Source organism: Fistularia commersonii, chromosome 3 (assembly GCF_037954325.1).
Source record: "Fistularia commersonii isolate RoL2024-O1a breed Wild chromosome 3, RoL_Fcom_v1.0, whole genome shotgun sequence".
Taxonomy (NCBI): Eukaryota; Metazoa; Chordata; class Actinopteri; order Syngnathiformes; family Fistulariidae; genus Fistularia; species Fistularia commersonii.
In genome coordinates, this window is record NC_141286.1 from 6,179,713 (window position 1) to 6,323,891 (window position 144,179).

A 144,179-nucleotide genomic window follows, 5' to 3' on the forward strand; every position below is an offset into this window, starting at 1 on the left:
ATCCTATGCAGTTTCATAACACTGATTTAAAGTGTTTATCAACAAATACAAGCTGTAACACTTTAAATATTGGTGCTTGCTGGAATCCTGTCAGCCAACGGGAGACTTGAAAATAAATAAATTACGTTTTATGGGTTTAAGAGAGAGCCGTCAGTTAAGAGGTTTATCTCCAATATTCGTGCGCCCTCTAGTGGCGAAAAAGAGACTAGCTAAAGTGTAAACAGTCGATGCCATTCTTCATCTCGGTGTTAAAGGTAAATAGTCGAGCGATATTATTTCTAAAAATGTAAAAAAAATAGGCAAGTAAATAATTAAACAACTCACAGACTTCCAAGTAAGCTAAGAAGATAATATTAAATGAAATGCAGATACAAAAAAAAAAAAAAAAAAAAAGAAAAACACTCGGTCGCGAAGTTCCAGGAAGAGAGAAACGCGAAATAGGAAAACATATTCTTGATAGAACGAATTTCACTTCCGCTTGTGCTGGAAACTGACCACTCACAGCTCGCCTTTCACCCGCGCGCGGTTCTGTAAACCGACGTCCCATTTTCCCTCGCGGCACGTCGATCTCGCTGCCCACTTTTTTGCACGTCTCTCCACCCACCGGTCGACCGACGCGTTGTAAGGAAAATACAGCAAAATACCTCTGACTTTCTTAAATAAGTTTATCGATATTAACCTTTACTCACGCTTCATTTTTTCCCAAACACCCGGGCTGTCGGAAAGTTTGCCTCTCCCCGCACAGCCCGCAGACAGAGGATACCTGCTCGACTCCTACCGAGGTAATACTAAAGGAAGCTCATTCAAATTAAATGTATTTTAATAATATTATGATTTTATTATTATTGTTTAGAATAATAATAATTCTATTTCGACATAATGACTCATCCTCCGGTGGCATTGTAATGGAAAAGTGCGTTTACATCAGCTGTTAGTTTGTTAAGATTGTTAAGATTTAATACATGTCTTAAACGCACATACAAACATATATTTTCGGTGATTTCACTCGGACACACTCATTTACACTTAACACTTCTACATTTTTAGAGTGAAATAATCGAAAAGTGTGTGTTTCCTTTGTGTTGGTGTTCATGTATGTCGGGTGGGGGCTTTATGCGCGCAATGGAAAAAAAAACTTAATAGAACCTATGAAATGAACTTATTGTTGTCGGAAAACCAAAACAAAATGAGATTAATCAAGATAAATATTAAATAAGATAATGAAACTGTAAAATTGTTGCAGCTGTGACTAAACTCGAAAATCCAAGCACACGTCGGGGTGTGGGCCTTGAAAATTGAAAGAACACAACCGGGAGATAAACCTGTTGCTATCAGGAAAATCTAATCAAAATCAGCCCATAGATCCTAAAATTGTACAGATTTCTAGTTTTAATGGTAGTTTCTGATCATTGTACTTTGTTCATCTGCCGTTGATACATGATGAACAATTGAAAACCAGGAGGAAATGGGGGGGGGGGGGGGGGAGTGGTACCTCAAAGCATAGACATTTAAAAAATTAAAATGAAAGGATAATTGTGTTTTATCTCGCTACCAGTTTCCTGATGGCAACCAGTGACATCTCTTCTGTCCAGTTTGCATGTTTGCATAAGGGCACCTTCTACTTTCAAGGTAATACTGATTCCATAGTTCTATTTTGCTCAGTTGTTGTATATTGATATCCACATGTCATTGAAAATCACTCACTTCAAGCCGATCTTTCCTTTTTTCCTCTCATTTCAAAGGGCTGGATTTTGAATCAGGTAAGGGGCCGATTTCGGTACGACCGAACCCTCGTTCACAATAGGTCCTTTCTTTTACGCTTGTGTTTCGAGACCGTCGCCGGGCTATAATGAGTTTTTCCACCCAAAGGTGACTGCGAGACCGACACCTTCCAAAAGTCGAGCAAGTGCCATGAATATCTGCTGCGAAGCAGCGACAACAAATACTTGTTGCTGAGCGACGACGGGCAGTTCGTAGGACAGAACCTGACCATCCAAGCGCTCTGTCAGTCGAGTGAGTAATGGCGAGAGTATGATGACCACGAAAATTTCCCAAAATCCCACTGACTTCAGATTGTTCAATTGGATTTCTTGTCATTGAGTGAACAGAGGCTCAGCTCAGGAGCAGAAAACAACATGTATCTTAAAACATGTCTTGTACTTTGAGGTTTGTTCCATCCACTCTCAGGTGCTTCTGAAAAAAAAAGAATACACCAAATCAGATGTATTGAACTTAAAGATGAAGTTCTATATTTCTCCAAGGGGCCGTTCTGGCCCCTGATGAGTCATTCTGCTCTTGGAATTCCAGAATGGTCTATGCTCAATCTTGACCTCATTTATTTCAAAAACCTTGTATCACTGTCACGCTTGGTGCTGTTAGGTTACTTTAAGGGGGTAAAGTTTTAGATTGGGGGTAGTCAATTGTTATTTAAGTATAATTTGTTGTCAGGTCTTGTTGTGGCAATTTGGGATACTTCTCCTTGAAGAGATTTCACCTCTCATCCCGGAGACTTTCTCAGTTCTAATGGACCACCAACATACGCCAATCAGCACGTCCTTGAACACGACCTAGGGATCATCAGAAGTCTCCACCATTGGGAGGGAGAATATCCTGACCACCACCAGGGAAGGGGAGCCCAATTAGGATAGCCACAATATATTGAGACTATCCTAATTGGGTCTTTTCCAGTACTGAAGAACGCACAAGGTACATGGCAAACACAGAAATTAGCACAAGGACATCAGAGTACCATACATTCCCGGTATGTCTCAAAAAAAGGGGCTTCAGCACACATCCAATCTGAGTATATTTTAAACCCTACAAAGGATAGTGTACCTCAGGTACAAAATCGGGAATGTGGTGTGTGCTGTTAACTGCTGAAGATTGTGATAACCTCTGCATCAGTGAGGCAAAACAGCACCTGCACAATAGGATGGCCCAACACAGGAGAGACACCTCTGCAGGACAGGACTCTGCGGTCCACTCGCACTTTGCGAACAAGGGCCTCTCCTTCGAAGACAGCAGTGTCTGCATTTCCGGGCGCAGAAGTTAAGGGTTTAAGAGAGGAGCCGAAGAGGCCATTCTTGTCAATTTCGAGAGTCCATCAATGAACAGATGAGGGGGGCCTTGGACACAAACATTTACCTACATACTTCGGTGTGCTGAGTAAAACAGCCAGAAGACAGATCAATATGCACCTTCTCGCAGACCCAATCTGCACCCTATGGCTCACCCGGAGACGTCAACAACCTGAACCAGGCCCCAGTGACTCACGCCTCAGCCTCAGCCTCAGCCTCAGCCCAGGTGAACTAACAGAGAACCTTTTGAAAGAGATCATAGTTCTGTGGTGGGTCCACGAAAAATGTAAAATCTCGTTTCAAAACCATAATCCTAAGTAAAAAATACATTTGTAAACAGAGAAACAACTGCCATATTTGTCAAGGCAAAGTGTTTGAGCCCCCGCTGCTTTTGAATCAGTCACAGCTTCTCCCTGAATCCTCTTAACATGTTTGAGCCTGCACAAATGGCGATGGTGAGAAATTCTCAGACACCCTCAGGAAGTTGCTTCACTTCGTTCATTATATTGAAGTCCAGCTTTGAATATTTTTGTCAAGCCAGTTTTTTTAGTTCTTTATCTGCCATTGGTATACCATGACACCATTTCCTGACCTAATGCTCATTAGTGGCCGTGTGATTCATTCCTAGAGACGGGAGGGAGATAAACTTGCTCCAGAATATAGCTCTGCACTACGGAAAGTTTAATTTAGAGTGAAACACTGATTTGTGTCCCCACTTGCAGCTCAGCAGGTCTTATATGAACATTGGTATGTTGATACATGTACCTATGTGGGAAGCTACTGGGAATTTCCCATGGTCTGTCAGGACTGTTAAATGAAATCCCCCTACTGTGGGACGACTAGCCATATTGTATTCTATTCTAGAACGTAAGAAGCCTCTGGGATGACATGTCAAATGTCCTCAAGGAAAGAAACTCAGTTCAGTTGCCACAATAAGATTTGACAAGTAGTTCATCATGACTTGTAACGGCCGAGAATCTTTGTTGACACATTGTCATTTTTAATTTTCATGTATTTATTTATCATTTAACTTGGTTTTAGGCTTGCAGTTCAAGATTCAGTGTTATAATGACTCCAGCACCGTATCGAGGAAGGGGCGGGCCGTCATTATGTACAGCACATCCAACGGCAAGAAGATGGTGGTTTGCTGCAGCAACGAGCACGACGTTAATGCCGAGGCCATGGTGAGCGGGCTTTGCGTTACCGCCGTCGCGCCATGTCTGACTTCCTTTCTACACAAAGATCATGAAAAGAAGCTGCTTGGGGAGCTGTTCTTTGGATGGTGTGCGCACGAACGTCTGCAAGAGCTGTTGCCAATGAATTGAGGGTTCACTTCACTTCCATAGTTTTTTTCCCCACGTATTGACATGCTCTTAAACGGGACTTATTAGCCTAGGGGTTTATGTTATGGTTATGACATACCAAGCCAAGCCTGGAAGAGGTGTACAGCATAGATCACGTGACATCACGGCACAACTCATCCAGGTACTGATCATTGTTACTTTTGCGCTTCATCTCGAAACCGATGAATGGCACTGGAGGTTAGACATCAGCAACTCTTTTAAACTGCATAATGTTTTAGATAAGCAGTTTAATGCAAAAGATCTTTCCGATCTAAAACAAGGGCATTTGGAGTTGTAAGATTAACCAGTTTCTCCAAACTAACATCCGTCAATCTGTACAATCCGAGGCGCTTGATTTTGGATATTTCACAGAGGCATTGATGGTCTCTGTTTCCCATTCCATCCAACGTTCTCTACTATCTGAACTTTTTGCTTATAAACAGTTTCACATCCTAAATCTCACATCTTTCCATCTGTTGAAATATCATGTTATTCCTGCTTTGTGTTCCATGATTCCCCTTATGCGTTTTTACATGAAAACAAGTTTGGATTCTGCATTTTTACAATTTTTCAGGTTTTTAGAGAAAATATTCCATAGCCAACAAGCGACCTAATCTGTCTTCATGTAGTAGCCACTAGAATAATAATGAATGCATTACATTACATCCTGGAATGTCAGAGCTCAAAACCCTGCTTGCAAGAAAGAGGCGGGGTTAAACCGGGACTGGTCACCTGTCAATCAAAGCACTGCATCTAGAGACACTAAACTCAACATGTTATACTCAAACTTAAAATACATTTTAGTGTTCAGTTAACCCACTGTTTGTTTGGATTCTGGGAGGAAATGCAGGCACGGGGGGTGGGGGCCAAAAAGAAAGACCCAACTCACTTTGGCGATGTCTTGGATATCTTTTAATATTGGTTCTGTTAGAAATCAGCGAAAACAAACCCTGAGACTTGCATTCTAAGCAAAAAGATGCAGGAAGACGTACCACGACAGATGACGTCATAAACGGCTGCATGCATGGGGGGGGGGTTGATTTTCTGCTGAGCATGTGGAAACCTTCATCTTCAAAGCTGAATCTGAGAGAAATTGTGTGGCTTTGGGTTTTTTACGTACAAACACACGCTGCATTGTATGGTAATCAGAATGATTATTTCAAGAATGAAAGTCACTTCCTACTTCCAAATCTCTATTAAGTATGCACTATAAGATGATCCATATGGACAATAAATCACTTTTAGAGCTAAATGTTTTTAAGGTGTTTCAACGACTCGAGCGTATGAGGTGCACCTACTACTGAAGGTGACTTCACGACTGCCCCCCTTCCCTTCATTTGTCAGCTTACGTTTTTTTTTTTCTCACGCAGGATCTTCCCAACCAAATCCATGAGACCGCCCACAAAGCGTTGTTCTTCTTGACGAGGATTTCCATGTCTGACAAGTACCTATTTGAGTCCTCCTTGTACCCGCAGCTATTCCTGGGTTTTGAGGAAGACAGTGCCAATCCTTCCCTGGACAAATTGGTCTTGCATCAGAAAATTGACCAAGTGGATGAGTCCTGTGAGATAGCAATGATAGGACGTCTTCAGCGTTAACTCCAGTTAATCTTAATAAAACATTACAATCAACCTAAGTTTTCATTGGTTTCATTTCATTGGTCTGTTAATATATACTGGATTTTCGTCAAGGTTGGTATTTCTCAACGTGTGCGTGTGTGTTTGTGCAATCATGTAGAGAACGGAACCGCGAGTAATCTGTATAGCCAACTTTATTTTCAAGTGGCACTTTCTCCTGCCACTTTTTGTGCGCATTATTCAAAATGACAATGAACTGACAAACATCTTTTCTTTTTAACGTTTTTACAACCGCTGAATCAAACAAAAAGTAGGAAGCTGCACTTAACATTTACGTGCCACGTGCTGCATGATAACAGAAAAATTCCGACTTTGTAATCTTCCCATCCTGGTTGTTGGTTTTGAAAAAGTAAGGCCGATAACTGGATGCAAGGGTTCTCTGGGCAGGGTCGTGTTAATAACAGGCAAATGACATCAACTTTTTAATAGAGTGCCAGCAAACACACATGAGCAAAGAGATATATCAATTTGTAATTGGGTTGCTGATGTTTTACATTCAAGAAAAAAAAAAAAATCAAAATAAATACTAATTTAAAATCTTTAAAGTTGTGTGGATCTTTTTATTTTCCTTTTCTATCCAAACTTGCACAGTGGTAAAGAGGAGAGGGTACAGCACGACTTGATGATACAAGATACTGTGACTCATTTTTGACCTCTGTCAGTCGTAATTGTTTCAGGACGGCATTTTGGCTGCGTGGGTGTGAATTTGCTACACGCAGGTCAGCTCGGTGTTGCTGGGTGACCTGTGTGTATGATGCATCGTGGATCTGATGATCTGACCACGCTAAAAAAGAGAAAAAAAAAGCTTTTTCTAGAGCAACCCCCAGCTGCGCCAACCGGTTTAACCTCTGCTTGATCCCGTCCTACATATGGGTGAGTCAAGCACAGGAAATCACAAATACCAAGAAACCTAATAGAATCTTGAGGTGTGTCTGTGTGTGTGTGTGTGTGTGCGTGTGTGTGTGTGTGTACAGGATGATGCAATCTCACACCACTGCTCACATATCTTGTGCTGTCCAGCTACTCCAGGTGGGTTTAAGAGAGAAAGCTATGTAAAATATCGATGAAACAACCAAGTTAGCAGTCTGGACACAAAGAGAACCAACAAAACAAATGAATGTCAAACGGCTCTTATTTTGTGACACATTTTCCGTTGAAATTCTCCCAAAACACAGATTTTGTCTTATAGGTGTGATTGAAATACCGACGCACTTGAGAACCGGACATGTCAATTTAAATCTACAGGGGAACTAAGCCTGAGTTGGAAGTCCACATTGAGGACTCACAAGCTAATCCCCCGTGTCGGAGGACATCATGAAAATTATTCTTGTAACCAAGAGGGGATTGCACAAAGACCACACCTGAACAATGTCTGTTACAATTACACACAGCTGAATCACTGAAATATTGTCAAAATGATATTTATAAGAATTTACATAGAACATTGTGAATTTGTACAATCTGCCGGGGACGGGATGACTCCCGCCCTAGTGTCCCCCAGCTGCTCCTCCCAAACGTCCCAGTCCATGCTCATGTTTATTTGCTCCATAGAAGGGCGACGGCTTTACAGATGCCCACGTCATTGTAGTTGAAATAGCAGAGACCAGCGAAGGTGACTGTAGACATGAGGAAGAGCCCTGCGTTGGCAAGCTTGACCTTGGTGTCCCCGTGAACGTAGTCTGTCAACACCTGTCCGATACCCCTGTTCAATAAATAAATGAATAAATAAAAGGATGAGTCCAATTTATGACTGATTCGCTGTCATCAAATGATACACATAATGAAGGGGGGGGGGGGGGGGGGGGGGGGGGGGAAAGTAACAAAACTCAAAAGAAACTTCTTTGAATTCCGTCCGAAACAGCCATCCGTGGCTCTCGGGTGCTACCCTGGAGCAGCACTTATTAAAAAAAATATACATATATATATTGTTATAAAACACTAAATGCTCAAATGACAAAACAAAATTAAAATGTAATAATTCAAAATAATTTTTATTTTATTTATTTGAAAATACAATGTTTTTTTCGGGGTCCTGCGCTCCAGACTTGGTTGTGTTGTGACGTGAACCACGGGTGAGCCTTAGGAAGCTGGCTGGTGACTGGTCACTGAGCAACTGTCTGCTCTGAGCTCGCATCTCTAAATTTCCCCGCCAACGTCTGACAAAAATATTGCAATATCGATCCAGAACTCTGTAGTCCATCAGCAGGCAGCTTCTACGGCCAACGCAGGGTGCGTCAGCATTGCAAACAAGACGTTTGTAATGCAAACTTAAATTAGTCAGGGCAAGTGTCGCTCAATTTAAGAAGTGTTGTTTGCTTCCTAGACGATTGGGCTATCTAATGGAAACATCAAAAAGTCTGATAAAAACCTAGTGCCCTCCAACTCCAACATTTTCCTCGCTCCCTTTGTTTTTTCTCGACAACGTATTCGTGTAAACGGGGAAGTTGTCAGTGCAATGCTGTTTTTTTTTTCAGTGATAAGTCCAAAGTCATCAGGATGTTTTTCCACAAGAGAAGTGAAACCATCAATTTTACTGCCTGTGTCAAGACTGGAAAGGTTGGTCAGGTTGGTTCAGCCTCAGCATTCCTCGCGGTGAAATCCTATTAGGCGTAGACCCCCCCGTCATCGGTTGAAGAGAGGAAAACTTAGTAACCTTCTCATTTTCAGCTCAATGCACCGCCGCCACTGAGTGACATCAAGGCATTTCATCTCGCTGGTTTTGGTCGAAGCGGACGCGGCCCGATCCTTCACGTTGCCCACCTGCCCCGAAAGCTGAAGCTTAAGGGGACTTATCGCCACTCATGACTAGGATTTGCGGCCCGCACCTGCCACGCTGTTGGGTCTGCACCCTGACTGATGGAAGAGCACATTTTTGCGACACTAAGCTTGAGCTGCCTTTCGTAGGTCTGCAATCAAGCGCCGCAACAGACCAGAGTAGGGGTGGGGCACAGGCTGCACCAGAGTGATACACTTTGGCGGAAAACATAACAAGATGGCTGAGTTTGCCCTACCCTGTCAGTGGAAAAACAGGTGAAACTGAAAAAAATTCCCCCTTTGACATCTGAAGGCACTCTGGGCAGCTGTATATCTGAAAGGTTCCAGGTTTGAATCCCCTGGTCTGGAAAGTAGGAAAAGTGTTTTTCCCTTCCCCGCCAGCATCCACAGACAAACCGCAGGCTTGGCCACTACATGTGTGTTCACTAAATTGATGAGTCAACTTTTCCTGAAGGGATAAATTCTGCACACAAATGAAAATACCGAATGTCTCAAGAACAGGACGGTGGCTCTGCATTGCCGACGGGGAACTTCACTAGTTCCGGAACACCAACGGAGGACTCATCAATTTTGAAAGTCGAACCAGATTTTTCCCAGCACTAACATCCTGCTATTTATTTTTACTATTGAAATTCAGCCCGGTGATATTACGTTATGTTACTTTATGGGTTTTACGAGGACAGGAGGCAGAACAGCAACTCTACTGGGCACTTCATGAGATCCCCCACCTGAAGAGGAATTATAGACTGGTCAGTATGTCATCTGATGGAGGCAGACAGAAGGGTAAAGGGAAGTAAAACTATGTCTTAAATACATGGTAGTGGAAGCATTTTAAGACTCAAAGCACAAACGGGATCCTTATTCACCACAAAAAGATTTCTCTGGTGACATTCATTTGAACGAAACTATGAATAGTAAACGGGAATAACAGGCATCCTGTGATGAGGTTCTGTGATTCTCACCAACCAAACCAGACATGTCAGTGTGGGTGGTTGGAAATACAGGGATATTGTGACCTCTGGCCACAACAAGAGCCCAGAAGCCCATAACTTCACTTTGATCTTAGTTCAATAGCTGATGATGGAGGAAGAACATATTTCTGAAGTAAGAGGTTACTGTAAAATATAATAGTCATACTCTGATACATCCATGCAAACAGTACTTAACAGACAGACGTTCTTCGACTTTCAGATATCAAACAAGAAAAAAGGGTTCCAGGTACACCTTTATTCCAAATGTGATTATTATAGTCCAAGTATTTGAATATGTATAAAATATTTTTAACTATTACCGGTAGTGTAATAAGCCATATTGTTCTCAAAGTCAAAGTCACCTTATGAATTTCTATGGGGAATAATTTACAAATTGATGAATGTACCATAATAATGTAAAATAAAAACTAATTCTTGATCACTTTTAATTTCTATGTTTCATTGCTATTTTTATAATAATTATAACGATATGATATAATAATTGCAAAAAGATGTTACGACCTATGTACAAGCTGAGAAACGAACCCTGAGGGTTTGGACCGGAGCAAACTCACAATACTTTTGAGTTTGCTGAGGAAAGTACAACTTCGGCATGTTCTGCAGATTATATCTGACCACTCAAACAGAGTATGTTTCTGGCAAATCCAAGACCAATCATGAAGAAACCGGCGATGCATATGTGCTCACACTGGGATCTCATTCTTTTTTTTGTGTCCAAACACTCGGGCGCTTGAGCGTTTGCCTTACCAGTGTCCATGAAGGGTGAGGGCAGCAGCCAGGGAGTAGTCGATGGCAGGGCTGGGGCTAAAGTAGGCAACTGGCCCCATGGCCAGCAGTAGGATGCTCAGCACTCGCTCCGCCGTCCAGTGCAGCGAGGCAGCTCTGGAGCCCGAACCGGCTGAATGACAAAAAAAAAGATGACAGTTACAGACAGAACCGCAGCTCCATGAACTTCCGTTGACTGCTGCGAACAATGAGCAGGTCAGAACCGGGTGGGAAGAAAATTAAAACAAAGAGAAACCCGAGGGCATCACAAGAGAGCAAAATAAGTCACAGGTTGATAGACAGGTTGGCAGGGGGACTGACGGACGTCTTTGGGCAGATTTCAAAGTAAAATTAACATCTATATTATAATAATTATTATTACTTATATTCATAGTGTACTTTGCAATGGTTAATGTTCTGACGACAATTTTGTCTTTATGTACAAACCCCAATTCCAAGGAAGTTGGGACTTTGTGTAAAATGTAAGTAAAAACAGACTACAATGATTGGCAAATGATTTTCAATCATTTCAAATCATATTCACACTATAGAGATGAAATTTTTAATGTTCAACTGGATAAACTTTCATGTTTATTGCAAATATTCACTAATTTTGAAAATTGATGTCAGCAACACATTCCAAAAATGCTGGGACACTTTTACCCCTGTGTTGCATCGCCTTTCCTTTAACAACACTCAAGAAGTGTTTTGGAACTGTGGACACTATTTGTGTAAGCTTTGTAAATAGAATTTGTTCCCATTCTTGCTTTATGTACAACTTCAGATGCTCAAAAGTCCGGGGTCTCTGTTTTCATCTTTTGCGCTTCATGATGCACCACACGTTTTTTCAATAGGGGAGAAGTGTGGATTGCAGGCAGACCAGTCTAATACCCGCACTCTTTTACTACGAAGCCACGCTGTTGTCATGCATGCAGAATGTGGTTTGGCAAATAAGCAGGGACGTCCCTGAAAAAGCTTGGATGAAAGCACATGTTCTTCCAAAACCTGTATGTATCTTTCATCATTAATGCCTTCACAGATGTGCAAGTACCTCATGTACCACTAACACGCCCCTATACCATTACAGCCTATGAACTTTGCGCTGATAACAATCCGGACAGTCCTTTTCCTCTTAGACCCGGCGGACATGATGTCTATTGTTAACAAAAAAAAATTGAAATGTAGACTTATCAGGCCACAGTACACTTTTACATTTCGCATCAGTCCACTTCAGATAAGCTCGGGCCCAGAGAAGCCAGCTGCGTTTCTGGGTATTGTTGGCCTATGGCTTTCACTTTGCATGCTATGGTTTTAACTTGCATTTGTAGATCCAGCAACAGACTGCATTAACTGACAATGGTTGAGTGACTTGAGCATTCCTAAGCTACCCCAGTCTTTTGCTGCCTCTGTCCCAGCTGTTTTGGAATGTGTTGCCGGCATCAAATTCAAAATAATCGGCTTTTGTACTACAGTTAGGTCCAGAAATATTTAGACGGTAACACAAGTTTTGTTATTATAGCTGTTTATGAAAACATATTCAGATTACAATTATGTAATCAATATGGGCTTACAGTTGAGACCCTCAGCTGTAATTTGAGAGTATTCACATCCAAATTGGAGCAACCGCCTCTTTTTCAAGGGACCAAAAGTAACTGGACAATTGACTCAGTAGTTAAAGAAAAAAAAAAAAAAGGCTGCATGGGCTCTTCCCTTAGTAACCTGTCATCAATTAACCAGTTACAAGGTCTGGAGTTGATTGCAGGTGTAGCATTATCATTTGGAAGCTGTTGCTGTGAACACACAACATGCAGTCAGAGGAGATCTCAATGGAGGTGAAACAGACCATCCTGAGGCTGAAAAAAAGAAGAAATCCATCAGAGAAATAGGAGAAACGTTAGGGGTGGTCAAATCAACAGTCTGGTACATTCTGAGAAAAAAAAAAAGAGGGCACTGGTGAGTTTGGGAACTCAAAAAGGCCTGGACGCCCACTGTAGACAACGGGGGTTGATGATTGCAGAATCCTTTCTGTTGTGAGGAAAAACCCCTTCACCACATCCACTGACGTGAAAGCCACTCTCAAGGAAGTAAGTGAATAACTAAGTGTACCATAAAGGGAAGACTTCATGAGAGGAAATGAAAAGGATTCACCACAAGCCATTAAACCATTAATCAACCACAAAAATATAAAGGCCAGAATTGACTTTGCCAAAAAACACCTGAAGAAGCCAGCCCAGTTCTGGAAGGGCATTATTTGTACAGATGAGACTGAGATTAACCTGTACCAGAGAACCGGAACAGTTCATGATCTAAAGCACACCACATCCTCTGTAAAACATGGTGGAGGCGGTGTGATGGCACGGGCATGCATGGCTTCCAATGGCACTGGGTCACATGTGTTTATTGATGATACGACAGAAGACAGAAGAAGCCGAATGAATTCTGAAGTGTATAGGGATATACTTTCTGCTCAGATTTAGCCAAATGCAGCAAAGTTGATTGGACGGCGCTTCACAGTACAGATGGACAATAATCCACAACATACTGCAGAAGAGCCCGGGAGTTTTTTTAAAGCAAAGAAGAATATTCTGCAATGGCCGAGTCAATCACCAGATCTCAACCCAATTGAGCATGCATTTCACTAGGTCAAGACAAAACTTAAGGCAGAAAGACCCACAAACAAGCAACAACTGAAGACAGTTGCAGAAAAGGCCTTGCAAAGCATTACAAAGTAGAAACCCAGCGTTTGGTGATGTCAATAGATTCCAGACTTCAGGCAGTCATTGCCTGCAAAGGATTCTCAACAAAATATTGAAAAGTAACATTTTACTTAGGAGTACATTTATTTGTCCAAGTATATATGTGTGTGTATATATATATATATATATATATATATATCCTACATGTTTAATCATTTCAACCCCTTGAGTTAAACCTTAAAGTCTACACTTCAATTCTGTTGTAGTTGTTTCATTTCAAATCCAATGTGGTGGCATGCAGAGCCCGAATCATGAAGATTGTGTCGCTGTCCAAGTATTTCTGGGCCTAACTATATTGGCACAATTTCACAGTTTCCCCTTCGTCTATGATTGAATATTAAAAGAAGTGTTGATTCAAGTGAGATTTATATCCCTACTGTCATCTATATCTGTCGACATCTTCATAAAATATTCTTAAAATTGTAACACCAAGCAAGTTTTCTTAATTGTATTGTGAAAACTTTTCATCTGCAACAATAATGTAATGATCTTATTGCCTCAATGATACTTTTCATAACAATAAAATTCTAATAACACTTATTTAAGATTTTTTGCCTCACGGCAGACTCTACTTCAGCGCAGTGTAAAAAAACAGGCCGGGTTGAAATGTTCTAGTTTTTCTATTTGTGCCATGAGGTACTGTTAAGGAGGAAAAATAGTCAGACTTTGACGTTAGTGCTTTGGAAATAATGACTTGAGTAAAAAGAAACAGGGGAACAAGACTTCGAGACATTAGGTGAAACCCCACATTCAGTGAAAGCATACTCCATCCAAAAAGAGTTCCAACAGAAAAGGCACAAGTTATTAAAAAAAGTACTGAAAAAGGCTCAGGTACTCATTCATTTACTACCCACAAACCATTTCATAGGCATCTGTCAATTTCATTGATTGATTCTGTCTCACAGTGATTTCATATCTAGAAGGCCCTTTGTCTTAGAATATGGGCTGACTATGCTTAAGCAGCATTGCTAGAATTTCCCTTTCTCAGGAAATGTACTTCAGCAGAGCAAAAATAGAGAGGTAAACTACCATGCTAAAAATTGGCTGTGTTCTTAAAATGCCAAAGGTCATGAATGAAATAAACGTCCAAACCCAACGAGGGATGTAAGTGAGCGTGTGCTTGAAATAAACATTGGGTCTTCTAAGACAAAGCTTGCAGCCACCAGGCCACAAACATGAATAGCAGGCAACGGCTGACCCTGCATGAACCAAGTGTCAAGGCGCCGAAACCGTCTCACTCATCTGCGGTTCTAAATCAGGATCACAAAAAAGTACCGGTCAAATGGTGAGATCAAGGGCACTGGCGTGTATTCTTACAACTTGAGCATTTCTACAATCGACAGCAGATATCGCGACAGGTCATCTAAATACATGTATGCATTGGATGGAGCTCGATGACAACTGACGTGTAGCATGGACATTGAAGTAAGAAACTGATTTGCAATGAGGCACTGAAATAACAATATCAGATTTTTTAGATCTTCCAACCCTATGAGTCCTAGTTTATTTGACTGTGCGAGACTTCAGTTTTTAATTAACGAGTGTCACTCCAGGACAGTGTTTCTTTTCTTTTTACTTAAAACAAGTCAAAACAGCACACTGCTGTGTTAAAAAAAAAAAAAACATTACGAGAACCAGCACTTAAGGAATGAGGCAATGCCGTAATTCTCAAAATGACATTACTTGCCCCCCCCAAATGGTGCTCAAAGGTACCAAAGGACCAGCTATCAGGAAATGACAAGTAGATAATCCTTGATTTCATTACTGCAAGAAGGGTAGAAAGCAGTAAAACCCACGCGACATATATTGTCAAAGAGATCACAGTATTTCATCATGATACATGATAAAAAAAGACTCTTACTGGTGTGTGTGGGGGAGGGGGTTCTATTGGGTCCATCTTTTGAATTATATCTTATAGACCGACCCACAATCTCCTAATTTGGTTTATTATTAGTGTCCACATTTATACAATTCAACTTATCTGACTGACCACTTAAGGCCTGTGATGCATGAATCCGTGCCGTCAGCAGGTAGGGCTGCTCCTGGGATTTATGGGGTACAACCAGCGGCCGAGCCAGCAGAGAGCTTTGGTAGAACAGAGCTGAGGAGGGTGTAGAGAAAAATAAACAGAGAAATTATCTATTGGTCTTGTGTGAACACAAATAGTATACTGACTTCCTGGTTTTCACTGAAATTACTATTTAAACTGTGAGTAACTCCACACAGTCACAAATGCAACTAATGCTACACCTCAAGTCCTTGGTCATTCACTTTACGGTGGAAGCCTCTGGATGTTATTTCGCTCATATTGAATCATTTCTGATCATGTCAGAGTCTGACACTTGTGTCACCAGCTTTCCATACAATGCCCTTAGCTATATGTTGATGTACATTTAGCCTCTTCATTTTGCTGCATCTCAATTTAGCGCTGAATGAGTATTAGTCTCCACTACCAAAGGCCCAGTGAGATACAATGCAGCTTCGAAGAGTAAAATGGTAAATCATTCTCTTCTCGTAACCTTGAACTGTTCATGCCTGCAATTATGACCTTAAATTATTACAGAATGTCTCAAAGTCGTCATATTGTTCTTCACCATCAGGACCAATATAGTAACGTTAAAAAGAAAAGACAACAACAACAGATTTTTGCACATTACAAGCAATTCCACCTGTGTAAGCTGCATAATTTGCTGGCACATAACAAACCCTGAGGTAATCAAAGCAATACTTCATGATGACATTAAAGTATTAAAGGTTGCTTTTATGGCAGCAGTATAACCAATAACAATCCCATGTTAAAGGCTAAGGTACGTAAACTGGGTATAATATATATATATACACACACACATACATACTTAAAATATAGGTAAACTGACAGACGACAAACAACCCGAATAAGTAATTATCTGAATTTTTGGATATCTCACCATGCACCAGTTAAATTCAACCGGGTTTTACCTTGAATGGCCCCTTTTTACATCAGTCTATCTGATCTCAAAGTATAAAAACAATTCTTGCTTATCCAATCACACCCGGGCGTATGTTCAATTATTCACTAGCAGCTACGTTGTAATTATCAGTCTTTACATATTTGTTTTCCTGCCCATTCTGTAGGGCGGGATTGTGTTTGCATTATGTTCCCAAGAGAGCAACACATTAAATCACATAGGAAATTTAAAAGAGGGGTCCTTGAATGAAGTCATGCGAGCACTATCATCGCGGATAATGAGTGTCATTGTGGTGGCAAATATCAGTTTCAACACTTTAATATGCCGCATCAGATTACTTTTATGAAATCTAAAACTGGTCTAACTGACAGGGTTCTAGTGGTCATTATCTTGTATGCTACTGTAAACTCGAAGAGGAGTCGTGAACTTGAAAGTATCCTCATAGCACGCCTGTTTGACGTGATTTATTTACATAAAACCAAATATACGCCTGCCAGTCAAAACAATCTGGGGTCACAGTACCAACATGATATGAGCAGACGTATTCAAAGAGGACATAAATGTTGAGAAAAGAAATAAATTCTTACGTTTGACTCCCCTGCGACAGACAGAACTCAACCTAACGATAGCCGCCATGATGATCAACCAACCAAGGTCACCACCGTTACCCGGATGTGAAATCATCTTTTTGCCAAAGATGCGATATAAGAACAGATGGTTCACTCTGCGACAGACCGGGGCGTCAGCGGGACTTTCACTGAATAAATCACGATCATGCAATTATTTTTCTGGTTCTGCCTGCCTTTTCCAAGTCACTTAACTAGTAATTGCATCATTGATTTTTTGACTACGTAACTAATAATAATTAGGCGTCTTTACTTGTGAGTCTCTTGCATTTAGAAAGAAAGAAAAAATGAAAGAAAAAAAGAACTACTCTCACTTTATTGTATCTCATTTTATTCACTATTTATTATTACATTGTGCAGAAAGGTGTCGTGTTTTCCTTTGTTTTGTTTTTTTATTATTATTTTCTACACCAATGAAGCAGCATTCCAATTTTGTTGTGTTCTGCAGTACCAAGAGAGGCTATTCTATTCTACTCTATTCTTCTCTTCTAGCCATATTCTATAAATTCCAGCTTATTTTTCAAATTTAGTACATTTAATTCAAGAACGTTTTATTGTGTGTGTTTTGAAACTGTCAATAAAAAAATGGACAAATACACAGTGGCCAGAAAATTTGTATTTTCCATTTTTTTTTTGTTTGTTTTGCCATTGTTTGATTTATCACATGTGTCATGAAAACAGGGAGCCGTCAACAAATGATGAAATTGGCTTCATGGCAAAGTTGAAAATACCAGCCTATATATATATATATATATATATATATATAAAAATATGTTTATAGTATATCATACACACATAGGACTTGAAGTAATTGCGCCTGTATATCTGTAAGTGTGAGTGAATGTTTTTAAATTGAACGATCTTTGGAAACATCACTTATTGCGTCATCTTTAGTTCACCGATCTACACACGTGACCGTCAGCGATTTCCGTTCTCTGCGGCTCAGCCTCACATTTGGTTCATCGGTGGCGTGTAACAGTTACCTTGCTAGCCCGTTACCGGTGAACCGAAGGTCAATCCGGCAATACTTGGAACATTTGAGACCTGTCGCGGCTGAATAAGAACACAATGGACAACTTTGACAATTTTAATGCGTCGGAGAAAGCGGAGGCGACAGAGCTGCAGCGTATGATCGCTGTCGAGCAACAGAAAGCCCAATTCCAGGCGCAGGTTCGTATGCTAACTTATTTCTAGCCAGCATGTATGTGAGGCCACACGCTAAACCGTAAAGATCCTATTGGGTTTTATTTATTCACTTTTTTATTACTAAATGCTGTGACATTTCGACGGAAGCATTTTCAGCGGAAACACCGAAAGATATATGCTAGCTTAAATAGAACATTTATACTGCTATATCCTGACAACACAGGTCTCCGGCTAAATTACCGTTTCCAAACGGTTTTTCTGGTCAATGATTTTCAGTTTGTTGCAACAAACACTCAAAAATAGGCATGACCTGCTGGGAGATTGAGATTGAAATTTTTCCTGTCAACAAGGCGTTATCTTCTTGCCTGAACAGTGGACTGAGCCCAACCGGGCCTGCAGTTTGACACCAGAGGGCTGTTATCATATTCAATGATCGATAATGTTGCGGCCATAATTCTTATAAGACATCCCAGTTAAAGAAAATTCAACTAAACCTAAAGTCCATCGTTATCTTGTCACACCAATCTGTCAAAGACCTGCGTTCTCATAACCATAACCAAATAATATTCAACATTACTCTAAAATGAGGAGAATAAAGTTAAAAAGTTCTGTATACGGGAATAAGCCACTCAATGACAAATTATCTTTCTTCAAATGTGGTCTTCATCACGGGCTTTTGAGTGCTGCTACTTAGGTTGTCATAGCGATAGCACTTGAGGTACTCCCTTAGGTTTGAATGAAAGTTTGAGTTTGATGCCACTGTAAAATAAAACAGACTTCATTGATCCCACATCAAGGAAATTCAATTGCCACAACGGCATTACAGGGGAGAAAAGTGTTCAAATGGTCACAGTAGAGAGAATATGCAAATTGGGATAAAGGTGCAAAATAAACAGACTGTGTACAATTGAACACGAAGTCTTAAAAAAAATAAAAGAAATAATGATTGATGATTGATATTTAAAAAAGCTGATTTTTCTGAAAACCGTTTAAATACAAAGAAGACGTGTATAAAGTGCTCAGCATTAAAGTGCCTTAAAAATTAAGAAGTAAGAGTGGGACATCGTGTAATAGATAGTCATTCATTTATTATGGATCCCATCTATTAATACATAATGTTTAAGTTGGCCACTAAATCAGTCACGGTAATCACAAAGGGAATAATTAAATCAGCCATCTGAAAAGATCACCGCTTGAGCAAAGCGTATTGGAGATGGTGTCAACCAGCTTTCTCTGTGTGTTCCAGGTGCACAGTTTTACGGACGTCTGCTGGGACAAGTGCGTGGACAGCCCCGGCTCCAAGCTGGACTACCGCACAGAGACATGCCTGGTGAACTGCGTAGAGCGATTCATTGACACCACCCTGACTATCACCAACCGCTTCACTCAAATGGTACAGAAGGGTGCACATTAATGCTGGCTCTCAGGTGCCTTTGGGGATTGAATTTATCGTCTTAAACACCTGAGTCCAGCGGTATGAGTTTGGACGCACAAGCAACTTCTCTTGGACCGTTCTGCCTCAGAAACTGAAAATAAGGTTAAAAGCAAGAGACACTGTTTTATCGGACACAATCCTTGTGCAGCTACTAAGTTTAAGTTTTTCACTTTTCAAGAGAACGGTCACACAAGTAGATGATGTGAACTAATACTTGAGACCTTATGGCATATGGCTCAGCAAATGCTACATAAAAAGCCAGAAAAAGAAACACTGTTGACACAATACGATCAAGATGTTCCCTCTGTGCTTGTGAGCTGAAAATCATACATACATGCATTTTAAGTTTTTTTAAAACGAAATGTGAATAAATGGTTGTATCCCAGTATATACAAAGAAAATAATTGGAGTTCTATTTTCTGTTCATCTTGGTCCATGGATGGTTGGATAGTTAACTTTTTTTGATGTCAGAAAATGTAGATTATATATTGGGTTCTATTTTCTCCTTCTCTCTGTTTTGTGAAGACAGAAATTCTCAGTCCCCTAGTACAGCCCAAATAATAATAAAAAATGAATGCAAAATTATTTATTAGACAAAAACAGAAAAATTATTTATAAAAAAACAAAACAAAAAACACTTCATAGAAGATAAGGCTATCCAGGAGATACAAAAGATGATAAAATTAAATCCCCATTACTTTTGTTTTTGTTCTGTTGTTTCTCCTGGATCCCAGGATGAATGAAACTGCTGACCCTCATCTAAGGATGATTTAAAAATGTTAAAATCCATGATTGTGCTCATTTTATACAAAGAATGACTAAACTCTGAGGCTGCTAATTTTTCTGGCTGCTATGAGAGCAGATTTTATGGACGTTTCTATCCAGCCATGAGGCCTGGCTGTGTTTTCTCTCACGAAATGTACACGACCCTCAATCTGGAAAAGTACTGGGACTGTTAGGGCGTGAACAGGGCGAAGGCTCCCAGAGAGTAAGGATCCAAGACCCATTTCTTCACCAATCCTCCCGTCCACAGAGGCCTGATGTACTCTCCGCGCATCATCACCAAGTCCTCCAGAACCACCTCCATCAGGTCCCCCTCGCTAGTCCCCCGGAGTTGTCTGAGCAGATGTAGGAATCCAGCAGGGCCTCTGCAGCCGTGCCAGGGAAGCTGTAACTCGGGTAGTAAATGAAGCGCGAGGGCCGGTCTACAATGCTCTTCCCCCCACGGATCCCCTCGATCTCCCGAAAGCTCATGGTTCTCTGGTTTCCTCCTACAGTCCAAAAACATGCAGCAGGTTAATTGGAAAAATAATGGGAAAATTTCCTTGAATGAGTGAGTGAATGATTGTCAGCCTAAATATTTGGCCCTGTGATTGACTGGCGACCAGTCTAAGGTGTACCCCGCCTCTCGCCCGATGACAGCTGGGACAGACTCCAGCATCCTCCGTGACCCTGAATGCAGGATAAGCAGCACACTATGGATGGATGGATGGACACCTTAGAAACGTCACGTATTGCGTCATCTTTAGTTCACCGATCTACACACGTGACCGGCAGTAATTTCCGGTCTCCACGGCGCAGCCTCGTACTCGGTACATCTGAGACGTGTAACATTTAACATGGTTAGGCCGCTAACACTGAACCAAAGCTCAGTTCGTTAATACTTGGAAGATGTGAGACCCGCTACGGCTGAATAAAAACGTTATGGACAACTTCGACCATTTTTAGCGTGTCAGAGAAAGCGGAGGCGACAGAGCTGCGGCGTATGATCGCTGCCGAGCAACAGAAAGCCCAATTCCAGTCTCAGGTTCGTATGCTAGCTTATTTCTAGCTAGCATGTGTGTGAGGCCAAGCCGTAGAGAACCAATCTAGTTTTAGTTATTTATTTTATATCTTTAAATACAGCGATACTTCGACGAACACATTGTAGCGGAAACTCCGAAATACTACACTATATGGCCTAAAGTATTAGCTCAGCCATCCAAATAATCGGAATCAGGTGTTCCAATCACTTCCATGGCCACAGGTATTTAAAATCAAGCAGCTAGGCACGCACACTATTGTTACAAATATTTGTGAAAGAATGGGTCGCTCTCAGGAGCTCAGTGAATTCCAGCGTGGAACTGTGATAGGATCCCACCTGTGCAACAAATCCAGTCGTGAAATTTCCTCGCTCCTAAATATTCCACAGTCAACTGTCAGCTATATCATAAGAACATGGAAGCGTTTGGGAACTACAGCGATTCAGCCACGAAGTGGTAGGCCACGTAAACTGACGAAGCGGGGTCAGCGGATGCTGAGGCGCATAGTGCAAAGAGGTCGCCAACCTTCGACTAAATCAATCACTACAGACCTCCAAACTTCATGTGGCCTTCAGATTAGCTCAAGAACAGTGCGCAGAGAGCTTCACAGAATGGATTTCCATGGCCGAGCGTCTGCATCCAAGCTACGCATCACCAAGTGCAGTGCAAAGCGTCGGATGAAGTGGTGTAAAGCACACCGCCACTGGACTCTAGAGCAGTGGAGACGTGTTCTCTGGAGTGATGAATCGTGCTTCTCCATCTGGCAATCTGATGAACGAGTGTGGGTTCGCCGGCTGTCAGGAGAACGGAACTTGTCTGACAGCATTGTGCCAAGTGTGAAGGTTGGTGGAGGGGGGGTTATGGTGTGGGGTTGTTTCTCAGGAGCTGGGCTTGGCCCCTTAGTTCCAGTGAAAGGAACTCTGAAAGCTTCAGCATACCAAGACATTCTGGACAATTCCATGCTCCCAACTTTGTGGGAACAGTTTGGAGCTGGCCCCTTCCTTTTCCAACATGACTGTGCACCAGTGCACAAAACAAGGTCCATAAAGACATGGATGACAGAGTCTGGTGTGGATGAACTTGACTGGCCTGCACAGAGTCCTGACCTCAACCCGATAGAACGGCTTTGGGATGAATTAGAGCGGAGACTGAGAGACAGGCCTTCTTGTCCAACATCAGTGTGTGACCTCACAAAGGCGCTTCTAGAAGAATGGTCAAAAATTCCCATAAACACACTCCTGAACCTTGTGGACAGCCTTCCCAGAAGAGTTGAAGCTGTTATAGCTGCAAAGGGTGGACTGACGTCATTGAACCCTATGGATCAGGAATGGAATGTCACTTAAGTTAATATGCGAGTCAGGGCAGGTGAGCTTTTAGCCATACAGTGTATATTGGAGATGCTGGCAACCAGCTTTCTCTGCATGTTTCAGGTGCACAGTTTCATGGGCGTCTGCTAGGACAAGTGCGTGGACAGCCTGGGCTCCGAGCTGGACTACTGCACTGAGACATGCCTGGTGAACTGCGTGGAGCGATTCATTGACACCACCCCAAACATCACCGGCTGCTTCACGCTAATGGTACAGAAGAATGCGCATTAATGCTGGCTCTCACGAGCCGTCGGGGATAAAATTTATCATCTTAAACACCTGAGTCCAGTGGTGTGAGTTTGGACGCACAAGCAGCCTCTATTGGGCCGTTTTGCCTCAGAAAAAAAAAATAGGGTTAAAAGAAAGGGAAACTGTTTATCGGACACAATCCTTTTGCCGCTACTCAGAAAATGCTACCTAAAAAGCCAGAAACAGAAACACTGTTGTCACAATGGGATCAAGATATTCCTTCTGTGCTTGTGAGCTGAAAATAATACGTGCATGCATTTCAAGTCCTTTTAAAATGAAATGTGAATAAATGGTTTTGTATTGGTATATACAACGAAAATAATCGAGCTCTATATTTTGTCTGTTCATCTTGGTCCGTGGATGGTTGGATAGTTTACTTTTTGGTGTCAGAAAATGTAGATTTTGGATTTTATTTTCTGTTTTCTGACAGAAATCAGTTTGGTGTTTCATACATGTATTCCATACAATTGTATGTGTCTAAGCAAAAGCAGAAAACATAGTTTTATAAAGTATTTCAGTTTCTTGGGGTGGTTCATCTAGTTTGATCCCTCTCCACTAGTAAAGCCCAAAGAATTAAAAAAACACAAATGAAAAGTTGTTAGTCAAAACAGAAAAATTCTTTATTTAATAGGTAGGAACCTAATTTTTGTCATAGTTCCCAGAAAACACAAAATGTTCAAAGACAAACAAATACCCATCAAGTATAGATTTATACAGCTATATCTAAGGAGCTCCTAGTACCGTATAATTTTTTTGTATTTGTGAAATTTACCTCTTTAAGGAGGTATCCTGTACACTTGTCATAACCTGGTATCAGAAAGCTTGTGATTTGACACCGAAGTATTTAGAAAATGCATCATAGAAGATTAGACTATCCAGGAGATAAAAAAAAAAAAAGAAATTAAATCCCCATCACTTTCATTTTTGTTCATCATTCTGTTGTTTCTCTTGGATCCTAAGATGAATGAAACTGCTGACCCTTATTTAAGCTGGGTTTCCCCTATAAGGGACCATTAAGGGACTTTCAATGGAGAACTTTCAAAAGTATCTTATCCCCTGTGTTGTTTTCAATTTCTTATTTTTTTAGCTACCTTGTGGTTTGAACTTTTTTCTTTGTCCATATATCACAACTTTTTCATGTTTTTTTTTTAAAATCAATGGGGAAAAATTATCATGAGAACACCAGTGAGAAATTACCTTTAAAAAGCCAATAAATAGTAGTTCTAAAGAAACAAGTAAACAGAATATTTTACAAAAATCGAACACAAACTTGTATGTAAAATAATAAGAACTTGTTTTTGTTCAGATGCATGTTAATGCAAGTGGTTGGAAGTGAAAGATCTTTGGACCAGCTGCGTTAAGTAGAAAGAGGCTGTGCATACTCAGCGTAATCTAGTCATGTAGCTGAATAAGTACCTTTTTTGTATGGAAATGTTTTTCAAGCAAGTATGACCTTTTTACATGAAGATTTGACTTGCATGTAGACTACTGTTCAGTATGCTGGACGTAAAAAAAATGCATAGTTGCAACCTATTAAAATGAACAGGCTTGAGAGAAGCTCTATAAGTTAATTTATCCTCTAAATTTGACATTTGTATATCCCATACCTGAACAAACCATGTCATGGTAAAAACCTGAGAATCACAATCATGAAAGTTGTCACGGTCATTTTAATTTACATACACAGTGATCAGAATGTTAGTATAAGGCCTGCCAGCACATATGATCTGTAGATACATACCGGGATCAATAAATAAATATATGCCATGCCTGAAGGGGCAGGCACTGACCTGCAAGTATCCTTAAAATGTACCTAAAATTTGCAAAGAAAAAATGTTTAAATCCACAATTGTGCTTATTTTCTACATAGGACTAAACTTTGAGGCTGTTAATTTTTTTGGCCGCTCTGAGAGCAGATTTCATGGACGTTTCTATCCAGCCATGAGGCGTGGCTGTGTGTTCTCCCGCGAAATGCACGCGTCCCTCACTTTGGAAAAGTTCTCTGGCATACTGTGACTGGTAGGGCGTGAACAGGGCGAAGGCTCCCAGACTGTAAGGATCCAAGCCCCACTTCTTCACCAATCCTCCCGTCCACAGAGGCCTGATGTACTCGCCGTGTATCCTTACCAAGTCCTCCAGAACCACCTCCATCAGATCCTCCTCGCTCATCCCCTGGAAAAGGGTGGAGTCGTCTGAGCAGGTGTAGGAGGCCAGCAGGGCCCCCGCAGCCGTGCCAGGGAAGCTGTGGCTCGGGTAGTAAATGAAGCGCGAGGGCCGGTCTGTAATGCTCTTCCCCCCACGGATCCCCTCGATCTCCCAAAAGCGCTCCTTGAAGCTGAGTACCACCTTAGTGGAACTGGCATAATGGACAGAGCGGAGCGCCTCCATCTTGTCCCCGGAAAGAGGAGGCTGAAAATCAATGAAGAGGGTGGCCTTGGCTGTGGCTGTAACCAGGACGTAGTCTGCCGTCAGGCTCCTCCGGGAACCCAGGTTATGCCCATCCTGGTATGTCACCGTCACGTTGCCTCCACCCGTTTGGTTGATGAGTTTGACCTTGGAGTTGAGGTGGATGGTTGCATTCAGCAGCTGGTTGAACGCTCGAGGGAGGTGCTCGAATCCGTCAGTCACTTCAAAATACCTGCGGAAGGTATGCAGTCAAATGAGCGTTCCATGGGGACGCTTCAATGCAACTTCCGTTGTTTAAAAGTTCGGTGAAATGTTTTCGTTGCATCTCAACCGTAACGACTATAATGTAACAGCAAAACATAACACCTGTAACAACTACAACCTTCTTAAACAGGACAATTACAAAAACAAGAGGATGGACCCTGAAAGCTTCTCAAAAAGTTAAAAGGTTTTCTGCAGACCCCGATGTAAGTTGAATAGTTGTCTTTTTTTTTAACTAGGATTACCTTTAAATTCACTATTTAGTGTTCAAAATTAAATAGAATATTGGAATTTATTGAATATCATTGAGCAGTTAATATGAAGTCAGAGCCAAAGTGTCTTTTATTATGACCTGCCAGATTTCATCTGCTTTGGGGATCCTCAGAATTCAATCCTAAATAATCCCACGTAAATACAAAACAAAAAAAGACACAAAATCCAAGGTTTCTTACTCTGTGTTGTCATTGATGTCCGACTGTATATAGAGCATCTCAACTAGCGATGTATAGAAGAGGCTGTTTTCATTCAGGATGTCTCCAATCATCCTCAAGGCACCGTGGCTCAGGTTGCCTTCTTTCACCAGATACTCCTGTCAGTGACCATGGAATAAGTAAATTACACGGCAAACAAACTGCATTCATGCAATCAGCATGACTTTTAATTATACAGATTATAGAGCTACATTATATCATTACTGTTACCTTGACTGTGTAGGAATCATATTTATCCAGCATGGCGCTGCAGCCACTCATTTCAAGATCAGCCCTTACCTGTGTAGGGATGACTGCACTTGTAACTAAATACAATTATTGTTGTATACCAAATATGTATAATAATACGAAGGTCAAGAAAATGACATTCTCAAAATGTATACAGACCTTCCACAGAGCCTGGCTGAACAGCTGGGCGGCTGTCTTCCCCCGCTCTTTTTCGTCCAGGGTGTAGTTGAGGACGTTGGGGTTGTTTTCCACTGCCTTGTTTTTCCGGAGATCTCCGTTGACCAAAAAATAGGTATTGGCGTCGTTTTGAATGAAATGGTTTAAGGGGATTTGTAATTTGGAGACAAATGAGAGAAGGATCCTGTGGAATGTATAAGTCATATAAGATACTGTGATCTTTTTTTTATTTTTTATTTTTTGGTGCAATTTGAATGAATGAACACAACATTTTGGTGGATTTCTTGACAATGAAAATTTATTTTCAGCTTACTTGTGATTTAAGATGTTTTCTTTTGGATTTATACTAACAGACTGTTGATGCCTAAGCAAATATTGAGTCAAAAAAAAAAATTGCAATCCAACATTTATAGCAAACACAGGTTCCTGGAGGAAATATATTTGTTTGACGAAATAAATTAAATGAATATAAAAAAAGAACCTCAACCTTGTACTTCTGAGAACAAACCTTAAAAAGCAATCACCCTACATAACTCTCAAATCTGCTAGATAATAAAGTGCCATAAGTATCATAGTTAATTACATTTTCATACAAACATAGTACCAGCTGTAGTTGCCTCATACCAGTTTCAAAACAATGTTTTCATTTATAACACTTCTGTGGGCAGTTTCACACCATCCTCCACCTTCCTGTTTGTGGCCTCACGCAATGCACTTCAGGTATTTCCATCAACATTGCAAGTTTCCCTAAACTGTAACCTCACCTCATCATATCACAACTTTATTGTCAAATTAATATTGCTTTACTCATAAAGAATGCACATGTTTATTGATATAGTTACTTGATCATCATGAAATCATGACCTTTTTACCCCTTTCATCCAATGATAACTTTAAATCCTTTTTTTTTTGTTCTCCATGTTTTTTAGCCTTAATGTACAATTATTTTTTTTTGTACAATTTATGTAAAAAAAAGCCAGACCACGATTCAATAATAACTAAGAAAGACAAAAAAGCATTGAATATAATTCTAATAATATATGAATAAAAATTATATTTACACATTGTGGGCTAGCAGATGCTTCATAGAGTTATCCCTGTACTCACTTGTGAAAGCTTGGGATCCTCATGGCTCCCACTTCTGCATACCAGCCTTCTTTTCTGTTCCTGAATGTCTCAACGCGTCCTCCGATGCGGTTACTGGCCTCTATAATGGTCACCTTGTTGTCCATAAGGACAAAATCATCTATCATTTCATGTGGGTCCAGGGCTTGAGAATATAACGATGAAAACGAGCCTACCTTATGGCCGGCATCTTCAAGAAACTTGGCGGCGGTCAGGCCGGCTATGCCGCCGCCAATGATCGCTACATGTCGAGGGGTCTTGGAGGTAGGGAGCCCTTTCTCCACGATGTCCAGAAGCTCACCGTAGTCTGCATCTTGGAGACACTCATACAGAGGGTCTCCGGTGATTCCACTCACTGTCAGTACTACAACCCCTACCAGAACCAGCGGGACTGATGGAAGCAAAAAAAACAAACAAAAAAAATAACCAGGATGAACAAAAATCAACAAATGATAAAACCAGAAGCACGTTTTAAATAATATAATTGGGAGCAATCAGCTATTTTCATTTCCCTTTTTTTCCCCCCTGTAAAAACTGAGAGGAGAACTAAGTTTTGCCTGGGATGTCTATGTACCTATCATAAAATCCAATATTAGATGTAATTTTCATTCTAATTTAAAAGTAGTGTGTAGTATCCTGCACCATAAATGATATTCAAATTATTTACTTACATTTCAAGCATTGTTATGCATACAATATACATATATTATCCAAATATCTATCCAACATTACCGACGTAAAATTATTTTACGTAATTGCAGACATTGTGGTACTTACAGAATTTGCACAGAGCCATGTGAGTGATCATCTTGAGGACTGAGCTCCACAGTTTGGATTTCTTTCCGTTGCTGGTGACACCATCAGAGGAAAGCGAGACCTAAAAGCAAGTGTGATTATTGGTATGGTGAGTATTGTCAAAAAAAACCAACAAAATAATAAAATCAATCAGGTGACAAAAATGACCTGACATTTAAAAGTCTCTACAGTACGTTAAGAAAAAGTTCAAATTCCCCCGCCGGCGTCCCACTCACCTTTATCAAAGGTAGCGTCTCGTAGGTTGTCATGAGTCCATTCATGACTGGACTAACAACAACTTAGTCGTCTGTTTGAACTAAATGTTCGGCACAATGTCACCGTATGAAAGCAGCCCGGGTGTGTGGTATGTGTGAAATTGCACACAACGTAATTTAATGAGGGACTGTGTGGCTCCTCAGGTCTTCCAGAAATATTTTCCCACACCGGCTCGAGAGTCAACCACACTGAACAAATCAGATTAGCGAGGTTATACTAGTCAGCATACCCCATTTCCTCCATCCTCACTCATTTCAATACCTGGGCTGAAAGAGCTCAGCCTCTGATATAGAAAAAAAAAATGCAAGTCGATCTTAGAGTTGCCTCATATATATATGACATAAGGCAAATAAATACATGTGCGTGTCCCAATAGAGCCTTTGGTTTTCTGTTCTAAATGTGAAAAACCCCAGTGTAGTCATTTGTTCACCCAAGTAGTTTTGCAAACAAGAAGTCTCCTTACCTGGCTTCTTGAGCTCTTAGCAGGTGAAAGGCATGACAGCGGGTGCAGCTTTAAACCAAAACCCCAAGGGTTCGGCTGCTGATTCAGCAGAGCGCGTACCTGAGCAGACTTGGTTTAGCTCAGGTAACATACTATATCACACGTTACGAAATAAATATATGATCCACGGCGGGCTTTCTTATTGCTCCGGGTCAAAGGCAGGTTTTATTTCACATTTCTGTCAGTAAATGAAAATCACGGAGGTCACTGAACTAACAAGGCTTTGGCAGTGAAGTCAGCCATGTTAATGTATAATGACCTGACACTGGAGGAAAATGCAAACCTATTTCTGAAGTCATCGGGAGATTGCTTTTTTTCTTCTTTTTATTTCACTTACTGATTCAGATTCAAATTCTTTGCAGTATGAAATATTCCTCTATAGTCAACACAAATTGATCTCAGAAACTGACAGATTCCTCATATTGATACTTGACTGAGTTTTATGTTGGAATTTGTTTCTCCAAAAGCACCTGGTGGGATTGTGTTTTTGACAAATCTATCTTTTAGCATGCACCTCATCATCAATGCTACGAATATTTTGTCACAAAAACGTCAACAGTGTCCTGAGGATTCCCTGTTTTATTGGGTATATCTGACAGACTCCCATATTGTTGCCTCTCCGTTGAGCTTAAAGCCCAGTTGGTCATACTGTTGCGTATCTGCCCAAAGATTATGGGTCAAACGCTTGAGCCAAGCTTTCAAGCTCCATATGCTCATGCAGGTGCTATTATGTGTGACCCCTCTCATGTCTTATTTGAAGAGTATTAGCTTTCCCCATCAAACAAAAGATTTAAGGTTTTGGAGACTGAACAGAGCTGAGGACTTTTTTTTTCCTCACCCTTTCAAGTAAGTCTTAGGTTCCCTGAGCAGACTAAACACTGTAAATGAGTATATTGATGCGCTGCAGCCAATTATTTGTGATGAGCGTTACACTGTTTTTTTTTTTTTGCGTTTTTGTACTTTATATAAAGCAGTGTATGTGTCTGGGAGAACAATATTCTGACAAAAGTTGAATTATTAAGCTGAACAAATAGTTGGGGATTTTAATTTGTATATCACTGACACTTTAAACATTGTATAGGCTGCTGAACCATTCAATGTCAGTGAATCTTTTTATTCAATGCAGTGGTGTGGTTGTGTTTTTATATTTGTTTGAATATGTACAAAATGGGTCAATAACTAGGGGATCAAAATGTATTTTCCTTTTTTTTTTGTACATGATAACCTACTTTCCTTAAGTTAAACTGCTTTCTGAGGCCCTTACCTGTATTCCTGTGTCAGTATTACCAACACAGTCTCACAGCATGATAGAACTGAATTTAAAGAGCAATGGCTCCTTGAGGCAGTCGCTCTGCAGAGCCAAATTATTTTGGAGGAGCTTTGTCATGATAATTGATAAATGTAGCCCAGGTTGCTCACTTTTCCCACTCTATAACACCATTATCGTGCCTTCTCTCGCCAGTGATGGCCCTCAGCTTGGCATCTGAGATAGAAATTGTTTCGTCATTTGAAAGTTAGGGACTGAGACGAGCAGTTCAGCTGAAGCACTTGGCTGGTTTTCATCTTGTCTCCATGGAAGAAGATCCACCATCTCCATCTCCAATTCACTGGGTTGTGTTGTGTTGTGCAGGGCTTGTACCAAGGACACTTGTAAACATTCTTTTATTTATTGCCCTTGAACCATGTCAGAAAAAAAAATACATATTAAGAATTTGGGGCAAATGTCTTCCATGTAGACCTTTTGAGGTTTTGAAGGTATCCAAGTTCCCCCGCTGTCTGAATGCTATTAGGAAGGAGATGAAAGAAAATCATTTACAGCTCAGTGCAGATAAGGCTGAGATTCCGTTTTTTCGCTCCAGAGAGGGTTACTCCTATAATGGTACTAAATACTGGGCTTCTTCCCTCTGCTGCCCATTTCCAAATGTATAACGTAGTTGTTATTTTGGATTAGAAAATATTATCAGATGCTCTGGTTAACTGCATGCCAGATGGCAGTGCTTCAACCAAGAGCCTATCACCAAACACCTATCTATCTTTTTCATTACTGCACTAGTGAGAGTTATGCATGCTTTTTTCCCAACTTGTCAAAAAGACAGTCTCATACATTCTTTCAATCTCTTTACTGCTTGCCCTGTCTTACACTCATGGGGATGCCGAAGCCAATCCCAGCTGACGCGGGTAAGGGACAGAGTTTGACTTGGTCAAGTTGTTGGTTGATCTCATCTCTTTTCCCTTAAGTCTCTTCAATGGGTCCAGGTTGCATTGAAGATGGAGCTCAGATAGTCCAAAATGAAATCCCAGACACACGGCTCTATTTAGACTGCAGCTCATAGGCTACGGAGAGTCCATTTGCATTTTCAACTTTAGGTCTTTCATATGGGTGCAACCGTATGAGCTGTCTGCCGGAGCTCTCCTGTTAGGAAGCACCATAGTCTTGATTCTGAATATAAAAATTTTAAGCAAGAATACTTCCTGAAGGGGACATTGACACAAGGAACTTTATTGATTGTCCTTACAGTGGTTAAGTATGGCATTATTTAACAGTTCTTTAGGGGATAAACAATAACTACAACTACTACCACATCTAATGATAATAATTATGTTTAAAGCACTTTCCATTAAAGTGTTGCATAAAGAAGAAAAGTGAAATGGAAAGTCATTCATTCATTGACTGAACATTCCAATATCCCGAGACAGAAGAGAGAGAGAGAAAGTGAGAGAGAGAGAAGGAGTGAGAGAGGAGTGAGAGAGAAGGAGTGAGAGACAGAGAGAGAGAGAGAGAGAGAGAGAGAGAGAGAGAGAGAGATAGAGAGAGAGAGAGAACTAGTTTTCTCAGAATCGTCGGATGATAATGAAATAAATTCAGAAAATTATCAATTAGTCCAATATCTTACGTTTCCCATTGCGGTCGTAATTTATAATTTATTTATTTTATTCATTTATTTTTTTTAATGTGACAACACGAGACGCCTCGGACACGCATACTTCCATCAGCATACGTCACATTCCAGGAAGTAAACATCAGTTCACGAGACCTCCCATTAACTGCCAAGACAGCTCGTGCACATAATGTTATTTAGTAACTGCAGTTGTTGGAGGTAAGTACGCGCGCGTGACTCTGTGCGCGCGTGAACCCTTTTCAACAACGCACAGGTCACGGACTGTCTCTCTCTCTCTCCCTCTCTCGCTCTTTCCCCCCCTGTTGTAACGTCACAAGTCTTCCGCCCAAAAAATAGACATTTTAATTCGCGGCGTGTAATGATCGAGCTCTGTGTCACTGTCGGCTTTAAAAAAACTTGTAGGCGAATATATGAACGCATTGTCTCTTTTCGGCATGTATGTTACTCACGGAGAAGCCATTATTGTCACTAATATTTTCGCTATTTATCCTCCACACGCCATTACTCCCTTCCAGACGATGCTAACGTTAACCGTGGAGGGTGGAGACGAGTGTTAAAGCATACACCGTAAACAAAACAATAGAAGTCGCTTTTCAAATGTGTTGTATGCCGAACTTGATACCGTTTGACAAGGAGGCAGCGGGACAAAAGGTTTTAAACCACGCTAACGTTCCCGCCGTGACACCGGGCAAAGACAGAGAAATCGTCATATTTGTGCTTGAGATCAGGCGGCCGGTATTACAAATACAGACGGGTGACGATGAGGTCTTAAAACATTAGCCGATGCCAGTGCACGTCTAACCACTGAACTTCATGCTAAATTCGGTTATTAGTTTTAAAACTTTTGAAATATAGAGACATGTAAACCACAAAGTCAGCTTTGGTTAACCCCCATATTAAATCGACGTTCACTTATCTGTTAACCGAAGCAACATTAAATACAATATTATCTAGTGACTTGACTGGTTTCGTGGACCCTCTATAAAATTGTTTTATTGGGTTATTTCAAGCTGCTTGGGGACAAAAGCGTTCATATTTGAAACAATATTTAGCACAATTATAAGTCTATGCCATGCTAATCCCTGCCGCTAATCTGTAGTCTTAACCGGATGTGCATTTTAGGATGTGATGAGCTGCACGCATCCTCCTGGCATCAACCTCCCCTAGAATGTCATGGCTGAGGTCCTGGGACAGAGGACTTTGCTGGGTTTCGGTGTGGTGTTGGCATGGCTCGTGCTCTTCCACCTGCTTGTGAACATCTGGCTGTTGTGTGTGTTCACCAGCCTGCTGGTGGTATTTGGTGGATGGTTGGGCTCGCAGGCCATCCTGGAATCCAAAAGTGTGATCCACCTAGAGAGGTTTATCACAATGGAGCAGGTACACGCAACTGAGCTCCGGAGCTTTCTCGTCTTTTGTCCGGTTTGTTTTTTGATACCTGTTGAAATACTCGGATGTGTTCTTTTATACTCGCTTTGTATCAGATACCAAATACCGTGGAGGATGAGCAGCTGCTGGACAATGAAATCCGCCACACGGTCAAGAAAATCATCAGGGACTTTGTCTCCTCCTGGTATTGCACCATATCAACTGAAAGCAATTTTGAAATGGAGGTTCAAGAGGCCATGATCTCCATGGGAATGGAGCTGAAAAAGCGTGCAAAACAGGTGGACAGAAAGGTACAATTATTTTGACATACCGAGTGTACAGTATATTGTGGAGGAACATTGGTGATTCTAAATGACCATCTTAGAGCAGGTGGTCTAAAGTGGTCTGGTATATTAAGTATCGTGAAAAAACATTTACTTACATTAGTCATTTAATATTCTTGGAGCTAAAATGTATTAGTCAAGCACTGAATGACAATAATTAAGATTGCAGGTAACAAATCAATGAAATTGGTTACGCCTATTTTAAAGTCTTCTCTCAGGTACAGTATTTCATTGTTTTTAATGTTCATTAGTTTCACTGACATTTTTTATGTGAAAAATAACTATATACGCAAACCAAAATAATACATTACAGGCACATAATCTTGATCTTGGCTTTTCTGAGAAGTAGCATTTTCTTTGCATTAATGCATGTTTACGTAGTGTTTTGATGTGCATTTTTTTACTTGTTGACGTAGCCTGGGTAGATAAATTTGATACTATCTACAGTATAATGCAAAAACGTGGAAAAAACAAACAAATTTTGTGTTTTTCTTTTTAATCTCCACAGGAGCTGACCCAGGGCATACTTAACCTATTTGGCTGCCATCTCCAGGATTACCTTAGAGCCAAGGAGTTGATGTCTGAACAGCTGTTGACTCCTAATACAAAGGGAAGCAGTGATACTGAGCAGCTATGGACGGTATATTCCAAAGTTACCACGCCTCATCCTGCCATGGACAGTGGTGAAGTACAACTCAACTACACCAGAACGCTTGTGGATATCCTGCTGCATGTATTAGTGCCATCAACACACTTGGAAACTCGTACCGGACGCTGGGTAGTTGGCGAACTCATCACCTGCAACGTCTTCCTCCCACTTATTGCCAAGCTGTCCGATCCGGACTGGTTAAACCTTTTCTTAATTGATATATTCGATGGGACTGAGAAAGTGGAGGAGACAACTGTAACGGATTCACCGAGTTCCTCATTGTCACCACTTCCAGCTGAGTCACAGCCACCTTTAGCACAAGAGACAACATATGTGCCTCAGAACGACACTGAAGTCCTTTTACCGAAAGCCCAAACTGAAAAAGAAGATTGTGGGGAGCAAGTCATGTCTGAAAACCCCATCAATGATGGGACTGATTCAGATGAGGTGGACTTCAAACAGAATATCATAGAGGAAGATACCACTCAGCCCTTTCTAAGTAATTTCATTAGGGGAAGAAAGTCAAACCCATTTTACCAGGAAAATGACTCAGACCTGGATTCACCGTTAGGTGAATATAAACAGAGTTACATCGATTCCTTGGTTATGATAGATCAAGAGGAAGGCTTCTATGATAGCCAGAAAGAACACACATCTGTGGAAAGCAACAATGACGATGACTTGGAGGATGTTCCAGATACACTGAATGGATCCTGTCCTCAAGATCTGGTTAGGTCAGATTTATTGAACCACTCAAATGGTTGTGGCCCCTCTTTGGAAAGCACAACAACGGGGACTCCTATCAGCAGCCTCCAGAACTTGGAAGTGGAAGTTAGCTCCCCGTCAACAAACCCAGCCCGAGAGCTTCTTCTGGGTGTGCAAACACCCGGGTCCGGGAACGCCAATGAGCTTGCAGTTGTCAGTCCATTGCAGGGCTCCTCACCTATGCTGCCATTCAGCTTCGAACCCCTCAGCAGCCCCGACGGACCGGTCATAATCCAGAACCTTCGAATAACCGGCACCATTACAGCTAAGGAACACCGCGGCACGGGCTCACACCCCTACACCCTTTATACCATCAAAGTAAAGACCTAACCAGCTGTTCGCTTGCTTTATTTTGAACACAGACTATATTGCATTATTACATGTACTTGTACAAAATTGCTATTTCTCTAAAACTTTTCTATTCATAAAAGGCAGCTGAAATTGCATCAGTATGTGGCAATAGACAAAACACAGTCAAAGGTCCAACCGTGAATACAAGGACAATAGATTACAATAAAACGAGATCCAGTCAGGAGAGTAATGTATAATGAAATTGAATGAAGAATAGGTATATCAGTAAAATTGATAAAGCTAGATAGCTTAAATGCTAACTTGCATAGTTTATGTAATTCTGCTTTGCTGGATACAGATTAAAGACTAGTCTCAGAGCTCTTAGTGGTCAGTGAGAGATTAAAAAAAATGTTTAAGGCTACAAAAATAGTAAGAGCATTTCATGTGAGAAAATGAGCTTTTCTAAAAGCTAAAATATCTTATTCTAAAATAAATGGGGCTATGCAGAACATCTGTCTAGCACTTAATTTACAGTGAGCATGCACAATGAATTGTCAATTGTAATTCTTTTTTTTCCTCAATGGAAAACTGATTCTTTTCACTACCTTTTAAAATCACGAGCAGGATCACGAAAAGTCTAGTATCACTTGTTCACTGTTGAGGATCATTCATAGCATTTATAAGATAATAACTTTAAAGTAGCATAAACGTTAAAACCCAGAATCCTAACCAATTATCACTTTGTGGCTTTTCAAGAGTAGAAACTTCCACATTGATGTATCAGTGTTGACTGGCAGCAACTTAAATACAGATGCTTTTCTTTGTGAGGTCACAAATAGTGACATGATGACATTATGGCTGACGTCTTTTGGCAGTATGAGACGGCAGTGGTTTGCGAGAACAGCGGCAGTATCCAGTCAGGATCTGAGGATGCTGAAGCCTTACAGACAGGATGTGAGAGCCCTTCACCCTTGCAGCCGGTGGCTTATCATATGGTCAATAGACGATACAGTGAGTTTCTCAACCTACAGACACGTCTCGAGGACAAACCAGAGCTAAAAAAGCTCATCAAAGGTAGGAGAGAGAACATTTTAGATTCCCTAAATCTGCTAGTTGATCAGTTGCTTTGAGTTTGAATTCTTGACCATCACTAACAAATTCTATGCTACATTTAAAACTTTTTATTTCATTGTTTTTTTTTTTCCCTCAAGGTGTCAAAGGTCCCAAGAAAATATTTCCAGATATGCCTTTTGGGAACATGGACAGTGACAGGATAGAGGCAAGGAAAGGTCTGCTGGAGACCTTTCTTAAAGTTAGTAGATTTATATTTTATCACATTAATACACTATATTCAATGTATCGGTATATTCCACTGATGTAACTGACATAAAAAAAGAATAATATTAAGATTTTTTTCTTTTCATCCAGCATTTATGTATAATTCCTGAAATAGCCAACAGTGAGCAAATGCAGGAGTTTCTGGCTCTTAATACAGATGCACGGATTGCCTTTGTCAAGAAACCATTTATTGTGTCACGCATTGACAAGGTATGAACCTCAGTTTATTTTTATTGTGGTAAATGAATGACTATCACTCAGTATGTGAAAACCAAGTTATGAATTACATGTTTCCTTTGTCTGTCCTTTGATGCTCATTTGTCAGTATAATATAATGTTTCTAAACTGTTGTTGTAAATGTGAAATTCTGTAAATGTGTATGCTGCATAGATTGTGGTAAATGCCATTGTGGATACCCTGAAGACAGCGTTTCCTCGTTCAGAACCTCAAAGTCCTACAGAAGACACTGAATCTGAAATTGACGGAGGGAAAACACCTTCTGACAAGAAGAGCAAGTATGACCACAGAATTTAAAACTTACATAAACTCATAATAAAACAAGGAGATAGGTGAAGCTCCCTTTTGGCAGGTCGAAAGATCTAGTCATTATGGTAGATCCTTTTGTCATTACTTATTCTGTCTACAAACAGCGGCATGTCTCTTGAAAATTCTTTTTGGAGAATGTGGATTTAGTGGCCAGAGACGCAATAAAGCTGTGACTAAAATTCATATTTCGACGGACGACTCAATGTATGAATCTTGTACAGCTTTAGAATGGTGTTAAAAAGGAAAAAAATGGAAAGAAAACAGTGAGAATTTACTGTGAGCTATTTGCAGTTGTAGTTACTGCACTTGGCGTTACTTAAAGAAACACTGTACATATTTGAAAAAATGTAAAACTAAAATCCAAATTATAATTAAGCATTGTATACAATCCAGCTACGTTCAGTAGCCATGCTCAATTTGTGCATGATCACGTGTTTTCCCTTTATGCAGTGTAGTAAATATGTACAACATCTGACATGTAGCTCCAGTGTTGTAGTTATTGCACAATGATTAACACACAATGTAGTGTGTGTGTATACATATGTATTTATTTATACACCATGTAGCAAGACACAGTGGGGTATTTGCTGGTGGCACTACTGAAAAGACTTAAGAGTGTTATGTTGTCTCTAGAATATACATGTTATGTATAGGGTTAGATTAATTAAGTAACAAAATCCAGAGCCTGCTTGATTTTCTACCTACTGGCTTCTTCCCCCAACATTTATATGTATAAGTCAAATGTTTTTCTGACTTTGCTTGTACTTGTATACAGGTCCCGTCTGAAATTTTCAAGTAAAAGTGTCCCCTTTATGAATGGTTCTGACATGAAAACACCTGTTTTATTCAGCTGTGAGCAAACTGGAACTGTAAGTTATTACATTAATATTCACCACTTGAAATTAAGCTCATCCCCCTTTTATTTTTGGTTAACCAGACACCTTGCTCAGATAGCCAATCATATTTTGCCTCGGCTCTGCTCTCACAGGTTTTCAACGGGATATCACTGGAAGACTTGCAGATCTTTATGTCTAAACAAGAGAACCTTGCAGCCACATTCTCATTAAAGAGCGGGGACAGTACCGTAAGAGAGTCCAGAGGACATCCGGATGACACTTCCAGTGTAAAGCACAGTGAGGAGCATGGTAAGAACAGGGCGTGAGACACCGGAAAATATTAATGACATTTCCACAAATTAAGTGTGTTCAAAAGAAATCTAGGCATAGAAATGCTTACCACATTCTCATGCCGAACCAAAACCATTTTGACAATGTGGCCAGCATCACGATAGTCTTTCCACTAGAGGGCGCTGTTGCCAAATATATGAAGAGGCAATAACGCGCATGTTTTTTAAACACTTTTTGGAGCGGCCTGGCCTTTGCCGATGCATGTTTTGCAGCATATCATAATGAGTTGTGTTTTTTTTTTCTGCTTGTCACGGGTAGACGAGACAGCGCTAGCTGAAGTTGCAATGAACATCCTTTGTTTGGTGATGAGGGAGCAATGGAGCTGGCTGTGCACTGACAACATCCAGAGGACCATCAGGCTCCTGTTTGGGACCTTGATTAACAGGTGACATGCCGCACTCACCGGTGGGATGACATAATAAAATGCTTGAAGAACATAACAGAATGTCATATTACACACAACAACAGGTTTTACAAACATATACACATACTCCTTAAAATGTGAGGTTATGCGGATTCTATCCTTTCAGCAGTGGGACTATTGTCAACATAATTTTGTTTTTTTTCATATAAAGTGGCAGCAGCTAGTATGAATTGTTCTGCAGTTAAGATTTGTGCCAAACTAAGCAGCCTAAATGGAAAAAACCCTGCAAACTTTTCATTTAATTCAGGGTACTCCCTCTTTTTAAATGAACTGTAGGAAGTGTCATTCCTGTCAAATCATTGTTAAAAAGTCAGGCCGTTTTCATCACAACATTACTTTCCGATCAAAACTTTACCTCTTCATGGGCTACACTGGTCTGTTGTGTAATCACTAAACATTTAGCCGTTTATAATTCCGTGCTGTTGTCTCTTTTGCGCAACAGATGCAACACTAAAACATGATCTGGTGGTGTGACTTTAACTTAAATATGAAATGCTTCAGATTCCACTCACAACTGGGGCTGAACATGAACCAACTATTAGAGAGAATTAAATCCCAGGAAAGTCACATCAACAAAAATCATTGACATGCAGAGAAATCATCGACATGCAGAACAAAAACTCAAAAAGCAGAAGAGGAATTGGTGTGGAAATTAGAGAGTGGAAGTGCACAGTGGGAATCTTGGTGTCACGAGGCAGTCGCAGATGAGGGTTTTCACCTCTCATCCAAGAGGCTTCTTCATTTATCAGCGGCTGTGGGGAGTTTCATGTCTTCATGCCATAAGAGGGGGTGGTCGACTCTCGTGATCACATGTGAAACACGTGACCCCTGTTTGTTGGTGGAATGCTGAACTAAAAATAACCTGTTAAGCAATAGATGTTTCCCTGTTTTCATCGAAAGCATTGGAAAATTTCAGATGCCACAAAAGGTAAAATGCAAATTTTTTTAACAAAATGAACAAAGTCATGAAAGTTTAGTTTTGTCTTAAATTGAAGTGCATGGTCCAAACATTCTGTATAAAATCTCCAAGATTATAAATAATAGTATAAGAAATCTCACATTCTCATAGCTTTTATTGTACTGTATTGTTGTTTTTTTTTCTTTTGTGAAAGCCCATTCTTAACCACGTTTTAAAATTTCCAAAACGAAGGCTCGTACAATTATTTTCTTATTATGGACTGCTTTTTTGGTCGGCAATGCTTAAATTACTTGATAGTGCCACGGTCAAGTGGGAAACTCTGCATGTTGATAAAAAAGAGTTGAATGAAAGCAACAGCATTTAATGACACAGTCACGAGACTTAAAGTCTTTTTTTAAGTCTTCAGTTTATCTGGTATCCTGATGAAAGGACGAGAGTGCAAATCTATTCACTTATTGGCATTTCTTAGGCTATTTGTAGTCACTTACCAACTCATTAGCCATAGTAAAATGGTATACTCCTGGTGTAACAGAGCTGTCGGAAATTCTTGTCTTGTAAGTGGGTGGCAGGTTTCCATAGGGTAGATAGGATACTCTGACACTTCAAACATAGTTTTGGTCAGTGGTTTCACAACTGCTCTCTAAAAATATATACTAGCTATCAGTTATCTGAGTGGGACAAGAGATGTCATAAGGCTTTATGATCTTTTAGGTTAAAATACAGCTGGCTGGCTGGGGTGTCATCAAGTGAACTTTGTTCACATAAATGTGATTTTGAGGAGACGTGATAAGCCCTGTCTCGATGCACAGACGGTTACCAATATGAATGGCCCCCATGAAGCGCGCAGCTTTCCGCACTGGTTTGAATGATGACTCTTAAAGTCTCACCTGTGGCTAAACTCTCAACATTAGGAGGTTGCTGTTTTCCAAGTTTGAATTTCAAAATGTGTTCAGTCTGTCAGGTGTCATTGTGACCGATCTGTCACAACAATGGTTTGTACATTTTTTGTGAACTTTTACAGATTTTTGTTGTGCAGTCAAGTTCGTGTTGATAGAAGCTTTGATTTGTTTTGATACGTATTTTTTTTCTCGTGGCATTCATCTTATCTGCTGCACACCAGTGTCAGCTTGGAAAGACATTGATGTGCAGGGAACCTGTGGCCCATTTTGGTTTACAAAGCACACAGTAGGAATGCTGTTTGGAAATACTCTGCATTTGAGGTAAATGATCGTTAAAAGGTGAAGGACACAAACTGCTCCGATGCTAGACACAGGATACGTGCCACGACTGAGTGCTAACAAAAGATGTTAACACCACCAATATAACTTGCGAATGCAGCAGCAAAAGTATTAGCCAACCTCTGGAAGGAATTTAGAGATGATGGTGACAGCTCTCATTTCTCATGTGAGAATTGCTCCCTGCATTTAACCCATCGTGGAAGAACCATCAGCAGTGTGTGGCACCTGGGGAGCAGTTAGGAATTCAGTGTCTTGCTCAGCAGCACTTTGTGATAGATAGACCTCGACAATCAAACCAGAGACTTTCAGTTCCAAGAGAACCACTATTACCATCTGTCCCATTCCCTTAAGTAAAGTTCCTAAAATATCGTGATTCTTCTTTTTTTAATATCAGCCATTCTTTATCTCTGTAAGTAGTCAATTAAGAAAGGTCACACTTCCCTTGTTATGTTAGATTTTATATATGCCTAAAATTTGTGCTCTCAGTGTGTCAATTATTCACACTGTTAAAATAATGTACATTTTTTTTATTCTAAAGTTTTTGGATTAATGTAAGAAACCCCAGTATAATCATAGTCTGCCTTCAGTGGGAAGTTGCATTTAGCAGAAACCCAGTCCAGGCCAAATAATTACCGCAATTCATATGTATAAAATTGCAAGAAGAACAAACATTTATAATGTTTGAAATAAAACCTGTTTTGTGTGTTTTCATTTCAGTTTAACAGCCTCTCTCTTGAAATAGTATATAAGCCTCTAGTCTGGTAATGTCAGATTTTCACAGCCTAGAATATGGGACAGCTTAATATAAGTAAGGTCTCTTTTTCACAGTCTAAAAGGAACATCGAGCTCGAGCCAGATTGTTACCAAGTCTGGAAGTACCGTAGAAGCACCCAAGTAAGCTTCCAAAGTGGAACCGTTCTGTTTAATCATCACACAATATTATTATATTCTGTTAACTTTGTTTTGAAACACAATAGTCTCTGCGTGTGTAAAATCCCTGATCAGGTTCAAAAAGGTACAAATGAGAGACATTCAGAACAGTGACGTAATGGAGAGTAAATCAGGACACCTCCACGAATGCATGTGTTTGCAGCAGAATTAAGTGTGCCCTTTGAGACTCCCGATCGTTGCTTACGTGCACTGGACGACGTTCGCAAAAGTCATGTGGTGTCAGTGGTGATGATTATGTATGTCATTAATCTAATTACATCATGTGGTTCAGATTTGCTCGGGCAAACTATTTTGCTATTGGACTGCGCTCAGTAGCATGCTGTACATGTGGAACATTTTTCTTACAAATCCAGATGACAAATCATATCTGCTTCCAAGTTTACCTCATCATTCGTCCACGATGATACCTATTAAAGAAATAACTAGGTCTACTTTGTGAGTATACCTGCTCAACTGAACTGGTGCTTAACATCCACTTCTATGTATAATTTTTGCTGGCGTTGGCTACTTGTTGATCTAGATTGCATATATATTGATGTACAGAATATTCCCCCTCAGTCCAACCACATGTTAAGCCAGTGCAGCACCTGCCACCCAATGACATGATTCTTTATTTTTACTCCATAACATGGCATATTAATACCTCCATAAACAATTCAAATGACAATACGAGTCCTTGATGACAGATTGATGCTGGATATGAGGATGGCTGCTGGTACCGAGGATTTACAGCTTATCAACAGCTGTCAGAGGTAACACTGTCACTGCTTCAGTTTTTATCTTGTGCTCTTTAAGTCCCTTCCTCTGCCACACTGTTAATTAATACTTAGGGACCTTCCTCCACCATCCAGTCTCCTGCTTGGGTTTCCGTAGTGGGGAGCTACAACAGGATTTTGCGGCAACACTGAAATCAGTTTTTGTGCAAATGTTCCACAGCTGAGTTGTATCAAAGACTTGCAACATGCTTAACTCAAGGTAGTTTGAATCTTAACACAGTTGTTTTGTTGCAGTGTCACGCAGGGGGAGTTCTGAAGAAATGGTCATAGATATTATTCATATGAGAGACTGAAACATAAATGATTAGCATAAGGTGAGACTTTTCAAAGTCTGAGACGATGGTGTGCCAGGGGGGCCTGTCTGAATCAAAAGCAAATTTAGCTCTTTATATTTATGGTTAGAGTTCACCAAACACTAAAAGGTCGGGGAGAGGGTGTATACATGGCTAGTTTATCCAGAACATCCCATAGATGCCTGATTATATGAAAATGTTGATATTAGAGGTCAAGTTAACACCTCGGATGCATCGTTGAATCCTCACAACGTGAGTAAACCATTTTTTCTCTGTGGCAGGGTGTATTAATCTGCTTTAAAAGAGGCAAGTAAGAAGATCACATTATACATCAGCAAACAATAGGCTCTGACTAGTCAACGAACTGTCAAAAATGAAGTCCAAAAGAACTACAGGCTGCCCTTTCACAGAATTAGCAGCAAAAATTCACAAGAATCGGTATTGGAGTTAGGTCAGGCGAGATGCAACATCACAACTAAAATGATAAAGGTATCCTATCGCCTGGGGTCCCATTCCTTTCAAAGAAAATATTCTTAGAAAAATATGAGGATTTTAATTAGATATTAACGTAGCCAAACTAACTCTCACCTCATCCATTTGAAAGCTTGCATAAGCAGCATTAGTGTTGAAGCACAATGTTCCCTGTTTTGCTGTCAGGAGTTGAGAATGTCCATTTGTGGCATTGCTATTAAATATAGAACAGGTCAATTTTTTGGTAGTCTGCTTCAGGCTTGTCATCATATTTGCCAGAATTTTAAAAAGATGTTCCAGAAAATCACCACAAGTATAAATTGGTATGACCAATATATTGGTTTTGAGATATTGGCAGTATCAACATGATCGCCAATTATGTCTATATCTAATGACAAATCTGTTTTCCATTTCACACAGATTTGGTCCTCCAGTTAGAAGTCTAACAGGAGTTGTTCCTAGAATTTATATTTTTGGAACCGGCATTTCATTTGACACTTTAGGTGTTATTACAATGTCTGCATTTTATCACGTCTTAAAAAAAGTTAAACCACACGCTTTGGTAAAGTGTCAGAATGAGATGATTTATTTTGACAGTGATGTGGCAAATCCACAACCCATAACAGATATGGCCGGGGTCTTTTTTTGACAGCTCTAGTTGTTTTCACAGTGTGGAGATGATATCATAGTCCTCTGCTGTTTTTCTTTTTCAGCTGCTTTGCTTAGACATATGGGTCCTGCATGAGATCTGTCATGACCCATAAAGAGAAGACCTCTCTTGGAAGCCCCCTTTTCTTATGTCAGCAAGAATTTACTCTTGGGCAGTATGTTGGTGGTCAGAGGGCATGACTGATCTGGTAGTGAGTGTAGAAAAGTTACTGAAAGGGAGCTTGTTGCATAATGGGGTTAGCACTCTGCAGGAGGTCATACATCCCTGGACAGGCTGTTCCGGACACAAACCCAGACACACTTCTTATAGTGGGATGAGGCCGTCTGAGATATTTATGTATAACCCAGCATGTTAGCTGGAAGATTGCCTTGTGTCATGTCATTATCACGTTTGCTTGAGGTATTAGTCCATTTTTAGATGTACAAACATGTCTGCACTATAAATATGCCCTCTTGGTACAGGCTTACAGTAGTTGGCATTTACTTTCATATTCCAACAGACCTATGTAATAATCCCAAGGGAACATTGCAGGTCGCACACCAAAGTCAGTTGGCGCGAAGGTCGTGAAAGACAATTGTCCCGCCAGCCGCAGTGTGCCACCAGTCAAAGCTTAGAAGCCCGTGTATCCGTCAATCACTGTTTGGTTGGAGGAACATGAAAGATAATGAGATAAAGCCTGTCTTATGATAAAGTTGGATGGACAAGTGCAGTGTAGCTGAAACACCACCAAGATGTTTGTACAGTGATCTCAGTAAATGATAACCACTGTTTTGAATAAATGCAATTGTGAGATGAAGTCATGCTGTCACCCTTTGGCCTCTTCACATCTCCGGTGTCTGTTTTCACCACTCACCTGAGCCTCGGGCCTGAGATGTGCCTCCAAAGTAATGGTTCGTTCTCCCGTCTCCAGGGACATACTTTGGCAATGACATGTTGTCTGTCAAAAACTTGCTGCAGGCTTAGTTTAGCTCAAATGGGACCTAGTTATACTCGTGTGCGTTTACCATGAATGGCAACTAAATTAAATCCCTCTGGTTTCCAACACTACCATAGTTGTTTGCTTGCTCAGCTTGGTGTTTAATGCGTATTTGGATCTTCTTTCTCTCAGAACCAGTGCCAGAACAAATCTAATGGAGGGTGCACTGCACTTGGTTAACCGTAGATGGGCAAGATTTGCTGCTGGCTTTCCAAAACCCAGTGTATAATGAAACATTCCAAGCTTGATAATGTTACTTTGCCATCAAACTACAGACCTACTTCCACTTGGAGAAAAACTGCAAGTCTTTGTTTCAATATAACTGCAAGAAAACTGGAAATTGATAAGCAGCCCATCTTTCTCTTTGTCTGTCTGCCCGTCTGTCTTTTGTTCTCTTCTTCTTGCTTTCTCTTCTCTCTCTTTTTCTCTCACACACAAACACACCCTGCATTGTGTTTAGTTTTTTCGTCTGTCTATCATTGTGCCTCTGTGGTCTGACAGTGGAAAACTGATTCTTGCATAATATTTTGGAGGCACTGTAATATTCGACTTATCTGTCTCCAACTGTGTGTGGGGTTTTGGAGAGAATGCGCTGTTCAATCTAGTCCTGACCATTTTCTGTGTTTTAGAGCTGAAAAAATGTTGAGGACATGTCCCTCACAATTCAGGACAGCGTATAAACCTGCCAGCACAACAGAACCGTGGCAGCATGACAAAAGAAGGCCACACGACCCTTTCAAGCACTTCATTTAGCAGGAAATTCCCTAAAAGGCTATTTGCATCAGCATTCTATGGAGAAAAATAACAGAATACTTACCTGGATATTTTCCCCAATAATAAATCCTTGTGTGAACGCCCTTATATGTCAAGCACCAGCTCAGCCAATACGGCAATAAAACAAATATCCTTATAGTCCTTTGCCAGTGGCAATACATTAGCTTTGCGAAATCATTGTCTGATTTACTGACTGATTTACTACAGAGACCCATTCACTGACATACAGGAATGGCAAGTGATGCATTACATATCGCTAGCTGAAATTCTAACCCCACTACGTAACATTTTAATCTAATTTTGTTTCAGTACATACGTGACTGAGTCATTTTTTTTGGCTTTAGAGCAGACATACTGGAATCACAATCAAATTTTTACCTAAATTCAAGCCCTTTTGAAGTTTCATTGCGACTAATTTATTGGTGGACGAGTTTACAGACATAGACTAGTTTACAGAGATAGACAACAGCGCTAGTCTGTATGGTGATACATTATAAGTAGCACGACGCGGCAGAGCCGATGTTGACACTACACTTCCCAAAGGATTGGGGCTTAGATGACTTTTTCCAGAAAGTTAGATCATCTAATGCCAAGTGAAACTGTATCATTCCAATTTATAAAGTGACAGTAATTTCACAGTTACAGTTTTGCTTTGACTTTAAAGTGTAGCAACAAATGACAATGTCATTCTCGACACATCATGCATAATTAGGTCAATAGTCCAACTGATTACCATTTATTTGTATTACAATCTTCACCGCTGTGATGATTTGTTGGAAATGAAATCCTGTAAAAAGAGACCTCAGTCCTGGAGGGCTCCTTTTAGCTTATCTTGGGTGCATACTTTATCCTCTGTCTTTGGAAACCCGAGGGTGCTGACGGCAATAGATTTTCCTCCAAGGATCACAGCATGTCACCTGCAGTGTAAATATCGTTTTCTCTGCAGGCCAAACAGAGGTCTCAGTCATCACTGCCATATAGAATACCGCACTACTTTTCGGTGCTGCGACTTAGCAGCATGTTTTTCATTCAGCTCATGGTGTGCCAGTTACAACCATGTGTTACTTGTGTGCTGATGGCAAGGCCAACATATTAAATCATCCCTATGACAAGACTTGTATTTTTAATGGTCATCCATATTTACCATCATTTTTAGAATGTTAAGTTGCATAGAGATGAAATTTGTCAATTCTCTTTAGATGATCTGCAATTTGTAATATATTTAAAATAACCATAGTACTGTTCTGCACATTATGCACACAGTACATTTATTGGACACACCCCTCTTCATTTTTCCATGATGAAAAGTATCTGACCGAGTTGAGCTGGAAAACAAATCTTGTGGTTTTCATGGTAGCAGTAATGCTGTAAAGGCTAAGACTGTACCAGACCACAATCTCCCATATAGAATTACTCGGCATTTGTCAACCTTAATGTGTTTAAAGCCGCTGGTACTTGTGTGCATGGGTGTGTGTGGGTATGTGTCTGTGTATTTGTTTAAAACCTCATTTTAATGGCACAGCTGACAATAGTTGTGACCACACATACTTTGAAAGCATATCGTTGCAGCATGGTGGCTGGTATGGATGTGTTGCATGCTAACCAGTCTGTTAAATATGCACTTTGTTATAATAATGTGACACATTATGAATAAAGACAGTCTTAATTTAAGCCTCTAAACCACAGGTTTGATGTAGGCTTCCCGAGCTCGAGTGGAGGCCAAGTGAATCCAAGTAAAATAATACGAGGCATGAAATGGATATCAGTTAGAACATGTTAAATAGATGTATTGAGATCATAAGTCTAACATTTTTGCAAATCAACCAACTTTTTTTATTTAATATTGCAGGTCACAGCAAAGTGAAGTCGGAATGATTCTTAATTTTTTTTTAAATTGGAAATGACATTATTTGATTGTTTTACTGTAATCAATTTAGAGAGCTCAATTTTTCATTTGCACATTTAGTGTGCAAATACTGGAATCATTCTGACTTTAAATCTAGTGTTGCTGACATTCGGCATTTTGAATTGGAATTGCTTAGAGAAGGTCTCAAATTTAAAATTTCACAAACTGACACCCTTGTTGGTACATCAAAATCAATAGTGCGTATTAAAGAGAGGTACTCATCAATACCTATTGGGATTTATCCACTGAAATGATTTAGCACACAACCCGATAAATAATTACTTCACACATGCAAGTACCGCTTTTATTTCATAACACACAAATAAATTCAGGATTATCTAAAAACAAAACTGGGAACCTGATGGAAGAAATATGCCGCTGATGTTCAAAACTCCACTGGGCATCTTTCAACATGACTTTCACAATTAGCTTGATTATATGAACTCAACAGGAAAAAAGAAATGTGGCCGAGGCTTTTCCTTTTGAGTCTTGCTCTCCTTCATTACAACCATAGCTTCTGGTTTCAAGAGCTTTTGTGGCGGGTTTATATTTAAAAACATAGGGATATCCTTTTACCCTGGAATTCTTTGGTCCTGGTTTTGTGCAAAGTTAATCGTCATGACTTCATTGCCTGGGCCATAGGGGATTCTATCCCCCACCCCCTTTGCTCAAAGGCTGCAAATAAATTAACTCATCTACTGGTATATAAACAGTTTTCATCACATTTTTTTTTTGTCTGCGATAATTCAGCCATGTAATTATTTTGCAAGTCCTTTAATTTAATGAACTGATATTCAGTAAAATCAGATCCCTGTTTAGACTGCCGCTTTCATGCTATGGTTCATTGTTTTAGCGCCATCGATGTCAGAATCCAAATGCCAATACCAATATTAATTGAAAATGCCATCTCGTGTTAATGTTTATTGTTCACTATGGGCTGGAGAGGCTTGCTTTCATGGCCCCCTGCTTATCGCAAAAACACGCGTATGTGATTTCTAACAATAGACGTACTAGTCTACGTGGATCGTGCTGTGGAGACCAGGGATTTAGTGTTTAAATAAAAAGTAGGGTTTTCAGTTCATGCGAGAAGTATTAAAGAGAGTATCGAAAGCCCTTTTCATTCCATGATACACCGGTGCTTAAAAAGAAAACTAATTTCCACATATCTAATGCTTTCTTGAATAATTTCTGCAAACAATCCTGTTATACTTAGTTACAGATATTTATCCTGCAAATTTTATGGCTTGCACTTTTGATGTTTAAGTCGAAGAAAAAAAGAACATAAAAAACCAGAACGATGATTTTTCCAAAGCAGCAAAAAAGTTTAAATACCAGCAACCTAAAGGAGAGCCTCTCATTGAGATTACACCCACAATTATTTACGGAGTGCAAAGAATATACATTTAAGGGGCTATACAATCCTTTGGTGAGTGTCCTAAGATGAAAACTGCATTTGGGTTAGGCTCTGGCTATCTGGGCATCATTGATAAATCATTGTTAAAATGTCAAATGTACATTTCTCCAAATAAAGGTAAAAAGTGGAAAGTAATTTGCCAACTAAAAAATAAAGATTGTGTTAGCACAGGGGAAATCAAAAATAACAAATTACAGAAAACCTCTCTCTTGTCCAAAATGTTCAATATCACCTTTTACAAATGGCAATTTCAGCAAGCCAACAGGTTCTTTAAAGCATCAGTAATCCTCTCTGAAATTGTCTGTGACCATCAAGTCACATTGTATTAAAAGTGATTACAATCCGTAAATTAGTCCAAATAAAGATACAGTTCATAGGTTTATCAGTTGGTCCAGTCATCAGTGTAGTCCTTGGTTTTCCCGACTTCCTGCTTGTCTCGACCGCTCGTAACTCATTGTGATTTATTGCGCTTGTGTCTCGCCGGTATTAGCCAGTGAAGGGACAAACATTATTGTCCACCTGCTGAGTTTTAACCAGCCGCGACCAAAATACTCAGTTACCGGGGATAAGTCTGAGCTGAAGTACTGTGGATATCGGATCTTTCCCATTGACAGCTCTATCCATGAGCACTGAATTTCCAAAATTTCCTCCCGGGAATTAGTTTTCTGCATGCAAAATCAAAGAAAGATTTCACCCTTGTTAATATACATAAAAAGGTATCTGAGAACTGCAGCCTTTGTTTACCATTTAATAATAGGGGGAGACCCCGTTTGATCTATTTTTTGAAACCGTGTTCCCACTGTGACATTTTAGATGTGAAAAGAAACAAGCACATAAATTCTGAGTTGCAAGAACCGGATTATGTTTAAGAGTTCTCTGGTACCCTAAATTTGTTAATCTTACTATTAGTATGAAAAATACATTACCGGTGCATTAAATTCGTTCTCACCCTACCCCATCCATACAGTTTTTGTGAATTTTGAATGCTCTTTATAAGTACATGCACTTAAGCCACTTCCTTTATTATTCATAGTGCAGACATTTTGATTATCCCAAGTTGTTATTATTTTTCATCTACTTTTTTTCATTAATTAACTTGTTTATACTTATCCAGCCTTTTTTTTCATGGCATGACCTAATTTTTGTCAAAGGTAGCTTTTCCTTGGCTATATTATATATCATCATAATTTCTCATTCTTTCATATTTGTGTTTACCGCAGCACGGTGCTGAAACATTGTTGGCCAGGGAGACGTCTGAGAAACTTCCCACAGCACAGGGTGTGTTTTTTGGATTGTTGAGACACGTTTTTAAGCGTTTCATTTCCCAATGCTGACGCCCCGACACCAAAAGCACTGCCTCTAGCCATGCTTTGGCCACGCACTTTTTCATAAATGCAGTGTATTATATCATCATTGACGTGGAAAGAGTGTAATCCACTCTTTGCAAAATGTACCAATTTACATCCTAATCTATGGCTCTGACTTGGAGCCTGAGGCCATCTTCAGGCCAGGCACGGAAGCAAGAACAGGGTCAGGTTTTCGGTTGGCTTTTCGATTACGATACTGGGTTTTTGGGAAAAAAAAAAAGCAATTGCAGCCTTTTACTTCATTTAAATGTACTCCTAAGTGAAGTCTGGTTCAACAACTTTTACTCCAGTGGAGGATCAATCAGGCCTTTTTCAGGACACTATTTTGTTTTGAACTTCATTGCAACACAGCATGATATTGAAGATGTTTAGGGTGTCTGCATGCCCTGGAGACTTCTTACTGTTTAGTACAGTATTCAAGTGTTAAATGACCTGTACGTTTTACAGGCTTGACCTACACAATGCTTGGATGCTTGAGCTACATCAAGGTGTTGTTTTTAGCTTTTACTTTGCTCTTTAAATAACCCGCGCATCCAGTCTGGATGGCAACTGGGTGTGTTTCCGATACTCGTACGGTAAATCTTCGGCAAGGGGTCAAGTTAGAATGAAAGGGTCAATGTGCCCCCACCTCAATACAGCCCTTTTGAATGTATTCACCTGAAGACTTGAAATCTGGCAGTAATGTGGAAACCCAAAGAGATGTGGCGAAATATAATTGAGATGGGACCATGAAGGTAACGTTTAACAATAATTATCAAATTTTCAAGGTCATTCGTTGCTGGTCATTTCATGCATGAGGTCTCAATTCTTTTATTGGCCTTAGAAGCTAGTTTTCTTAGTTTTCTATAACAAAAGTTCATTGGGAGATAATTACAAATCCCCAAATTTTGAAAACCTGAGTAAAGAGGGAAGGAACCTCTCATTTATTGTCCAGAAGTAACAACTTCAAAATATTCTTATTTCTCATCCGCAGATGGGTGGATGTAACATTTGCCAACCTGACGTGTACCAGTTACTGGGTCGGATACCTGCAGGGGATCCAGGAGGCTGTGTGGCCGGGTGGAACTCTGCCCACTGCCCCCCAGATTGAACGCAGCCAGCAGCAGAAGGACCACACGAAGCAACAAGCATTACACTGTCTGATGAAACTTCTACCAGGTGCACAAAGAAACACGCACTGACACGGACACGCACTAAAAGTTTTACTAACGCAGCCTGAAACGCCTCGCTGATTAAGAAATCGTTTTCACACACATTAGGAGCGTACCTGCACCACCCTAAATATACGCTACAACTACCTGTTTAATCTCAAACGCAAACAGCTGTCCTATCAAAAGTAAACATAACAATTTGATAGAGAGCTGTTCGTGCACACAGGCCATCGGTCTGAAAGTTACGAGTGCTCAGAACATTACTGCAGAGCAAGCACCTACACACCTGCAAGTTTGACCTATTTTTTTTTTTTATTGGTCAATGTTGTTGATCTCTTTTGAGGTCTTGGATTAAAATGTTGCTGTGTAAGGCATTAAAAAAGCTTAAGTGACTTAAGTGTGTTTTATTACAAAAAACACGTGTTCTTCATTTACTGACTTGTGCTTAGAGCAGAATTAAGTGCAGTAATCTTCGGGTATATTTCGTGCTTGGGTTTTGCTGTTTTTGAACAACCTACTTTTAGTGAAAATTTGTAGAGGGATTCAAGGAGTGCTTGAAACATGCACATTTCAAATTGGAAGAATGGATGACTGACAGGGCTATCATCAGTGTGACACACTCCGTGTCCGGGGGGTCTTTTGGAAATTAAATATGTGCCCTGACATGGTTTGGTCAGACATTAAACTTCTTAAATAGAGGGTGGCAGCATGTCAGAGGGACCGGGTAAAATGCTTCATGACATTCAAACATATGACAACATTTGTATTTTCCGATACACTCAATCAGTCAATCTGATGCAACTCGCGCATAAAATGACTGCTTTTTTCACAGTCCACTAAATGCCATTACAAACCTTTGTGCTTCCAGATCTGGTCTCTGACCTACTAGGATCAGAAAAGTACAAAGTGAGCTGGCAGACTGTCTTGGACTCCTTTCAAGAACCGAACGTCAACAGGTACACCATCAGACTCCAAGCACAATGGTTCACCTCCAAAGTAAAATTTCTTGAGACTGTTCAAATAAATAAATAAATCAACTCATATTAACTCTCCATAGTTAGATATCCAGCAGTTTCTTCATGATTTGTTTTCAAAGGGTGGAAACATTCGCAATGTCTCTCTCAATCATGCATGTGTATGGTCCAGCAGGATTTTGATAGACCGGTAATGGTATGAACCAAGTTTCGAATTGTCCTGGTAGAGGTACGAGTCAAGTTAAAGCATGTCTGTCTGACCCACAAAGCCAATCCCGCTCACTTCACATGCTTTTGTTTACAACTGTGTAGGTATCAAATGTAAATTAGAAATATCTCCAACATTGCTAATTATGGGTTCTGTGTTTTCTTAGACACCTGGTTTTCTGCATATTTGACCTTCTGTTGGAGTTCCTGGTTCCTGAAATACCAGAGCAGGGCTTCCAGAGGAGTCTCCTGCAAAACTTATCCAAAAACCCAGAGAAGTTACTTGCTTGATGCAGCGACACACCACGGAAAGATCGGCGAAGCCTGTTCTCATATCTTTCCATCATTCTGACTAATCATACAGTGAGGCTGCTTGTTGTAGTAATGATCTGCGATTAGTTTTGTAGTAAATGTGTCCTTAGAGATTCTTTACTCATACTTGTCCTGGTTGTCGCTGGCTTTGTTAGACAGTCAAAAGATCAAAATATTTCCATCTACCGTTTCTCGGCAACACAACAGCGTATTTGTTTTCACATATCTGTCCTCTTAAATCAAAGTTGTACAGTGTTGTTATCTGTTTTAACCGTAACGTGTTTTCATATACTGCGCTAGTCAGTGAAATTTAAATGGAAACTTTGCTGTCCTTTTGTTTACACCGCTTCACTGGCTAGTTTGGGGATCACAAGGTGCAACCCCAAAAGAATAATTGCGCTAAAAATTCTCGACTCTGTGTCAGAGTTACTGTAGCTTACTTCAACACAACCCCATTCTGAAAACAACCATTTTTAAAGTGCTCGTTGTCTTGCATTGATGTTTTACACTGGTGATACACATCATCATGAACCTCAAATCTCCAGAAAACAAGACCAAAACAAGACCAACAAAAAAGCCTCTGAAATCCACACATTGTCTGTCCCCAGATACTGGTTTGACTTCTATGTGTTTCAGTGACTCCATAGACCGAGCGTTTAGCGATAGCGTTTGGTTATCAGACGTATTTGGAACCTCCAGGGTAAGAACAGCAGTTGCCAGTTAAAGAGGGAAATAATCTGGGTGCCACAGATGTAATCCCTTGCTCATCCAGATGACACAGGTTTGGATTTGCGATCAAATGACTTTTGTAGAAATTGCCAAAGGCGATCCAAATATGTAAAGTAGTCCTGCAAGGCAAGAATTTTACTTTGTCCTTGTTCGGAAAACATCGGTGAAGATGGAATATTCCTGGAGCCTCGACACAGAAATATTAGCCTGTGTCTGCCACATTGTTTTAGTCAGGCAGACATGTCTAACTGGGACACTGTCGGCTTGTGCAGCATGCAGCCATAGCCAACTGAAAATCATCAATCAGTGGAGGAGTGGGAGAAGATATCAGGCAGGATGCTCTGCCTTTTCTTGCTGTGGCTGGTTTAAGATTGCTCAGAATTCATGTTTCCCTTTTTAACATCAAGGTCAGAAACACATGAAGTTGACTAGTCTGTGTGAATGTGCAGTTTCAACAAAAGTCCGATATTATCTCTGGTACAAATTTGTGTTTATGTGATCATTTCTAAACCATGTTGTCTGTGTAATCTCTGTCATTGTGCGTGTACAGAGGTCTGTGAGAGTGGCTCTAACAGAGGGGAAAAAAACAGAATTCTAATTGCAGTGGATTGGCTGTGGCACAAATATTAAGGGGTATTTACCACCCACAGATTTCTTGTTGTTTACACCCGGCTTAATCATATTCCCTGTTACCAAGGAAACACACACTTTGTACCTCAGTGCTTTTATCATGATCTTCGGTGACGTTAATTATAACTGGGCAGCCATTTTCCTCTTCCTCACAAGTGGTTTTTAGCAAATTCAGTCCAAGAAAATAACTTCTATGGGGATCCAAAGCACTTATTTTTTTCTTCAATGCAGTGGTTAGTGTTAACCAGTTAGTTTTTTGACAGCTTTAAGAAACTTCATTTTGACATTTGCAGGATAATGCATTTATCATTTTACTGTTGATCCTCTGAAGGGAGGAGTTAGTTAATGGTTGCAGTCCAGCTGGATGTCTCTAAATCAAGCACCGTAAGTGATCCTTGATGTGATGATATGAAGTGTTCGAACAAGGTGTCCTGTACGTGGACATATTCCTGCGCGTTCACTTTACCTCAGAGCAGCTTCGATTTACATTAGAGTGCCTGGTGTGTGTGCAGTGGCAGCACATGTCTGGTGTGGCAAAGCTGCCGGTTCCCGCTCACCAACCTCTATGGTTTTGATTTTTTTTTTCTCTCTGCCCTCATCCCCTGTCACTGTTACATGAAGTCACGAAATCAGTAATTTCCTTTATTTAAATCATAAAGATTATGTTCTTCTTTTTTTCTGTTCCTCATTGACTAATTTTTAAATATCACACAGAGATAGTTATAGAACCACAGTTGTAAACTTCACATAATATTAGCTGTACTTTCTAAATATAATTTATTGTGCCACAATGAATTGTTACACCTCCACTCGGCACTTAATGTTTTCATCAGTCACCTGTTAGGCTGCTGTTTGCGGAGGCTCAACTGAGGACCATTTGGTAAGGAATCCCTCACATTTGTTGTTATACTGTGGTTGTATTGTCATTTTATTTAGACTGCGCTTGCTTTTCCTTTAGGTGTACTGAAACGAAGTAAAATCAAAATCGAGACTGAATGGCTTCAGGTCAGGATCGGGCTTTTCACAAGACCTCTTTTGATAAAGTAAACTGTAGTCATATTGTCACTGAAGGATGATTTATTTCATAGGACAGGGGTCACCTTCCACAACAAATATACAAGTTGTGCTGTGCTGATTTTGTGTTCATTTTATCATGAATGCTAAAAAAATTAGTTTTGACCCATTAAGGATACATTCAGGTTCTCATGTCGATCATTAGATAGATGCACCTTAAATGTTAAGTAGATGAAGGATTGATGATTTAAAATCCTTACCTTGATTACAAGAACTGAAAGCGAGTTTAAATAGTTTTTGGATATCAAAAACAAAACAATACAAAACGAGGCTTCAGCTATCCTCAAAGTTACGAGGGTCTCATTTTCTTTGCCACTTTTGGCAAGCATTGTGGTCTTGAAATTTGTCCGACAGTTGAAATACAGAGAGATCAAGTTGTCATCGAGGCTGATTTTGCTGTCGGTCATACCGGATGTAAATATTGTCAGACGTAGGTCTTTCTCATTTAAAATGACATCTCATCTCAATTGTCTGTCTTTGTCAACTTTCAAATTGTTACATTCCATTTGTTGTTAATTGTGTAAATGATATATATATATATTTTTAAATATTTATTGATCTATTTATTTGCTCAATTAAACACATTCAATCTTTAATTATCATACATAAACGCATCAAGAGTGTTGCCAAAGAGGACTGTCCTCAATTATGAAGTGCTTTTTCCTGGATTTTGCCTTACAAAGGGGCATGATGTCTGAGCTGCACCGATGCAGCATCTGTACAAAACTTGCCTTAGTAGCTTGAGCAGCCTCTTCCATTTATCTGCACTAAACTGATCAACATGTTATTTTTGATTCTGTCCGTGGAATCTGTCATGCCATAAACTTAAAAGTATTTATTCACATGCTGATGAAGGAATTGTATGTTTGATGCAGTGTGACACATGGTACATTGTACGTCTTCATGGTGCGATGCCGTCAACGCATCCTTTTACCATCGTAACAGTACACCCATTTAACAATGATGTGCAGGTTAAATTATTGATTTATGTTAGATTCTGATCCTGTACTTTTGTCATGACCCATGAACAATGTTATATTGTAATAAGGCGGCAACAATACATCTGTAACAGTCACTACGGCTACATTTTACATGGACCAAAATTCTTTGGACATTTACATATTTATAAGACCCGCTAACTTTATGTTCTTTACTTTTTCAGTAAGGTCATTTATTTAGCTAAATTATTCAGAACTGAACATACTCTTTTCTTATCTTGTATTTGGATCGTCCGTGCCTGGTGTTTTTCCACAATGTAACCTGTGAACATGTGCTGTGGCGTCACGCTGTGAAATTACTTTTGGTCTGTTTATAACAATCACTGCTTGTTTTCTGAGCTTATCTGCAAAACAATAAAGTTAATTATCAAGTCACAGCAATCTTTTATTTATAAGGAATGTTAAAAAAAGATAAGTATATGCCTGTTTAAAGATTCAGGTCTTTTATAAGGATAATGATTTCTCATCATTTGAGATGATAATCGCTGCTCCACTAACAAGGACCCCACAAAATTCAAAGATTTTTGCAATCTAGCTTATAAAGGTTTTAAATAAATTCTTTCTAGCAAGATTTATAGCATTCTTTACTCTTTCAAAAGCTGTCTGACTGTGCGTGCGTGCGTGCGTGTGTGTTTTTTGTCTACCTGATGCTTGGACCTGAACAACAAATTGACTGAATCTGTTGAAATTCTATCCACGTGGACAAGTGATGTCCCTCTGAAAAAACAAAAAATGTTAACATTGTCATTATGCTTTTATGTATAAGAGAAGGAAGGATGATGGATAAACAAAAGACTCTTTCTGCTCTTTGATTTCCTGAGGTTCACAAATTTCTGTGGGGGTGTGTAGAAGGTGCGGCACACAAGGGATTTTTACAAATTTGACCAATCATTGCAATAAATATAAGTAACACGTGTACCGACACACACCTCTGGATTTACAGCCGATTTGCGGTGGTGATTTCGTGACTGTGATGGAACATATATGTACATTGTACAATATGTACATTGTACATATATGTACAAAACTCTTTATATGTACATATATTTATGTATGTAAGGGTATTGCCTGTTTTGCACATATGTTTGGGGTTCAAAGGCCAAAACAATGGGTTCAGACTGAGTACTTAGTTATACATGGTTATACACCTAAATTCGCACACCCTTCACTTGTGTAGTAAGTGACCTTTTGGCTTTTTCGGGTAATATACAGATGCGTCATGGCAATTCAATATTGTAAATGATGTGAATATGAATAGGGTTTTCCAATTGAATTCCACTACTGAATTCCACTATATTTCCAATTGAATTCCACTATAATTCATTATTTGGTTTTTTTCCCTCTCTGTTTTTAATTGATTTGTATATAATTTTCATTGAGTTTGGAACAGATATTAGCCCAACTACATCCCGTACATACTGGATGTGCACAGTCCATCCACAGGAGGGCACTGTTAGTAAATTTATGAAGAGACGATATGATTCCAAGAATTGCACATTCATCAGCAAAAAATAAACACAAAATGGTCAAGTTCGAAAAAGGTACACACCCATCTGGCTCAGATGTTGCATTTTGATAAATCATATAGAACTATGGATGAATTTTACGTAACTCTGCCTGTTTGTGTCATACTACTGACTTTGCAGTTTGTCACGATGAGTTATGGGTGTTCCTGCTTTTCACGGTAGATGACATAGCGCTGGCAGAAGAGGCACTGAACATCGTCTGTATGCTGATGAAGGAGCAATGGAGCAGGCTGTGCACTGAAAACATTCAGTGGATCATCAGGTTCCTGTTTGTGACCTTTGTAAACAGGTGACACTCAACATTCTCTAATAGTATGCCATAATGAAGAAATATGTAGAACAAACAAAATTATTTATAAGTTACGTAACAGTCGGCTGAAATAATTTTACACTATTTTGACCAGTATCTTATATAAGCAATGCTTAAAATGTGGGTAATTCGTGTAGAATTATCACATGTTCTAGGAGGTGTTGTTTTCAGTAGGAGCAAGGGGCCACCCAAATAGATATGTAACATATGGGTTTTTCGGAAATCCCCATAACATCATGCTAACTAGAACCTTCTGTTTTCTTATTTTTAATACCTTTCGCTTTTGGGCGCACGCGTTACTGTGAAATCAATTTGCCGCAATTTTGAATGTTAAATTGAGTGTAAATGATCAGTGTATTTTGTCTACATCAAAGATTAAAATGAACAAAAAATAAATAAAACAATAATCAGCCAAACAAAGTGATTATCATTTTAAGTATAAGGTGAACACACAGAAAATCGTACTCAGTTTCTCCCACGTTTCATTTCAAAAATAAGAAAACTATACATCCAACATACAAATCTCGTTAATTATATTTTAAGCTCTTAAGTACTCTTAAGTCATAGCAATAACAAGACTCAAGGATTGGTGAACTAACCACCCAAGTGCTGAGAGTGGAAAAATTAGAGCTTGATGTCGAGCATTTAATGCAAACACTTGCTGTCGTCCGTGTTCCAAAAAAAAAAAAGCTTAAGACTTAGTGGTGGCCATTAACCACAAAACAAGCTACAAGAAATATGCTCTTAGTGTAATTAAAAGATATGACCTGTATTTATTGAGAATCATAGAGTTCATCTATTACGACACTTGTTTTAAATAAACATATGCACACACACACACACAAATGCAATTTTTTTCAGTCTTCTAGACCTGCATGAGAATTCCTGACATCATTTTCCAGACATTCGCCGCAGAAAGCATAACTCCTGCTGCCAGTGACTTAAACAGGCAGCCGATGGTCTCTGGTTCGAGACTTTGTGTTCTGAGCGGTGTGACCTCATGTTCCCCTGGGTGTCAATACAGGAATATCATTGCTTCATATTGATGCATAGCCTGCTATTTTGAGATGTTCCACAAGCCAAGTATGAAAGGCCTTGTGCTTTTGTTTGGCCTTGTCTATATTAGACAACTCTTTCAGTGTGGAAGGTATCTCCTCTCATCAGTCAATTTCTGTGCACAGAGGAGACAGAAGGCTCTGGCTGCAAACTGCTGTTGAAAGAAACACTGTCTATGAAATACTATCACCAATATAGCTATACCCAGGTCTACTATTAGACAGAACAGCTGCCAAAAAACATTAAGAAAATCATTAAGACAAGACAATAAAAAGTAAATCATGGGGAAACAGGCGTAAAATTGAACATTACTCCAAATGGTAAAAAGCAAACCTATTTTCTGATTGTGACAGAGCTGTGAATTATTTTTGAGCAAACACAAGATTTCAGCTTTTTGGTCCATTCAATAGGGGCAATAGTGGGGGGGAAAGATGCCATGCCATTTGTATTTTTGATATTTCTATTTATTTAAGCATTAATGACCAAATGCTAGCACACTGAGCTTCAGCTGTGCTTTCTGTTTCCTTCTTGTAAACCTAGAACTGTTGGCAATGATCTGTACTAAGTTTGTAGTCATCCCAAATTTCATCCCTGTCCTCCCTGACTTGGTGGTCCATTCAATGCCAATATGTAATTGGTACCAATCTGAAGGGACAAAACAGAAAATGTAGTCACATACCGCTTGACTTATTTGGAATTTGTCACTTTTACTCTCATTTCCCAAAACAACTTTCGCACAAGATTGCAGGAGATCCATCGATGACTAATCCATTTTTATTGAATTTTATTGACTTTTTTTATTGACTACATTCTTGAATAATGCTTTTAAAAATGTGCGAGAGCGTCCATTTGTTGGTAACTATATCAACAAAGTATACACAACTTTAAATCAAAAAATGCAAAAAATAACAAAAAAAAACCAAATACAGAAATACATTTACTGGTAGACATATAAGAGACTCAAGAACCAATGTTTACATTGTTTATTTTCAAATGTCATGGATCATCAAAACAAGGCAAAGCACTTTTAGAGCGAATCAGTGTTGTCAAAACTCTTTTCGTTAAAATCAGATAAAGATGCACACACACACACACGCATGCACACATGCACACACAAGCTCATAGGCCTGAGCAGCTAACCATAAAAGGATGGTGGACTGAACAGCCATTAAGGAACCATGTTTCCAAAGCCGACATTGTTGCTATAACTATTACCGTAAGCGATATAATCTCAAGGTAAACTGTAACAAGGACCTCCCAAACTACCTTTTGTTCTATATGTTGCCATTTCCAAAATAGTTGGGTTAGTGAAGTAGCAATTGAGGACTACTGCACCCGAATAGGTCTGTGTTTATATTGAAAAAAAGACATCAGCACACGCTTCACTACAGTGCTGTGACGACAGTGGCTCACCTCCTCACACTGTTGTAATTTTGGTATCAGTTGTTTCAATCGCTTCAAAACAGCGTATATTGAAGTATATTTATGTATCCACATATGTATACATACATATAACCTTTGGATTTGCATGAAGTAGAAAAAGTGTGTATTACCACGTGCAAGTTGACAGCAATCTGGTTCTCTGTTTGTGTGACCCATGTCTGGAAAAGCCACTCTCTGGTCCTATAAATGGATTCTGAGCTAAGGTTTTGGTTTTGGGATGTCGTATTTTCATGGCCCAGATTGTGGGACAGTTTTAGACGAATATCGTCTCTTTCTCACAGACAGCAGTCTGGACAAAACTTCGAGCCCGAGCTGGATTGTTTATAACATGTAGAAATATTTTAGATACAACCGCTAAGCCACCAGAGAGAGGCTTTATGTTGGATTGACTTTGTTTTGCAACATAATACTTTGTCTTTGCAAAAGTCTGACCAAATTCAGAAAGGTACAGACCAGAGGCATCTGCATAATGATGTAATGGGGTGTAAACCAGGACGCTTCCATAAATGCATGTGCTTGCAGCAGAATTAAATGTGCCCTTTGAGACAGCATTTGCTGAAGTTATGTGGTGAGACCGTGTCATTGGTGATGATTATGCATGTCATTAAATCTAATTACATCTAGTGATTTAGATTTTTCTTGGCAGGCCATTTTGCAATTGGACGCTGATCAGTAGTATGCTGGACATATGACAGGTTTTTCTTGCAAATCCAAAAGACAAATGGCCGTATTTGCCTCATCACTGGTCCTCAATGACACTAATCATTAAAGAAATACACAAATTTCCGTCTTCAGTGCACCTGCTCAACTGGGCTGATGCATCCATCCCCAAATCCATGTGATTGGGTTGATGGAGAGTTGTGCGTTGGCCTGAATAGCTTCTATATTTCCCCTCAGCAAACTCCAAACGGCATTGTAGACCAGCCAGTCTTTTGCAGCACCTGTCACCCAATGACATGATTCTTTATTTTTACTTCATAAAATGACCTATTAAACTACCATAAACAATTCAGATTACATTTCAAGTCCCTGATGACAGATTGATGCTGGAGATGAGGGTGGCTGCTGGTATTGAGGATTTACAGCTTGTCAACAGCAAGCGTCAACTGGAACACTGTCACTTCTTCAATCTTCATCTTGTGCTTTTTCTGTCTCATCCTGTGCCACACTGTTAATTAATACCAAGGGACTTTCCTCTGATATCTAGTTGCCTGCTTCTGTGTCAGTTGTGATAAGCAACAATTGGAGCTTTGGCTCTAATGAGTACGGTGTCCCTCAGGCTGATCCATGAGTTCATTGTTACAGCGATGTAACAATTGGGAGCACTTCTGAATATGAATGTACCCAAAAATGACACAATATATAAACCTGACTTCTTCTAGATATTGTGTAAAGTTAGCTGTGTAGGCTTCCAATTGTTCATTGCCAGTTGGGTTTTATCAGAGTATATGTAGGAGCCCTGTCCAAATTCAGATACGTTGGCTGAAATTAAAAAAAATTAATCATATTCTTCATATGAGAAGTTATGAAAACAATCTGAAGCCATGATTTGGTATCTGTGAGCAGTAATTCATTGCAAAGTAGAACATAAACACAAGAGTCTAAGAACCTAGGTTTCTCGTTGATGACTTAGAACAATAGCCTAGATTACGGGAAAGACGGCTTCAGGCTCCTGAAGAAGCAAAGATTATTGGTTTAGTTTAAACGCTGTTTAACTGAGGGAAATTGCTATGGGCTGTGAGGAATCTTTTAATTGTTGTGGCATGTACAGCTGTGAATCATCTGTATAAAAGTGACAGAAGGTACATTTTCTTGGAATGATGTCACCAAGAGGAGTTGTGCAGAAACAAAATAGTGGGGATCCCACGGATAGCAGAGGGCAGAAGATTTGGGATAATGATCTCAACACACGGAAACAGGTTTGGTTATTGAATAGGATTTAAACTACATGCATGCCAACCCCTGATCAAGATTTGGCAAAGATTATTGCTTTATGACCTGAGGTATCATAGGCAGTACTAAGAAAGTAACACCAAGGTGACATTTTCGCCATCATTCAGCACAAGTTGTGTCAGTGCTGCTGCGTGTATTTAGGGCACTGAAAAACAAACCAACTTGGGTTACCTGCGAGTATTGTGATCCCAGTAATCTACCGAGCCTGAATTATAAGCTGAAATCTCTGTTTTTAAATTAGTGCAATATAATTTTATCAAGAATTCACTGCCATTATGCTTATACAATCTTTGCAATTAGACTGTGGTTGACAATGCATAGATCGTCTGTGTATCTCGATTCTGCACATTGGAAGACGAGGCAGCCAGCGGTGACTTAACAGCAGCTGCTGATCGGGATGTGGACACCAGCCCTCGGCGCAGTGCTTGTGTTGGAGAGCAATATGGTGCAGTGGATCTCAATGTGCTGAAACCAGGAGGTAGAGTTCTTGAGGCTATTCTTGACACAGAGTTGTAATGGATAATCCTTGTTGTTTTAGGTAATGTAAGGGAAAGGATGATGTACTCTAGACTGTCCTGGCCGTGGGCTCATTGTGGTGTTCATGACACTCAACATTATGGGAAAAAAAAGCATTCGTGGGCGGAGCTCATGGAGTTCATCGCTGAGTTCAAGTTAAAACGTGTCTTAATCCACCAGATTTGCATCGGTTTTAATGCAGTTTATACATAGCAGGCATCGACAAGAACCCCTGGGTTGCCTCTGTCGGAGCTAACTTGACAATACAGCAGCAAATAAGAGCTATTAACACATCGCAAAGACCTCTTTTCACTGGCAGGCCCTGCCAAGGATTGAGTTTCATTTATTTTTTTATCTATCAACCGACCCAGTTAGGTTGACCCTGACAAGGGTGAAGGCCTAGTTCTCTCATCTCTCAGGGTAATAGGGCCCATCTTTCTTCCCAGCGTTTTCGGGAAGAAAGGTGACGAGAGGTCAAAATTGTGAAATGCTGAATGACAAAAATGTCCATTAGTATTAATCACTAGGTTTCTAGAAAAAATACAGTAGCATTGTTTCATTTTTTTAAACTTTTAAAATCAGAATATCCAGAGGGTGTTCAGTTTAATGTAAGATTACACATTCTTTTAGGAAATGATTAACATAAAAATGGTGCAGGCCAAAACTTTGGCAGGGGAAATTCAAATTATGAATTCTGTTGAAAAACCATATACTCAAAGTCCAGCCACAGGAAACCACCTCAGTCCTGAAGAAGGCAGAACTCCATAAACAAATAGGAATGATCGCGCATGGAAACTCTTGCATAAATGGGAAACAATCAGTGCAGGAAAAGGGCAAAAGGAAAACCCTAAAACAGTCCCAAGGATAATTCTCTAAGAACTTGGAAAACAATGAATAATGAGAATTACCACAAATAATTGGGAGAGCAAAGCAGCATTAAGATTGGAAACAAGTACCTAAAAGCATTTTCTGTACATAAGATTTATCCGTGAGCGGTCATTATGACTACCATTTCTTCCAATTGAAAGTGTATAAACATTTTCAACTGCATATATTTCAAGCTCCTTGAGCCGTTTGGGATGCATAAAGAAGATAAAGGAGAAAATAGTGACACTTTTCACTGTTAAATAGCGCCCTTTCTGCTGAGAGGCAACCTGAACTAAATCCTTTTAAAAGGTCACAGAAGCAGAAGCACAGTTCATACACAACTATCCCTGTGCTGCTGTCATGTGTTAAGCCATTCCATATGCTGTGGTGTTAACCCCCGCAGAATGGATCATTTGTTGGTAGTTGTGTGCGTCAGGCCGGCTGAACTATTCCCTGAAGTGAGCAAAACACTTCAAATTAATCACCACTTGCATATGTTATAGTTACCAGGTACTGGCTTTGAGATGCTGGCGTTATTGAGACGATCCTCAATCGTATCCGTTCAAATGACCAATCTGTTTTCGATTTAACACGAATTTTGTCTTCCAGTTAGGACTTTAATAGCAGTTGTTCCTAGAACTAATTCTCTTTGACTCTTTGTTTAATTTGGCACTTTGAGCACTCTTACTCTGTCTTCCTTCATCATATCTTAAAAAAAGAAATGACCGTGTTCCTTTTTTTACAGTGTCAATATGAAATGATTTGCCTAGACGACACTGTGGCAGATGCAGTTAAGCCTTTCCCTAAATGATTGGACCCAAAGCAGATATCCCTCACATGGGGCAATATTTTGACAGCAGTAGTTGTTTTCACAGTGAGGAGGTGATATCATACCGTTCTGTTATTATTCTACCGCTGATGCTGGAATTAGACCTATGGGTCCAGCATGAGATCTGTCATGAGCCGTAAAGAGGAGACCTCTCTTGGAAGCTCCCTGTACTTCTGTCAGCAACAATTCTTTCTCGGGCAGCGTGTTGGTGGTCAGACAGCCATACATGACTGATGCGGTATTGAGGGGAGAGAAGAGGAGAAAAACTTGGATGAAAAGATGCTTGTTACATAAGGGGCTGGGCAATCTGGAGGAGGTGTCACAACCCTGTACAGGCTGTTCCTGAGACTCACCCTGGTGCACTCCTAGTGAGGCCATCTGAGATGTATATGTTTCCCATTGTTGTTTTGCATCATCTATCTATTCTATATTTTGACTTCTCATGTCGTGTTGTGTTTCTTGCAGGCATTCAACTTTTTCGGTGAATACATGCTGATGTATTGTCTTCCGCTGCAAGCTAATAATAGCTGTCATTTGCTTCCCCGACTGATCAGATCATCTCAAAGGGAGCCTTGTGTTATCCCAAGGTCGTTTTTAGATGTCCCGCCAAATCCAATTTTGCAATCGCACAGAGCATCTAACCCTCGGCCCTTATTTAATTCTGGAACGATCATATGATATGTTTTTCATGATAGCTGAAGGACTAGAGTGGTACATGAAAACAGCATCGAGACATTTTAAAATAATCTCGACAAGTGTTAACACTGTTTTCCCTTAAGACCGGTGTCTGTTTTCACCACTCACCTGAGCCCCGGGCTTTAGATGTCCCTCCGAAGTAATGGCTGGCTCTCCGGTCTCCAGAGACATACTTCCGCAATGACATCTTGTCTCTTGAAAACTTGCTGCGGGTTTCTTTTAGCTCATTGGGGCCTGGTTATACTCATCTCTGTTTACCATGAATGGCAAGTAAATTAAATCTCTCTGGTGTCCAACAAACACATAGTTATTGACGCAATCTCAGTTGACGTTTTATCCGGATCCCGATCTTTTTACATCACTGCTTTGTGGTATTCTGCAAAGTATCCAAACCCCCCTCTTTGTCATGATAGTCGTTGAGTGTATCGGGTTGATTGTTGGACTTTAGCCCTGTAGTTCTTAAGCTAATCAGTTGATTCATACCCTCAAGCCTGTTGATGCATTTTTCTCAAAACTATTTGGCAAACTTTGCAAGAAGCAGAGTACACGTAGTAACTTTTAGGCTACAGTTTCGCTTCGATTTCCAAAAGTCCGTCAGTGGGCACTCATGTATTTTCTGAGAAGAATACATCTGAGCACAATATCATGTTTGTATTTTATATTTCATCACCGTGCCGCCTCGCTTTTGTCTTCAACACCTTGTTTTGTTACTTTACAAGGAGCATCAAGGTAAATGTGTTAGGCCACCCCACTGGATATCAACCCGTTGCCATTCTTTTCTTGGTCAAAGTAGTTGTTTAGTAAAGATTATTGATTGAAAGCGCAATGTTGGCTCTCCCTTTCAATTCATATTAGATTGGTATTGTCTACTCTCTTTATCTTTGGAAAGCACAGTGAAGGGATTTTCTTCTCAGGTTTATAGCATGTCACCTGCACTGAAAATTGTTTCTTTCCTGGCAAACACAAATGAAAAGCCTTAGTAATCGCTTCCAGAGAGAACGGTGAGCTGGGTCTCTGCACTGTGTTAGCAGTGTGTCGGCTGCAGACGTGCACCGCCTGTGTACAGAGTTGAGCTGGAAAACGACTCATGTGGTTTTGATGCTAGCAATAATGCTGTGCTGGCTCGGGATCTAGCAGGTGACACAGGCTTTTTATCAGTGCTATTTAGTTAAAAGCACCGCTTTGCAATTTTGGCCAAAGGGGAAATACATTTCTGTGGTGATTGTGCAGAGAAAATAATGGTGGTGACAGCAAAAACCAAGTTTGATGGGTAATATTGTAGAAAAGTAGGGAAATTTACACATGTGTGCTTTGTAACCTGTTAACTGTTTTTACTGGCTGTATTAATGTGACATGGACCAAAAACAAGATGTTTTTTTTTTTTTTCAACTAACACTCTATCAAACTATCTCCCTTCGCTGTCGACAGCAAAATAAGAATTTTGTTGTAAAGGAAAACAAGTTTCCTGACCGTGCAAATGATAATAACTACATTGACTCTTTGAATTCTTGATATGTGTTGGCTGCCCAGAAACCAACACTAAACCTGATGCAAACACCAGATGCATAAAAACATGGCATCATGGCATTTGTGGCGGTGGTGTGATGAATCCTGAGTCAGATGACCTGAGTGGGAGCAGACAGATCACACGATGAGCTGAAAACAATATGCTCCCTGTTGGTCTTGCCGCTTAATACTGCTTCCAGGGGATTGTGAGTCATTTCTTGACTACATTGGGCTTAATATGTATGTATGTACCAGATATATATGTTGTATACAGAACTTTCGCAGATTTTCTGTGCACAGACCATGGTTGGTCGCTGCCGACCAATGACCAATGCAGACCCCTGAACACACCACAGCCAGACGATGGGTGATGTTTATTATCTTTCCTGTCAGTATTCACACACTGTCATGGCTCATTGGTGTATCTCTTTCATTCAATCCATTTATCAAAAATACATTTGAACAGAGATTGGGGTGAACCAAGACGACCAATGAGATGAATCCTGGCTGTTAAATCTTTGAAATTGAGTGGAAAATCAACAACGGAAAAATTCAAGTAATGGTCTTATTATTTGTATTTTTTTTTCTTACTTTTTGTGATGGAATGATGAACATTGGCATCACATTCCAATATGTACTTGGTGAGATAGTATATCATATGCATTATATATGATATATTACGTATACATTTTCCTTTTTAACACAACATTGTATTTCAAGAACAGACTCAATGGGATGTCACTTCTGGAAGTGAGCTCTATTTCATCATAAATTAATTAGAAGCCTTGTTTTGATCCACTCACAACTACCTTGTTAAAGTACCTACATTATGCACTCGACATTTATTGCGCCTGCTTCAAATTAAAATCACTTTTCCGTCGATAGAAAGCCTTTACGAGGCTTAAATATTGTGTTTTCTAAATTGATTAAGGCGCGCGCCTCACGCCCAACATGTTTTTTAATCCAACTCTGCTTCATCACCACTGGCTCTGAGATCGGCGCCCCAGGTTATCTAAGGCTGTTACTCAGGTGGAGCAGGGCTTGGGTGAAAAGATGTTTTGGAACGATCTAAGGCCTCTCAAGGAGAGAATTTGGAAACAGTCAACAAAGTCATTATACAGGAATGACACAGGCACAAAATTGCCAACTGAATTGGAGTCAAAATATTGCCCCGAGGCAAGGGGTGGTTGGACTGTAGAGGCACATTAGGGAAATTTGCATTATTATTTTTTTTGCAGGTAAATGACACTTTTGGCTCTTTCCAGAGAGCTCACAGAGCCAACTTATTGTGCATTTTTCCATGAAAAGGAGCCTGCGACGCCATCCATATTCATAGTTGGTCAGGGTTGACCCTAATTTCAAGGAGTGCAATTGCAGACTTTGAAAAAAAATACACTACTTAGAAAAGAGCATCTTTCTTTTCAGTATTCTGAAAATCCCACCTGCCATTTTTTGATCCTCCTCCCGCTAGCAGTGGGTCTTCACAGTCCCAGCGTGCCTTTTGGGCTGCTCTTGCCTTCTGCTTCAAGCACAATGCCCACTATTCATTTTTCCTTTTGTTTACACTTTGGATAACAAAAGTTCACCTTTGAGAAGACAGTAGATTTATTTTCTGAAAAGGTGTATTTTCCGTCTGTTCAGAACCAAAAATAAATGGTGTTGCTGAAAAGTCAAATTAGTCAAATTTCTGCAACGTCCGTGCTGTCCACTTGTATTCTTAATACAAGTAAATTTCACATATTAAACATATTACACAGTGCTGCGATCGCATCCATATTAACTGATAGATGGTTGGATTTCAGAGGTTTACCTTAATTGTAACTGTGAAAAGGTCAGCTTTTAACACTTCACAATATTGACTGACCTGTAGTTTCATCCTCTTGTGTCAGTCTTAACCGGATTTCGTCAGCAACTGGTGCAGACTTCATTTTCACCAAGTCAGCAGTATGACCAAGAATCTTCACAGCTGCGTTGCTCCATTGTAGCCTGCACATATGGCTGTTATTTTTCCCTTGCAATGAAGCTACATATTTGGTGCTCCTGGCAATAAGGTTGCGTCATTAATTTTCAATTTTACCACATAATATCCTCAATCAATAATCACATCTTTTAATTTAAGATGAAATGCTACCAATTTACAAACACTGCCAAAAAGCTTATCTCCCAATTTTGGTTCTTATGAGGCTTTTTCAAATGAGACATCGTCATGCAATGGAATTTAGCCATTGTTACACTCCATATATTTTCATATCAACTACTATATCTTCATCTTTTTTTCAGATACTATATCTGACTGTCTTTTGGAGTTTGAGCCCAAATGTTTTGGCTGGTGAAGTTGCATATACATTCATTCGTTCATTCATTCATTCATTCATTCATTCAAACCTAACAACAAACATTGGAGAAGCAGGGTGCTGATCTTGTACAACTCTGTAGGGTTACTTTTGTACAATCTGCAACATTACACTCCAAACGCAAGCTCCGCAGGACAAAATTAGATTTTCCATTTGTCACAGACCATTTGTAGCCTCTTTTTCTCCCCCTGCTACTACAGCTTCTGGTCTCAAGAAGGTGTGGCGGCATGTTCAGTGGTGTCCCTGTCCCTTGGAATTATTTGGTCATGGTCTTGTGCAAAACTCGTCATGACTTCATTGCCTAGTCCACATAATGAACGACGATCAATTACCTCATCGGAGGAGATGTTTCATTGATAACTCTGTCCAGTTATTTGTCCAGTTATTGTCCTCTTTTGCGGCGCTCTGATGTTGTGTTTCATAGGAAATAACACAATCCACACGTGTCACAGGTTTATGCTAGCCTCGGGGAAGACGTCGCAGCTTATAACTTCAATCCACTGAAAAAGGCACAATGAAATATATCAAAATGTATACAGCTTTAATTATGTATGCGCAGTGCCAATTTTTAGGACCCGGAGCTTTCTCGTAACTCTCGGAATGGTGTCCTTTGTTTCCAGATAAATGTTAAGATTAGACATAAAAAAAGATTTATAGATCTTTGGTGTGAAGCAGCTTAGAGCTTTTCTTCAGGGTGTATATTTTCCAAAATCTGGACATGATAGAAATGCCAATGCCAAGATGACATTAAGCAGTAGGCATCCTTCTTGCTTATTGTTTACTGTTTGCGGGCAGCTCAAACACATGGAGGTAATTTTTGGTAACAGATGGACTTTTCCACTTGGACGTGTGTGTAGAGTTCAAACTATGCATGTTGTCCACATAAGTATGGTTTGTGTACGTCTGAGAGCAATTTTTTCTTTGAATCTCTGATGCAAGTAGTTTGAGGGGAAACACAGGGGCCAATAAAAGCTTGTAGAGGTTCAATAGGGTTAGACATAGCAGACAATGATTCTCTCCAGCGCAGTGTGCGCAGTTGCACAGATGTGTACAGTTGGTTTGTCACAAATATTTTGTTTTGAAAAATTAGATTATGCTTGACAAATCATTAAAATGCAACAGTTTGCAACATGCAACGGATTCTTAACGAAGAAATGTTGTGTCTGTGGTGCAAAACACGTTTTAAAAATAAAAGTTCTAAGGCATTTTATTGCCTTTTTGAAGAATCCCCAACATATCATCACCATCATCACTCTACCATAAGTTGTTACATATGAAGAAAGCCATGGTATTATGAAAATGAGAAACTATTATGTAAACACCTTCAAATACACAACTGGCTTGTGGAAGCTGGACCTTTTCTCCCTTTCATGCTTGCACAACCCATAATCTACAATCTCTGTATGTTCAGTTTAACAGGACTGTCTAACTTGGGCATCCTGAGGTTTCAGTGTTTTCTGTTTTCAGAGGCGCAGCGGCCAACAGCTCATAGAGGTGTAGTAAAAAGACCCTCTTTGTCCCCAGTGTTTACTCAGGACTGCTCTGCTTTGGCAACGCCAGCGTGACATGTGCAAACAAATTGAACCAAGATCCTTCACAAGTGTTTTCCTGGCAGCTAATAAATCAGAACAGTAACCGCTCCAGAGTTAGAGATCTGTGCTATCTCATTTGCCCCCCTCCTTTTTATTCAAATTTCCATCAACCATTACGTACATGTATGATTTCTCTGGCTGTGGCCAGCTACCAAAATAATGAAAGCAAATGACATCCTTCTTCATGAAATGCAATAGAAACATATGTGTGCACTAAGTAGTAGTCAATGGAGAATCCTATCTAACCTCACCTGTAAGCCTGTCCATCACCACTGCAAACAAACGGGCTCAGAGTTGATCCCTGATGCAGGCCTACCGCCACTCTTAACTCCTCTGTCACAGCACACCTCACCAATGTCTCACAGCCGTCATACATGTCCTGCTCCACTCTAACATAGCTCTCTGCCACAACAGACTTCCTCATACGACCACTCTTCTTCCCTTGGGCCCCTCTCGTATGCTTTTTCTAGATCTGCAAAGGCCCAATGTGGCTTCCTCTGACCTTCGCTGTAATTTCTCTATCAAGATTGTCAAAGCAAAGACTGCAACTGCACAGTATCTTGGCATGAAACCTTACTTCTGCTCGCAAACACTCACTTTTGCCCTCAGTCTACCTTCCTATACTCTTTCCTATGATTCAATTTTATGGCTCATCTACTTTATTCCTCTGTAGTAACCACAGCACCAGACATCTCCCTGGTTCTGAAAATCGGCACCAGGACACCTCCTGTTGAACGATCTTGTCAAAAACTCTACTGCCACCCAACCAAGACACTTTCATACCACCAAAAAAGTACCAACTACCTTTTCACTCTTCATCCTCTTAAATGTTGCCCCTTCACTTCACCTTTACTAATCACCGCTACTTTGTAGTCAACAATAATCACCTCTTCTACTCTCTTCATCTTCCTTGTCACCAGATTCATCCTGCACACCAGCATCCTCTGTCATCTAGCTATACTCTCACTTACCATCACTATGCTGTTACTCTCTCCTTCAGATCATCTGTACAAGATGTAGTCTAAGTGCTCCTACCTTCGCTCTTATAAGACCCCATATTCCTGCCTCTTCTGGAAAAAAGGTATTCACTACAGCCATTTTCATCCTTTTTGCAAAGTCTACTATCATCTGTCTTTCTGCATTCCTCTCCTTGATACCAAAACCTGCCCATCACTTCTTCAACACCTCTGTTCCCTGCACCAACATGTCCATTGAATTCGGCACCGATTGTCGCTCTCTCACCTCTGGGAGATATTCTGCATGACTTCATCTAACTCACTCTTGAATTTCCCCTTCTCTTCTAAGTCACATGCTACCTGTAGGGTATCACCACTCACAACATGAAGCGAAACTTCTTCTATTTCCATCTTCAGACCCACCGCTCTGTCTGACACCTGGAAACCCGATTGCAACTTTTTGAATTTTTACTAGAATTGATCACGGATGATCTTTGACGTCATACTTTGACTAATATAACTGCCTTGAGTGTGAGATGAAGAGGTCAACAACTTACTCCTTCCACATAGAACATTATTCCACGAATTGGAGTTTAAAAAGCACACAAAAATATTTACGACAGAATACATAGCACAAATAACTCACATGCTTTGTCAAAGGATTTGTTGTTTTTACTCTATTGTGAAACTCCTTTTGCCACGGGACCCCAGTGCGCACGTTCTCAAAAGGGAGGATAGGGCGTCTTTTTCTGCAGACCCTCTTGTCTTCAACACTGAAATAAGGATTTTGTTTTGACTAAATCAGGATTTTCTTGCTCTCTATAAAGTGTTTTCAGGTGGTGACATGACTCCGCATGCACTGACAGCGGCTTGCATCGGGGTGATTTACCGAGGCGAAAATCCCACAAAACACACTCTGCTTGGAGTAAAAAACGGTCTCTTTCTTGCCTTCGGTTCTTCTGCGGTAGTTTACAATCAGGTACCGTTTCACCTCAAAGAAAAGCTTCTTCCTTTGGATCTCAAGGTCAAGTTTGTGAAATTGATGCGAGGTCGTCACGGCGGGACAACGAGCCCTCAAAGGGACCAACATTTTTCACTCAGGTTGCATTTGCATGTGACCCGCAGGAGATGTGAGTGTGTAAGATTTAAAGCTGTATCATTGAATTCACTGTGGAACCGTGGACAAACTGTAAATTAGTCCAAATAATGGAACAGTTCATTGGCTTGTTAAAGAGTCTCGGTTCAGTGTAGCTCTTTGTTTTCTTGATTTCCTGTTTACTGCAAACACTTGTAACTCATTGTGATTTATTGAGCTTATGTCTAGCGGGTATGAGCCGGTGAGGAGACAAACATTATTGGCCACTTGCTGAGTTTCAACCAGCGATGACCAAAATACTGGGATAAAACCGAACTGAATTAGCGTTGACATCGGAACCTCGCCACTTACAGCTCTGTGCCTTATTTCTTTCCTTTAAATCTTTCGGAAACCAGTTTTGTGCCTTGAAACTGGGCTGAATTGAAGTATATTCAAATTTGACTGGTCTGAGGTCAGGGTCACTCGAAGCCAACATTTTGCGAGACGTCCAGTTTTGTCGGAGGAACATTTTCAGACATAGTTTTTGTGGAAGACGATAACATCTTGGAGCTAATGCATGACGAGCTGTCACGTACCATGTTGCACTTCATCCTCCAGTCTGGAAACTCAGATATAATCTCTTTTAGTTCAAGGTACTTTTAGTACTTTTGGTCACTTCTTACTGCGTCAGAGTCAATACGTGGTAGGACTGGAATTGCTATACTAATGAGTACACAGGTTGCACACACAGAAGCGATAGGATGTTGCTATTCAAATTGTTAAAGTACTTATACTGAAATACTTTATTACTTGCATTTAATTTCTGTGTCCAATTGGGGATTATTTTTTTTTTTTACACAGTCAACAACATCATGGAAAAATACTAAAATATCATTAGTACCAACCTGTCTTTGGTCACTGTTGAACTGTTATATAATAGCGAGAGGTAAAAACATGTGAAACAGCTGTAATCAGAAGTTGCAGCTGCTATGAGCTTTTATCTGAAGCATTGTGGAAACTAGCACAAGCTTATGTAATATCTTTTTTTTTTTTTTCTCATTTTTTCGGCCACGTGAAGTGAGATACTTTCAGACCAGAGGGGAGTCAATGCACACATAAACTTTTAAGCGGTGTTGAACATAGCATCTGTACTGCGTTAAGTACTTTAAGGGTGTATTTATGTTCTGGGCAACCCTTCTGGCACTATAACATTCATATAACATATCTTAATTATGTAATTTCAGGCCTTTAGGGGCTTTTTTTTGTTTGAGCCATAACAATGCTTGGATGCTTGAGCTACATGAAGATATTTTACCTCTTACTTCACGGTTTAAATAACCCACAAATCCAGTCTGGATGGCAACTAGCTGCGTTTCCAACGCTCATATGGTAAATCTTGGTGTGGGGTCAAGTTAAAATGAAAGGGTCAACATCTCACGGCCCCATGGAGCTGAGTGAGTTTACTTGTTACAGGATCCTAAATCTAGTAGTTAAATGGAGAGGCTTCAGGGGCTTGGACACTTTGAGATCGTTCTCAGTGAGAGATGGCTTCCCTTCCTCAATAATTTGAGTTTCAAAATCCAGGTGAAAATGAAAGAAGGATTACTTTTAAGAAGGTCTGACTGGTCTGAGGTCAGGGTCACTCAAAGCTGAGCACGTCAGCCACGATGACAAGGTCACAGCTCATGGAGATTTAGGACCATCCATTATCTTCATGAAATGAAGCCATCCCGTCGCTCAGATGTGACTTTTGTTGTTGACCACAGGGATGGATGCATGACTTCTGCAATACCGTTCCATGATTGTCAGAAAAAAAAGGCTGTGTCCAATATGAGTTTAATTACAGGGTTTTGACTGACCCGGGAGTTGGAGCTCGGTTTTTATTCCCTAAAGAATGACACAGATTTGATTCCTGGGTCCTTCTAGTGTGTCGAAGTGTTCGAGAGCAAGACGACTGATGGACGGGAGCCGACGGCTCATGGTTCATCCATGATGGGTTAAATGCAGAGAACTAATTTCCCCATGAGGGATTAATAGAGTATAAATTATAATTATTATTAAAAGATATATCAGGAGCGGCAATCGTATTTACTACATATCACAGCAAATCATTTAGAGACTTGGTATCGGATTTATAACATGTGCATTAAAATCAACAGTTGGTGACTGTATGGAAATGCTTTAATTTCAGTGATAATCTAGACTCTACCCATAGGAAGCTGTATATTAGTTTAATTCTTAATCTAAAATTGTTTAAAAAAATCATAGAAGGACAAATTAAAAAAAGAAAAAAAGATTGGTTTACTAGGAAAATGTGTCTAAGCTGTATTTAGTCTACTTTTCAGTATCTGGCCATTTTCCCTACCCTAGTAATTGATTCTTTTCTTTTTTCCCCTCTGGTACACCTGTGTAATAACTTTTCAATCAAAGCACAGCTGTTTACATGAAAACGGCCTTTTGCTCTTTGTTATGTCGGTTCTTTGCCCTCTTCTCTCGACCGTCTTCTTACCCAATGAGAGACTGCCAGTAATGATGCTACTATGACGTCTTAAATGTTCTTTCATTGGGAGAACACGTGGTTTTCTAACTGTGCACAGATTGCGCCGACTGACTGAAATCAGATTTATAAGGCGGCGGAGAGTATGGAGTATTATCACGGCACGTCCTCGCCGTCCTCAGGTATAGGATAAAAGACAGTTCCCGAGCGAAACCATTCGCTCATGTGTTTTAGATTTGCGCCGAAACGAAGATTTCATTTCAGCTAAACAGATAATGGAGAGGAAAATCACAACAAATTCTAACCGCGGACGAGAATCTCCAGCCCGAGTCCCTTTCGGGAGCGCAAAGAAACAGATGGCAGGAGACAAAGCACGAAAACAGAGTAGCGATGTAACTACCTACCCCGTCTGTAATCCGGCCTAAGCTGGTGTTTCTGGAGACACAATGCAGCTATATGACATCTTGCGGTACTTTATACGTGGATCTAGAGTTTCTCTCTGGTGTCAAAACAATTGCGCAACCTTCCCTCAATGGTTTGGACCAATGGACTGACGTTCGGTCCGATAAAAAGATGTCTCGTGGTCATTTTAGGGGCAGGATGTGGACCCAGATGACATCGGTAGACATCAGGCGGGTGGGAACTTGAGGAACTGGGAGTTTTCAAGGGAAAAAAAAAAATAAAGCAAACTATAAGAAGGATTCAAACAATAGCACAACTCCGGAGAGGTCTGGAACTCGAGGGCAGCTGACCTGATAAGGGCTGGAAAGGACGGGTGAACGCAGGTGAACCCAGAGGAAAGATGGGAAAAGAAAACAAACAAAGAGTAGGATAGCGAAACGAAACAGGACGCGACACATTAAACTTTGAAAATAAAAAAGTGTGTGTGTGTGTGTGTGTGTGTGTTGGGGGGTTACAAGAAGAGGACTGACAATAAAGAGAAGAAGGAGAATAAACAGAAAACTTAAGATTGATAAAGGGAGGTCAAAGGAGGCACAAACACAGGAGGAAGAACAGACGGACTGAGGAAATATCTGACGAATAAAACAGGGAGTAACTTCAGTCTTAGAACAAAACAAAACAGTCAGATTACAAAATGTCCGAAACTCAAGACTCCAGAGTTTATGGCAAAGTGCTGCTTGTTCAGGTCAAACTGCACCGCGGTGTGTAACTGACAGACAGATAATGCAACACTCTATGTAGAATGGTTGGTTATTTAATGTAACACAATTACCAGATGTTAAGAACAAACATTAGTCGGTGTTTAGATTCAAGCTGAATGATGCACATAAGACTTTTCATATTATTATTCAGTCTGTTGGATTTAGAAGTTTAATTTTACATGAATACGTATATAGGAGATAGAGACATACATATATATTAGTTATTATCAATCACTTCAGCTCTACACAAACTTGCTTTTCATTCATATGTAATATTTCCAAATTCATTGTCATGGTCACTGTACTGTGTTGTACCCTCCGATTAATGAATGAGACCGGTCGCCCCGGCAACCGCGGCAGGTGCTTTACGTATGCAAACATTTCGATGGACGTGCAGAACAGGAGCCAGAAGGAAGGGAGAGTGCATGTCTTAACCCCCTTCCTTCAGTAAATGGTTTAATGCTCGCATTAGTTTTCAAATTCATAAATTTTAATCAAATATAAACACACTTCAATATCACCAGGACTTTGATGAGAGAATATATCAGTCACCTTCCTAGAATAGAACTGATAGGAATCAAGGAATCAAGATTTTCAGTTGTCATTGTGCAGGCACTGTGAAATTTTGCAATGAGAGCTCCTGGTTCGGAGATCAAATTATATTAATGTTGGGATCTTGTCCTTAATTGTTTTTCATTTTGCTTTTTGCTCATTACTAATTCGATTTATTTGTTTTATGATAATTTCTATTTTGATTTGTTTGTTTTGAACTTTGCACAAGACCCTCTCTCCCCCCTCTGAGCGCAAACTCAGCCACACAAATTATTAAAGGAAATTTAATTTTCTGCTTGAAAAAATCCAACCCAATTTAAAAAACAACAACAACAACAACAGATAACATTCAAATGTTGTCCCGAAATAAGAGATGGGTTCAGGGCACTTACTGAATAAGGCTAACAATCTATTTTGCTATAAATCATATGGATGCATTACTGTACAACAAAAGTCCTTTGTATCTGCATCAAATTGAATTTCTGGCGCCCCTCTTTCTTTCGATTTTGCTATTTTGGGATAAATAATGTTGTTCTTATCTTATTTCTGCTAATGCGGGATTTCTTGCAAGTAATGGAAAAAACACAGTCAGTCTTGGGACAGAGACAAAACATTTCCAATACTTCTAGTCGGTTGTATATCTATAACAACAAATAAAATGGGATTTATGTGTGACATGCGGAAATCAACATAAACAGTCAGTGATCTATTTACAACCCATGATACACCCTGTTACCTTGGACTCGACACTCCACCTCTCAAACACACCCAAACCGTTATAAAATTTTTCCTAACATGATATCACTGTAATAATCGCTGTTTTACAAGATTGTTGCCACACATTTAGGGTTGTGAGTTCAAAGTCAAACCTTTTGAGAAATACGGGAGTGAAAACGTCATTCTCGGCCTCATCGTACATCATTTGAGGAAGAGGGGTTAGCTCAGGGTTGCAGTCCTGCGAGATGTCGGTAAACCTCTCAACTTCAAGTGATCCCAAATGTGATGATTTGAGGCTTGTGAACATGGTGTCCTGTGAGCACCCACTCCTTTTCCTGCACGTCCCGCGCCGTCTTTGAAAGCAGCTTTGATTACGTGCAAGTGCCTGGCGCGCGTTTGATCTCAGGACACGTCCGATGTGGCAAAGCTGCCTGTTCCTGCTCACTAAACTCCCCGGCTTTGGCTAAACTCGCTTCAGATGGTCTCCTCTGCCGCGCTGAAAAAAAAACATGTGCCGTTTCGATCGGGGAAAAGCAGGATTTGCCTTTTGTCCCCGGTTCGAATCTCGAAACACAATGGGGATTTAGAGCCGGCGTTTCTGTTCTCTGCTGACCCCGCTCTCCCATATCTCACCGGCTCTGTGCAGAGCCTCACATGTGACCTGTAACTCATGTCATATACACTTCCTAAATCTGAGCCTTCCTGCGGGATCATTTGTATGTGTGTGTTGCTTTTTATTTTTTTCGGGGGCCTTTTTAACCCGCAAAAGAATGTTTCCGCCACTGTGATGGAGTTGAAGAACTCAACAAAGCAGGAAAAAGACCGATATGGGAATTTTCAATAAATAACACTTGTGGACAATAATAGTAAAAATTCAATAGAAGTATATTAATGATAATAGACATGGTGGACTTAAACTCTCCCGGATGTGTGTCTCCTTATGTGGAATCTAGATGTCTATTGAATATTTGAATGGAAATTCCCCGGTCTATACACATTCAGGTCTGCTATCCATGGATCACTTGTTGATGGAGTAGACAGAAATAGCTCCTTAACTCTGAGTGACTAATAAATTAACTCCGTGAAAGTCTTCAATCTCTTCTATCTTCAGGGGAAATTCCTCCTGAAGGGGTCGTGAGAGATCCTTGGTTTGATTCCAACAGGGGGGCGTTTTGTGTGGCGTTCGCATGTTCTCCCAGCCCGCGGTCCAAAAACATGCAGTAGGTTCATCGGAATCGCCAAGATGTGTGAATGAAGCAGTGAATTGTTGTATGTCTCGGTAGTTGGCCCTGTGATTGCCTGGCAACCGGCACAGGTGAACTCCCGCTTCTCGACCAATGGCGGCTGGTATAGGCTACAGCAGGGGTGTCAAACTCAAATACGCCATGGGCCAAAATTCAAAACTGGGACCGGCCAACATTGATATTTATTGAAAAAAATCTTCCTCCAGATATAACAATGAACCCAAACAAGTTTTACTTAAAAAGGAAATATGGAACAAGCGTAGCTTAATACTATTCAATATATAACTTAAAAATTGCACACATGCAAAATCCTGTTTTCAGCAGGTTGCCAGTATTAGCATAAGGTTGCTATGACTACCGTCAACAGAAGAGAGGGCGTTTATGGGTCCTGTTGTGATTTTCGTGCCAAAACACCAGCGGAAAATTCAGGGATTTGTAGAATTAGACTATACCGGTGAGCCAGCTCTAATAGTCATATGGTATAGCTTTGTTGGCCTAATATAATTACAGTGAGGGACAAATTTGGCCCGCGGGCCAGAGTTTGGCACCTATGGGCTACAGTGAATGAGCGTCAGAGAAAGTCAGTGAATCAATGAGTGCACAAAAGACCTGTTTCAGTGCCATCTCACTGAAACCACTCATTTTATCAGTTGACAGCTTTGTTCAGTGATCCGTTGCCACAGCGACCAGGTCAGCGTGTCAACCAATAGTAATATACCGTATGAATGCTAGACTGGAGTAATGCTGAACCTACACCATAAGATTTTCACAGTCGCAGACTAAAAAGTCGGAAGGAAATTTTAGGTGTTTTACCGAAGTTGCGGTGGACTCCTGTTATCTTGATCCTTAAGCTGTTTTAAATCAGTGTTTTCCGCATCTTGTAGTTATGACAATATCAAGCGCGTTTGACATGATCACAAGTCTTTCAGTTTTAACAGTGATGTAACACAGTCAACAACCATTAGACGAGCAAACAAAAGTGGAAAAGGAAACTGGTAGACAAACTGTTAGTGGCAGAAGGTATTTATCAGCAGTATGGATGAACGGAACGGCTAAAGACGCCCCGATCGATATGGAGCGTCCGGAAAGAGAAGGAAATACTGGAGCTGTGGGCAGAACAGCCCGGCTCGCACGACCCAGAGGAGAAGGAAAAGGGATGGACCGAAATAGCAGAGGCTCTGCAAACACCTCTGAAAACATTGCGTGGTGGGAAAAAATTGCTAAAAGAATCTAATTATAGTCTTGTAAATAGTGACACTGTAAGATTCATAGTCTTTGTAAAATAGTGTGAGACTAGAATCTAAAATCTCCAAAAACTTGTCTTCAGATGTGAGCAGGTGTGAGATGTTAGTCTTTTTTCCAGTCTTTTCCAAATCTTTTCAAAGTCTTCTGTTATGTGGGAAGCTAACCAAGCCAAAATGGAATATATCTAATCACTGTGGAGTTATCAGGATGAAAAGCAAACTTTGAAAATTTCAAAGCTTTGAAATTATTCATTTGGGTGAAAAGTGGGGTCCAAAATAAAGACCAAATAGAAGGACATAAAGCCATTCACTCTCTCATTCACACATCAGGCCAATTTAAGGTCTTCAATTGACATCCAGCCTGTTTCTGGAATCAACTCGGAGGAATCAACACAAATGTCCTGTCGGAATTGAACCAGGCACCTTCTTGCTGTGAGGCAGAAATATTCACCACGGCGCCGACATGCCGCCCTGTCTTGAAATTACTCAAAGAGAAATGCAGGATAACAGTTGATAGAAGTTGGGGGATGTTGGTTAACAATGCCAAACAAGTGCACTGGCAGAGAAAATAAAACTGAGTCACCAAAAGCGAACCCAAAAACCATTCATTAGCCTCAGTTATTTCACAATCGGCAGTGTAGCCGCTTTCAGAAATAACTGGTCAGTGTGTGTTCCGATGTGAAGGCACACACTCCATGTGTCAATCGCTCTCACGCAAACGTGTCCTAAATTAAACTCTCGGCTGGCGGTCTAACGCCGTCCTCCTCCTCCTCCTCCTCCGCCTCCCTCCCGTGATCCTGCACAAGCAGATGGTCGCCCACCCCGAGTTGGTTCTGCTCAACACTTATTACCATTAAAAAGGGATTTTTTTTTTCATTGGCTTCAGCCAAGTGAAGTGTTGGGTCTGGGTAGATGCAACAAAGAGCCGCCCGAGACCTTTTGGACACGACTGCTGCTCTGAATCGTCTCTGTGTAAATAAAACGGCATTGAGTAAAGTTATTGGAATCAAAGATCTCGACGCATTGATACAGACTCAAAGGGAACCCCGCCCTTGAATATAACATGACTTTATCTCATACTAGAATGTGTTATTAAAAAAAAGCACAAAGTATTGTTTTTTTCTTTAAAAACCACAATCTATAACACATCTTTTAACCCAGGGGCGCCGCCATTGTTTTTCTAGTGCAATACATGCTGGGTTGATGACATATGGAAGTTGCTCGTGTTTACTTTGGCTTTCTGCTAGTGTTAACTTTCGCTCGATATACACGGTAATAATGGCACATTGCGCTGCTTCCTCGAAGGGGCGGCGCGGCTCGGGGGGTCGAGCGGTCGTCCTCGGAACCGAATATTCCCGGGTTGATTTGCGCGCTCCTCCCAGCCACTGCGATACACTGAACCCCTGACTGCTCCCCTGCCTGAATTCTGCTCATGGTTCATCCATGATGGGTTAAATGCAGCGGTTTAACTTTGCTGATGCTGTGCTCTGTGTATAAGCGAATGTGACGATGAAGCTATTTCTTCGTCTTTTGGGTTTAAGTTCCAGTCTAAGGGAAATAAAGTGACACCCAGCAGGCAGGAGATGTTTTTCCGCAAGATGTCAACAACCAATTCCTGCAGAAGTAGCATCTGATGACCAAAGACCAGGCACCGGCTCTATCACGGAAGCTGACAAGTCACCGAGCGCTCCGGAAGTCTACAGTTAACAGACGTTGACAAAAAGGGGAGCTCCTTCCAACAGACCCTCTCTGTTGGCATAGCAACGCAGTTACCGCACACACATCCGGCGACTTTGGCCAACTCTTGCCTGTTTGCCTCTTTGTTCATCTTCATTTAGAGGCTCATTTTGACTTTTGTCTTCTGCGTTATCCTTCTCGTTCAAATCTCTCTATGGTTCAAATGGGAAGTTAGATAAATGTTTTTGCACCGTACGGTGAATTGAATTGAAACGAGACAAGGGACAAGCCGGTGGCGTCACTACCCAGTCATCGTTGTGATGTAAACAACAGTGGCAGCTTATTAATGAAAAGCTTTTTTTATAATATTATCCATATTAAGAATTGTTGAGAGATTTTATTATTTTTATCTAGCCGGTACAAATATTAATCAAATTGGTAATCTGGGAACCCTTGAAAACACAGTCAGCCATCAGTTGAGTGGAAAATAATCAAGGTCTCAGTCATATTCCGTCTTTTAAGTGTTAGAAAAGTTGAAACCCACTCATAACGCAAATCTGGTGTTATGTTTAGGAACCGTTTTTAAGTGCAATGTCCTCCTCCTCCTTGCGTCGATGTGTGAGCTTGTTATGTTTATGAGGTGTTGACCTTACAAGGACTTCTATGTTTTTACCACTGCACAATACAAAGATAGAGCTTAGAAAAATGTATCAAATAATTCCAAACAAACACCAAATTACAGTGAAAAACTTTAGAATTTAAGCACAAGTTCAACATTGTGCAAGTTATAACACACACACACACACACACACAAGTGAGTAGTAATCAAAACAAAGGAATATGATGTGGTACCATAACTTCTCAGTCCTTCATATTACTTCTATGGTGTGTTCACTGTTCTGGCTTTATGCATATAAATACAAATAAATATTAAAAATAAAAATGAATTCAGAAATTGTCAATACGATACACGGTCTGTTGTCAGTGAGACATTTCCACAGAATGAAATACGATTTAATCAGAGATTGATCAAAGTTCTTTTTGAGTAACGCTTGATAACAGATTTGACTTTTGGCTCATTACAAATCCTGAAAATGTTTATTCGTATTCACATATTCACGTATTCATTCCTAGGTACAGAATCAGGCTACGTTTTGATCACTTTTGCAGTATAACATGTAATTATACAGGTCCTACATTAACACGAATCCCTCAAGTGTCCGACGGCCGTCCTGGAATGATACATTTTTTCATCCCATGTCGGCTCCGTGTCCTGCGGTTCCCCTCGGTGTGACTTGTAAACACGTGCTCCAGTTTTGTGCACCATAACGGCCTTTTTTTTTTTAATTTTCTTTTTTTTATTCAAACAGTTTTCCCCCCCCTTTGCAACAATTGCTGTTTGTTTTCTGGACATATTTGCAAAACAATAAAGTTACCAAAAAAATGACTTAATAAATGCTCAACAGTTTTTCGCACTCATTATTTTCCCGTCTTGCGCTTTACAAGAGGCCGGTGGGCTGCTTCTTTTACGAGTTTGACTGGGGATGTGAGGGTTTCTGGGGGCGATCTGGAATTCTCCCGGGATCAGACATGCAGACATTAGATATTATCTTCAACCAGTTATATGGACTTTTCTGCCCGTCTGAGTGGCAGGAGCCAGATTGTCGTAGCCTGCGGCCCTGGTTCAAATCCAGCGAAAACAAGAGGTGTAAATATCTTATAATACTATTATAAAGATCAGACGTATTTCTTCAGACGGTTTTATGTTAAGCTGGCGCTCTCTAACAACAGAGGGGGCGGAGCGGCGGGGTGGCAGTCGGCGCTGTTTAGAAATCCCCTGAAATTGGATTCACTGATGTATCTGGAATCAAAACTTTGGATTAACCAAGAGCCCGCAATAAAACAAAGTTCATTCTCGTATAGACCGTTTTACTTTAGATGAGCAAACAGTTTGTTTTTACGTAAGTGCACACATTTAAATTGTATTGTGTCGGTCTGGAGTTAGAATAGCTGTAATGGAGCTGAAAAAGTTTCACTGCAATGTTCATTCATTCATTTATTCACTGATTCATTGATTCATTGATTCAGTATTGATACCGATTATCCTATAAAGACCACCAATCATTCACACATCATAGAGAGATATGTAACCATTCACTCGCTCATTCAAATGCTATTTATTTCACCTATTTTAAGATGTATGACCGTTTACTAACTCAGTCCTGGGCCACATTGACATTTAACCATTCACTCTGCTCAAGCATCTGTTGCCATAGTAAACAGGCCAATATGTCAATCGAAAGAAATATGCGATGGTTTACCTGGGTCCCTATCATCTGAAAAGCAAAAAATGGCATTTATTTAATCTGTGTGGATTTGAAAATCTTGAAATTATTCATGTGTTTATCCATTGTACTGTATACGCTGCTTATCCTCACCGCAGGGTCAGGGGTTCAGGGGCCCATCTTAGTTGTCATTCCGTCACGGACAAACAACATAGAGACATCCAACCATTCCCTCTCTGTCAAGTTTGGGTTTCCAATGAACCCCCTGTATGTTTTTTTGACTGTGGGAGGAATCCAGAAAACCCGGAGGAAACCCACGCAAACACAAGGAGAAACACGGAGACTCCACATAGAAAGGCGACCGTCTCAGAATCTGCACATCGGGATGATGTTGGTCTTTTGACCGACACGACTTTGCATTAACATCGATGGGTGCTGCATCGAGGAAATCCTTCCTTCCCACACTTACGGATACATATGCTGCAATTAAATGTAAGCATATGGTAAATGGTGTCCATTCACAAACTCGCACACACCGACGGCGGCAGAGCTGCCGTGCAATGCGCTCGCCGGGCCATCTGCATCGAGCAACCCGTGGGTTTGTGGCTTGACCAAGGCTGCGTTAGCATGCAGACTCTGGGAATTGAACCGCAAATCATCCAATTGGATGGAGGACAATTTCATTGAAATATAAAATCCTAATAGTTGACATTAGTGTCAGAAGTATCTAGTGTGTTGCCCCTTGTCAGACAAAAAAATTGGCCAATTAAATACCATGTTTACTATCACTATCACTATCACTATCACTATCACTATCACTATCACTATCACTATCACTATCACTATCACTATCACCATCACCATCACTGTCACTATCACTATCAATATTTCTGTTACAATTTAATGTAACAATATCAAAATGTATATGTATGCTTATTGAAATGCTGTGCATCATGATTAGCATTATAATATAAAAAAACTTTTTTCTAAACTCTAATGTTGAGGAAAACAATATCATCATCAGTTGTTTTTACGCTATTTAATTTGTTGATGTTGACCTAAAAAAGAATATCTGGAACCAGGAGTAAAAACAAACGGGTGAATGTTTCCTGAGGATCCAAAGGGAACGACCGTGAGAAACACACTAAAAACTCCCACCCTGAGTTTTGGATGTGTTTGGAATTTATTTGTGATTATTGGGCCAAAATTGCTTTCAAACCTGCTTATTTTATTGTAAGTAATCTTAAATATATTTTATTGATTGTTTTGGCGGCTTATTTTACTCATTACGAGTTGTTTTTTTTAAAAATTGACTGCCGATTTGCGAGCGACTATTTAACAGTCGCTGGGTAATAAAATGTGCCGCCGGGTTTTTTATTTATCTATTTTTTGTTTTACTAGAAATGGCCCTCACAAATCCACATGGGAACACTTGATTGTGAGGAGGTGGCATTGATATGTACTCGTGAGACAATGAGATGATTGCGACATGTGATTTGGTGTGCGGATAAAAGCAGGTGCCAGTGAATCCTCAGAGTGCAAGCGTGCGCCAAAAAGAGCATCAGTGCCCGTAAAGGCCCTTGGAGTTCTAGTCCAGCGTCAATTCCTGGAAGACTATTCGCGGAGACGGATTAGCGCGCATCGGTGACCCAATTGTGACCCGCGAGGTGGGGTGGGGGTGGGGGGGGTCGTGCAAACTGCTCCGGGCTGACGTCGTTCATTGTCAACACGGAAGAAAATTGTCATTGAAATGCTTAAATATTCCCCGCTTTTTAAACGGCGAAGTGGTAAGATTTTCAGATGTTGCTGATCTGACGCAGATTTGAATCATCCTTCCGGGGGAGAATAGCTCCGAGCGTTATCCGAGCGCTCGGGAGGCCCCGAGGCCGAGCGCTCCCGGCTTTGTGTCCCCGGGGGCCGTTTCTAGGAGAAGCCTCCTTCACGCCCACATAGCCAGACTGGCTCAAGGAGTCGCTATAGCAACTTGCACCCGGTGAGGACGAGCCGGAGGTGAAAAGAAGGGAGCGGCTTTTACCTCCCGCTGCCATAGTATAGAGAACGTCATGAGTCTCCATGGTGACAAACAACCTCCGTAAGGCTTCTTCCTTTATTATTAAAAGTTCCCTTTAACACATAATGGGGAAAATGAGCCCCGAATACACGACGCATAAAGAAAATTATTCTGACAGATGTGAAATGAGTCAACTTTCTGATCATGGATGAATGTGTAATGACATCATTGCCTTTATACGGAAGAAAATCAGTAAGATTTCTGGTAAAGTCAGCGAAACGTGTCCGTTGAATTAGATGGAACTTGTTAGACGTGTGGCGTGCCTTTCGCACAGGCCTGAAAAAAAACAAGCCGACACGGACTCGAGTTCAAAAAATTAGATCCCAGTCTGGGGTTGGTGCGCCAATCAAAATAATAAGTCATTAATGAACTGAATTCCCCATCACCTCAGAGTAATCTCAATATTTTGATTTAATTTAATTTTTAAACCTTTTCCAGGAAGGGCGGCCATCTGCCTCAAACAACCGTGTCGACAGAAAAAGAGGCGGTGGTTTTCCTTGATGATACGGCCGTAGAAAATAGAAGCGTGGACGCATTATTGTTTTGTGTTTTAACTAATAATCTGTGGATGCTGATCGGCCCTGGCGGTTGCTATGACGAACAAACTTTGATTGATCCAAATCGGAAGCAGGAAGGGATGTGAAATTCTGTAACTACTACAATACACTGGTGTCTTGCTTGTACAAAAGTGTAAGAAGTGACAAAAAAATGACTATTAACATTAAACAATTACATTTGTACCGTAGGCAACAGCAGCCAAGAGTGGTTGTCAATAGCTAGTGGTTGCTATGGCAACCGAGTGCCCTCCAGACTGACTTTTTAATGCAGCAAATAAAGTCTTGATGTTTCACATCAGCATGAGTTTGCATGGGCTCATTTACATGGAAACCACATGTTCTTTGTCCTCGACGGTTACGCAATCTACTCTCTTCACCCCACCACACACACACAAACACACACACACACACACACACACACACACACACATGCAAACATCCACGAGTGCATGCACGCTCACACGTAGACAGTATTCTCCCGCTGTTCGACATGCCTTGCTGTCTGGTTGTTATCTGAAGGCATACCCCCTTTTTTTTTCTTCTCTTTCTTACATAATAAAATGCAGACACGCACGCACGCAAACACAGACGCAGATGCATGCAGCTCTGAGGACATGCGTGTGTGAGCTTATTGCCCTTTTAAGGAGAAAAACTAGAAACAGACCCCCCTCACCGAAAGTTGTTTTTCACATCTTCTATTTCTGGACTATCAGATTGAAATGACAAAAAAAAACAAAAACAAAACAACAACAACAAAAAAAAACAACTCCAAAGGGAGAATGGAGAGTCATTCTGACGACACCGTTACGGTTATAACATCTTGAGACGAATAATAATAATCTTGGGATGCTGCAACCTGCCAGACATAAAACAGCTTGACAGACTGTGGTCTGCTTCTCAAAACTTCACTGTCCAAGGTCATGTAAACAGTTTATGTTAATTCTTCAAAATGCCTGCTCACATTAAGCAGACGAGAGTTACGGATAATAGCAAAGTGAGGACGCGCCGAGGCTTTTTTGGTGTATCTCATAAGGAGGCCGTGTTTGACCCTCCTCTGAATAAACAGACCTGCACGTGAGACTCGCTCAGCTGAAAAAGATATGACGCCGCTGCGTTTTTCTGATTAAACCTGTCTCCGTTTGTCTTGTCCGATATATCTGGCGGCATGACGGCCACTCTGCTGCGAAGAATGCGCAGACATATTGATTTTAATAAGTCATTTGAGGGCAGTTGAAGGGAAAAAGAACGAATGACAGGACAGCCAATAATCCTGATGTGCAGGGCCCTCTGCTGGCGTGAAGTTAAGCCTTTCAATCATTGTCGTGCCGTGCAGAAGGACATTAGATCATTTAAATAATAAAGCCTATTGAGACTTTTAAACATTTTTAAAAATAATCCAGTTTATATGCACATTCTTTCTTAAAGGGGCCAGTTATACGTTTATTGTAATTATGCTTTGGAGAAGCATAGACTTTTTTTTCCCTCAGTTTTATTTACTTTTGGAATAAAGGACAAACTCCCACAGCTGGAGGAGCATCCCATGGCAACATGTACATTTGTGTTGAATTAGGATTGAGGTTTCAGGTGTTGATTTTTATCTTGTCCTCATCATTTTTATACCTTACTTTATGTTCTTATGTTATTTCAACTACACTTACAATTAAAATGCTTCGTGTCCCACTTTGAACCGGTCGTGTGGTGTATTTCTGAATATCATGTTCCAAATATAACCGCTAGATGGCGACATAATCACATTGTGGCTCAACTTTCCATTTTTCCTTTTCTTTTTTCTTTTATTTAGCATTGCACACAAGGGGGCGCTCGATGGCAAAATAAGGGTGCAAGTGATAAAGGAGGGTATGTTGCACAGGGGGAGAACTTGTTGCAATTCCATGTTCCTTCCAATAGCCAAATGTATCCCATATATACACTAGATGCACATTGTTCCTATTTAATGGATGATAAGAGCTGCTGTTAAGGGGAGGCAATACGGGAAAAACTTCAGCAGCTGCATCGCTTTGAATGTGGGTTTGCTGCTAACTGGATGTCGCATTGCAGCTCCGCAGCAGAGCATCCAAAACAACATCGACAGCTGTATTTTGCAGCGGAGCCTTCCTCTGCCTCGTTCATCTCACGACCTCTCTGATCGGCTCGGGTTGGATTTGTTGTCGTTTCAACGGGAAATCAGTATCGATTTATCAAAACTGTAGTGAAGTTCTTCACGTGGCGTTTTCCTTTTCTCTGTTTTTTTTTTTTTTCTTAACACGGCGCCTTCTGCTGGATTGTGTCACTGAGAGTTTGTTACAGACAGTGATGTAATGGCGAGCAAACAAACACAATGACCTTCTCTCTGTCCGTGCACAATGTTGTAGCCAATAATACCAAGAAATATTCATTAGATTTGAGGGAACACTTTTCCTTTTCCTTAAATGGGCCTTGTCCTCATGTGTCTCATTGGGAGAGAATAGCCCCGGAGGTCCAGGGTTTATTTACTGGTGTGTCCGAAACTATTCATTTAGCTTTTTAGCACAGCAAATCACACAGGCGTAGCCATATGGTTCTGATTCGCGATCGTCCCTGCGCACACGCTATTGTAAATATTGCAGCTCACGCACCAAATAAGGGAAAAAACAACAAGGTAATTATCACGCCAACCTCGTCTTTCTCTAGAATTGACATTTGAAAAAAAAAAACAAAAAAAAAGGCTGCATTTTTGGAATAACCTGCAAAGCTTTCACAGACGAACTGTTAGAAAAGAGGGATTTGCTGAAGTTTTGGCCGCTGGGTGGAAAACCACGCCGTGCGTTCAAGATCCGAAAGCCGCTTTTGCCCTTTTCGGTATCCTGTTATACGCTTAGACAAAAACTTGAACCGGGAGGACCTCCGGTCTCACAGCACTGCGATTCTGCAAGATGGTTCCGGCTATTTGCCCGACAGATCATCACGGTAATGCGTTTTTTTACGATTTTTTTTCTTTTTTTACCATCGCCGATGACAGTCATCAGACAAAGAATTGAAGCGAACCTCCCGCATCATGTTTTTTTTTTCGGTGCGATTATAACAACATGAACCTGTCAGCGGCAACTTTGCCTCGAAGCTTCACATGCGCCGACCATACGGGAATAATTCGACAATTAGGGGCGTCTATCAATAATTTCAATCTAAACACAAGAGAAAATAAGGCCCGGGCTAAAATAATACACCTCGCTGATCCTTTAAATATTAAAAATAGAGAATGTTATTGAGATTTCAGGCGTTACGCCAAGCCATACAGCTTGTATCCAAATGGAACCTATCTGAACCTCCAGAAGAAAGCGAATATTATAACTTTAGACAAATTCCTTTAAGCCCATCTGAGCCCGGCAAACGTGACCCCCTTTTATTGGAAAAAGCTGAGCGACACGATGCTTTAATTAATCCCATTGTAATGTGTGTGTTATTAATAATATTAGACGGTGCTTATCTCCAATCTCTGGACGAAACCAACAAAAACAGGTCGTGATATCAGCATTTTCATCATATTGCTTTCATGCAGAAATTGAATCCTTCTGCTCCGAGGAAGAATCCAGGGACTCACTCCTGCTCTTCTTGAATTATTGTGCATGTATTGGATTTAATGCGTAATTTACAGCTGTCCTCGGCAGCCTGACTCGTCGTGACCTGACATCGACAGAGCTCGCCTTGTTGCCGCACTCGCCGGTTTCCTGAAGTGAATAGAAAATAAAGCATTGTTGCTCGCCAAGAAAACAGAGTGTGACACTTCCCTGCCATTCCTCTGACCTCTTAACAATGCTGGCCTGGAAAACACACACACACACACACACACACACACGGGACTGACACAAGACACCTTCAGGTTCAGTCAGCGCGCCGGCGGTGGTGAGTGTGTGAGCGAAACACAACAGCACGGATGGCAAATGTGTCGCCGAACGTGGACCTTGACTTCGAGGGCTTGTTGGGTGATTCTGCAGAGATGGGAGAGCATGGAAGCTAACACACACACGCACACACACACACACACACGCACACACACACACTCTTGTGCGCCTTCAGGGACCCTTAATTTCTGAGAAGCCCTCATCCATAATTGTCAAGGACAGTTCAGAAAGGAGATGGATGAGAGGTTAACTAACAAGTCGGCCGTTCTCCGGGGGCCGTGAAATGTTCCGACCCGGCGGAGCTCACCGCCCACGGGCGATGTCTCATTTTAAACAAAGTCTTTTCATGTTGTTGAACGGTACTCTGAATGTAAACAAGCCGCAGAAAAGAAGCTCCCGGCCGTTATCAAAAAGCTCAAAGTTACTCCATTCTTTATTTCCTACTCTTGTTCTTTGCTGAAAAGTTTCCATGTGATTTTTAAATGTATCATAAAGCAAATGTGTGTTTCCTGCACTCCGCCCTGCAACTCCGCTCCGTGACTTTTTGTGTGTTTAAAACATAATACAGTGAGGATAAGTGTTATCTATAATGTCTGAAGGAATGAGCAGACACACAAATCAACGATCCGAGGTGCGTTTCGGCGAGTCGTGTCCTGAAACGACCCCTCAATGCCATTGGTTTTTATCAAATGTGCAAACTACCTGTTTTAATTTTATATTTGTTTATTATCGTACGGGGAGACTAAAAGCTCGGCTCCCAAATCCCGGAGGAAAACATTGGTCTGGTATCCGTCAGATACCAACACTACAACGGAGGGAACTAACCCGATTCAGAAACGCATCATAGGAAAAAGGAAGAAGAATTGAGAAATTAAAAAGGTGAAGCTGTTAAATGACGTCAGAAATTCCTCTTGATAATAGCATGATTTTACCATCTTTTACATCGAACGTGCACCTCCAAGTCTTTCAAGAGCCGGTGTTTACAAGATGAGGTTGAGCGAGTTTGACAACCCCCCTCACGATGAGTGGTTCTGTCTGGCTTCACATTCGTGACACCCATGGAAACTGGAGGAGGGTCGGGCAGATTTGAAGCGTGTGAAATGAAACCTGAACTCAATGGCACCTCTCGCCGAGTTGGGTTATATTGAATAATATGACAGCAATTGAGAGAAACAACCTCGCATCCATTATCTAGTCCTATCTTAAAGGGATCCCCGGTTACCAAGATGTTATTGTCGTATTCGATTAATATTTGTTTGTGCTAAATAACAACAATAATAAAATCTGAGAGAAAGCAAACTTCACTTGTAGGCCATTTATGTCTCAAGATTGTCTGGATAGCGACGTCACCATGTTGGCCCCCGGCTCTTGGTTCGGTCCCGTTCATTTTAGCGTTCGGTGCATCAATTTATCATCTGTGCAACCCTTCAAATTTGAACCCAGGAGGGACACGAGTGAGGAGGACAACGCTGAAGGCAGAAATTAAAATAGGCTTCAAAATGAAGATGGACAAAGACGCAAAGAGGCAATAGTTAGCGTGTTGCTATGCTAACAGAGCGAGTCTGTTATAAGAAGTTCCACTTTTTGTCATCGGCTGTTCCCTGTGGACTTACGTAGGTATGTCAACGACCTACGTAGCAGGTCGTTGACATCCTCACGGGAGAACAACAGCACCCATGAGCTCTTTCAGCAGCTTAGCTCGGCTAAATGCTACAAATGTATCCGGAGAGAAGTGGCAAGAACGATACCACAGATCCTTAGGAAGTTGCGTATGTCCACAAGTAATTTCCAAGTCCTTTCTCCTTTTCTTGTACCTCGGAAAGCTGCGCAGACTAGCATCAGTCACTCTGTTTCCCTTGGACTGGAAATGGCACCCAAAAGCAGGACAATTTAGCACAATTGCCGTACATACAACACTGCACTGAGCAAAAGATAACACTAGCGGAAAGCCGAAGTTATCACAATGCAACCTGTATATGTCATCAATCCAGCATGCGTTGCGCTCGTAAAATAATGGCTGAGTCCGCAGGTTATAAAATGGGATTTGTAAAGAAATAACAATTCTTGGTGCTTTTTTTAACAACGCATTTTAGTATGAGATAAACGGTAAAGCATATTCATGCCAATTAATCCTCACAGGTGGGGTTCCCTTTGAGGGTAATATAACAGTATGTATGGTGACAATGCTGCAGAAGAAGGGGGTCCATCTCCTTAGGGAATCACATCCTACATCCTCTGTTCATCCAGTTGCACCGGCTACCAGTAGCTGCCAGGATCAAGCACAAGGCCCTGACCCTGGCATTCAAAACCACCTCAGGAACAGGTTCAGCATATCTGACCGAAATGATAAGACCTTATGTTCCCGGCAGAGAGCTGCGTTCCTCTAATACAAACCTATTAGCAGTACCTTTTGCTCGCTCTAAGCGATCTCAGACAAAACTGTTCTCAGTTCTACTACCTCTGTGGTGGAACAAACTCCCAGAAGCAACAAGACTAGCATCATCTCTCTCAACCTTCAAGAAACAGGTAAAAACGTTTCTCTTTCAGGACTTTTTACTGCGCTGATACCCCAGATCAGGTTGGCAGCAAGTTAGGCTATGCAGTGTGTGTATGTGTGTGTACGTTTGTGTGTTTCTGTCCAAAAAAAAAAAAAAAACAACAACCCTCACTAACCCAAGCTTACTGTTTTGTATATTTCCTGTGAATCGTGTACTTGCAAGTGTATTTGCAGTCCCTATGTCCTCTATTGTAAGTCGCTTTGGATAAAAGCGTCTGCCAAATGCAATGTAATGTAATGTAATGTACAAGTGTTGCCTTCAATGCCCTGCTCGTGGTCTGAATCTCTACATGTCACATTTAAATATAACGTGTGTTACAGTTCGACATTTGTGTAAAAGTCCACAGGGACAGAGCTGTGGGGGTGTTGTTGTTTCATTACACTATGAACCGGCAGGAGCCTCATCCTCCATGTAAAAGTGTCAGTGGGAGCACCGGAATGGCTCATCCAAAAGACACACGTTGTTGTTTTTACATGTTGTACGTTTGCCAAAAGAATGGCGCCTGAAGTCGCACGCTGGGGCAGAATAACACGTCGTTCTGGGAAAATAAAAAATGACCGAGGGGTCACGACGCCGGGGGCCACAACGTCAGGATCGCCGCTCACTCGTGGAATCTTTGTGTAAAACGTGGACTAAAGAAACTTCAAACTAGAACGGTAATCTCTGAAATGCAAACGCTACTTAGCGAAAAACAACAATTGCATTCACCCTTTTCAGTGTAGAATTACGAGAGGAAGCGTTTCACCGTGGAAGATTATGTCCGTTAGTGGGGACTATATTGTTCTGTAAACTTTTCAAATGTACGCTAAGCTAATATGACAGCTCTACAACGAAACCCAGATACCCAATGGTGCCTCTCGTAATATCTAATTTGCTGAAGAATTTTTCTTAAGATCTTTTCCCCGGAACCACTCGATGCAGCTTTTGATCCTCTGCCATCTGACTTTGGACGGCGTAGAGGGCGAGATCTGATACGACCAATTATCTGCGCGGCGAGAACCGCAACCTGCGCCGCGATGATGTCAGACGTATCGGCGTTTGAACCGCAGATCAGATCTGGAATCTTTCGCGAGCCGGATTAGGATGATGTGTCAACGCGCCCAGGGAGTTGTTGCCTCTTTAATAGCAGAATTAGCATCTTTGAAAGCTTAATGGCTTCAGTCTGCGGCAGCTAGCGTGCACCGCTAAAAGGGCAAGATGGCCGTCGAACACTTGGGATTTGCATTGGCTCTTGTCCCTCCAATTAGGACGGACAGCTTTACTTCATGCCTCCTGAATGCTTTGATGCAAATGTGATGTTAGGGCTCATTGCAAAATTAAATGATTGCACATTATGGGCCACTAATGAGCTACTTGAGGGCCGTTCATCTCCATCCCAGATCGGCATGAATAAAACATATGGAGAGATGTCGGCTTCCAATTCAAGATGGTGAGCGAAGTCGGGGCTGATTTTTTTTTTTTTTTCTCTCCTTCCCCGTTCCGCCGTGCGTTTTAACAGACCATCTTTCAGCTCCCTCACCTCACTCCTGCACTACCTGAGGCGCTCTTTCTCACCGCCCACACCAACCGTGCTCCCGGGCCTCAGCTGGCCTCCGAGATGCAATCTTTCACGGCGGAATGGAAGAAACATGTCGAGGTCCTAATTTGAAATGCTCAGATTAGATAATGAAGGACGGCATTTGGAGGAAGACCAGACCACCCATTCTCACATCCATCCATCCATCTAGCCTTCCGGCCGCAGTCGGGGCCGCGGGCCTGAATGGAAGCAGCTGTTGTCATCTCTATTACCCATTGTAATGGCTCCGTTTTCACGAGAACGCATGGGAGTTGGTGAAATCTCCATCCAATCATCAATCAGGTCTCTGCGGATGTGATTTATGCAGGTATGATTGTGTCCTCCTCGACAAAAAGGGGCCTCATCTGCACGTCTGCAATTTTTACTTCATAAACACAAAAGATGATGAAGTGGATCCTCAACTCGGCGCTTCGGGGACTTCGCTTCTGCTTCGGTGCGGATGACAGTTTCGTCCTTGATAAACTCTGCTAAAACTCTGCAGAGGCTTTACAGCGTCACCCAGATCGGTGGCTGCCGGAGCTTAATGCGGCTCGCAATTTATCACCGCATTATGACTTTTATCTCGCTTATGTGCGTCGCCTTTCAACGGACTACCACCGCTGCGATTGTACTCGGTCAAACGCCATTGAAATTCAGCTTTCGGGGCAAAACACTGCGGTAAAGCAGATTAAACTAAAGGCAAAAATCAACAGGCAGACGTCTCACGGCACAAGGAGGTCCCCGGTTCGATTCCGATCGTTCTGCGTGGAGCCCCCGTGTTTCCCCCGTGTCCGCGTGGGTTTATCCGGGTTCTCCGGTTTCCTCCCACTGTACCAAAAAAACATGCTGTAAGTTCATGGTGACCGTGAATTTAGAGAGACTGAATGGTTGGATGTCTCTATATTTGGCCCGGTGATAAACTGGTGACCGGTCTCCCTCAATGACAGCTGGGATGGGCTCGGCCCCCCCGCAGCCCGAAACCCTGGGTGCAGGATAAGTATTTTCGAGAATGAATGAATGACCGAATGAATGAACATCCCACTTTAAGTGCAAGAGTGACAGATTTAACTATGCTAGGAAGAAGTCAAATAAATAAACAAACAGCGACGGCTCATCGGGGGTAAATCTAATCGTCCTTTTGTGCTGAACGTACAACTTTCTTTACTTCTCATCATTTTTCTTTTTACGCTTTTTTACCCTCTTAAAAACAGGGCCGCTTTATTTTTTTCCCTCCTCTTTCAATTCAGACCAGGGAATCATAAAACAGTTGCCCGGACGTTGTTCCGCTCGAGGGAGGTTTCCTACCGAGAGGTCATTACAACTCATACGTGGGCTCTTTAAGGGCCAGTTTGTGGACCGCTGGCGTTCCCACACTTCAAAATGTCGAGCCGGGGGTAAAATTTGTCAGCCCTTCGGGGGCCCCTCTGAGGGCCCCGGGGCCCCCGAGCAGCTTAATGCCTTCTCTGTTCACAAAAGAAGGGACCTGAGCACAATGAATCACAAGCACCAGGATACCGCTGAAAACTTTTAGCCTCCCGTTGATATCACTGTAGGTGTTGTTCACAAAAAGACAAGGGTTGAAGAGAAATACAGCTGCTTGGGGGAGGAAGTAGTTTAATCATTCGGAGTATCCACCAAAGGGCTCCAAAAAATGTTGTCACCACCTTCCACAACCTGTTTGGAACTGCACGGCGCTGACACCGACGATTGACGGCGTCGCTCCACGTCAGCTGGCATCTCCCGCCAGCCACCACAATCCGTCTTACACCCTGATCTCAGTCGTTAAAACCTCCGAATTCCAGTCTCGGCCGTCTTGGCATCTTAATTTCTTTATAGTTACATTGCAATTTATTAATGACAGACAACGCTGATGCGCTGATGGCAAGTTCCACCTTTTGGAATTTTCCAGATTCTGCCGTCGTAAGCTGTAGCAGCCGGACTTGCACAGGGATGTCCTCCACCTTTTACTTTTAGTGAACTGACTCCACCTGTTTCTAGTTGCCTGGGCAACAACACTTGCAGTAGACTTGTTGGACCCCCCTTTTTTTTTAACCTGTGGAAAAAAATACTTTTCTGTGATTATCCTCAAATCGTCCCGAAGGACCAATCAGAAAGAGTCTGCAGTCCACGCCCATGGCTGGGCCTGATGAGTGTGTTGTACTGTTTATTATTAAACTAAATTGAAGGCAGGATTATGGTTAGATAAAGATACAGTGATCCCTCGCTATGACGCGGTTTACTTTCACGGTTTCGCTACTTCACGGATTTGCATGGTGCATTGTGTTCTGCATTCTGATTGGCTAAAAAGTCACTCCGCTTCTTCTCTACCTGTGCGTCAATAACGTTGCAGTTTAATATGTACACGTATGTAAAACAGCTTGCCAAATTTACATTGCGTACGTGCAATCAAATCAAATCTGGTAATGGTGGCAAAAATATCACCTTTATCAAACTTGTGTATGACTGACACGGTGATATTAGATGATGGTATTCAGGGTTTTCTCTTTATATTCTTTAATTCATTTATCATCAATACCGCGCTTGCCACTATCAAGGGCGTGCAGGAACCTTTCCACTTGGAAAGAGGTGGGGTTTTCTGTGGACCGGCTGCAAGTCAGTCACAGGGTCAGTTTTAGAAAAATCAGCCACACATTGTCATTCATACATCAATGCAATTTAGGGGCTACGATGATCCCGCGACGTGTTTTTGGATCGTGGGAGAAAAATGGAGAACCCGGAGGAAACCCGTGCAAAGAACATGCAAACTCCACACGGAAAGGTCCGCTTTTCTTGCTGTGAGGCGTAAGCGCTAACCATGCTGCTAACTGTGCAGCTAACCATGGACTCTTTAACAGATCATTCATAGTTAATAGAGGCAAAATAGAAAATCAGATGCTATCCTTTTCCAATGCATAAAAAAAAAAAAAAAAACACACATGGGATCGATCAGAATGAAATGTATATAATTATGTACCTTCGCCCAAATGTGCATGTCAGATTCAAAGTACATTGTAAGAGTTAAACCTTTTACATTTTCAGAGGCAAATTACTGCAGCAGCACTTATACCAGTTTGCAGATCATTTCTCTGGAAACATTGCTGCGATTATATAGAAATATCCGTCCATCTTTAAAACCTCTGGGGAAAAAAAAGTGGTGGAAAATATGTAACAATTAACTGACAGGAATGAGTTTCCAATCCAATTTCATATTATTTTTTTCCTCCTGTTGTCTCTGCACCCCACCCACCTCCCATCCTTGTATCTTTGTCAGTGATAACTCCCCACAGAGTCGGTCACAGTTCCTCCATTACCATGTTGGTTCAGTTTCTTCCTCTCAACTATTTCACTTTTTTTGTCCTTGTATCACCAAACACAAACACACACGCACATGCACACTCAAACACATGACCCCCCCCCCCAATCTTGCATGATCAGTTCCAGGTGTGTGTCACCGCCCATGTAGTATTTAAACCCCGGTGTGTGTCGTCCTCACTGCTGGTCCTCTGTTGTTTATTGTCCCATGTGCTCATGATCCGCCCAGTGTAAGTCTCCTGAGTTTCACTTTTTTGACCTTTTGTTTTTCATCTCTTTGCCTGGTCTGTTGTTTGTGTTCCGGCCACTGATAGTTTTTCCTTCATCATCTCCCCTGTATTTGAATATATGTATAGAGTTGTGTTGCAACCGCTTACTTATCGGACTGCATTGTATTTATGCTCAATCCTTTCTGCAGTTTTGCTTCACGGGGTGTTTTTTTTTTTTTCCTTAAGGTAACCTCATTATTCAAATGTGATCCAGTTTTTGCACATTGCATTAGCTCTGCCTCTATCACTCTTTTCTCCCATTGATCTGGCATTCTGTGTGTGTGTGTGGGGTTACCACTGGTCTAAAACACAAACTGCTTACTGTATTTGGCCATAAAACAGGTTATTGGAGAGCCTGGGTCACAGATGCTGTGGATATTTAAATAAAGGAACGAAGTTGCAGCATTGCAACTACCGATTATTCGCTCATAGCAGAAAACAAGGATTATTTCTGAACATAAACTCTGGTTGGTCAGTGATACTTCGCTGGGGAAGTGAAATGAAAGTCATGTTTCAGTTACCATTTTTTGGGAAAAATAGTGTAACCAGGAAATAGTCCCGCCGTTTCACATCTGTACACACTACTTGCTACATGCAGTTATTCTGTGTTCCCATCTGCTATAGGCATTGGATATATTTTACGTTGGTCTACTTCAGTGGCACAGATCCCATGTTTGAAAATTGGACTCCTCATTAGTAAAGGTAAGGACGTTTTACTTTCACTTTGCGACTGGTAAGTGGTCGACTCGAGTACTCCTTTAATTTGAGTTTGGGTACTTCAACCAATTTCATCTTTCCGGTTACCGGGTTCAGGATGACCCGTCGGCTTGCTGAGGATGTCTTGGGTTTTTGCAGGTGAGTGGAGGAAGAAGTTAGACAGCCTCCTGTAAACCTGACCCTTTGCAAAATCCGCAAAATATTCTCTCCCTGAGATCATAACCTTTTGGGCCGCATTCAAGGGGGAAGAATTTAATCAGCAGAGGTCAAGAAAGGCCGGCTTCAAATCTGCTGTCTATGACAGCTGTAGATCATTTTGTGGCCTTACTGTGATTGTATTAATTTAGATTTTAATATGAATACACAAGCTCCCTCTGAGTTTCATTTGCTATTTCCTCATGCTGAGCAGGTTTGACATCATCTTTATTTTGGTTTTTAACTTGAAACAAAGCATGTCTCATGTATATTGAGTTAATATAGTGCGTCACGTCAATTTTATTTTTTTGTTTGGGGCGATTAAGAATGGTTGTCCACAAATGAGGAAATTAAAACTTGACAAAACCAGCAAATACTAGATAAATTAAACACGGATCAGCAAAATAACAAGTTGAGATTTCTAAAACAGATGTCTGAAGGTCTTTTTTTGTGTCTTTTGTTCTCCAATTCCTACTTCCCTGACCTGCTATTAGTTTTCAGAGTGACGTTCATTCCTTCCCCGGCCGTTGTAAACGCATTGTGCTTTTGTTCAGTCCGATAACATCAGCTGGAAGACCCGAAGCAGCACCCGCGGAGATCATTAAGATTTTACGGCATTTCATTCTCCGTAAATCACGAACGGTCCCTCCGAGACGTCTGCGTAATGACCGTGACTCAAACCAGAGAGATTAATGAAGAGATTAAGTCGATACCAGCGAAATGTTGGCTTTTATACACGCCTGCTGACATCCCTTGGCAAGGCTACATGCTACTTGACAGAAGGGCCTAAATTGGTTAATCTCACTCATTTCTAACTTGTTTTATTTAACTCTGGTACCTGTTCATTTTAGTTAAGTACATGTAGCTTTTTTTTATTGAACTGGACTTATTAGTACTCCCAGCCAACAGGATTTGAGGGTCTAGTCAAAAAAAAAAATTCAGTTCCTCCTTGCAGTCTAAAATTGCATGTCATCAGCGTTAAACACAATTGATCACCTACTTTCCAAAAAAAAAATGGCTGTGGGCAAAGATGATGTGAAAAGTCATCCTTGCAGTTCTGCTCGGGACCAGCGAGGTTTAGGACGGAGTCAGGAAAAGCACGTTCACGTAGCTGATTTTGATAGCATTACATTTCTATTGTACTTTTGAGTGAACTCAAGTCTGCATGAATGAGATTGTAGATTGACTCCTTTTGGCCGGGTGCGGGACTGTTTGACTGCCTCTGCGGAGCTGGATTGGACCGGGAGCCTCGACAGACACCTGGTTTCCACTTGATCCGTCTGCGCAACAGTTTTGTTCCATCGACAGCATCATGTCAAATCCCAATGAGAGCATTTCAGCAGTGGTTTCTCGCCAGCACAGACTTGATGATTTGGCCATTTCCTCTGAGTTGAGTGTTCCTATCATGGCTACGAAGTTGAATGAAGTGCATTTCTCCTCCACGCCCGCCCCCCCCCCTTTTTTCCTCTATTTTCTGTTATCTTGTACCGCATCAAAAGACAACGTTAATCCGGCTAAGTCCTTTTGTTTCGTAATTCTTGGAATTTTCCTTCTTTTCAGTCTCTGGTTATCCAGGGTGGAAATGCATCTGGCTTTCTGACCTGCCGCCGCAGCCTACAAACACAGTGATAAACTGGACCGATGTGTCGGTGTCCGCCGTGTTTACTTTAGAAATCACCAGGATGCGACATTGTTTTCGCAGCTGACTTCCTGGCCCTCCGAAACGGGGAATCAAACGTCCACAAGAGCGGCCTTGATCCGATCAGGCAGCCTCCCTGAGACAGTACATGACTGCTCCGGTGGAAACTCGGAGTCAGGCAATCCTGGTAGATCCACATCTGATACGAAGTCCTAATTTGGATCCTGAGTACTCAATGCACATCCTGAGGGTGAGAATATTTGTTTTGCACAAATTGAAACCCCCTCAGGTTATTAGAATGCAGAGCCAATGTATTTCCAAACCGGCAAACATTAAGCCGTGAAGGATTTGTTCACTTCTTTTGCACGCTCTTTGTCACAGAATCATGTTTGGATTTTACCCAGACTCCTTTCGTCACTTAACCGAGGGGAGTCTCAACCAATGCCACGATAAAGACATCACAATACGTCTTTTGTTTATACCGGGCCCAACATGGCATCGGTGGTAATACGGTGCTGAAATAACGGCCTTAAAGGATAAGATTTAACCACTATTGCTGATTGGGCCAAGCAGATGAAGCTGTCAGATATACTTTCGTAAACAGGCCAAAGAAATCTCAATCGATGGACTTTCTGTGGGAAGATTGTTGCATCCGATCATTTTACTTGCAGAATCAACATATCAACACTAAATATCTTGCCAGAAAGAAACCCTGGGCCGTCCAATGTTGCCGTCGCTACGGCAAAAGCACCGAGGAGAAATTGCGCAAATGGCCGTTTCGTCTTAATCAAAAGAGCATGTTTGGGTTACCACTTGGAGAAGAGGTCCCACATTAATAGATTCTGCACAAGTCGTGATAGAAATAGAGAGGTACGACTAAAGGGGCAGGGTGAGGAAACCCGAGGCAGACGTTTCATTTGACGGGAGAGGAAAGAGGGGGTAGAGAAAGATGGAGGAGGAAACTCTCCTCCTCCTCCTCCCATCCTTTTGATGAATGACAGGGCAGGAAGGTTCACTAAATTGGGATTTCACATTGAAGCGCTGCGCTTGTCTGGTCAGTTCCGCACCCAGACTTCTCAGCAAAGTCATTCGTATTCTTAGAGGCAAAAAAAAAAGGTTGAATAGGCAGAGTTGGTGATATAAAAGTCTAAAAGACAAACGGGTGATAAATGCTATATTAAACTTGGTGAACTCTGTCGTCGTTGTGCTGAATTCAGTCTCCAACTTTAGTTGGCGATGTTGTGTTCACTTACATGGCATCGCAGCTAAACCTGTCCTCCGTGGTTTGTTTTGCATTTTAGTGCTTTGTGGAAATGTGAGCCATATTAAAAAGGCATGTAGTGGATCTCGGTCGGGCAGATGATGAAAACTCAGACGTTTGAAGTTCTTCGTGAATCTCCAAGCCCTCTGGACGTAAGATCGTCCGATTTTTGCCCGACGACAACTTACCACCAATTGTCACTTTGGAGATTTTTGGTTTTAATCAAGTGAGGCTTAGCTTTGTTGATTGAGCTGTTGCTGGGAAACTTAAACAACAAGCTGGGGATCCGCGGTGACTAACTGCTAAAACATATGTGATTCAACCCTGAACTTAAAGCATCCAGACATCCCTGAAAATGAGAAGTTCTGAATCAGAAATACCAGACAAAACAGTCGGGTTACCTGAAGCCCGGGAGCCTGAATGGAATATGGGTCATTTAGAAGATGAAAATGTAAAACCTCTGACGACCTTATTCGTCATTATATAAGTGACAAATTTAGCAAACCCCAAGAGACTCGAGTGGTTTATGACAAATGAAAGCCTGCCTATATGACCACAGTCCACTTTTAGTCCATGACCTACCTCCTGTAAGTTCTGTCCAGGTGCCGCCTCACTCCTGAACCAGATGGAGTATTTCCAGTAGATGAGAACGCGTCTCCTGCAGACAGTGTACTGTTGTGCTGTTCAACATGTGTTAAAGGTCAATTTCAGACAAGTGTTGGATGGACAGACCCAACAACCTGACCTAACCCAATTTCATGGGGGTTTTATGTGAAACCAAAGCGAATGAATGGGATCTTTGTCGAATTATTCAGTTAAATCTTGTCAGAGACGGTAGAAGCCCCTTTTCGTGAATGAGCCGCATCTAGCGTTTGCTACAATTTTTCTCTTTGTTCAGGGAGATTTGTACCTCACGTGAAGCTCTAGGCATGCAAGTCATGTGACCACCAAGGGTGCGGCAGGCTGATTTCTTGGACCCTAGAATTACATTGGCTGTTGTTGGGCAGAAGAGTTCCAGGAACTCTCCTCCTCCGGGAGAACTTTGCGCAGGCAGTAAGGGACCAGGGTGGGAACTGGTGTGACACAAACCCCACACTCAAAAGCAAACCACGGCAAAGAGGAAGAAGAAAACATGTTCTGCATCTCGGGAATAACAACCATGTACTATTAGATGGGTCTTTGTTTTTTAATTTCACCCCGCACAGCTTAGCCGTGTGGAAAAACGCACCGTTGGCTAACTATGTACATTATTTTGGTGAAAATAAGCAATCAGACCCCTCTGTCGGGTAGCAGGCCGGATGATCTATGACCTCTCCGTTGGCTCATTTCGTCACAAGAAAACAGCTGCTCACAATGCTTTTTTTTTTTTTTTTTTTTCAAAAATACCGCACTGAGAGCAGTATCTGGTAATAGTCGTGGCTCTTCCACACACCTACTTCACTTGAATTCCTATGGAATAGTAAAAAGATTAGGAGTTTAAATGGTTCTGGGAACTGAGGACCCTGGTTCCTCTCGTGGCCGAATGCACAAAGAGACGACCTGGTTCCTGACAACCTCTAGAAACGACAAAATGGTCTTTATCAATAGTAACTGGAGTATTTCCTAAACTATAGGACAGGTGAGGACAAAGTGCAAGAATAGAAGAAACGGAAAGAAGCAAAGAAGAACTCTTGCAATTAATTTGTACATTTTTGTTAGAAAATAGATTTTTATTAGCAGTATACTTCCTTCATCAGCTTGATTTCTTTAAACAAAACTGACATCATTGGTGTTGGTCAAAGTTTCCGGAGCTCTGCAGTTTATCTGGTTAAGAAACATCAAAACTCTGACAAATGCAGTGACGACAACAACCTCTCTCATAATGTCTGACTGCGCGGAGATGCTGGGATTGCAAATATCCACATGCACGTTTGTTCCAGTAATTTCGGTGAATGTTACATGGGGAGACCCAGGGAGGAGTGTGTGCGTGTCCCAACTCATGTCACGTCATCAGAAAACAAACCCCGTCCTTCATTTTCACTTAACCGCCCCGATTTTGCAGCTTTTGTCAAAATCCATCACGGCCTTCAAACGGCGACGCGTGATCTATTGCGCAAAACACAAAACGTGTTTAATCGAATGTGACAAACCGGCACTTGTTGCAGTTTGTTTGCAACGCTGGGGTCGCGCTGGCGAGCTTTGATATCCTCTGCGCGAAAACGGCTCTTCAATTAGGCCCGGGGCCCCAGAGCGAGGCCTGCAGGCTGATGGATGAGGCAGCTAACGTCTCTCTATTCTCGCTGGACTGCGGCCAAATGGACGAAAAGCAAATGTTCCCACTGGGAGAGGAGTGGAGAGGAGTTTTTCCTCTTGCAAAATTCCTCGAAGAGAGGGGCATTAGTTAATCAGCTGCACCTGTTGTAGACTCTGGGACCGCTCGGTGGGAACACACACACACACACATGCATAGGCATTCTCGCACACACCCACACGCACGTAAAAACACACAGCTCCAGTGGTTGGTGGGAACATGCCTGTGTGATTGGTCAGCCTCTCTGGAGGTAGCGGAGGTCAGAGGCAAGTGTTTTGCACTGTTGTGATCATTGCTTTTCACATCTCGGTAGAAACGGAGGGACTTTCCACGGCAGTGGGCTCCACCGCACAATGGTTTCTGCATCCATGATGTCATCCGCCGGTGTGTGTGCGGTGACACACACACACACACACAACATTTGGAAGACGTTAGTGCTTTTAACTGCGCTGCAGCCCAGTTTCAACACATGCTTGACATAGTTCCAATGCATCTTTTTTTTTTTTTTTTGTGATAAACTTTTTTAGAAACAAATATTGGAGGGTTGTCAAGGTTGCCTAAAGATCCCCCCCCCCCCCCCCCCCCCCTTCTGGGCCGGCCAATTACCGAAACTGTAGGTATTGCTTTGTTTGGGCTCAAGCCAGACGAGGAAAAAAGGAAGCATATGATTTTGATGATAACGTCTCCAAACAGTTGTGCATTTGTTCGTGCTCAGGCCGAGAGGGCTAATGCAGGGCAACACTTTCCTGCACCCCCTATTAATCCGATTAGCAAATTGGTCATTGTAGTATTTCTCTCATGAGATTAACATTCCTCTTCTGTTTGACTTGATTGTCACCATCGATTCTGGTCAGTATATCGGCCAAAGTCCCGGGGAATTTTCATAGTGTCCCGGGATAGGAGGCTGTCGGCGAGGCGAGATATGTGTGGAATCCTCATCCATTTTTTTTGACATTACGTAATAGTAACCGCATACGTGAAGGCCATCGTGAGCTGAAAGCTACACTGATGCTCACTTCACGCTCCGTTGATGACAAAGATGAGACCTCCGATGTTGCGTAAGGCCGTGTGATCTGCAGTCATTATACTTTAGCAGAATGCACAGAATCCTCCGCAGCTACGCTGACAGCACTCTTGGGGCGCGCAGCAGATCTGCACTCCCGTCCTCCTCCTGGCTCCGGGATACATGTTTAACATGCATGACGATATAACCTCGGGGATGCATCGGAGTGTCTATATTTGGTCGTAGTCGAAGGGTAACGAACCTGTCGGGATTTAGAACTGCAAAAAAAAAAAAAAGCACACCACATAAGTGGAGTGTGACCCTGTGAGGAAAAGGCTCAGTCCATGTGTGTCCAGTTAGTGTAGCGTTACCTGGGATGGGCAGCTTGAGAGGGAGAGAGCGAGGGGATTTTGGGGTTTTCTTGGCTTTGGGTGTGGTGGTTGGATGATGGTGTCTAACTGAGCATTAAACGCACTGAGGCGTTTCAGCTGTTGGCCTTGGCCAACATGTTGTGTGGTTAGTTACTAATGTGGTGGTTCTGGCCTGCAAGGGAGGGGATTTAATTTCCCCCTTCATTCTGACACACACACACACACACACACACACTCCACCCATCAACACACATGAAACAGACACACACACGCCGGTGTGGCAAATTCCCTCTATTCCCTTTTCTTATTTGCACTTTATCCATTTAGGCTTTTTTTTTTTTTTTTTAAATCTTTATATCTATTTATATTTCGCCAGAGACTGTCAACATTTAGATTTTTTTTTTGTTTTGTTTTTTGGATTTGATATTTCATGAAAGCTGGTGGGATTTAGTATCTGACAGAAACTTGACTGTTACTGATTGTGCTTTTCCCCCTCCTGACCCAAAAAAAAACCATGATTTTTGTCTCGTTGTCCACTGAATGTCACAAGTCTCAATTTTTAAATCTATCTCTAAATTGGCTGATTTATAATGCTCTTCATGTTTTTAGAAATCCTACCGATGTAACATGAGAATAAGCCAAAAGTATGAAAATTAAAAATCAGTAGCACTACCTTGGAAAGCAGTGTTTTTTTGTTTTTTTTTTGTGTGTGTGTGTGTGTGTGTGTGTGTGTTCACGACAGAGGCTCAGGTGGGTCTTCTTGTGTTCCACAGCAACAGGTTTGTGAAAGAAACCCCTGAAAAAGGTTGTTGTAACTATCACCGCTATTGCTCAGCATTTTTCAGTTCAGCTTGTGGAGGGAAAAATAAAATCAACTCGATTCCTAATGAACGTTTGTTATGTATCAGTTCTCCAGGGCAAATTACATTCCTAAAAAGAATTCAGCGAGAATGTGTTGACGACATCCCACCTCAGAACCCGCAGGGCGAATACGTGTCCGTTTGCACTCGCAATTTTACCTTTTTATTTAGGTGGTCTTTTCTTTATGTATCAGCCTCAGGGTATCAGCCTATCCCAGCAAGCACTGGCTGAAAGCGGTTCACCCTGGACCGGTCGCCGGTCATTCACAGGGCCACATACAGAGCCAAGCAACCATTCACACATCAAATAGACGGAAGTATTCATTCTCCTTTACACTGCGGGGAGAAACCCATGCAGATGGGATTCCAGCCTATCTATGTGGAGTTTGTATGTTCTCCCCTCTATGTGTTCAAAACGGTGCAATGGAGTCAGAGTCCAAAACCTCATTAAACATCTCTGCACTACGATGCCTTTCAGAACCATTAAAATAAACGGATCCTGCTGATCTGTACTTTAGAGATATACAGTATATTAGTATGTATATTCTTTTTCATGGCCAATTTCTGGTTATAGACTGCCTATTTTCTTTGAACATCCTGCAAACATTATTTTCTGTCTTTTAAAGTTATGTCATTTATTAACAGGTTTTCATTTTCGCTGATTTTCAGCCCTCTCCCCACCCTAGTTGACATGTTTTGTTTTTTCACGATTTAAAAAAAAGGGAAAAAACAAAGTGGGGATAATGATTACGGACTTTTCAATTAATAGGCAACTAGCAAGTCTGAATTTAATGTCAAAGACTCCTTGTATTTCAACCTGTGACTTAAATAGTAAAATGTGTCATTTTGTGTTTTAATTTTTTTTTCCCTCCCCAACACTGCAAAGTAGGATTTAATGATGTTTGTAACTTGCAGTAATGTATTTTTATACATAAGTTTCTGGCACAAGGTAGTACAGCAGGCTATTTAAATGACAAATAAAAGCTCTGTCCAATTATGATTAAGTGACGTCAAATAACGGCCCTCCAATGTCACTTTTCATTTTCTTACAGGCCTTTTTAGACTGACGTCTTTGCAATTAAAATAATTTTTACATTCTCAGTGCATCCACAAAACACCCGTACCCACCTGCCCGTGCCCCCACGGCCCGCAAAAACAAACTCTTCACCACAGTCGTGTTTCTGTCGGTGCGGGTGGCGGTGACAAGCGGTGCTGACCTCAGACTGGGTGCAGCTGGGCAACGCCGCTGCGGGTTTTCACAGCTGGACGGGGGGATAAAAACGTGGATGGTGTCCAGTAACAACCTGCTCGTGACCATGTGAAAATAAATTCCTAGAAGAGCTGCGGAGAAACAAAACAAGTGTAGTCGCAGAAACGTTAGACTGCATTATTCCGCCATTTGCACGAGTGCATTATGTCCTGTTTCTCAACGGTTATTCTCCTTTTTGAATTAAACTTAAAATTAAAGGGGAAGCCTTATTGGCATAAATTTATGCTTTACCCTTTGTCTCATACTACAATCTGTTTTAAAAAATGCCACGAAGAATTATTTCTTTAAAAATCACAATTTATACACATTTTAATCCAGGGGCGCTGCCATTGTTTTACTAGTGTCATACATGCTGAGATGATGACGTATGGAGATGCCTCGTGTTAACTTTGGCTTTCTGCTAGCGTTCCGTTCAGTGTATATACGGTAATTGTGCCACATTGTGCTGCTTTTGGGTGCAATTTCCAGATCCAAGGGAAACATCAGGGACTGATGCTAGTCTGCACAGCTTTCCGAGGTACAAGAAGAGAAGAAATAAGTTGGAAATTGCTTATGGACACACAGAACTTCCTGAGGATCTGTAGCTGTTTTCTCGCTGCTTCTCTGCATTTGAACAAGTCTTCTGCAGAATGAATGAGCATCTGATGACCAAAGACCAGGCACCGGGAAGATTTTGTAGGAAGCTGACGATAAGTCGCCCGGTCAGTCAGCACAACGGTCCGTAATTCTTCAGTGAACGGCCAATGACAAAAAGTCTTCAGGCTTATCCATCCTTGCTCACACCTCTCATGTTCAAATGGGAGGGGTTTCACGGATGACATGTTCTCGCACCGTACGATGAATGAATGGGTGGGACCCAGATAGCCAAGGGCCAACATGGTGATGTCACTACCTAGACAGCGTTGCAACGTTAACACCAATGGCGGCCTAGGAGAGAAAAGTTGTTTTTTTTTTTTGTTTTTTTTACAATTTAAACAAACTCAGATCTGTCAAGAGATGTTACTATTGTCTTTATGTGGCTGGTAAAAATATTGATCAAACACAACAATAACATCTTGGTATCAAGGGCTCCCTTTAACATGAAGAAATCAAATAATTTAAGCAGAAAATTTATGACCAAAACTGTTACTTTGTAAACTTATAATGGTGATGATAACTCACAAATTTTTATTGTCTTGGAATCCAAATAGCAACAATAATTCTAATACATTATTGTTATTTATAGTGCCTATCTTGCACTCAGGGTGGGGGTGGGGTCACCTTGGACCATTGAGCAGCCGATCACAAGGCAGCATATAGACTCAAACAACCATTCACTCGCTCATTCACACGTCCACATGACTTCAAGGGTCTCCAGTTAATATACTAGATGGGAAAACACGCAAACTCAACACGGCAAGGCTCCCGTCGGACTTGAACCATCAACTTGCCGTAATGTCAAAGCGCGAACTGCTGCGCCGGCACTTGCAACAAGATCATTCACTTTTTTTCCAGTCACGGACCGTTTCCCAAAGGAAGTGGACTTTGTGTAAACGATTTTAATCTTTACTAAATGGCACTGAGCTGTTTTCATAGCTGCAGATGGCTTTTAAACTTTTTGGGGGGAGCAAATTTGTGATTTGTCCTTGGACAACTATTGGATTTTTGCAAAGGGGATGTTTTAGTAACTCGTGCCTTTTGTTGTGACAAGCCTGTTTGGGCGCACATGTGTAGGCAAGCACATTTACAAGAGACTTGTTTTACAGTGTTTGTGGAATCTTCATTAGTGCCAAGGATAAAAACTTGGCAAACGCTTATTTCTATTATTATCAATTGGAGTACAGCTTGCCAGGACAGCCACATTTTATCAGATTCCAGAGTCGCCAAATAAAAAGATGGCGGCGCCGTGATTCATGAGTCCAGCTCAACGCAAGAAGGTCACAGGTTAAATGCTGAAGAGGAGGGCGTTCTGTATGGTGTCTGCATGTTCTCCCTGTTAATAAACATACAGTAGCTTCATTGGAAGCCCCGAAATTGCACAGCAGGATACGCAGTACAAATAACAAATGAATTAAAGAATACGATTAAAGATATGATTAAAAAAAAAAAGTCAAAATGCTTTCATTGTACTGGATCAATAATCAGGCCTGTTTTTATTTATTTGTCTGCACCGGACCGTGCGAAAGATTGAGAGGGTATTTGGAGCTCATCTGCATAATAACAATAAAACATTTTATTTCAGCTGCCCTTACTCTACATCTAAGGATACCGTACAGATAAACAAAATTAAAAATGTAAAAGGAACAATAAAGACAAATAAAAGTGAAGAGGTAGAAATAAAAAAAAAAAAAGGACTGAGCAGTCGGCGTCAGATGGAATTGTGCGTTTTAACCTTCTCCAGGCAGATGTTGCAGATTTGCGACAGCCAAATATCAGATTTTTCCTGCAACTACAACTCAATTTGAGCCTGAGAGGGTTAAACAGATGTGTTTTGAAGTTGGGGAATGAATCGACGCTTCTGAGTGGGTCAACGCAAACTCTCCGAGGTATAAACTTTGTACCGCTCACGTGTTACTGACTGGGGGGGAAAAAAAAAAAGCCGTGGCTTGCTAATATCCTGGAGGCTAAACCTCGACACGAGTCCGCACCCAGAAATGCACCGATCTGAATCTCTCCGTAAAGGGAATCGATTCCCCGTGATGACACTCTTTAAAACATGTCCTCGAAACACCCCGGTCCCCGTCTTCCAGGTTCTTTTTTAAACACACACCTGATTGTGTGACGTGTTTTTCAAATACAGGGTGGCGTTCGAGGGTTCGTGTTTCTTTCGGGGCCATGTGCATGAGATATGAGCGACGCCATTAGCTTGTATTTAGACAGCTGACTTAATTTAGACACCTCGCTCTCCTCCTCCATTACATCATGTTGACAGTTGATTATAGAGAGCTCAGTGTGTTGTTGTGATTTCTCTCGAACTTGACATAAGAATTCCGTGGGATTAAAAAATTCGAGAGCGACACCTCAGGTCGACCCCGCGTGCATTAGGTGTAATTACAGAGGAAAATGAAACCTGGTTGAAAAATTGTATGTCCCGCCGCTGCATTTACTTAGTTTGTCTATTTTTATAGCTGTCTAATCGGGTTGACAAATGACCTTCACGGGAAAAAACACGAGCTGTAGAAAGTCTAGATCAAAACACATTCTTTTTCGACTGTTTACAACTGCAGACATAATGAAGTGTATTTAGAATTGGCGTAATTACAGTGTTACAAATGTAGTTGTTTGCCATTAACACTGGGATTGATTTCAAAAGAGTAAAGTCCTACAAAGACCGCAGATTCGGTACTCGGAATGACTTGCAAAAAAATAAACACCATTTGGGCAATGGTTCGTTTCCTCATTTGCCCTAATATTATGGTTTGGCGACATGCAAACGTGAACGTCCACGGCGCCTGACTTACACGCCTCGCCCTCACTTGTAAACAAGAAGTTGCCTTTCAACCAGACTGTTTACCATCAGTTTACAAGTTAGCCACGGGTTGTTGAGGATTAGGCGAGTAGGTTAATAGCATATCGTCCGCAAATAAAAGAGACGGCAAAAACGTCTAGCACTTCTGCGTTAAGATTGACTTTAATTCCCTGCCACAAGTGTTCAACTCTCAATCCTCTGCTCCCCTTTTTAATCAATTAAATTTCATTTGGTTTGACCGTGGATGTATGAAGCAGTTATAATAGAGGCGGATCGTGAGCTGACGACTGATCTTGGGTGTGTCTTTGCCCTTTGACACCAGTTTTTAAATTGATCTCCGAGCGTAGCTTAGATGGGTTCATCACATTAATGTGCATTTGACACAACTGATGATACTGTTAATTTTAACCATATTATTATGCTTTTTTTTTTTTTTAACCTCAAAGGGATGATTATATTCTTACAGTGCAAATTTAATAGTGGAGCAATTAATCTTTTGTGATTTCCTGTGTTTTTTGCAAGCACTCAAATCACTCCATGGCACAGGAAATGGCTATAGATGAGTTTCTGAGTAAATTTGCATTTGATAGCCCGTAGCTGTACATGAGGGTTGATAGTTGACACAATGTCTCCTAGGTTATATTTTATTGTGCAGAATGGGGTGTCAAATCGGCTACCCGATGTCCCACGGCGCCGTCGGAGTATCTCAATAATGTGCAAAACATAGGGATTTACTCTGTTAGGCAGAATCCAACAGTCGCGCATCTCCACGTACATGAGAGTGCAAGGCTACGCTCGTGAGGCTTGCGGTTTTTATCTTCGCGGAGAATCACAGAGATTCCCAGGTGCAGGTCTGACATGTTTATTATCACCCGGATGATATTACTGTGCAGGTAAAGAGCAATTTAAGACCCTTATTACTTACTGTGATGTAGCACTACTGTTATGAAGACTGGGAAAGCATTGTTGGTCCTTATTTAATATTTGTAATACGATGAATTGGATTGTATTCAAAGTTACAAATAGTTACAAAAAAAATTATGACGGCATTAACCACATTATAAAACATTACGAGCATATGTCTTTGACACAGGGATTTTTGCATTATATGAAGTTTTTGTTGGCCGGATGAGTAATGGCCCATATAACATTACACACATGCAGAACGTACGGTACATTCTGTTCCAAAACGTCCATCTGAAATATCGAGGTAATACACCCCTGATGACATAACAATATTAGAGGTACCTGGTCTCCTCCAGGGATATGTTAAACCTCCACTTAAGAACATCCTCACAAAACATTTACACAATGTGTCACGGGTATAAGGTGAAAAGAGAGTTTGAGCAGCGCTCTGTATCGAGGCGAGCTCTTGAGTTGTGCATCTCATTAAAAACAACAACATGCCAGATTGATGAAGTCAACCCGAGGGAAGCAAAAAAACAAAATGGCCTATTGCCCTTTTTATATTTCAAAGAGAGAACATGAACCCATTTTAAGTTTGGCATCTGCCTGTAATGACATATGTTGACGATTAGCCCCATGACAAATATAAGCGGAGTGTGCTGCCAAAATCTCGTATTGCAATTCATTTGTGTCGTGTTTCAATGCGATGCAGGCGACGAGTCCAAAATAGATTTTTTTTTTTCTCTGTCTCATTTTCTACAAATAATAAAAAGAAAAAATTAATTCATCCCAAATTGTATTCAGTGGCGGGTAAATCTAAGATGGCCCCTCGAGAATTGCTGCAGTGTTTTCAGGAAAATTTCACGTACAATTGCCGAGGAAGAATGTTTGTTTGTTTTGAAAAGTGATTCCGATAATAGCCGAACCCAAAAAAGCTACGCCACTGTCCAAAGTCAGAAATACATGTCTGGTTTTTATGCCATCTCTTTTAGTGTATCAATAGAAAGCATTATATTTAACATTCTACAATACAGATGGGGGACTGCAGTTTGTTCTACTAATTTAAGTACGAAGGAAAAATAAGATGACTACAAAATGAACTACTGGGTAAGAAAAAAAAAAATCCTGGTCTTCACTCAGGAGATCCGTAAATATGAGCTTCAGCGGGAATCAATGAAGCACGTCAGAGTTCCGCGAGGGTCGGACACCGCCTTTCTCCAAACGGATTTGGGGATTTTGTGCGAAATGAGTGTCTTCTTCAGTGCTGTCAACTGAAGCTGGATTCTTATCCGTCATACGCTATCCATCCAAGCCATGCCCGCTCGGCCCAACAGTCAAGCTGCGGCGCGACAACAAGCCCGAACGTGCCGTCCGAGTCTCAAGCAACCAACTTTAGCGACGAGAACATAAAGTCCCGCCTGTCAGTCAGGATCGTATGAATAGACAGGAACAACTGAGAGTCTAAATCCGCAGAAGAACTCCGAGATGCTCGAGCAAGGAGTTGCATACTCTGAAAGTTTGTAGCAAGACCAAATGCAGTCTTTGTTGGGGTTCAGGCGTCTGCATAAGTAAAGATTTTTTACATCGGAAAATCGAAATAATTGGGCAGTTTGGAAAGAAAGAGATCTATTTTTAAATAAAGGCAACAAACGAACAAAATAGTTTATTTTAAAATTACCTGCTTGGAAGAATCTCTTAATGGAGGTCATTTGATTTTACAGTCATCGGATATCCAAAGCAAACACTATCGAGAGATGCTTTTCCACTGGGCTAACCATTTGAATAGCTATTTTTAAAATTTAAAGTATACATCGCTTTGACTGGACCGTCGCCTGGCAACCAAGCAAACACGGCCAGACTGTAGTTTCATTTCACTCCACAGGTCCGCCTTGCTTATTTTATTTTGTCTTTTCCATTTTGAAAACCAAAGTTGTAGCGACCTCCCATTCATGACATCAGTTTTCTCCGTAGGAATATGTTCGGTACAACCATTGGCCAGTAGAAACAAACAACCTGGAAAAACTAACACCATTAGAACATTAGTAAACACAAACACAGCGGTTAGCCCTGATGTGTTAACTGCATCTCTTGATTGCTTTTTATTATTTTAATATTATGCCTCAATTTGTGGCATCTATTCGAGGGTGTCCGCATTCAACACCTTGTAATTCAGTTTGTAGCGTAACCAAAAATACCAAAATAATACGTGTACTGCAGAACCTCTTCTCAGTAAAGCGGCGATCAGGTAGATATGACTTGGAAGGAATTCAAGTTAAAACCTACACCGACTGGTTGGGTGTTGGTTTAAATCAGCAACATTGAAGTTCAGGAAAAGAGAATCACGAGGAGAATCACGTTGGCTGGCAATCATGTGACCGCAACCTCCAAAGTCAAGGTTTACTAAGAGAAAATGCGATACTATACGCAAGAAGATCCGTCTTTACAATAATACAAAATACTAAGTACTCTGCTCTGTTAAAGTCTGGGAAATTCTTCCAATTGTAAATTCCTGTTTTCAATCAAATCCAGCTTGTGTATGGAAATCGGTACAGTCCAACAAGAGCAGGTTTCACTGGCAATAATGAGGAATAAGAGGGGAAACAAATAGCAGCTCGGGGACCGGTGAGGATTTTTTTAACAGAATAGTGAAATAAACGTATAAGACTCGGGCAGCGCGGTGGTCTCGGCGCAGCAGTCGTATGCTTTTGGGCTCAGCCAGCTGGGGCTTTTCTTTGCGGAGCTGGCACGTTCTCCCGCCTGCGAGGGTTTCTCCAGGTGCTCGGGCTTCCTCCCCACCACAGACCAAACACGTACAGTCAGAACAGCAATTACCTGTAGGTGTCAATGTGAGTGTGAATTGTTGCCAGTCTTGTGTTTTTGACTGGTGACCTGTCCAGTGTGCCGCCCCCCCGGTCAGCGGGGAATCGGCTCGAGCTCCGCGGAGGGTAAGCGGCGTAACGACTACAATGAAATTCGTCAGAGTCCCAAGTTATCTGACCTGGTTAACTTGCGCTGACACGTTACATGACAGTTATACAACCCAGGAATGACACGATATGTGCACGACAAAAACCCAACTAGACCTCTTTGTGCGGATCAGGCAGCAGACTAAACATTTTGAGGCCCACGTTGCCTCATCTAACAGAGCACTTTGCCCCGTGGGCAATCTACTGGGGGGCCCTTTGTGTGTTTTCGCAGAATTTTAATGCATTCGGTTGGCCTCATGTGCACTCATGAAGAGACCGAGGGAACGTTTCTGAGAAGAAAGTATGACATTGTTAGCGGAGAATAAAACAGGGCTCCAATGTGTCACCTTCCATGTTCCGATGTTGTTGAAGACGGTAATACGTAAACCGTAAAGAGCGACCGAAAGTCTGATTTGTAATTATTTCAAGCCTTTCAGCGGGACTCATGTTTGGCGGCGAAGCCGAGCCAACTTGCGCTTGAAGTTTGTTTGCGGTGTGAAAATGCTTTTCTAACAATTCCAATGATCGGAACAATTATCCACGGGGGCGAGGCCGGCCTATGGCCTGCCAATTGTTGAAGGAAGAAAATACTGCCAGTGTTCAAAATGGCCATGCGGAGAGGAGAATATCGAATCCTGAACCTCAATGCTGTTCCATTCGAAGTAATGATATGCGATTGAGGCTTTTAATTGTATTTTTCTGCAAACCGAAAGTGTCACCTGTCTTCTTGACATATGTCATGGTCTACAAAGTAATTATTCTCAAATATGGGACGTGGGTAATGGCCGAAGGTGTTGTATGCATGTTCAAGACTTTTAAAAAAACTTGATAAGATCTTTACTTCAGTTTTTTTGACAAATCCAGATAGCAGTTCCTCAACTTTGTTGGGATTAAAAGACAGAGAGCATAATGAAACCGTCTTTGAGAGTCACCTGGTGTTTTTTTTTAGTCCTATCCGTTTGTTTGACAACTTGGAAATAATTTCCCGCGCAATGACCCGTTTCCCAGTCTGCTGAATGCATTGTGAAAACCGTTGGTTAGATTCTGAGGTTTTGGGCAAAGATGAACAAAAAATACAACCTTCAAAACCACAGAATTTTTTTTTTTCCCTTCATCACGACATTGTCGTTGGATTGTTTTTCCTGGGCGGGAGAGAATAAGTGGGCAGGTGTATGCATGTATACTTGGGAATGGTCGATGTCCTGCTCATATTGAATTTCCTACAGTCCCAATCCCCCAATCGCCTCAGCCAGACAGTATCTGTCAGCGGACCGAGCCCTGTTCTCTGCCAGGGTTGCAGTCATCTATACCCCCATGGTGAGTTACCATGGTACTGAGATACACTGGAGGGAAACAGTTTTGTGTCCCTACAGAGTGTGTACCGTTGAGTGTTTGCACATTCCACACTGAACTTCCACTCAGGCACACGGAATTAACAAAGTCAATAGAGGGAATAGGAAAACCACACATCATATCTCACTCTCTCTAAGCTTTATTTGGTTTGAGTCTCAACAGAAAGTGGTTCTTTGTCCAACAATAGCCCCTTTACAAGTTTACTGCCATGATTAAGGTACACGGTGGCAACACGGCTCACTGGGGCGTTTGGTATTATTATTATTGTCGATTGGTTTACTTTTTTTAATTTGATGTGATGTTTTTTTAAACAATTACCACATGAGTTAGTATGTAAGGCTGAATTGTAGTGGCTGAGAATGTGCCACACAACATGCATGTTTGCACCCCATGAGGCTTCTGTCCTCGATACAAAAGCACAAGACGCTTTGTCTAACCAACCTCGAGAGTGGTGACGTGTCTGTCCCACGTGAAATCGGGTGATTGATTTTATACACATAATTGTATAAACCAAACAAAAGTTTTGGTTTTGAGGTGTACAGGGCTGTCTCAGAAAATTAGAATATTGTGATAATGTTCTGTTATGCAATTACGAAAACAAAAATGTCACACATTCTGGATTCATTACAAATCAACTGAAATATTGCAAGCCTGAATATTGCTGATTATGCCTTACATCTTAAGAAAACTCAAAAATCCTATCTCAAACTATATCATGAAAAAGTTATTTTTGTTTTTGTAATTGCATTACAGAAGATAAAGAACTTTATCACAATATTCTAATTTTCTGAGACCGTCCTGTAGATGTTTGGTTTCGAGTCCAACACTGAGGTTCTGGCGTGGCACCAAAGCCAGAGCTGATTTTCCAAATCCAAGAAAAGATTCCGCAAATGTCCAACGTCGAATACGTCTTGACGGTGTGAGATCGATGACCAAAGGTAGCTGCTGCTCTTTCTCCCGACAAGTATCTGACGCGTCTCTCTCCAACTTTATGGTGCAGCTCTTATGGTGGAATGAAGGGACAGTGGGAATGAGCCGTCAGTATTATGTTCAGCGTTTGAAGAATCAACGGGCACATTGAGGCTTGGATGTTTACTCAAGCAATTACTCATCTTTGGAGTAGCAAAAAATTATTAAAAAAGTAAGAATAATGGATAAATAAAAGTTCAATCAACAGCGATTTAGTTATTTTCCTTTGGGCTGTTAGCATCGCATCACCCACAGTGCACATACTGTACACTGCAAAATTAACACAACAAATATGAAGAATAACAATGTTAACAGGAAACAACAGTGCTGCTTTTCTTCTCCTTCAGTATCCCCTTCGAGATTCCTCAAGAGTCTCACCGAGGAGGTTGGATGGGGGTGCATTCGTGCATCCTTCTGTGTCCAAACAATATATTCATCATGAATTAGCGTATGTCCCTGGACATGCCTGGGTATAGCTCTACCTGGACACACAATGCTTGGTTCTTGATGTGTTGCCTGAGGGCCAGAGAGCTTTGGACGGAGTGTGAAAGAGTTTCAGGGCTGACTGAAGGTAAAAAGTATGTGATCCGTCATGCGCAGAGGAGAGGTCTTTCCCAATGTCAGCGCTTCACTTAAACATCTGAGTTTATGTTAAACCATTCTTGTCACACTGGTGAGAACACACATTTCATTTCCGGCAAAGCTTGCGACACGTCAACGTGGTCTTTGTGATTGTTGTGAACAAGCGTGGCCGGTGTCTGGTGGCCGGTGGCCGGTTGAGAAAGTCTCCGCGGTTTTAATGCAAAAACATCCGAACCCGAGGCTGCAGCTCAGAGAAGGGAAAAAATTTGAAAGAAAAGATGAAGAATGGCGCCATTAGCCAGTTTAATCACCTCCGCGGCAGCGAGGGGTCCACACACACGATTTATTCTTCAGTCTTTGGATTGCAGCTTTGCATAATCGGTTGTTTCATTTATGGGTAGCGTCCATATATAAGGACCTATAAAGTGACAGATTACCAGTAAATATATATGTATTTTGTATTTCGGTGTATCGTTTCTGAGAACCGAGCTGGAATCCAAGATATAATCATTCATCGTCTCTATTTCCTTTCCAAACTTCCATCATTGTAGAAATTATTCCTCTGTGGTCAGACTTACAGCGGACTTCATATATGTCTTTTAAGCCGTGGATATTTGACTAAACCCTTTTTGTCTGGCTATAAACAGATGCTGGATGATGTTTAGAGCTATTACACAATTCCCCTTAACTTTGTATACATACAAGGAAAAAAGTCAGGCCTTTTCTCAAGTTCAAATGTTCTGATTCTGACATGGGATCTGTGCCATCGTAATGTTTACAACTGCCTCTTTGCATCTTACATTATCCCTTTTATGATTTTGTTTCACATGAGAGGCTGGCAGAGCGGCTGCCAAACAGCCTCGCTCTCTGCAGGGGAACCTCGGTGGCTCCGGCGACAGCTGCGCTCATCTCACACAGATGGACCGATAGTCTGGAGAAATGACAGTGTGAGGTTCACCGAGCAAGCGCCGTGGAATTCACTTCATGTCGATCTAGATACCAGAAAGCCTCCTTTTTTAAAAAAAAAAAAAAACTTCTCATGCCAACATACACAGAACCCACATTTTCTCCAGAATCACTGTACATTGGGAAATTGACTGACAAACATGCGCCTTAATGTAAACCATACACTTAGCAAGGGATGTAAGGGTAAATCTTGGCAAGAGTGTGACAATGTTGAACCTATAGCCATTAAACATGTACAGTGACAGGCTTGCATGTTGTAAAATGAGCAGCAGTGTCTCCTAAATGGCACTGAACCAGTTAACTGCAGCTGCGCCAACCATGTGGTTATTGTTGTAACCATGACAAAGGAGGCTGCCAAATGTGAAAGGCATCCAAACCAAAATGTTTCCCTAAACCTGACCAGACCTTAACCATGATGTTGAAACATCATAGAACATTACTTTTTAACTGTGATTTGTAACGCTTTTGACACCCACAGGCAAATGCTGTCATCCCACCGCATACAGCCAGATCATTAAATGCTTTTCCATGTCATTTTGAAGTGGATTGCACTGCTTCTATCAACGCTGGAAAATAGGCTGGTTCAGGTTTCTCTTGTTTATTTCAGATAAGTACTAGATTCTGTGAGTCAGATGCACTTAAAACTTTTACATTTAAAAAATAAAACGAGTTTGACTTGGTCAAGATCGGGTTGATAAAAGCGCAAACGTTGCACACTTTGACTGGCATGTTGAGCTAATAAAGGGACCACACAATTTATACACTTACACTCACACGTGAGGAGAGCATAACGGCATCTCTGGAAGCCAGTGCTTTCCAGCATGAGCATGATTTCAGTGAACAGAAACAAATTTCCCCTTATATCTGAGCCATGAGTTATTGAGTGTGTCAATAACCCATTCCGGCCTGGGACAGATGCCATTATAAACTATTTAAAAAAAAAAAAAAAAAGAGAGAGAGAGGGAGAAAACAACTCTCAAACATCGACTTGGTGGATTTGAAATCATAATCTGATTTACACAAGCCACATCATATGTATGTGGTTGAGTTTCAAAGGCGTAGTTATGCAATCGCTGTTCCACTGACTCATTGAGCTGGCAGGAGAAGATTAGGAACTTTTTTGGAATGGAAACCATCCTACTAGCTCATAGAAGAAATCGGTAAATACACCAGTTCACAATGATGTGTATGAAGGCGACCTCAGACGTTTCGTTTTTCTCAAAATACCCACAAACGCATTATATTTCGAGAGATATTTGAAAATCCAGGCGAAATTAGCCACCGGCTTGATACGTTAACAACACTTCTCTGCTCCCATGTATGCATGCAAGTTGGAGAATAAGCGCATACGTAACGTGAACGTCGCCTTTTTTGTGTGTCACACAAGCACACAACCTACTTTCTGCCACTTACGGATGAATATCAAGTGGCTGGCTCGGCAGCGCGGGCGATCATCGAGTGCAGCTGTGGACGGCTTTGCCAGCGGCTCTGCTACCCATCAGTCATGGAGTCCGACCGAGCCAACAGCTGACCAGGCACCAGGCAGCGCCACGGAGCCCGTTCTCTGCTCCGTGCACTAAAAAAAAAAAAAAAAAAAAAAAAAAAACCCGACTAAACGGTGATGTCATTGTAATTGATGGGATAGAACAGCGGAACGGGCCTGGCCGTCTTTTGCAGTTTTTGGAGAGTAATCCCAGCTATATAGAGCAGTCAAAAAACCAACCTGAAAGGCCTCTCACATGGGCTTTGCTGGAAAGCAGCGATGTGTTTTGGTGTGGGTTTTTTTTTTTTTTGTCCTGCGGCAAAGAGTGAAAATGGAAGCATGTGAAACTAAAACTTTTCTGGTGAGAATGTGATGGGACGCCTAAGACATGCGCGTGTCAGTCAGGGGCCTCTTTCCAAAACTGTACTCGACACCGTACACACTCATGCATGCATGTTTTCTTGACACCAGTGTGAAACTGGTAACATATGAACGTGGGAAACGTTTAGGATCAAAGATCCTGGAAATTTAGGTTACAAATCAAATTTGACTAATTCACATATCGTTGCCTTCTTAAAATGATCGGCAAGTCATTTTGTCAAGTTTTTCAGCAAACACAAAAAACTAAGCCATATGTTGAATAAGATAAGTCAAACTCTATTGATCTCTGAGGGGGAAATTCTTTTGTCACAGCAGCGTATAAGTGTCAAAAAAACAAACATAGAATAAGGGGTCAATTCAGGAAAAAGTAAAAAAAAGATTTCGGCAATTATTTTATGAAGGTGACCGCATGAAACGATTGCAGAACCAATTATCATATGACAAAATAGAGCAATAAGGATTATTGGCAGGGCAGGTTATTGTGAAGCAACAAACAAATGTTTTACAGTTATCCTAAGTGCTGCTCAAATTATGTAGTAGGTAAATAATAATACACTTCCAGATTGAGTTGTAAAGATGTTTCAGATCCCAGCCAGTAAATATGACTTTTATATTTCCTAAAACAAGGACAGGAACGAATGTTAAACAAAGATGCATCTCAATTAAAGAAGTCAGTGGAATAGTTTAGAAATGAAAAAATATGAAAAACTCTTAATGAATTTGGATTCAAAAAAAAATTAAAGTGATATCATTATTAAATATGCCACTAAATTATGAATAACAGTGTACATGACTGATTGTATGCAAAATATATATGAAAAAAAAAAATAGATCTTGAATGGTTTAATGTAAGAAAAGCAAGCAAAATAAGGCCAAGTATCAGCCAGCAACTTTTCAAATTAAGTTTTAAAAATTACTTTGTATGTATTTTCACATTATTAATATAAGTATTTGATTCAGAAAGTTGGAAAGACTGGGATAAACTAAATCTTTGTGGAGTTAGAAGTACACAATAGGAATATGGTTCCGACAAATCTTTTAGTTATAATCCCACGCTGTGTGTGTGTCTGTGTGTGTGTGTGTGTGTGTGTGTTGTCTGCCTCGCATCGTTCAACGGGTGAATGATGTGACATCTTCTCAGCCCAGTCAACCTCTCAGTCAGCACATTATATCAACATAACTTTGACAGTCTTTTAATTAGATCATATTTCTTCAATTAATAGTCCCCATCTTGCATCCATGTGTACAGAAGTATTCAAATTTCCAAAAGACGCCGTCCTGCAAGTATTTAACAATACCGTAAAAAAAGGGATCCTAATGACGTTCCTTTTGGTTTTCGCAGATTTTGGACCTGCCGTTGGAAACGTGAAGTGAAAGTAGGCTTTCAAGCGTTTGACGAGAACTGGCAGATAACATGCTACCGGTTGGGGTCATTAAAAGCTCCCCGATAAACGCGCCAAGATTATGGACTTTGCCCGAGCACGCCGTCGCAAGCCAGCGAGCTCTCGCATCGAGCTATAGTGACGTTACAGGTCACGGCTCTCGCCATTATGTCAGTTTTTGTCTGCTGTGTCTATTTTGTTTATTGGGTCTCCGTGGTGACTCCTCCTCCTCCTCCTCCTCCTCTATGCATGAGTGTACATTTAGTGGAACAGGCAGAGCTGAATCATCGCTTCTCGACCATTCTTAAACACCTGGTGTCCTCCGCTTCTGCTTAGCAACTCATCCTTGTTGTCCTCTTATCTCCATCTGATCTATAATATGTATAATTAATCACAGCTGAACGGCAACCTCTTACTTATTTAGTGCCGTGTGTCCGGGATTCTCTGGCTCGTGCCTCATGTGGGCTGCGCGGCTGCTCCGACTTGTTCGCGTCAATTGCTATTAAGTCATTAATCTTAAAGCAAGACAGAAACCGCTACTTGGAATTTGCCAAACAAATAGAATCACTCACCTTATCAAGAATTATCTGTGGAGCTTCTCGGTCATCCAGGCACTGGTGAATTCTTGTCAAAATCATCTTGTTGTGGCAACAGGACTTGAATTTCTTCACTCGAGGGAGTTTCACCCCTCATCCGAGAGGTTTCTTCCGTTCTGGAATTCACCGCGACCTGGATGACTGAGAACCTCCGCAGACGTGTCGCCACGCAATTCGGCGGTCCACCCTTCGACCGAAGAAGCCTCTCGGATGAGGGGTGAAACTTCAAACTCTGCAAGAATTATGATGTAAATGTTTATGACAAATGGCACCGCGGCGCATCCGTGTTGGAATTTTACGCTTTTTCCCCGGGACATACATGCAACTATAAGCACCTTTTTTTTTTTTTTGAGGAAAAACACACATTCATTATCTCTGCTGCATATTCATGCAGAGACAAACAATTCATTTTCTCATTCACACCTCATATGGACCGTATAGGTACAGATAATTAATGAAAAATATTTTAAAAAAACATTTCCGATTATTAGTCTTGGAAAAGATCGGAGATTGGCGTGCGCGGGGCAGCTCAGGGTCAGTCCCGTCAGCTGGAGGGATCATTGGATAAAGAAGACAAATTTGACTCAACTCTCACTGACAGCTCTAAAACTGTGCGCAATGACTGTAAATCGAGAGTAGGAGGCCAGGTTGCACGGAAAAAAAAGCCCCTCCCGCTCACTGTGTGGAGAGGACTGACTAAAACCTCTTCTTATCTCCTGCCCCATCCCTCCATTTTTTTTCTCTAAAACTGAAATATTTACTCCAAAACCTGATAACAGCCTTTGAGTCCCACTAATGCAATGGAGGGTAAATATCCAATATAACGTCCATAGATGTTAAAAAAAACAAACCTAACATGTGTAACAATGCATTTTTGGAGGTGAGCCGGGTGCTATGATTTTACATTACAGTACATTACATTTGGCAGACGCTTTTATCCAAAGCGACTCACAATAGAGGACATAAACACTGCAAATAACTCTTGCAAATACAATTTTCTTGCCAGTTTCAGTGAACCAATGCAGAATAATTGTAAGTTTCGGAAAGAGGTAAACGTCCAAGTAAAATCGGCACTGGCTGACGCTTCGTGTCAACGAGGAGAAGCTACATTACGAACGTGATGCGATGACATGTATTGTGCGTTCAAGGTCTTCCATTATCGCTTTTCAATGCTAAATACCGTCACCATTTGGTATGGAGATTTATTTCTCCCCCCGTCTGACACAGTCGCATAACCTACGTGCTAGTTGTATCTTGGCAGGCGCGTTCAAGCGCTACGTCTTGGCCGCCGAACACGAGTCGATGCGAGCGCAGTCGGTTCTCATCGGCCGCTGGTTGTCCGTCCTTGGTTTAGTGCGTCACCCCCGAAAGACATAACTCCGAAAACAGCTGCTCGTTCCAGCGGGAATCCAGCTTTAAACAACTGTGTGAAGCGCATTACGTGACGGCCATCGCTTTGTGCCTGCGCCGTTGCGAGGCCAACGCGTAAGAAATGTTTAGGGTTTTATTGTTTTTCTTGCACGTCGTTTGGCGTGGAAGTCTTCTTCTGCGGGAGAGGAAATGTAGATGAGTAGATGCGCGCCGTGTGAACTCCGACAGTCTGCTCACCACATGAGAACATTTGCCAGGGGAGTGAACACAATTGCATTCGCGCTCTTGCACAATGATTCATGGGCTTGGTAGTGCTCGCAGTGCATAGAGTGTGTGTTTTTTTTTTTTTATGGCACTCAGGAGGAAAACTAAACAAGATATCACGTAAACTTTAAGAACGAGCTCTTTTCGGATTAGGGAAAACCGGAACTATTCGAGGAGGCCCGGCTCATCTGTTGTCTCCGGAGATGGCGTCGGCGCACATCGCCCCGGCCGGCCTCGGCTGACGTCAGTGTTTTCCCAAAAGTTTTCGCTCGCGGTGCATGACTTCACGTCAATTTTGCCACCGCAAAACACACAATAATTGGAGGTGCGGAAAGATTACACCTGCCTCAACCACGGCACATCTCCCACGTCCCTCCGAGACATCATTCCTCACCCCCCCCACCTATTATTTACGGCACGGATAGTTGCAGGTTTTCAAAGTGACAAAGTGAGGTATTGTGTTGTGGTTTTGACAGAACCCGCCTCCTCGGGTAACAAATAGACTTGCTTTTGCCTTAAGGCCTTAAGGGAAGGGCATTTGCTGCTGTCACTTATCTTAAATTTATCTTTTCCTCTTTGACAAAGAATCCTGTGTCTTCTCTCCGTGTGTGTGTGTGTGTGTGTCATTACTTCACCTCACACTTACCTGCAGGGCTTTGAATATTTAAACTTTATAGCGTTGGTGTACCGGAACATAGTTCCCATCAAAGTAGCTATTCAAGACAACCAAATCATGTAAACTTGTTTCATAGGTTATCTTGACACACCACAGCAAATTATTAGACTTGCATCACTTTTCCTTTAAATTACTGCAATTACTGTCACGGGAAAAATGTTTAAACAACAAAATAAGAGCATGCATGGGATGTTATACTGGTTACAGTTACATAATTATAAGCACCTTTCTGGTTAATGAAAAGTATAACCCATTGTTCACTGATCTTGATTCACCAGTTCTCGCCTTTGCAGCCGAGTTTGGTGATATTTGGAAAAAAAAAAAAAAACTGAAGGTGTTGCCAGCGTGGTACAGTCTTAACAAACCTGATATTTATGAAACATAATCCTAGTTTGAAATCTCGTGACGTGAGGTTTTGTCTGCATCATTGGGTCAGTCCGTTTATTGATGGGAAATGTCGATACATGACTACTGTGATTACTTGTGTATATATTGCTTATTTCTTTTATTATCATTACATTGCTAGGTAGAGTGGGCCTTCTTCCAATCCTCCTGGCTGCATGCCGAAGTGTTCTTGGGCAAGACACTAGACACTCCAGCCCAGGGTTCTCCTGAGGGCATGGTTAGCGCCGTGCACGGCTGCTGTGCCATCGCCAGTGCTGTGCGTGAATGGTTGAATGCTTTCTTGTGTAAACAACTTTGAAACTGCAAGGTGCCAAAGCGTGACCTTTGGGGACCTTTTCCATTTCATGAATTCTTTATCCTGGTAATTATAATAAACCTAGTAATTAGGTCGTCCATGTATTGGTAGTTGTGACCCCCCACTCACACACACACACACACACACACTACATTCATCCAACATGATCATTTCAATGTAAAGCGATTTTTGGTCGGTTCAGCTCAGTAGATACTTTATAAGAATATTAACCGTTGTTTGTGTGAGAGCAGCGTCTCTGTAATTAATGTTCCGGGATAAGTTTGGCTTGCAGGAACACGCTCCGACTTCAAGACAGCTGCAGTCAGATGTCACCGGTGAATTCACTTGATTTTAGGGAAAACTCTTTTCAAGAAATATGGCGGCCATATTTCAACGTCAGAGCGGTTCTCAGCTGTAACAATCACGCGCAGACAATAATGACCGCATTCTGCGAAAGTATGTTCGCTTTAAAGATTTACGCTGGTGTTGTTTAGATTTTCTGAAGCCCCTCTGACACCACCGGCCCCCACCTGTCGGAGCGGATTTGTTTTTTTGCCGGCTCGAAACAAATACGGGCGATCAGTCAATCATGGCGCGGCAGCGTCTCACCTTTTTGACAAGTGCACAATCGAGACCTCCAGTATTTTAGCTTTGTTCAAAGTTCATTCGTCCCTTTGGTTGGTGATTCAAAGAGGAATGTTTAGGCCTGTCAGCGGCGTCCAACTCACTTTCCCTCTTTCTAATTGTCAGTTCTATGAAGTTTAATAATATTGTTGCCTTGAGGTAAGTTTTTTTTTCCACTGTACTCTTTCACCCTCAAAGGACAGAGGAGTTACATCGGTATTTAAGTGGAAACACAAGAACCTTCATCATGACTGACTTTGTCCCAAAAATAACAGTGTTCAGTTGAGTTGCTATGTGGTTATGTATTGGGTGGACGGTTTAAATATACATAAAAAAAAACAAAAAAAAAAACATCAGTCATCCATCCATGATAAACAGGTGTTGATAGTTCTTTCTTGTCACTTATTTCAATTTCCATCAAAGCTGCTGTGTCTGAAAGTATATGACATGTAAAAAAAAAAAAAAAAGTAAGATCCAACTGACTTGTTTTGAATGAATCATCCATTAAAATAGATATAAAAGGTCGCAGAGAAAAGCATACAAGTTGGCACCATTTTCCCCCGGGTGGAGGTGATCGTGACCTACGGTGACAAGATGGATACGGAGCACGGGGCTTGTCGCGGCGCCACAAGCGAGCGTTCATTCTCCGAGGTTAATCGTGTTGTTGTACGGTGCCCTACCTCTGGCCTGTGAGGGGCAGGTGGAAGTTGTAAAATCCAACCGCTGAGCTCCCTCCCGCTGTTTAATATCCCAGCAGGCCATACCAGGCGTGATCCTGGCGCTAATTGTAGTTTCGTGCATACTGGTACGACAGGTAATCTCTACCAGGTGTTGTCACTCTTGTGCACTTATGCATGACGATACCCATAATAAAGCTACCGCGCCTAACATGAGCATTCGTGTTGAACGCACAAACCCGCACTGTATCTCCCCTGGATAACGTCCACTCACAAAAGGCCTTGTTCAAGTCCAGGCAGCGTTTTGAGGAGGTTAAGCTCAGATGCTTATTTCGGGAGATTTACAGGGAGCAATATAATTGACTCAGTGAATTTAGCAAAGTGTGAATCACCTAAGTCTGTAAAAGGTAGCTCCAGGTGGATCAGGTGGCGACTAATTGCTCCGGCTAGTTAAAGCAGATCTATAGAGACCATGCAGGTATTTCAGCAGTATTTCTTCAAAACCTTGTCCACGTCGCGCGCGGAGCCTGAAGCAATTCGGACTCCCGCTGGCTTCTTGCGCCGCACAATGGTGGGCTTTTCTTGGATCGGTGAACATTTTCACCACCTTCACATTATCGCCGATGTCGTCAAAAAGGGTTCAAGTATGCCGAAAACTCTTTGCAATGAAATGGTGGACTTGTGAGACACAAATACCAACCGCTCTATTGTCCTCAGCCGTCAGGCCTCAACATGGTTTAAATTAAGTGTTTGTGTCAGTGGTTGACCACATGTGCGGAGCCATTCACATTCAGGCAAGGAAAGAATCTCAACCTCTTCCTATCTTGTCATTTTGAAGCCCGTCGAAAGAAGTTCTTCACTTGTGACTCACTTGAGGCCAAACGATCAATCAACATTGGACGGAGATTAGATAAGTCACTGGAAAGGAGGTTGAGGTTTTTTTTATTTGTAGAAATCCCCTCGGATGACAACCCATTCATTCTTTTATCATCGGGCCACCGCAATTTGTTACCGTGGCGATCTTGTTATGTTTTCATTAGTCTCACGCTCGTTGATCTCGAAGCTTTTTGTTTCTCGTACCCCCCACCGGGCTTGTTTATTTTCTTCTATCATGTCTTCTGTTTTTTTCTTCACCACACCTAGAACAGACGTACTCTGACCTGAAAATTGTTTTCTCCTGACAGTAGGAACGGTGTCCGAATATTCAAATCGATGTCGGTGAAAAGCCAGAAAAATGTCCTCGACGTGAGTCAAAAAAACAAAAGTTGGACCGGAGAACTGGAACGACGCAGAATGATAAATAATATTGATAAAATTAGCTTCAATCATAACACTTTCTCTTTTCCTGACAAGCACAAGAACCCGCCCCGGCCGGGCTCTGACCTCCTCGGGGTAGTATTGCCTCACGTCCTATGGGGTGACTCAACCACTACAGGCTATAAAATAACCGAGAGAGTTTGCGGCTGAGGCGGCGTGGAGTTCATGAGAGTACAGTGTGGATGGAGACGGAGAAAAGACTGGGTGGGGTAAATAGGAACAGACGTGGATGAACATTTCCTATGTTTTTCATTTATGAAACGCAGAGCAGCAAAAGGCATCCTCAAACACATGTCGCACAAACAAGAGGAAGGTGTGCCGAAGCAGATGGTACCGGCGGTAGTTCAACTTTACTTCAGCTACAGCCAAACAATAGTTTATTTTGTATTCCATAAAATCAACCGACTGTTGAAATGCAGTTGATCTTGTGTTCGTCCACTTGGGAATTGTTTAGCAGCTCGCTGTCAGAGTACGTTTCCTTGCGGGGCTGAAGTCTATTTTCAGTCGCACATAAAGTGCAACCTCTTTGAGATAACAGGGCGGCGGTCTGACTGCCCTCGGGGGAAGGGTTGGGGGTAGGGACGGGGGATTGTTGTTGTTGTTGTTCATTCTGGCGCTGTTGGACTTTCACTAATGCATGCACTGCAGAACGGAAAGGCCTGGAACAATATGTGAAAGGGGCTGGAAGTTCCTTACAAGGCCGTAGGTCTCCGGCGAACATTTCGCTGAGCGGACGTCAAGGTAGAGAGCGAGTGCAGCGTGACTGCCTGGTTGTTTCATAGTCTCGGATAATTTCCTGAATCTAGTTACACCGCTTTAGTTAATGTGTTCTAGCAAAGTGGGTGAAAAGAGTTGCACGCTACACAGGAGCATCATCTGTGATCCAGACTGAGCAGAGCAGGAAGAGTACATGTGACGCATCGGATGCAACGGAGAGTGACGAGAGAAGTCGACCGCAACGGTTGACTAACAGTAGTTGATGCGGAAAGAGATCACAGATAATCGGTGCCGATAGTCAATGGCGCAAATAATCAGGGAAAGTTTATAAAGCGAAGTTCAAGTGACTCATGACCGGGACAGAATTGACCGAGCACAGGGCTAACAATTGCCGTCGCAGAGCCATAGACCGACGATCGGACGATGATCGGCATTTGATGCCCGATGACGACATTCTTTTGATAACAGACTGAGTGAAAGATGACAAATGCTTGACGCAGAACGGGGCAATTGTCATTTCATGCAGTTCAGGAACAGCAATCTGGATCGTTAATTGACCTGGATGAAAATTTGGTCAAGTCAGAATTTCTTTTTAAAATGCCACCAAATCACAGGGGGTGTATGAAGGTTGGGAGGAACAGGCGCAAAGGTGAAAGAAGAGCATTATGGGATATCCCACTGTTAAGTAACCCTACGGCAGCTTAACTAGTGGCTATCCTAGCCCTAACTATAAGCTTTCTTGAAAAGAAAAGACAAGAAAGAAAGTTAGGATTTATATTGAGCACGTATCTGTCAGAACCTTCCGCTGACTCGAGAACACCTGAGATTTTAAGCATCTCACCATAAATCAGAAATAAAAATACAGATTGCATAATAAATAAGACACATTTTGGATTCATCATTGGCAGGGATAGCACCCAAAAACACTTCAGATGAAGCCCTGATCTTGGCTTGATCTTTAAACCATCTTTGGAATGCCGTTATTGGATCGTAATATCACAGGAATCACGGGTTCGTCCACGGCTAGAGGCCTGTCAAGAATTATTTTCGTAATAGCGACACATTTATCCATCTGGCTTCACAGCCATGCGGCGGAGTTGTTGTCAGGACTGTCTGTGGACGATAACATTTCCAGCCCCTGTCGCTGTCTGGGCTGCGGGTACGAATCCTCTCGGGGGAGAAGAAGGAAAAGTGTATGGAAGTAATGAAAACAAAGCTGTGGCTCAACAATGGGAAGAGATTTGCAAATGCAGGAATTTAGAACAGGTGTGTGGATTTGGAGCAGCGAGTGGGGTGGGGGGTGTTGAGTCAAAGGGTATTTGTGGGCAACATAAAGATGGCTGGTCCGGGGCGGGGGAGTGAAAGACAGGAATTGGCGGTGGAGACGTGCCCGGAGGGAATTTGGGGGCGCCAGATACAGAATGTACCTGTGAAGATAGCCCGGGGAGCAAATTGTTAAGCGGTGATTCAGACTACAATGCGTCGGTGGGAGGCGGGCAAAGCAAAGGAAAGCGTGCGTTGCGGTGGGCACCTGTGATTTCTGCGCCGGTGTAGATTTTACTAGAAATTATGTAAAGTATGCAGGTGATCCATCAGAGGCTGCTCCCCTGTTCTCCTCCCTGCAGCGTAGACATTCTACATATGGAATCTGAGAATGATAAATGCAGTTGGAATCTGCAAGGCGGTCAAACTTCCCTGTCACGCCCACGCTTCTTAAATTCAGCTCTTCATCGGGTCCTCACATCCCCGGTTCCCGTCCTTCAGCTGACGTAAGAGGGGCACGGGGCCGGGACGGGGGGGGCGTACGGTCCAAAACGATGTCGGATCTCGATCGCCGATCTTATCGTACAACACCGGCAAGCGAAACCGCCATTTGTCTCAGCTTTTAGATCACTTTCACTCGGAATAGAATGGACTTTTAAAATCCAGAGGGAAATTCCTTTGCCAGAAGGCACCAAAATTACCGTACGGTCATGACCGAACATGAAAATGAAATAGTTGTATCGGGATCCCTTCCTGCAGAAAGGGGAGGAATTATATAGTTTGATGGCCGCAGGTAAGAATGAGCTCCTGTGGTGCGTCGAAGATGACGGCGGACGCCACCGTGGAACAAAACATCTGCAGCATTGTTCTGCCGACATTGAAAGACTTGAATCTCGTGAGAAAAAACAAGCGTTGGTGTGTTTAGTTCAGCCCAGTTCATTTCCGCATCTGTTCCATAACATTAATTAAAATCCCAACCAACCTTGGCTATTAGCAAAGTCAAGAGCCAATGGCTGAGTTATTTATGTAATAGATAACCGGCTGTAACAGTCAGTTAAGGCGTAATGGTTTTCTTAATGATCTCTTGAGATCCAGTGCTGCTCTCCTAATGCTTGAGTGACGCAAGAATCAATTACTAATGGCTACGCATGTCTCTTTCCATTTATTACATGTAACAGCTTTCCGCTGTCGTCTTATAGATTACCCATCACCGTATTGATTGTTTGGGAAAATAAATGTGTACTCTTAAATAATTTAGGGTGAATAATTATTGTGGGCCAAACCTACAAATCAGCTTGTACTGATGCAACATTATGTGTTCGTAATTCTTTTAATATGGGGACATCACAATTGTAGTTTTGGAGGGCCAAAGTGCCTTTCTATGAAAAACACAGAGTGATTATCAGTCAAAAGATGATGAATCATTTGTTTCAGGAATGTCTGCAATTCCCTGCAAAAACACCTTTCTGTAAGTATTGGGTAAAATTCTATACTGATATTACAGCATGAGCTTAAACTTTAAGACTGAAACATATTCATGCCCTTGTGTTTCAGTAAATACTTGCAATCAATCATAGCAAGGAAAAAGGAATTGTGAGATTCTAAAATGCACAATTTGCGTAAGAGAGTATTTAATTGATATACAGTACATATATACATATATATTTAAAACATTGTCCTATTTACTTTTATTGATTTTTGGGGGGGTCAGTTAAATTAATTTTTCACAATTATACATAATGCTTTTTTAAATAATCTGTGTGTGTGTGTGTGTGGCTCTTCAGCTGGTTTCAGTGAATTGATAGTGTAGAAATGACTTCAGTCTAAAATGTGGACAACTTACAAATAAAAATTTGCTTCGAGCTATAAATCATTTCGCAGTTCCGCGAACGATGGTGTTTTCAACATGACGCAGTGACTGGTAAATGTGACTGACATGAGGTCGCTGAAGTGCCGCAGAGAGTGAATGTCCACATTACAGTAACGAATACTTGTACAAATACTAGATGTGTATCTTGTTTGTTTTTGCGGCTGCTAATATTAAAAAGAATTACAACATACCTTAAAAGTTGATATCTGCACTGTCATATGGTTACTGAATTATCTTTTTATAAGATACTCTGGAAATCTAATGGACTTGCAAATCCATCACTTTTCCCTTATACTCACAGGCGAGTCACAATTTTCAAATATTAAGTGCAATATCTTAATACATCAAATTATGAATGGTTTTTAAATGATTCACTGCTCCTTAATGACTTCAAATTATCTCATTTTCTACAAGGGAGCAGCAATTTTCATTTTCCGTATCACGTCCAGACAAAACATTTTCCCATGCTTTGGGTGACATGAGCGCTAATAAAACCCATCTATTTCCCTCAGACATAGCAGACATAGCTAAATGACGGGCCATTCGTCAACACTTTATGTCATCATTGTCGCGGTTCTTGGTCTCCGATGGAGCTGTTTTTTAAAAAAAAAAAAGCTGCATAAATGGCACTGTTGGGAATTATTAGAGCTCATGTACACTGATTAAGAAAAAGAGTCTGTCCAAGTACAGATCTGGAGCGGCAGACAGAGTCAGGCTTATTAGATGGAATGAGGAGAACAATCACAATTACTGGTGGCCACTGTGGACGGAGACACCTGAAGAAACACTCGGCAACAGGCAACCGAGGGAAACCGACCGGGCAACTGATTCGGAGTCAGAGAACAAAAGAGCGGCGTCGTTAAATCATAAAACAACTTCACGGCGGCGATACCGCTGCCAACTTCGGAGCCAACTTCATCTCATTCTCCAGACACACACACACACACACACTTCGCAGCGGAATTAAGTTGATCAGAGAGAGAGTCAATCAGTGAGTCAACATGTTGAAACAATAATATTCCAAAGGCTGATTAGCGTGTATGGCCAAAGGGCAGAAAATAGAGCCGTTTCACAGAATTTACGTATAAATCAGCAGGATTTGGTTTGGCCCCCGCGTTTCAGTCCGACACGCGGTAACTCCGCCATCCAGTCATCGTCCATCACGGTGCCTCTCATCCACAGCTTTATGTGCTGTTCTTCACTTTATCAGGCTCGCTCTTCCTCCAGCTGAACGCCGACGAAAAAATGCACTCTGACAGACGAAACACAAGATCTATCGGCGAAATCCCGATCAAATCCGCCCCATTGTGCGCGTCCTTTACAAGTAGAGTTTTTCCATGTCAAAAGCCGAGGGAAGGCCGCACTTGCCCGTTTTTTTTTTTTTTTGTTTTTTTTTGTAGGTTAGATATGCTCTCTTTATTGGATGACTGCTGGATGATATCATGCGAGCAGGCCGCACCAGATGTTTAGCATGGCATTTGCACAGGCATTTCTATGGCTTCGCTTCACAGTGAGCGAATACTGGATCGGGTCTGGCTTTTGTCCTGAGTGATGAGGTGAGTGTGAGGCGAGTTATTTTTCACCTCCCCCCCCATCTCATCCACATTCTTCCACATCAAACCTGTGTCAGCTTCAATTTATGTACAAGTAAATTCTAAAGGCTTTATTTTTTGATTTTTTTTTCGCATACTTCGGGGGGGTGCCGTGGACCTCCGCATGACGAGGGGTGTTTCATTTCTACAGGCAGAACGCATTAGAAAAAGACAAAAGCCCCTATGAAACACCTCATGCCGGTCTAAACTGCTATTTGATTTGGGAAACCCTGGACAATTTAAAAAGTATATTTAATTTCATTCAATGCCCCATTGAATAAAACCGCCATTTAAGGGAAACATCAAAAGTTGAGTAACTATTGTGAGAACAGTTTCCAGTTTTGTTCAGCAGAATAGAAGTCTGCTCCACTGACCGTCATCCATTCATCAATGAAGGCACATACTTGACCGAAACCAAAGACAGGCTTCGTTCACTCCAACGGGCGGATGCTTATTTAGGTTAGTTGGTATCAATATTCGCCACGGATGGTGGTCCGCAGCTCGTTCGGGTACGTTTGTGAAAAAGAAAAAAAAGAGCAGAAGAATTCCACGTCATGACAACATTAGTCCCGCATCAACAGACCAATTAGCCTTGATAATCAAGTTTTCCTCGGTTGATTTCACATTCTGGGTAAGCATTAACAAAAGCACCGGCAAAAACACTGCCATGTCACACAACCGATCATGGATGGAGCTCAATTTAAAAAAAAAAAACAAAAAACGCAAAACAATCCATCCTTTTTCCCCCACAAGACAGATGTGGATAGTAGGCGGCAGTATGAGGGTGAGTGTGCGCTCAAACTCTCAAAATTCAATAATGAACCGTCCAGATGAGAATGTAATTTTAGAGGACAGAGCCATTAAATGGACATTAAGTTCTGAGCCGGCTCTTCACACTGATAGCGATAGCAGGACAAGCTACGTGGAAATGCTGAGCCGAAAACCAAAGTCAATTCCCAGCTTTTTTTAGGTCACGTCCGTTTGATGACGCGGCATCACGGCACCTCGAAGGTAGTTATTGAAGACTTTTCACTCCCTCATCCCTCAGCCTCCTCTTTCAGTTCTGATATTCAAATCCAACCTCTGAATATTTTGGATTTTGTTTGTTTATTCTTAAATTAGCACTTGTTTTACATGCCCTTCATGTGCTAATATCGATACCCCCTACAGTCCTGGGTGTTTGTTATGCTGCAGCTCAGTGATGGTGATGAACATTTATCCCTCTGTTACCATGACAAATCAACAAAACAGAGAACGAGAACTTTTTTTTTTGAAACAGTCGATCCCTATATACATATATGTGTGTGTGTGTGTGTATGTATGTATATATGATAATACAATAATATTTTTTAAATTATCTTATAATATATATCTTATTTATAAACTTGTATGTATACACATGTATAGATGTGTGTGTGTGGTGTATACATATGTTTGCATTGGGCATATCCTCACAAAAACAAAACAATAAAAGATTGAAAGAAAATTAATACTGTATTATTGATCTATTTATTATCTTTTGTCTTTTGGTAGGACGTCATGCTTGACAATTACGTTTAAACAGCAATATTCAATGACAGTGAAACGGTTCTGATGCTATTTATCCTGCAAACAGGGTGCGGGCGAGGGGGAATTGAGCAGCAAAATCTCGCCGTACACACAATTGCAGGACCGCATAGAGACATAAAGCTGTTCACCCTCTAATTCCTGCCCTCACGTAATTAATAGCTGTCTGTCAGCCTCCTGTGTGTTTTTGGAATTGGGGGTTTTTAAAACCAACCCATATCCACAGGAGGAGAACATTCAGACTGAAAGGTCCTAATTGGCCTTCTTGCCATGAGGTGAGGATGCCAACTACTTTTATCGTGACGTTTTACACAGAATGCCCCCTCAAAATATGTATATTAAACCTTTTTATAATGATATTATTTTTAAAAAGTATCCTTTTTTTAATGTTGTAGTTCGCTTTTGCTTGCCAATCACACACCCCAGGAGTTCACAAACCACACTTGAGCCCTTTTAATAACACGTCTATAAGTGCAGCCGCTCTGGTTATTACTTACGGTTTGAAAGCAAATACTGTACACAGGTCTGGTTGTAAAAATAACAGCTGCTAAATTTAATTCAGTGGTATTTTCTGCTACAGTTACGCTCTGTATCAATGTTTATCTCTTTATTCGGAGAAAGTTATTGAAACAGGCTAAAAGAACAACTGAGCGATAAATTGAGTTGTATATTTAATGCCAGATTATGAACATAATCACAGGCTTTGCGCATCACGCCGTTATATTTCAATAATATACTAACATTACATTAATATCCACAAGTTACTGTTTATAAAACACACACTATCATGTTCGAGAGGGTCCTGTCAGACCAAAGTATTTGGAAACAGTCTACATTTACATTGACAGTGATGTATTGCAGAATGTGGTGGAATGATGAAGGGGTAACCTGAGATTTCCCTCCTATGTATGGAGACAGACAAGCTTTCACGTGCACATTTATTGCGCACACACACACACACACACACACAAACGCACACACACTCAAATCCCTTGACTCGTGCATGTTTAATTGTGCGAGTATCGGGCAATTCTGTATGCTTGTCCCGCTTCGGTGCCGGCTAAAATTTGATGTTAATATTGGACAGCTGGTGTACTGAAACAGACAGTCTGTGAAAGAATGTGTATGGTATCTGAGTGTGTGTGTGTGTGTGTGTGTGTGCGCGCAGCCAGTTGCATCATGATATGCTGCTCTCAGGTTTCTGTGTAACTTTTGAGAGGTATTATGTTTATAGCCATTACATCATCGTCCTCCAGTGCCAGCCAGTCTTCATCAGTGGTCAGGGAGGGAATGATGGCGGTCTGAAAGGGCCTCTGCCGGGGCTGACCGACAAATCTGAGCCTGAGAGATACCAGAAGTGCAGAGAGTAACATGGACTGCTACTTTTTTTTGATTATTATTTATGCCATAAATCAAAAAAAAATTCCAATGCTTACCTTGAAATTATGATACGAACCGATAAGTTGTCCCAAGGTAATCGGAAAGTTCTGACCCCAGTGTCTGTTTATAATTTTTAATTATTCAAAAAGATAAAAGCAAAAGTGGAGTCCTTCCTATTTTGAAATGTCTATCTATTGGACATGGGCGGCTCGGTTGCGTCTCACAGCATAAGGTCCCCCGGTTGGATCCCGAAAGGGCTGATATTGCATGTTCTTCCACGGTGTCCATGTGAGTTTCCTCCGGGTTCTCCAGTTCCAACAGTGCAAAAAAAAAAATGCAGGAGTTTTATCGGAGACCCTAAATTGCTCAGACCTGTGATTGGTTGTATGTCTCTACATGTGGGCCTGTGATCGACTGGCAACCGGCCCCAGAGTTGAAACCCCGCTTTTCACCCAATCACAGCCGGGAAAGACTCCAGCACCCTTGACCCTGAGCACCACCTCAGCGCTATAGATAATTATAAATGAATAGACACATTTTTGGTGAAATCTGAATTTTGCGGCCGAAGGGTAGCGATGATATCTGGATGCCTCTAATTCAGAATAACATTCATGACAATGTGTAACAAAAGACCATTCTTCATTTTTAAGTTTGGACCAGCATTTCTATGCATTATGGGAGCCACCTGTTACTTAGTGTTACTTAGGCATGCATGTACTAGCACACTCTTGTTCCTCCTTCCAACTGTCATTCCCTGTCATTGTCAGATCTATTGTACCCAGTAAACCTTGAAAGAATGGCATTATTTTAAGGTAAAAGGTAAAAGCCTTTGGTATTCAACCAACTAATAACACTAATATAAATAGAAATGTATCAGTAGTGGGTTGTAGTGGATTATTGCATCACCTGACACTCTAAATGCATTGGAAGGAGCAAAGGTTGATTTTTAATTTTTTGTCCTTCCCACTTTTCCTCTGAGATTCTGCAGCATCGTTCAACAAAACCGCCTCTAACTGACTAAAAGAAACAACAAATTTTGTCTACTGTGACAATTAAAACGTTTTATCGTCTGTTTAAACAAACTCACAACATTTACTGTTTTGCACCAAAATCTCACAACAAAACACTTGCGGCCCATTATCACCTTATAAAGGTTTTTACCATGGAAATACTTCACACCCAAAGTAATGTGTGGTAAAACTTCCTAACGCAGACTTAACTTCTAACCTAACAGCTGAAAAACTGGAAGAAAATTATGCAAAGCGCCTTTTGTGCACACAAATGTTTACCCAAAAACCATCCTACAAGTTACTTCACAGCCAACATTGTGTAGGTTTGTAACTGTTTAACAGTATAGTCAATAAACTAAAATTAAAATGTTTGCGTGAAATGCGTGTATTTGAAATTGCGTGTATTTGCAGTCCCTATGTCCTCTATTGTAAGTTGCTTTGGATAAAAGCATCTGCCAAATGTAATGTAATGTAATGTAATGTAATGAATGCTTGGAGATTAAAAACATATTTTGGACTGCGGTGAAGTAAATCTCGTCCATTGCGGGTAAAAGGAAAATACAAAATGTTATTTATTTCTATTTATTTTTAATGATGTACCCTCATTCTCACAAAATGGGTGTCCTGCTCAAATGCTACTTGGTTGCAGGACAACAACCAAGACAGATCAGAAATCTGTTGAGGCGAGGCTGTTACCTTGACGACAACAATGGTTGCCAGTAACATGAGTTAGAATAGATTAGTTTGGTGTCCCAGGCTTGTTCAGCAACAGGACGCATCCCTTTTATTGTTCTGCTGCTTTTATACTCAGAGTAGTGTGATAGTATATCGTGTGTATTTCTGTATTTTTTCATTTATTTTGGCGATATTGTCAGTGCTAGTGTATCTATCTGATTGTTTGACATTTGCTTCTGCTAGTCATCCATGTTTTCTGCTGCTATCAAACGGCCCTCCTAAAAGAATAATATATTATAAAAATATAATTCATACATTCTGAGTTTGTGATGAATCTTCGACTGGCAACCGGCCCCAGAGTTGAACCCCGCTTTTCACCCAATCACAGTCGGGAAAGGCTCCAGCACCCCGTGACCCTGAGCACCGCCTAAGTGCTATAGATAATGATGAATGAATAGACACATTTTTGGTGAAATCTGACTTTTGCGGCCGAAGGGTAGCGATGGCATCTGAATTCCTTGATTTCAGAATGACAATCATGGCAATGTGTAACAAAAAACCATCACTCATTTTTTCATTATGGAAAAGGCTTTCTATGCATTATGGTAGTCAACCAGGTGTTTTATTTAGGAATACATGTGATAGCACTCTCGTGTTCCTCCCTTCAACTGTTATTCCCCTTTGTCATTGTCATCGCAGATCTATTGTACCCAGAAAAGTTACAAAAAAAAGAGCAATGAAAGGAAAGTATTTCCAGCTGTAATTGTTCATCAGTGACCTTGAAACACACCTTTCACACTCTTTGACAGATTTTAAAAAGTGGTTTAAGTGCTGCTGGGCTTGTGCATGAGGGCACCCTGTATGGGGAAAATGGTAATTCAGTAGGTTTAACCTGTAGCTCACCTGCTAATTCTGACCATTACTATTTACTCATACAGTATGATGGCTAACAACCTAACTTAAAAGTGAAAATGTTTTTTTTTTCTCCTTGTACTCTGGAATTACCACCACAGCATTATTTACTTTTTCCAACTATACAGAAATATAATTTTAACCGACAGCCATATTACAAAGCCATTGTATGACTCATTTCTTAAGGGCAATTTCACAATATTGTGTTGTGATATGATGTAAAAGTACAAAACCTTTGCATAAGAACTGACACTGCGGTTGCCTGGTAATAGAAATATAGCTTAATGTTATCATAATATTGGGTGGCGCAGAGGTTAATGCTTCCACCTCAGAGCAAGAAGGTCCCTAGTTTGGTTCCCACAGGGTGTTCTGCACGGGTCTTCCAGGTTCTCCGGTTTCCCCCCACAGTCCAAAACATGCAGGAGGTTCATTTGAGACCCTTATGCTGGGTTTATACCTCACAATTTTCACGGTTGCAGACTAAAAACTTCAAGTTGTGAGGAAATCGTAGGAGTAGAAGTGCGTTCCCGTCATCTTCATCCTTAAGTATAAGGTGGTAATCTGAGCTGTTTTAGATCAATCCTTTTCTGGTCTTGGGCTTACGACAATGTCAAGCGTGTTTGACATTAATGTCTTTCAGTCTTTATGGTGAAGTAAAACCATCAACAACCAATAGATGAGCTCCAACAAAACCGGAAACATGAAATCTGGAAGACAAACACCAGAGTGTTGTTGGCAACAGAGATGGTGTTTCTTTGCTGTAGGGACAAACTGGAACGGCGAAGGACATTCTGATCGATATGGGCTGTCCTGAAAGAGGAGCAGACGGTGAAGCTGTGAACAGAACAGCCTGGCTTGTACAATATCATGTCACGACCGAGTGGGGAAGGAAAAGCGATGGAGTGAAATAGAAGAGGCTCCGCAGATACCCGACTAAAACATTGCATGGTTTTGCTGAAAGACTCCAGTTGTAGTCTTGTAAATAGTGACCCTGTAAGATTCACAGTCTTTGCAGAATTTAGTCTTGGACAAGAAGTGAGCAGGTGTGATATAATAGTTTTTCACGAGTCCAAATCTCCTCTAAGTCTTCCAGTACATGGGTAGCTTAAGTTGCCCAGATGTGTGAATGAGGGAGCAAATGATCGAATTTCTCTGTGGCCCATTGATGGATCCGGGTGAATCCTGCCTCTCTCTCAATGACAGCTGGGATAAGCTTTAGCACCCCTTGAATGCAGGATAAGTGATACAGATCATGATTCTTCAGCGATGGGCTGTCAGTGCCTGCAAGGCCATCTCTGCTGCCCTAAAAAATATCTAAATCACTGACTGGTTTGAATTATATTTGTTCATAGATACTCATTAAATAATTCCAAATGGTCAGTCCGCTTCCTTTCACAGCTTTTTCCCTGGCTGTGCTGCTTCCAGACAAGTATTTTCATTTTAATGCATTTAATCAATCACATTTCAGCCATTATTTGTTGCCAGGCAGGGTCAAAGTCAAAGAAATCTGCCTGGAGGCCTGCAGAATCCGATTCACAGGTGCTCCGGCATAAAATAAATGTTGAGGAAACTGTTGTTTCAACCAATCAGATTTTGAGTTGCGACACCAACGCCTTCTAGAAGGCTACAATATCGCCAGCTTGTCACACGCCCTTAGATTGGATAGTGAGAGAGTGTACTAGCCAGAGATAGCAGGCTGCATCTGTAGCGAGCTGCACAAAAACAAATATAGTTGTGTTGCTATAATGGCTAATTTGTCGACCCACAATGACTGAAGGAAGAGAAGAAAGTGGTGTGGTTTTAGATTTATTGTCAAAGCCATTTTCAAGATGGACTTGAAAGGTCAGGCAATTCTCTGTGATGTACAGGCTCTTTATATCGCATTTCTCTATACTAAGATTGTTTTTATAGCCATAAAACTGTTATTGAGGTGTGGATTGATAAATGGAGCACTACTGAAGGCCTAGGTGTGAAATGCATGGCCCGCCACTGTGAGTATTACAATTTTAGCGCAAACATACAGTTATATGATTAGTTGATCAACCATGCATAAAACACATGGAAACAAAATGATATTAGTCGTAGGGTAAAAAAGATCAAACATGCAAACACATTTCACGTAACTGATTTCATTATTAAAAGGAGAATTAAAAGGAGTTTAAAAAGTAATGTTGTGTTCCCATGCTACACAGATTAGTATCGCTTTTAGATTTGGTTAAAAAGGATTAACAATCAACTAACCTTTAAACATAAAGTCAAAATTCAATATCCTTAACTATTACAGTTCTGTTGCTATGTAAAATAGGAGACTTCCTCCAGTCGTAGGATTGGTTTTGATAAACAGGGGTTTGGTTATTGGTCGCTGAGCCGCAACCGCATGTTCATATGTTCACTGCAGCTTCTGAAGTCTGTGTGGCTTCCATGTTATTGACCACTAATCCCGAACTCCTCATGTAGACCAGAGGTGAATGAGGCCACGGAGGTTGTTTTTTGAAGTTCGCTCCGATGTTCGTTTCGCCTGCGAAAAATCTGCATTGAGCGTGCATGTCTTTCCCCGCGTGGGCCGCGAAAGTCGCTGATTACTCTGCTTTGATCGGTAATTTGTTGATAATGCTTAAGGAGATCCAGATGCTCGCTCGCCCCCCCATGCCCCCGTCACATAAACACACGCAAAACGCGCCGACGCTTTCTGGCAGCGTTCGCATATTTAATGTAGAGTACTATCAGAGTTTCCAAAGGGCTGAGACTTCTTACACGAGCACATAAAAGATAGGAAACAATGTTGCTCGCGGCCACACACGCCTTTTGTTACAAGGCATAAATGTTGACACTGTGTGAATATGCTTCTCCGAAAAATGCCCGATCGATGCACATATAAATCTTGAGACTTGAGTGTGTCTCCTTAAAACTTACAGTCACATTAAATCACACAACTTTCTGCACAACGTAGTCCATTCTCTCTGTGACACGGAGGGTCTTAAACAATTTCCATCTCTTATGAAAAAAAAAAAGCCTTGCAGGATTTGAATGGCTTGCATTAAGACCCGGGCATGCGTGCCTCAAAGTTTAATATGAGAACTATGGCTGATTTAAATTTTGTCTTAAATGAAAAACAGGATCCGGTGAACTGATGATGTACAGCAGTTCATTCAAACCAGAATTCGGTTTGATAGATCTGCTCATTATTCAATAATATTCAAAAGGAAATATGAAATGAGGCCAAACCATCCATGAGTTTTCATTGTCGTGAAAGCCTGAAACAATTTCTCAGTTACTGGCCGGAACGGCGGCCGAGTGGTTCGCGCTTCCGCCGCACAGCGAGAAGGTTCCCGATGCAGGGTGGCCCTGTGACGGATCAAGGGTGAACCCTGCCTCTCGCCCAGTGACAGCTGGGATGGCCTCCAGAACCCTGACTGCAGGATAAGCGGCGCAGATAATGAACGAATGTCTTTTCCCCTTTTACAATTGGAAGGAAGAGCGAGTAAGAGAGAATGTAAAGCACAAAATCCAATCTTTGTTTCGGTATTGCATCCAGTGATAGTATTGATGCAGCTGTTAGCGTGACCTGCGTGTGTCATTGTCAAATTTGCAAAACGAATTTCACTAGAAAACGAGGCAATGTGTCTTAGTTGGTTTTAAGAGCGGAGAAAATTAATAATTGAAAGAAAATTAACAGAAGTGCAGATGCTCTGGTGCTGGGCTAAAGCGTATGTGATTCAGTGTTCTGCGCATTCAGGCTTTCAGAATAAAAGCCAAAGATATCCCATAACTAGTCTCCTTTTTTGAGAATTTTCAAAATGTTCCAAAAAAGCAATCGTCTTTGATGATGTAAAATTGATTGAGTATACAGC

General features: G+C 41.3%; 5 protein-coding genes, 1 long non-coding RNA gene and 1 pseudogene across 11 annotated transcripts; 4 read left to right on the top strand and 3 right to left on the bottom strand.

Moving 5' to 3' along the window:
• The first annotated feature begins 465 nt into the window (after positions 1-465).
• On the top strand, positions 466-6,045 carry LOC147235320 (uncharacterized). Its single transcript, XM_086142744.1, has 7 exons — positions 466-621; positions 727-782; positions 1,556-1,629; positions 1,743-1,760; positions 1,870-2,013; positions 4,119-4,261; positions 5,791-6,045. Exons 3-7 carry the CDS (start codon positions 1,563-1,565, stop codon positions 6,016-6,018), a joined length of 600 nt encoding a protein of 199 aa, XP_085998870.1. The 5' UTR covers positions 466-621; positions 727-782; positions 1,556-1,562; the 3' UTR covers positions 6,019-6,045.
• A 128-nt stretch (positions 6,046-6,173) lies between these two features.
• sdhdb (succinate dehydrogenase complex, subunit D, integral membrane protein b) lies at positions 6,174-16,951 on the bottom strand. The gene is made up of 4 exons (XM_086142757.1): positions 16,881-16,951; positions 15,336-15,446; positions 10,572-10,722; positions 6,174-7,759 (listed from the first exon to the last, which is right to left on the bottom strand). The coding sequence occupies exons 1-4, from the start codon at positions 16,927-16,929 to the stop codon at positions 7,594-7,596; spliced, it is 477 nt and encodes a 158-aa protein (XP_085998883.1). The 5' UTR covers positions 16,930-16,951; the 3' UTR covers positions 6,174-7,593.
• Positions 16,952-17,852: 901 nt separating this feature from the next.
• timm8b (translocase of inner mitochondrial membrane 8 homolog B (yeast)) lies at positions 17,853-19,888 on the top strand. Its single transcript, XM_086178526.1, has 2 exons — positions 17,853-18,089; positions 19,312-19,888. Exons 1-2 carry the CDS (start codon positions 17,988-17,990, stop codon positions 19,477-19,479), a joined length of 270 nt encoding a protein of 89 aa, XP_086034652.1. The 5' UTR covers positions 17,853-17,987; the 3' UTR covers positions 19,480-19,888.
• Positions 19,889-21,204: 1,316 nt separating this feature from the next.
• LOC147235323 (mitochondrial import inner membrane translocase subunit Tim8 A-like) lies at positions 21,205-24,331 on the top strand (annotated as a pseudogene). The gene is made up of 2 exons (XR_015104473.1): positions 21,205-21,307; positions 22,733-24,331. The product of XR_015104473.1 is annotated as a mitochondrial import inner membrane translocase subunit Tim8 A-like (transcript).
• A 451-nt stretch (positions 24,332-24,782) lies between these two features.
• On the bottom strand, positions 24,783-28,682 carry il4i1 (interleukin 4 induced 1). Its single transcript, XM_086142796.1, has 8 exons — positions 28,638-28,682; positions 28,384-28,483; positions 27,783-27,997; positions 27,589-27,701; positions 26,464-26,665; positions 26,287-26,355; positions 26,038-26,174; positions 24,783-25,556 (listed from the first exon to the last, which is right to left on the bottom strand). The coding sequence occupies exons 1-8, from the start codon at positions 28,680-28,682 to the stop codon at positions 24,791-24,793; spliced, it is 1,647 nt and encodes a 548-aa protein (XP_085998922.1). The 3' UTR covers positions 24,783-24,790.
• Positions 28,683-32,137: 3,455 nt separating this feature from the next.
• Positions 32,138-57,469, top strand: snx19b (sorting nexin 19b). 3 transcript variants are annotated; one of them, XM_086142775.1, is made up of 14 exons: positions 32,138-32,277; positions 33,363-33,456; positions 33,561-33,755; positions 34,297-35,520; positions 36,369-36,567; positions 36,705-36,805; positions 36,922-37,041; positions 37,222-37,346; positions 38,153-38,246; positions 38,366-38,522; positions 38,823-38,949; positions 51,717-51,901; positions 52,763-52,850; positions 53,243-57,469. In XM_086142775.1, the coding sequence occupies exons 1-14, from the start codon at positions 32,249-32,251 to the stop codon at positions 53,364-53,366; spliced, it is 2,862 nt and encodes a 953-aa protein (XP_085998901.1). In that variant the 5' UTR covers positions 32,138-32,248; the 3' UTR covers positions 53,367-57,469. The 3 variants fall into 3 exon arrangements, with proteins under 3 accessions (XP_085998901.1, XP_085998910.1, XP_085998895.1); XM_086142769.1 differs by having other exon boundaries at positions 32,219-32,277; positions 33,202-33,456; XM_086142784.1 differs by lacking the exon at positions 33,363-33,456 and having other exon boundaries at positions 32,210-32,277.
• Positions 57,470-60,866: 3,397 nt separating this feature from the next.
• On the bottom strand, positions 60,867-76,455 carry LOC147235326 (uncharacterized). 3 transcript variants are annotated; one of them, XR_015109200.1, is made up of 5 exons: positions 76,399-76,455; positions 70,207-70,374; positions 69,385-69,506; positions 68,963-69,039; positions 67,420-67,639 (listed from the first exon to the last, which is right to left on the bottom strand). It is a non-coding gene; the product is annotated as an uncharacterized LOC147235326 (long non-coding RNA). The 3 variants fall into 3 exon arrangements; XR_015109201.1 differs by lacking the exons at positions 67,420-67,639; positions 68,963-69,039 and adding an exon at positions 60,867-62,094; XR_015109199.1 differs by lacking the exons at positions 67,420-67,639; positions 68,963-69,039 and having other exon boundaries at positions 69,064-69,506.
• Positions 76,456-144,179: the final 67,724 nt, after the last annotated feature.

Coding starts and splice junctions, on each gene's coding strand:
- timm8b (XM_086178526.1), top strand. CDS start 17,988: ATGGACAACTTTGACAATTTTAATGCGTCGGAGAAAGCGGAGGCGACA. Junction 18,090..19,311: donor AAGCCCAATTCCAGGCGCAG/GTTCGTATGCTA, acceptor TGTGTGTTCCAG/GTGCACAGTTTTACGGACGT.
- sdhdb (XM_086142757.1), bottom strand. CDS start 16,929: ATGGCGGCTATCGTTAGGTTGAGTTCTGTCTGTCGCAGGGGAGTCAAA. Junction 15,447..16,880: donor CTGTCGCAGGGGAGTCAAAC/GTAAGAATTTAT, acceptor CACCCTCCTCAG/CTCTGTTCTACCAAAGCTCT. Junction 7,760..10,571: donor CTCACCCTTCATGGACACTG/GTAAGGCAAACG, acceptor TTTATTGAACAG/GGGTATCGGACAGGTGTTGA.
- snx19b (XM_086142769.1), top strand. CDS start 33,253: ATGGCTGAGGTCCTGGGACAGAGGACTTTGCTGGGTTTCGGTGTGGTG. Junction 33,756..34,296: donor CAAAACAGGTGGACAGAAAG/GTACAATTATTT, acceptor TAATCTCCACAG/GAGCTGACCCAGGGCATACT. Junction 38,523..38,822: donor AAAGCACAGTGAGGAGCATG/GTAAGAACAGGG, acceptor TGTCACGGGTAG/ACGAGACAGCGCTAGCTGAA.
- il4i1 (XM_086142796.1), bottom strand. CDS start 28,682: ATGAATGGACTCATGACAACCTACGAGACGCTACCTTTGATAAAG. Junction 28,484..28,637: donor AGACGCTACCTTTGATAAAG/GTGAGTGGGACG, acceptor ACTTGCTTTTAG/GTCTCGCTTTCCTCTGATGG. Junction 26,666..27,588: donor AGGATCCCAAGCTTTCACAA/GTGAGTACAGGG, acceptor TACATTCCACAG/GATCCTTCTCTCATTTGTCT.
- LOC147235320 (XM_086142744.1), top strand. CDS start 1,563: ATGGCAACCAGTGACATCTCTTCTGTCCAGTTTGCATGTTTGCATAAG. Junction 2,014..4,118: donor CCAAGCGCTCTGTCAGTCGA/GTGAGTAATGGC, acceptor ACTTGGTTTTAG/GCTTGCAGTTCAAGATTCAG. Junction 4,262..5,790: donor ACGTTAATGCCGAGGCCATG/GTGAGCGGGCTT, acceptor TTTCTCACGCAG/GATCTTCCCAACCAAATCCA.